This window comes from Pleurodeles waltl, chromosome 3_1 (assembly GCF_031143425.1).
Source record: "Pleurodeles waltl isolate 20211129_DDA chromosome 3_1, aPleWal1.hap1.20221129, whole genome shotgun sequence".
NCBI lineage: Eukaryota > Metazoa > Chordata > Amphibia > Caudata > Salamandridae > Pleurodeles > Pleurodeles waltl.
In genome coordinates, this window is record NC_090440.1 from 1,041,159,905 (window position 1) to 1,041,304,083 (window position 144,179).

General features: G+C 45.5%; 1 protein-coding gene across 1 annotated transcript; it reads left to right on the plus strand.

Annotated features, from left to right (window-relative positions):
- The first annotated feature begins 58,164 nt into the window (after positions 1 to 58,164).
- C1QL2 (complement C1q like 2) lies at positions 58,165 to 116,425 on the plus strand. The gene is made up of 2 exons (XM_069224336.1): positions 58,165 to 59,024; positions 115,824 to 116,425. The coding sequence occupies exons 1-2, from the start codon at positions 58,437 to 58,439 to the stop codon at positions 116,001 to 116,003; spliced, it is 768 nt and encodes a 255-aa protein (XP_069080437.1). The 5' UTR covers positions 58,165 to 58,436; the 3' UTR covers positions 116,004 to 116,425.
- Positions 116,426 to 144,179: the final 27,754 nt, after the last annotated feature.

Here is a 144,179-nt window from a genome sequence, read left to right on the forward strand (position 1 = left end):
TCCAAATCAATCCACATGTTAACCTATGGGAGAGATAGGCCTTACAATAGTGGAAAACGAATTTAGCAGTATTTCACTGCACCCTGCCCATGGAGCTCCTTGGGCCTACCTTAGGGGTGACTTGCATGCAGTAAAAGGGAAGGTTTGGGCCTGGCAAGTGGGCACACTTGCTAGTTCGAACTGGCAGTTTAAAACTGCACATACAGGCACTGCAGTGGCAGGTCTGAGACATGTTTGCAGGACTACTCATGTGGGTGGCAAAATCAGTGCTGCAGACCCACTAGCAGCATTTTAATTACAGGCCCTGGGCACACATAGTGCACTTTACTAGGGACTTGCTAGTAAATCAAATGTCAAGCTTTATGATTGATTCGAGCCCGGTGGGATTTTACGTATCTGTGGCTAATGTGCTGGGAGCTCCAGCTCCTTTTCAGAGGATTTCACCTTCTTCTTTCTGCTTCCAGGTTTCTTGTCCCCATCTTCCTTGGACACGGTGCTGTGCAGTCACAGCTATTCCTTTGCCAGTAGTCAGAAAGGTGCACTCCTTCCTTCAAGCACCTTCCTAGGCTTTTAAGTTGTGGCCACACCCTGTATTTGTAAACTTCCTGGTCCGACATCATCATTCTGCATCCAGAAAATGACTTTTCCTAACTTGCGATTTCCAAAAGTGTGATTTCCTATTTCGAATGCGAATCAGTAGGAGTCGCTATTAGTGCAATCAGCAGGAACTGCTATTAGTGGACTCGGCGGTTACATATAAAGTGTTTTGCAATTCCCTAATAGCGATTTCTACGGATTTGAAATTTTGTACATTTGGGCTGCAGTGTTTTTACTTTGTTGAGGCTAAAGGATTCTCATGAGAAATATTAGGTCTGTCTCTATAAAAAGTTAATGATAGAGATATATTTATTTTTGCAGGCATTTCTCTTCAAAAGGGGATTAGGGACACACAGTATGACAGAGATAATGGATTACTATCCCTTTTTAAAAAGACAAATATGACACATGAAGGTATTCCAAGGCAATCAGCCTTTAGAGTTTTTGATTTTGCATTATTATGACTGCATCAATATAAGTTTAATGATAGAGATATTCCTATTCTGCAGACTTGTATTTAATATTACTTTTTAATGCAGGACCATAAAAACACAGTATTAAGTGATGATGGATTTCTGTCCTTCTTCAAAATGGCACTAACCTCACATGATGCACCATGGATTATCAAGATATTTATCAGCTTTTATACAGTTGATTTGGCTGGTTGGAAATGGGCTAGGAAATATTTATTACTTTATACATTTTGAACTGTAAATATTGAGTGGGTATTTGATGAGGAATGATAAATGTACATAGTGTACATAGAACTAATCACTCAGCTTTAGGATTGTTCAAACACAGGTGAGGTAAGTTCACTTAATGGGCAGCCCAATATATAAGAAAGTGACAAATACCCACGTTTATTTTTCTTTACCTGCATTTCTGGGCCAATAAAAGACACTGTGGACTTCTAGCACAAAGCTGCTAGGTGAAAATGGAACAGTGTATTGCATGACACAGTGAAAGTACCTTGTTGAGCCTTGTCACTGTAGGGACATGGTAATATTAATTTTCTACATGTCACACTTCTAAATACCATACAGCCTGCTTCTTGGGCTACAAGGCCTACATAGGGGTGACATGAATATTTAAAAGGGAGGTCTGTCCCTACCAAGAAGGGTTACTTTGGCAGGTTGCACAGCAGGTTTTACACTTCTACAGTCCGACTACACTCAGTAGGCACATAGCTGTGTTTGCACTGCCATTGTAGTAATGGCACAATAGCTGCTGCAGTCCCCAAGTGACATTTAACTTCCAGGCCCTGGGTGCAATGAATACATCACTTACTATGGACTTGCAGGCAAGGTAAATGTGCCAATCAGAAATAAGCCAATTTTACTATGTTTTAAGGAATAGAACAGGCATTCTACTCCTGTTTACCTTCTGAAAAGCCTCCATTTAGTATGCAGTGCTGTACAGCATACATTCATGTGCTAGGCCTATGTGTGCCTGTGAATTGTGCAATACATGGAGGACTTGGATTCCTTTTTGGCAGACCCAGGGCTGACTGTAGGAACATGATAAGGCAGAGGAATCCCCCAGCCCATACAGATTTGTGGATTGCTGCATTCCTGTGAGCTAGGTGGGACCCACACACTGGAGGAAGAAGAGCCAGGCTCTTCAGTACACTTCAAATGATGTTCTTTGATTCAGGGCAAGGTACCGGAAAGGAACCTTGGCATATATCAGGAAAGAGCTGGGACTAATAAGAGAATCATATAGATTAGGTTTGGGCCTTGGGGTAACCTTTTGATGAAAACATAACTGTGAGATCCAGGTGTGACCCTCTAGTCACTCCCCGTGGGTCTACGTTGTGGGGCTAACAGATGTGGATTTGCTCCTGCTGTGACAGACTACTTTCTGGAGGATGGGTAGTAGGTTGGATGTGCATAGGTGCAGTCCAAATGCATCCTTCTGGTTTCCTTCCATACCTTTGAGAAAGCTTTGTCTTGTCTTGTTGGCATGGTGGACGGTCCATGTTTATTCTCATCTGTGGTTACAAAAGCACATGCCGTGTGAATTTGTGGGGCCATTGATAGATATAAGTAGACTGAGCGTGAGGCACAATTAGGGTTAATCCTTGTGCATGCATTGCAGTGTATGTTTACCATGAATGATCTGCCATATTGCTTGGGAACCTTGATCTTTGTTATGTGTGATTTGATTCACAATCCGATACTGAACTGTGTTTGGTGCAATTGGGTTGTTGTGTGTGAAGGGAAATTCAATGCAATCTGGTGAACGTGTGCCTGCAATGCATTAAGGTATATTACATGCTAGGTGTGATACTTGGCATCAAGTATGTCTGAGGGGTTCATGAAGGGTAACTCTGGGGCTGAACTCATGGTGGTTCGCTTCAGTATGACAGGGGATTATGGTGTACAGCAAAGAACCAGGAACATCCTCAACAAATGCAGTGAGTAGTGGTCATTGTGGAAGTAACATAGACTAAATAATGTCTGATGTCAATCAGGGTTTGTACCCACTCTCATTTTCTTCTTTGTACCTCTACTGGGCTGAAGACATAAACTTGGTCCTGGAACTATTCAGTTCCAGTCCCCTCTCCGATCAAACCCTATTAAAATATTTTAAGAGCTGTTGCAGGCCCTTAGGTTACTTGTAGAGCAACAAAGTGTCACTTGCAAAAAGGAGGGCGGGGACCCTCCTGCCATCCACCTGTGGGGAATCAGACCCCTTCTCATTCAGGAACTTCACCACTCCATTAATATACAGCAAATACCAGGTAGGAGCCAAGACGCATCCTTGTCAAACTCCACAATTTATACTAGAAGGCTCTGTCAGTTGGCCGTGTTCACCACACCTCACTTGCGCTTTGTTTTGTGCATGAAGCACAATCAGTATGCTCAAGAGATTGGCTGAGATACCAATTACCTCAAAGACTTTAAAATGCATGCCTCTAGGTACCATGTCGAAAGCAGCACGTAGGTGGACAAAGGCAACATACAGTTTGCCCCCGTTGATTTCCAGTAGATACTGGTAAAGTGAAAGATCTGCTTGACTGCACTAACTTTACTTCTAAAACCCGGCTGGGATTCTGATAGCACTTCATGATCCTGTATTCAATCTACAAGATGGGCAAGTATTTGTGTGCAAAACATTTTTGCACAGCATCTATTAGGCTGATGGGCCTGTAGTTGCCAGGATTACTATGGTGCCCTTTTTATGGGTGAGCGCAAAGCGCTCCATCCATAAAGTAATCTCTCTTTGGGCGTCAAACCACTCCCAGGTCACGTCAGTCTCTTTCATTGGTTCCTGGGCTTGCTCTTTAAAATCTGCTTGCTTTCATTTGTGAAAGGCATGCATACGTCATGCCTTTTCCGGTGTTTAGCCCGCCTACACAGCACCGGTAAACTACCAAAAACATACGAGACTCGATGTTTTGAGCCTGGGGTCCGGACTACTTTATCTGTAAATTTTCTCTGCAGCGCTGGGGTTTACATAGCGCGATCGCGCTAAGTTTTTCCGTTTTCATTTGCAGCACGATCGCGCTGCATGTTACATAGCGTGATCGCGCTATGTTTTTTTTCTTTTAATTTGTGTGGCAAGAAAAGTTAGGTTAGCAGTTTACAATGCAAATAGCTCTGACTCGAGCAAATGCGAGCTCCGTTGCATTGAAAATGCTTCTTTAAATATACGGATAATCTCTGCCAATTTCCAAGAATTGGGGATCTCCATACCTCCCAGGATTGCATTATACAGGTGACTAATGTAAGGTTCCCAGACTTCAGCATTAGCTAAGTGGATATCGTTGGGGATCATGAAGGGCCCTGGGGCACTTGCTACCAGACAGGAATTATTCACTACCTTAGTTTCATTTAGGCCCAGTTTCAAAATGTTAAATTCACTATTTGTAGTGTAAACCTGCTCAGGAGGCTGCTCTAAACCTACCTCAACCTGGTTACTACTATCCTTATGGAGTATACCAAAATGGCTAACTCACTGCCGGGGTTGAACACGGAATTCTACATTCCTATTTGTGCCTGTTGGAAAATGGGTTATTGGTAAGGGCAGTTAGGTACCTACACTTAACAATAGGCCACTAACCTCAACTTAGGTCCAGTTAGGTCTCAGTAAATTAAACCCAGCTCAACTCTTGGTAGCTTGGCAACGAGCAACAAAGCGTAACTTAGGAGACAGAGGGGGTCATTCCTACACTGGCGGTCCGAGACCGCCAGGGTAGGGGACCGCGGATGCACCGCCAACAGGCTGGCGGTGCATCCAGGCCCATTCTGACCGCGGCGGTAAAGCCGCAGTCAGAAAAGGGAAACCGGCGATTTCCCGCCGGTTTTCCCCTGGGCTGCAGAATCCTCCATGGCGGCACTGCAGGCAGCGCCGCCATGGGGATTCTGACCCCCTTCCCGCCAGCCTGGTTCTGGCGGTTTTGACCGCCAGAACCAGGCTGGCGGGAACGGGTGTCGTGGGGCCCCTGGGGGCCCCTGCAGTGCCCATGCCAATGGCATGGGCACTGCAGGGGCCCCCTAACAGGGCCCCACTTAGAATTTCAGTGTCTGCTTAGCAGACACTGAAATTCGCGACGGGTGCTACTGCACCCGTCGCACCCCTTCCACTCCGCCGGCTCCATTCGGAGCCGGCTTCCTCTCGGAAGGGTGTTTCCCGCTGGGCTGGCTGGCGGCCTTTTGGCGGTCACCCGCCAGCCCAGTGGGAAACCTAGAATGACCGCTGCGGTCTTTTGACCGCGGTATGGTCTTCTGGCTGTTCCCGCTTGGCGGGCGGCTCCCGCCGCCCGCCAAGCTTAGAATCACCCCCAGAGTGTAAAGCATTCAAATATCACAAAACAGTAATTAAATAAAACACAGGAAACAGTTTAAAAATCCGAAACAAATTTATAAAAATAGATTATATTTTTATCTTTAAAATGACACAACAACGAATACAATCGGATAAGGGGAACCGGAGATATGAATTTTTAAAGAATTATTGTTTTCTAGCACCTAGAAACAAAAAGCGCCAATCTTGTCATCTGGTCGCACCTCGACCGGGGCAAAGTCAAAGTTTAAGGCTGACCACGATGGAGCCCGGCTCCACTACAGCCCCCGGGAGACCTCGGTCAAAACTTTACCTTCTGACTTAGTTGTTTTTCTGAAGATTTTCTTCAGCTGGACGAACCTGCCAGCCCAATCCGACCTCCTGGAACTCTTCCTCGGATACACGTCGCGGGAACCCTCGTGGAGATTTTTACCTTCGGACGTAGTCGTTTTTTCGAGGTGAAAATTATTCGACCGGGGCAAACCTGGATCTTGATTCGACGTCCTTTGAGTCCTTCTCGGATACGCTGGCTGGGAGGTCCCAGTCAACTTCCTACGTTCTGACTTAGTCTCTTTTTTGGAGATTTTCTTCACCGGGACGAACCTGCAAATCAGGCCGGGTTGCGGTTGAGGCAAGCCAGCTAGAGTTGCTGTGGCGGGTTGGTCCCTCTAAGGAGCTTTTTTCCAAAAGTTCTCCAAACTTCTCCAAACTTCTGGATCTTCTCCCAGATGTTCTTGTAAGGTTCTTTTGGGGTCCACAGCTCACCCCAAGGCTCCAGAAGCTCTGAGATGATCCTTGGGGGTGTGGACTACAACTTCCAGAATGCACTTGGCGCAAACTCCTTTTTGGCCACTGGACAGTGGTCAGCTGGTTGATTTCTTCAGGAGTTGGTGCAGGGGACTCTGGTTAGCAATTTTTTGCCTGTAGCAAACCTGGAGTCCCTCCTTGAACCAGTTGAAGCCAGGGAAAGTCCTTCTTGTGGTGGAGCCCAAGTGTGCAGCTGGTGCAGTCCTTCAGAGTGCAGGGTCCAGGTGCAGGCCAGGGGTCCAGCAGGGCAGTCCTTCTTCTCCTTTGGTTCCTCCTTTTAGGAATCTGATGGGGATCTGAGGTGAGGGTGCAGGTCTGCCAGTTTTATCCCTGCTCCTGGGTGAAGAACAGGGGGGTCCTTGTTCTCCAGTCAGGGGCAGGGTCCTTCCCCCTGTGATGACCACTTCCTGGAAAGTGTGGCAAAAATCAATCCCAGGGAGCAACATTCCTCAAAAATCCATCATGGCTGAAAGTGATTTTTGGAGGTTACATCTGGCTGAGCCCACCCACTGGTGTGGCTATAAATCCTAAACACACCCCTCTCCCGATCTAATCAAGGGGGGACCTAATTGTCTGAGTTTGCAGGATGTGGGGGTGTTGCTGGGTTGCTCCAAATGTCCTTCTCTGCCTTTGAAGACCATTTTGGCAGCCCTCTCCCTTCCTGCCTCACCATCTGCTGAGGGGAGATCTCCTCCCACAGGCACATCTCCTTGTGTGAAGTTAGGCGACTTCACACCTCATCAAGGCAGCCTGGCCAGGCTGCCAGAGGCTGGCCAATCAAAGCACAGCAGCAAAAACACTGCAGGGCTGAAGTTGGCAACTTTTAAAACTCTTTACCTGAACAAGTTATATTAAATCCAACAACTGGAAGTTGTGGGATTTGTTAGAACAATTAATTTGATACCAAACTTCTGGTATCTGTTACTTAAAGGGACTTTTAAAATTAAAATAAAGTCTCCCCATTCTAGCCTATGGAGGCCATTCACTACAATGAGGGAAAAACGAATTTGGCTGTTTTTACCTCACCAAGGCTTATAAAACTATTTTTATAAGGTCCCTGCTTATTGTTACATGGCACCCATCCCTAGGGGTGCATAGGGCACACCTTAGGGGTGACCTATATGTAAAAATAAGGTAGTTTAAGACTTTGGAGCTACTTTTAATTCCAAAGTCGAATTTGCCTATAACTTTAATTTAAAAGCAGCCAGCAAGGCAGGCCTGCCTTTAAAATGACACTGGGCACCTCAGCAGTGCACCTATGGGTGCACTACCTATGCTGGGGTCCCTAAACCTACATGCCTTACCATATACTAGGGACTTATAGGTAGATTGAATTAGCCAATTATAATTAGCCTAATTTGCATACTGATTTTAGACAGAGCACAGGTCCTGGGACTGGTTAGCAGTACCCAGGGCACCATCAGAGCCAGGAAAACACCAGCAATAATTGGAAAATGGGGGCAAAAAGTTATGGGGCCTCTGCAATCAGCCCTGTTCTCTCACAGTGCCCCTCTCATAAACTGCAACAGTATTACAAAATGATTTGTTATTCTTAATTGACAAAGCTTCATGGAGAGAGACTCACAAAGAGCTCTCCCAACCTCTCTTTGCCTTGTCCAATTCCACCCTATTTAGTAGTCTACACTGCGCAAGACAGTCTCTACAACCTGCCTTAGCTGTGGTAAGAAGGTTAGTTTTGGCTTCCCTGCAGGATTTGGTATACCAAGCTGCCCCTTTAGAGTCTAGTTTCACGTCCCTCCTCTTTGTGGCTCAAGATCCTCTAATCTGATTCTGAAAATACCTTTATTCTGTTTTCTACAGCACTGTCAGTTAGATTTACTACCGCCTCCTTGACCCTTCCTATGACTCCCTCAAGAACATCAGCATTTCTGACTACCCAATCCCACCGATTCTTACCATTATTGGTATATGTGACCTCCCTCCAAATCTGGTTGGCCAGGACACATACAGGCTTACGTGCCACACTGCTTTCCAATGATAAGGAAAGTGCAATGTGGTTGATGTGGTGTTTCGCGAGTTAGTGTCGAATAAATAATAGAATAACCAGGTAAGATTTAGGTATATATGCTATTTAATCGCTAAGCTCCTCAGACATCGTTCCTCCAACTCCAGCTCTCCGACAGTCCTTCACCAACATTCTAAAGCAAGCTCCAGGGCATTCCAATGCCCAACATTCTTAGGAGCTGCTGGACTATACCACTAATGGAAATTAATACTATTAAGTGAGTTTTCAACTTATACACCGATATTGTCGTGTATCCATTTTGGCAATAACTAATAACTATAATACACATTAATATGAACCACAAGATATACATAGTTTGTATGGTTACAACATATCTCCCTTCCTTACTGATCAAAAACAAAGTCCTTGTGCCATATCGGGCGCTTAGTGGTCCTGGCATGTCTGTTCTGAGAATAACGCTCCTGCACGTCTTCCACTTCCTCGTCAGAATCCAGTATGGGCATACCCGTTGGTTCCTTGCAGCATGAAATTCTGTCCATACTCCACACTCTGCCATCTTCTAGCGTTACAACATTTTTTTCCACCTTAATGATTCTTTTTGGTTGAGAAAACCTGCTACCATTTTTTATTTTGTGTCCAGGAAGCTTAATTTTAACCCATTGTCCCACCCTCCATGGTCTGCTCTGTACACCATAACGATCATCGTACCACTTCCTGTATTTCTCCTCGTGTTGCCTGATTTTAGTTGCAGTTTCCTCTCGCTGTTCATGGAATGGTTCCCCTCCCTTCAGCCAATGAGGTTTAAGTTTGGTGCCTACCTTTGAGTGAAAGGAATGGTGAAATCCCCGTAACCAAATTTGGCGCGGTGTGATATGACCACAACATTTGCTTAATAGCTACTTCACCCGGTACCTGTCTTATTGACGCCAATTGCAAACACTCCTTTATCATCCTATTGGCTCTCTCAACTAGACCATTCGCACGGGGGTTGTATAACGCTGTTCTAAAATGGTGTACACCACATTTCACCAAAAACTCTCTCATTGCTTCTGAGGTGAACTGCACACCGTTGTCGGTCACTAGGGTGCTGGGTATCCCTTCCCTCAAGAAAGCCTCCGACAGGAAATCAATTGCCTCTTGGGTAGTCACCTGATTCACACTCTTGAACATCATCCAGTGCGAGTGGTAATCCACTAGCACAAAAATGAACTTGCCTTTGACACCCATTTGAGATATGGGTCCTAAGATGTCCAAACCCAACTTGTCCCATGGTTTAATTGGAACAGGAATAGGAGACAATGGGGCCTTCTTTGTGACATTAGTCCTGTCACAACTGATACAATCCCTTACCGCGTCTTCCACTAACCTATCCATGGTGGGGAACCAATAGGATGCTCGAAGTCTACTCTTGGTAAGATTCTTCCCTAGATGCCCTTCGTGAGCTAGACTCACCAATTTGTTCCACAACTCACAAGGAGGTATAACTCTCTCACCTCTCATTACCAGGTCCTCAAATATGTGGAGTTCCGCCCTCACTTCCCAATATCCTTTGAGCTCTTCTTCGCGATATCTAGCTCTCTCTGGCCAACCTTTGACAATTTTCTCCCGAAGCAATTTTAGTACAGAATCAGATGAGTTTTTTTCTATCCACTCATCCCTCGTAAGGCCAGCCAATTCTATGTGTAGGACAGGTTCAAGGGTGTTCCTTCCTTCCTCTATTCCAACCCCCCTCGGTGATCTGGATAGGAAATCAGCCACAACATTATTTTTGCCAGGAACATACTCTACCCCAAAATTATATCCTTCCAATCCTAAAATCCACTTTGCAATGCGTGGGGTGGCATGTTCTCTTCCCTTAACGGTGAATACACTGGTGAGGGGTTTGTGGTCGGTTCTAATAGTGAAGGGTAAACCCCATAAGAAGAAACTAAAATGATTGATAGCCCAATAACATGCAAGCGTTTCTCTCTCTATGGTGGAATAATTCATCTCTGCAGCTGACAGTGACCTGGACGCAAATGCTATAATTCTTTCCTGTCCCTCCACAACTTGAGAAAGGGTGGCTCCAAGACCCTTCCCACTGGCATCAGTAGTGACCCATGTTTTCCTTTTGAAATCGAATTTTCCTAGGTTTGGAGAATTCACAATGGCTTCCTTCACCTTGCTAAAAGCCTCCTGACATTCCGTATTCCATTCAAATGGAACATTTTTTTTCAACAAAGTTCTCACAGCAGCTGTGAGCTCGGCAAAGTTGTGCACAAACTTGGCCATGTACTCAGCTAAACCTAGGAATGATTTGAGTTCCTGCTTGTTGGAAGGTGCAGGTGCCTCTTTCACAGCTACCACTAAGTCGAGTTTAGGTTCCTCCCCATCTTTTGTGATTTTATGGCCTAAATAATCAACTGACTCCACTCCTATTTGGCATTTATCTCTACAAATAGTCATACCAGCACGTTCCAGCGACGTAAACACCTTCCGTAAGGTAGCATCATGCTCGCTCACCGTTACACCATAAATGAGAATATCATCCTGGAAGCACATTACCCGGTCTATGCCCTGCAATATGCTTTGCATGATGTGCTGGAAAACAGCTGCCGCTGAGGCTAAGCCGAAAGGCATTCTGCAAAATCTGAATGCTCCATATGGAGTGATAAAGGAAGTGAGGGAACGAGAGGAAGGATGAAGTTCTACCTGGTGGTATGCCGAGGACAGGTCTATCACGCTAAAGTATTTGGCTGGACCCATGGTGCTCAACATCTCACTGATTCTAGGTAGGGGAAACCTGTCCACCCATATGTTGGCGTTCAGGTCTCTAAGGTCAACACATAACCGGATACCTCTTCCTCTCGATTTACTAGTGACTACAATGGGGGCCAACCATATTGAATTTTCGATGGGTTCTATGACCCCTGACTCTACCAGCTTGTTCAATTCTTGTTTTAAAGACTCCTTCATTAGGTAGGGGATCGGTCTGGCCTTATGGACTTTAGGTATAGCATTCTCCTTTATCTGGTGTTGGTAGTCCCTCAGCAATCCCAGTCTATCCCCAAACAACTCTGGAAACTCCTCACAGATACTCATGCCACACTTAGACTCACACACTTGTAGAACCGGTTCATCTTCGTTAGGGTCAAGCTTGATTCCCAATTCCCTTTGGTGTCTCCACCCTAAAAGATTGGAGCCCCTGTTTGTGAAGTACACCTTCCCTTTAGTATGGCGATCTTTAAAGGTTATCCGGAGACATAACATACCCCTCAGGGGTATAGGGTCATTGTTGTAACCCCCAGGAGAAATGTCTACAGGTTGTAGTTTATACCCCTTATTCTTAAAATTCTTTTCATATATACTGTAATCCATAAACGTAAATGGGGAACACGAGTCTGCAAAAACCCTTACACTTATACCATCCACATCGACAACACAAGTAGGGTATAAAGTGCCACCTTTTTCACACACATTTAAATTTTTCAGTTGCAGCACAAACTTGTTCTTTAAATCTTGGGTCTCTTCAATAATATGTACATTCTTTTTCTCATTACGCTCACCTCTCTCATTCTTGCATACCCTTGCATAGTGTCCCCTCGCACCACACTTCCGACATGTGCAGTTGCGGGCCGGACACATAGGATTGTTGGCCAGATGTCTGCTGTTACCACACCTAAAGCACTTACTTTTACTCCCCTCTATGTTACTCGAAAAGATTTTCTTAAGGTAGATTTCATGAACTTTGCAATCTTCTCCTAGACTAAGTTCACTAATCTCTTGTTTAGGATGAGCTTTAACCTCTTTAACTTGTTTGACATCTTCTTCCCCCGGAGAATGTTTAATTAGTTTCATGCACTCCACCGTATGTTCTATCCCCTTGGCTATATCCACAGCCTCCTTCAAGGTTGGGTTGTGAACTAACAATTTTTCTTGAATTTTTAAATTATTGGTACACCTTACTAGCTGATCCCGTATTAAGGAATCCTCAAGGTTGCCAAACTCACAGGTGTTGGCCAGTCCCCTCAAACTCGCAATATAACTTGATATTTTCTCATCCTTAGCTTGTGTCCTGCTAAAGAATTTATGTCTCTCAAGTACAACATTGACTTTATGGCCAAAATGTCTCTCTAACTTCCTGACTGTTCTCTCATAATCATTCAAGCCATCCCCCTCACCATTCTCTCCATCATTAGGGTCCATTAAATTTTCATATACCTTCCGCCCATGTACTCCCAGGTTGTGTAACAAAATATGCTGTTTCCTCAATGCCGAGAATTTTTCCCCTCCAATTGCGATCAAGTAAGATTCAAATAATTTTTCCCACTCTTTCCAGGGTAAAACAGGTTCACCAATTTCGTTCAAAAATGGTGGTGGCTGTGACATGCCAGCCGCCGCCATTGTAAAAATTGTCACTGGTTCAAGTTTCACAAGTTCAAGTTTTCCTTAAGATTTTTTTTTTTTTTCTAGCTTTAACGCGCCGAAATCAAACTTAGCCTCACTACAGTCAAATTCTCAATAAAGAATACTGTCGAGCACAAAGAAGAGTTCTCCCTTCAGATGCAGATTCTAACTCGCTTGCAGAAACAGTAAATACCTGTGGTTTCTCAAAATCCTTTTTTTTTTTTTTTGTGCGGTTAACCCAAGCTCTGGTACTATTAAACGCCGACACTTCTACTTCCTACCTCGCCGAATCGTGTGGTGCCAGGAATGCAGGGCTCCACCTCTACTGATTTGATCACGGAGCGACGCCGGGCTCCGCTTCCACAACATCAGTGCTACTTCAATTGAGGAGCGACGCCCCTCTGCCGGGGTCGCACCTCCTCCTCACAACGCTGCGCCGATAGCGTGACGTTGTAATTGCGAGCCAGGTCCGCTTGTCTGGCAATAGTTCCTTCCCGACGGTGTCCCTGGGTAAAATTCGTCACCTTGCCACCGGCAATCAACACCGGCAGCCAAACGCTCAAATTCTGAAATTGATGAAACGACACAACCTCAGGAGAAGTGCTTCACTTCTGGGCGCTCCAACTTGTGGGATCGTGTTCCAGGGAAGAGTATTGCAACAACTACTTCAGGCAATCCTCATAGGCAATGAGGCCTCAGCATCATACCTGACAGACACGAAGCACCTCTACTTCACAATACTCAGAAAAAGAGCTTCACCTCTGGGCGCTCCAGCCTCGTTACAATGGTCCCTTCCTGTCAATACCACCGAGGGTTGAGCACTGCACAGGAACTGCACCACCAGTCTCCAAGGATCACCGTTAGGCTCGGAAGAACGAAGCGCCACACTGGAGTTCCTAGACATCCAACTGAACGATGAAGGTAATCAGGGGTGAGGAGCTTCACTGCCCCCTGCGCAGATATCCCATCCTCGTCGCCATCAAAGATGTTGTGTTCCGCGAGTTAGTGTTGAATAAATAATAGAATAACCAGGTAAGATTTAGGTGTATATGCTATTTAATCGCTAAGCTCCTCAGACATCGTTCCTCCAACTCCAGCTGTCCGACAGTCCTTCACCAACATTCTAAAGCAAGCTCCAGGGCATTCCAATGCCCAACATTCTTAGGAGCTGCTGGACTATACCACTAATCGAAATTAATACTATTAAGTGAGTTTTCAGCTTATACACCGATATTGTCGTGTATCCATTTTGGCAATAACTAATAACTATAATACACATTAATATGAACCACAAGATATACATAACTTGTATGGTTACAACAGGTTGCTCTCCCTTCTCTCCTGCACTTCCATATTCTTAACGAAGGGCCAAAGGCTGACCTTAATCAGGAAATATTCAATTTTGATGGAGTGGCCTACTTGATTGAAGGTAGGCCTAACCTTTTGATCCAATAGGGTCCTTCCATTCGGTGCTCTGAAATCATAGTTGAGGGTCAGTGCCATAGCTTGGGCTGCTCATGCTGTCCGCTTAGCATATAGGAGATATATTCCGGGGATCTGCCAATAGTGGCTCCATAGTGGTATTGAAATCCCCAGCTACAATTACATGAGACTCACTAGGGAGGTCAGCCAACAGACTCCAGCTCCATTAGTACACTAGTGTCACCCAAACGGCCTTCCATCTGGTTGTATACATTGAAGGTTGTAAGGACCATAGCTGACGGGAGTTTCAAGCTGACTCTCAGTAGCTCTAATGAATCTGTGTAGATACTAATTACACATTGGAGGGTGACTTTGATCCAGGTTGCTAGATCTCCAGTGGTCTCCCAATTCATGACTGAATTGCATTTGTGTAAAATTTCACATAACCATTCCTGTGTCAGTACTCCGATTCTCATGAAAGAGATAACTATCATGCACCTCAAAAAACTGGCCCCAGTCAGCCTCTTTCAGCTTGTTTCCGATCCCTGCCACATTCCTTGACAATATTTGGATCCTGCTCTGAGGTTCTTTGCTATCTCCCTCTAAATATTGCATGACAATGCTGCTAGTCTGGGGAGCTCCTCCACTAGGGCCTACTTCAATAGGGAAAATGCCCAGAACTTCCACCTCTTCCTTACCCCTGTGCATACCTTTTCTGGCTCTAGGGGAACTTAAGCCTCCAAGCCATTTGGGTCTAATAGATGCTGCTATATTAGGATTTGGAGTATTGCCTGAAATTGCATATTATCCTATAGCTAATTTAGATTTTGGTATTTGCATTATAGATTTAACACGCATCTATTACCATGTGGCCCTACTCCAAGGGCCACATGTACGAAGGTTTTTGCATGTCGCAAACAGCGAATCTGGCTGTTTACAACGTGCAAAAAGCACTTCCCCATGTACAACCCCAGTTTTGCGATTCAGTAAACTTTTTACAGAATCTCAAGACGGGATTGTGACTTGCTATTAGGAAGGGGTGTTCCCTTCCTAATTGCGACTCGCAGTCCCATGTATGATTGTTTTGTGACCGCGAATGCGGTCGCAAAACAATTGTAGTTAGCACCAGTGTCACACTGGTGCTAACCCATTTGCAAAGGGGAAGGGGTCCCATGGTCTCCCAATTCATGACTGAATTGCATTTGTCGCACTGAAAACATTTTTTCATAGCATTTTTTCCTATGGACCACTGCCTGCTCTAAAAAAATGAAACAAAAACGTTTTATTTTTTGTTTTTGTAATGCATCTCGTTTTCATTTAAGGAAAACGGGCTGCATTTAAAAAAAAAAAAACTGCTTTATTTAAAAGCAGTCACAGACATGGTGGTCTGCTGTCTCCAGCAGGCCACAAACCCTGTGAGGGCCGCCATTTCCAAGGGGGTCTCAAATTGCGACTTACATCATGAATAATCATGAGGTGGGCATTTGCGACCCCCTTGCAAGTCGCAAATAGTGTCACTGACACTTTACTACATAAGGTTTTGTGACTCATAAATTGGGAGTCGCAAAACATTACTTTGATACATGTAGCCCCAACTAGTTTGGAAAAACAAAGTACATTTTAATAAATTATTTGAAACCAAAATGACAAGGTATCCGAGAAGGTAAATTTGAGCAGAGTAAAGCTACAGGAGGTGTCCGAGAAGAAAGGATTGTCATTGGATGGCCTTGGGTCGAAGCTGCGGTGAAGATTTCTACATTCAGACTTAGTCGCCAAAATGGAAGTCAAAAATCTCCAGTGGCAGAGGACTATAGCTGAAGACAGTTCCAGAAGGTCGGATATCCCTCTGACGAAGGACAGCTGAAAAGCATTTTCTGCTTCAGCAATGAACGTCGCAGGAGATAACATGAAGTCAATCTGACTGGCGATGTACTTCAGACAGCTAGGCGAACAGGTTGGTCCTGGTCTCCTGGTTCTCAGAACAGTTTTTGGCCAAAATAGTTCTAAGCACTCAGTTTTGAGTTTTGGCCATCTGGGAACCTTTAACACCACAACTAAGGGTCAAGGACCAGTGGGACACCTCTTTGGGGTTTATGACTTACCCCCCAGGTGGCGGTTCAAGATAGTGGAAGCCTTTCTAAACAGGAGACTAGCAAACTAGCCCTTAAAGGGTAGTCCTGGGTTCAGGTGATGATACATACAGGGCTCAACAACAGGGCTGGCTTCTGATGGTTCAAAGAGGGTTCCAGACAGCAAAGCAGTCCTTCTAAGTACAGCAGCGGTCTTGCAGAATGCACAGTAGGTCACAGCAGTCAGTCCTCTGAGAGTCGTTCCGCAGGTCCTGTAGTGAACTGAAGAGTAGGTCTGAAGGTCCTATTTTTATACCCTAGTGCCCTTCTTCTGGAAGGTGGGAAAAGCTTCTGGAAAGGTTCTTTAAAGTGCATGGAATTTCCTTACTCCCGTGGCTTCAAGCTGGTGGAGGTGACAATGTGGAGTCGTTAGGCCCTTTGTGTGAGGACAGTTTGAATGTTATTCAGTTGCAAGTGGGGCTGTGCTCAGCTCCGCCATCCCATTCTGCCAGCAGATGGCCCATTGAGGCACACCTAATCTTTCTATTTTGTGGCTGTCTGGAAAGAATTCATGAAGTCTAAGTATCAGCTACACCCAGTAATGTGTTGAAAGACAGGATGTTTTTCTTTAAGAACTTTCTTTGCTTTCCCTGATGCTTTCTGTAATGGGGCAATGTTTTTTTTGTATGTGTGTTTGATATATATTTAAGACAATATATACATTGTGCTGCATTGATATAATCTGATCTACTTCTAGTCAAAGGGGGTGCGGCTACGATTGAATAGTAGAATAAGATGACTATTCCGGCTTTTAAAGTAGAGGTCCTTACAATTGAACCATTGTAGTTGTGTATAACTTCTAAAAGTGGTATTTTCAAATTGTAATGAGAAATCTGACTTTACCATTAAAATTATTAATCATTACAATTTCATGGATATCAGACATGATTTAGCTACCTGCTCCCAATTGGGAATTACAGCTTATTGAATGTAATGAGGTGTCACCAATGTTATTTTTATGAAGTGGGTAGGCCTCATAATAGTGAAAAACAAATTTAGGAGTTTTTCACTACCAGGACATGTAAAACTTAAATATACGTGCTCAACTTTTTAATTACACAGCACCCTGTCCTGTGGCCTACCTAGAACCTACTTTAGGGATGACTTATATATGGTAAAAGGGGAGAGTAAGGCTTGGCAAAGGCTTTAAATGCTAAGTCAACATGGCAGTTTAAGGCTGCAATCAGGTTACAGTGCCAGGCCGGGAGCATGTTTCAAGGGGCTACTCAAGTGGGTGGCAAAGTGCTGCAGGTCCACTTGTAGGATTTAATTTACAGGCACTGGGTATATGGTATACCACTCTACAAGGGAATTAGGAGTAAATTATCTAATGTGTAAGTTAATCAAACCATGTTTAGGGGAGTGAGCACAAGCACGTTAGCACTGGTTAGGAGTGGTAAAGTGCAAGGAGTCCTAAGGCAAACAAAAACAAATTTAAGCTTATAAAATGAAGGCAATTAGGCAACATGTTTGGGGGAAGACCACCCTAAGGCTGACAGCTCTAACACTCCCAAGTTTGTCACAAGATACAAGTTCTTTGTAAATGTTCCATATGCTCCCAAACCTTCATGGGCTCTTCTGGGGGTGGAGGGCAGCGCCGGCCAAGGCATGACAGACTTTCTTCCCCTGCCTCTTTAGGGCCACTGCTCCATGGTGGACACAAACGTGCCCTGCTTCTTTAGGGCCACTGCTAAACATTCAATCCCAAAGGACTTACTGATTCCTTCTCCAAAGCGACTCATCTTCTCCTGGCTTTCCCGATGAACTCAAAGAGACTTGTGAACCTCTTCTAGCGTTTGGGTACAAGAAACTGTAGGATCCAAAGTACCAGTCATCCCACAGGCAGACAGGAATAAGACTCTCTCATTTCCTTACTCCTTCAAGTTCTGTAGGGTTCCGAGTTTTCAGGTGGTAGAAGCCTGAAGATGTAGTACAAACATCGTTTTTGTCTTTCCACAAGCCCACATGGATGTTGTGGGCTGCATCCATTTTACTAGATACTTGACATTTTGAGTATGCCTCACAAGCACCTGCCATCTTTGGCCAACCATTCTTTTGCCTATTGGCAATATAACTGTTGTTATATCTTATTATGGCAGCTATCTGACTTACATATAAATGGAAACAAAATATGGTAGCATAGTGACGCACACCACTGGTGAGCCAAAGGCATGAATAAGGCAAGCCCATCTGTCTCCATCCACACCTGGATGCTGCAAGCTGCCAGTTATGCTCCTCAGAGTATGAGTGTGACGTTGCCCATCTGCATTTCATATACAAAAAAAGGGCTTGATGTACGAAATGTCCATTTGCAAAAAGTGGTTGCGGAATTATGCACTGCCTTTTGGCAAATAGAAAGGAATTTTGCATGCCAACCTAGCTATTAACAGATCAGATCACAACATTCTGAAATGTAGGGGATCACATGGAACCCTGCATTTAAAACTAAAAGGTGCTTTTTTGGTTAATTGAGGATTGGTAATGGCCCTATGGACCACTGGCTACTCCCCAACAAGCTTTTTTTTAGCATTCACAAATAGGAAAGGGTCACAAGAGAATCCATTTCCCATTTGTGAATGGGTGAATATGTTCTTTGAGGTGTGAGTAAAACTTCAATGATTTGTAACCGGATTTCGAATGCAATAAATTAATACATACCTTAATAAAGTGCTATTTGGAAAGCATGTAGTAAACATGCCTCTTCCAAATAGTGACTAATTGTGGGTTTCTTAACCCATTTTGTGATTCGGTAACGCTACTGTATTGCAAAATGGGTTTAGTACATAAAAAAGCCATTTTACCATTACAAAAACTGTGAATTTGCAAATCGCATGCTTTGTGACCCCAAAATGGCTTTGTACATCAGACTTCAAGAAATTTTTCTCTCTGGGGTTCCAGTTCTTTTCTTTTCCCTTGGCACCTGAATTATACAGAGATGTAGTTTATATGTTTGACTGTTAATCTATATCATTCAGTCTGTTTACAGAGAGTTTCCTGCTTCTCTTCAACAAAGCAAGTTAATAAAGATCAAGTTGAAGGCTCTCTAACAGCAGATCTGGCATAAACATAGCCTTCAGATAGCAGATTTACTTACAATTTATGCCCTTGATCTTTATATATAAATTAGACACGGTTTCCTTTTGTCTCAGTTTCTATATCAGATAGGACAGTGCCTTCAGTTTTAAGAACTGGGTTGGAGGAGTGGTGAAATAGCTGAGCAAGCACCTGAGGCCAATATAAACTGTGTCCAATTCCTCTGTGTATGTGAATTCCTAGTTTTGTATAACACAAGTGTGATGATACATTTTTTATTAATGTTGTTAGAAACCTCATTAAAATTAAAATTCATTAAATGAAAGACCCATATCAAAGAAATGTAGGCGTAACCATGTGTCTAAAGAATTCTTCCTGTAAGACCTGAACGCCTTAAGGTGGTCACCCCTAACTTTTTGCCTGCCTCCCTCCACTTTTTTTTACACTTATTTCACTGGCTTTAGGACTCTGCACACTTTACCACTGCTAATCAGTGCTAAAGTGCATATGCTCTCTCTCTTAAACCATGGTAACATTGGTTCATACCCAATTGGCATATCTGGCCTACTGGTAAATCCCTAGTAAAGTGCACTACATGTGCCCAGGGCCTATAGATTGGATGCTACCAGTGGGCCTGCAGCACTGGTTGTGCCACCCACATAAGTAGCTTAACCATGTCTCAGGCCTGCCATTGCAAGGCCTGTTTCTGCAGTTTCACTGTCACCTCGACTTGGCATTTAAAAGTACTTGCCAAGCCTGAAACTCCCCTTTTTCTACATATAAGTCACCCCTAAGGTAAACCCTAGGTAACCCTGAGGGCAGGGTGCTGTGTAGGTAAAAGGCAGGACATATATCTGTGTGTTTTATATGTCCTGGTAGTGGAAAACCCCTAAATTTGTTTTCCACTGCTGTGAGCTCCTTTCATTGGCTAACATTATGGCTACCCTCGTAAACTGATTGGTAGATTCTGATTAGAAAGGGGTAAACAGGTCATATTTAGTATGGCTAGAATGGTAATACAAAATCCTGTTGACTGGTGAAGTTGGATATTATATTACTATTTTAGAAATGCCATTTTTAGAAAGTGAGCATTTCTCTGCACTTAAATCCTTCTGTGCCTTAGAATCCACGTCTGGGCTGGTTGACATCTACCTTGTGCATTTCACCCAGACAACCACAAACACAGGATGCTCAGTCACACCTGCACACATGTGCATACTGGATGGGTTTTCTGGCTGGAAGGGTGGAATGCCTGACACTTACATTTGAAAGGACAGTGGCCTGCCCTCACACAATGGACTGCCATACCCCCTACTGGGACCCTTGCAGACAGGATTGTACTGAAAGCGAACCATGTGCACTTCTAAGCCACTCTTCGAAGTCTCCCCCGCTTCAAAGGCACATTTGGGTATATACACTGGGTCCACGACCCTACCAACATAGACACTTCTTGACCAAGACACCTCTTGGGACAGATACTCTGAAACAATTCCTGCAACTTGCCAAGACGAGCTGCCTGGCTGCCCAAAGGACTCACCTGGACTGCTTTGCTTTGAAGGACTGCTGCCTTGCTGTTGCCCTGCTGCTTTGCTCGCCTCTCGCTCTGCTGAGAAGTGCTCTCCAAAGGCTTGGATTGAGCTTGCCTCCTGTTTTCCTGAAGTTTTCTGCAGCATGCATAGAAAGAGCAAAATGCCACACATGATTGTTTATGTGTGGGAAGGTGTCCCTTCCTGCACATAAACAATCATTTCAAAATGACACTGTGGCACTTCTGTGTGTGCTGCATTCTGGTGCATTAGGTTTAGTGTAGTCCAAGAACTCAGGGTGGTGTGCGAGTGACAAATGGGTGTGTGACACGTTTGTATTTCTACAGGTTGTAGTTTATTAGGTGCTGCGTTGTGCCTCACACATAGGGCAACCTTTCAAGGTATTTGGTGCATTGATCCCACACCACCATTTTCCTTGCAGACCCCTTGCCCCAGCCACCAACACCATGGAAGCACATCATTTACATTACTGTTCATCATGCTGGATATTCCCACAGTAGTCTAATGGGTTGTGTCACTATTTTGGTGCTTTACTGCATTGGCACCAAGAATGATGGCACTAGTGCAGCAAAGCACAGGGAGGTCCATTGCTTACAATGCTTGTGACACTTTGTCATCTGCCTTTATTAGGCTTCACACATCAGATAATTAGATGGCACAGTGCAAACTTTATGGATTGTCAGCCCCATTAGTTCTACCCTCCCTGCGTAAGGGATGTTTCCTTGCATACAAGATATCTGCCACAGGCATATAATGGTGTATGGTATACAAAGTGGATCAATGCATGCTTTGGGTGACCTTGTTAATGTGGCACAAGGGGAATGGGCATCTTGGATCCACATTTGCAACAATGTGTATGATGCTAATGTTGCATTACAGGCTTGTAACATTGGGCCCATAGTGCGACACTGATGCCAGTTGTGGCTGTTCTTACAAATAAAGGTGTCCCTTTGTGCACAACACCAACCATTCCCACAACACAGGCAACCTTGATACATGGTGAAATTGGAGCTACTTGTACAGCAGCACAAATGATGTTCACAGACATGCCCTATATGTTGTATATGTTCACTTTTGTGTCCATTCCCAAAATGTGCATGGAGGTGTGTAACAGTTATTGTTAGGCCACCCTGTGCAACTAGCGTAGGACATGTTGCACACTGAGGCCGATATTTAAAGGAAAATGATGGAGCGCGACACTGCTTCAAAATTGGAAGCGCCGCGCTCCATCATATTCACAACGCAGGGGTGTGCCGTATTTAATTGAATATGGTGCACCCCTGTGTCATCCCCTGCGCTGGTGCTAAATTGAGCTGCCTAGCGCCAACGCAGACATCCTGCACCATCGTACAAGGATGTCTGCATTGAGGGGTTTGATTGTTTATGTATGAGAAGGGGTCCCTCCTGCACATAAACAATCAGTAATGGCACTTTGGCACTTCTGTGTGTGCTGCATTAACCATGAACAGTACATCATTTTCATCAATACGTTAACCACAATTGGCCCATAACCTGCGCCATGGTGAGCCCTATATTATAGACGGCACACAAATGGTGGCGGATGGGGGGAGCTAAGGACTGTAAGAAAAGTGGCGCAGCACTGTGTGCAGCACCTGTTTTCTTGTATCTGCCCCTATCTGTGCACAAACTTGATACATCTCCTAACTACCAGGAAAACACTCACCATGCACATTTCATACACATGTGATGTGATCATGCTTGCTCACAACTATAATGATGGCTAAAATCTGTTGTTTCATCTGCACACATCTTATTTGCTTCAATCAATGGACTTGTCACACATCCATACGGAGAACAGCGCAAGTCTCTATGTGTACTCCACTGACTGTTGTCCTTCTCATAAAGCTCTTTGCATGTCTGGTGCCTCAATTCATTATTGAAGAGCATTGAAGCACCAGTGGTGCAAGTGTCTCCTTGGGACAGGCCCTTGGAGAACTCTAGACAGGTACATATATTGTACCATGTCCTGTCTAAATTTGAGCAGTGTGCTGCACACAGTGCAGGGACAGGTGCTGTGACAAATATGTTGGAAACATCCATGCACTGCAGAAAGCCAGCACCTCTGACACATATCTTGACTGACTTCACTGTGTTTGTGGGCATACATAACATTTCCTGAGGCCCACTAATCCCTAGCAGCACATGTTGGCACCTGTGCATCATTCAAATTATTCTACATCCTCAGCATACCCTCAGACATGATGTCGAAACCCAATGATAGATGATGGTGTCTAAATTGACACACATGCCATTTGTACATGGCTTAATACACATCAAACCCTCTCAGACACAACAATGAGACTTACTGGTTGCATCGGGTCTTCAAAAGTGGAAACCTCGCTGATAGTGTAGCGTGGAGGTCCGCTTGCAAGACATGACAGGAAAACATAGCTTTGTGATTTGTGAACAAAGATTGGCACGGACAACTGTTACACAAAGCACTTGTTTAGCTGAGTGACCTAATCAACTTAGTTTTAGGAATGACCCACTGCCATCTACAACATGTCACTCAGGCAGACATAGGTAGCACCCGAAAACATATATAGCAATTTGACTCACCCATATATACATGACTCAAATTCATACATCACACTTACTGGGGGATAGGGCACAGCTAATTGTCAGAAGCTTAGCGGCAGATAACAGGGAAGTGGCGCTGCACCCAGTGCAGCAACACTTTCCTTGCACCCCTTAGCACCCCCCATACTGCCACCATGTGTGCGCCGTATCTAAGATATGGCGCACCATGGCGCAGTGTAGGGGGCAGTCGTGGCATAATTTTTTATGCTATTGATGTACTGTTCAGGATTAGTGCTAGGTTTTTGGCCCAACCCTGAACAGTACATAGAGGCCCATCATAAATAATGGTGTGCCCCCTCTGGTGCCTGGTCTGAGCAGGCATAGAAAATGCCAGAATGATTTACACACAGAAACCTCTTATTTTTCTTTGTGCCTTTTTTCTTGCCCCTCCACCCCAACGGGGGAATGGCTCCTTTACATACATCATGCATGGTGTAGGCATAATGTTGCCCATAGGCTCAAAAAGTGGTGCAATGCATGCATTGTGCAACTTTATCACCCTTTGTGCTACACTATGTCTGTGCCAGCCATAATGTATGCAAAGCGGGCGTTTGCTCGGAAAAGGCGTTAAAAGGGGGCACACCATTATATTTTGATGGCCTATTATGTACTGGTCAGGGTTAGTGCTAAATTTATGGCAATAACCCTGAACAGTACATCAATAGCGTCAAATATTATGATGCAATTGCCCCCTAACCTGCGCCAAGGTGTGCCGTATCTTTAATCCAGTGCACACATGGTGGCCAAAGGGGGGTGTTAAGGGGCACAAGGAAAATGGTGCTGCACTGGCCTAATCAGCACTTAGGGTCCCATTGGTACCAATGGTGTGCCCCCTTTAAACACCTGCTCTGAGCAGGTGTTAAATGTTGCAGCATTATATGGCACAGTTGTTTTTGTTAGACTCCACTACACCATTTTGGCTCCCCCAACCCCCACGGCTGTACACCCACCTTGCATACTTAATGGCTGTCGCAGGCACTTTGTGGCACTTTGTGTCACAAAGTGGTACAATTGCACCACTATGACTTTCTGCTGCTTAGATATTTGCATCGTTTGGCCACATTAGCGTAAGATGTTTGACGCTTATGTTGAACAAGGTTGCACTAGGCCCTCTTAAATCAGGGCCTACGTTCCAAAGTTGTTTATGACCTTTGTGGCGTAGTCATGCTCTCTGAGATATGGGCAAGTTACAATTGATACGTGATGGTGTAAAAGAGTACGCCATGTACATTCTGAGTTTACATGATTTATTTGAATTATTACATGGTGACTCCTGGAGGACAGTTCTATGTGAAAAGGTTTTTCACAATTAGTTCCCTTCTGTGTACTCCAGCAGCAGTGTTTTGTTGTTCACCCACCTCCAGTTGTACACCTTTGTTGTCATCCTCCTCATTGGGGACATCTACTTGTTCATCCCAGGGGACATGTGTGCGTAGATAAATGATATGCAAAATGGCACACACAATGATAATTTTGCAGACAAGTGGTGGTGCTTATCACTGTCCTCCTCCTGCAAGATGTAGGCACCTGAATCTTGATTTAAGGAAGCCAACTGTCCGCTCCACTACATTTCTGGTCCTTGTGTGGCCTTTATTGTAGGCCTGCTCTGCATCCGTTGTGGGATTTCCAAAAGGTGTCATGACCAATGGCTGGATGCCGTAACCTCGGTCAGCTGCAAAGAAGGGGAGCTCATGTATCAACCATGCATATTAGTTAATTGCTAGGTGCCATGGCCCGTATCAGACTTACATCTGGTATTGTGTGTGTTCCTGTTTCGATGGATGGTTGGTGGTGCAATTTCCGATCATGGGTTTTGCCATGGGTTTTTTACATGGTGATTGTAATTGAATTTTTTTTCTGACAGTTCACCCATGCCAAATATGTGCAGTGTTATCTATATTTGAGCCAGGGGCTCAAATTTACAAGGCCTTAGCACCTCCTTGCACCATATTAGCCTCATTTTTGTAGACACTATTGTGGGCCAAATAGGCAAAACATCACAGAGCCATATTTACAAAGTTCCACTACCCATGCAGTGCAACACTTACTGACCCTTTGCTACACGTTATGCTGATGCAAAGCATCCTGTATGCAAGGGGTGTGTTCCTCCATTGGGCAAAAATAAAAATGGTGCAGAGGAATATGAGAGGTTCCAATGCAAAATTTGTATCTGGTACTTTTGATGCCTGCACAGAGCAGGCGTAAGTACACCACTGCCTTATATGCTCCCCTATGTACTGTGCAGGATTTGCACCATACATATGGAAATAATCCTACACAGTCCATCTATGGCATCCATCATGACACTATTGCACCTACTCTGCACCATGGTGCACCATATATTGAATATTGCACAAAGATGTCGGGAATAGGAGGTGCTAAGGTGCACAAGTAAAGCAGCACTGCTTAAGATGCTGCCCAACTGTTCTGACATGTAGCCCTTCACTTTAGACCTGCAGACGAGTGATGTAGTGGACATGTGTACCTATTCTGTATGTTGTGTGCCATGTAAAAGGTTGGCAATTGCTTGCTAGCATATGTATGTGAACGAGGTTCATATGCCCACTGTGGGACAGTTATATGGGATGTATTGTAATCGGCACAAGATTTTTCAGACCGTTAAGAGACAGGACAGGGAGTCCCGCCATGCTAAATTCCATGTATCCTCATTCATATGCATTTCTGGCCTCTCCCTGTACATTGTCAGTCATACATCTGCCACAATCCATTGCTGGTACCCTTGTATCATGGTATGGAGACGTGCGATTTCCTTGGTGTGTTTGTTGGTGTGATGTTAGGTGTCCATTCCTACATATGATCTTTCATTGATGGTAATGTTGTATTTCAATGTGTGCTGCACTTTGCACCACACAAGGGAAAGTTGTACATAATGAGTATATCTATTATATTTTGCTGATATGTAGATGGTGATGGGACCATTCCGAGGAAATAGATATCAGTGCTGCCTGAGATTTCGACATCATAGTAAATGTGAGTTGTTTGAGGTTTGAATGGCTAATGCAATTCACATAGCAGAGCAATTCCTTGGTGTTATGTGTGAAGGATCTGTGTTTTGTTGCAAACCTGTGGACACATGTAGTTGTTTGAGGCCAGCTTTTGCATTCATAGGGGACATTGCTCCATCTGTCCGTCCAGTGAGGTGTCAGTGTGGTGGTGCCCGGGACTTGTAGATATGGGATTATGGGGGTGATTCTGACCGCGGCGAACGGCGGTCGCCGCCCGCCAAGCGGTTCCCGCCGAAAGACCGCGACGGTCATTCTGGCTTTCCCACTGGGCCGGCGGGCGACCGCCGAAAGTCCGCCCGCCAGCCCAGAGGGAAACACCCTTCCCACGAGGACGCCGGCTCAGAATGGAGCCGGCGGAGTGGGAAGGTGCGACGGGTGCAGTTGCACCCGTCGCGAATTTCAGTGTCTGCAAAGCAGACACTGAAATTCTTCGTGGGGACCTCTTACGGGGGCCCCTGCAGTGCCCATGCCATTGGCATGGGCACTGCAGGGGCCCCCAGGGGCCCGCGGCACCCCCTACCGCCATCCTGTTCCTGGCGGGAGAACCGCCAGGAACCGGATGGCGGTAGGGGGTGTCAGAATCCCCATGGCGGCGGAGCGCGCTCCGCCACCATGGAGGATTCTCAAGGGCAGCGGGAAGTCGGCGGTACACCGCCGACTTTCCGTTTCTGGCCGCGGCTGAATCGCCGCGGTCAGAATGCCCAGCGGTGCACCACCAGCCTGTTGGCGGTGCTACCGCCGACCTCCGCCATGGCGGTAATTACCGCCAGGGTCAGAATGACCCCCTATGTGAGGGTGCTTGCATTGTATCTGGTGTAGTGTGGCATGTGGCATATGTGTTGTCGTCTGTATTTCTGTACTTCCCTGTCCATGTATGTTTTGTGTTTTGTTTGTATTGTTTGTACAACAAGCTTGGTGTGTTGTGTGTCTTATGATTTGTACGGTATCTTACCTACAAGTAGACCATTGCCATATTGTCCATCCTAGAATTGTTGGTTTATAGCGGAGTGCCTGAAGATGTAAGCATCATGGACGCTTCCCAGATATTTCGCAAGGATGTTTGTGATAATTCCTCGGTGGTCCATGATGGCTTGCACATTGGAGTGGGTATGTTTGTCGGTGTAGCGGTGTTTGGTTGCTGCAGGAAGGACAAGTTGGACATGGGTGCATTCCATTGTACCCAGCACATGTGGGAAGACAGCAATTTAATATGAAACTTGCTTGGTCTCTTGCTGCAGTTCCTAGGTGTTGGGGAACCAGATGTGGTGGGGTGTGAGTCTGATGATGGCGTCCACAGCCTTCGTGAGGAAGGCAGAGAAGGATGGTTGGGAGATCCTACCCACTTGTGCCTTAGTTGTCTGGAATGGTGGACAGCCAAGTAGTGGACAGCCAGGAGTTTGGTCATGGGTGGAATTGATGTGTAACTTTGCTGTGATGTCTGGCACAATGTGGTGGAGCAGGCGTACATTGGACTCCCTCCTCAGATGGTAGAGTCTGAACACCTCTTTATCCCTGAGGTATAGGATGCTTGCATGGTGGCGAAAGGACCTCTCCTGCCTTCTATGCTGCGTTTGTGGCTGCTGTGGTGGTATTGGCGGTTGCTGCAGTGGTGCTGGTGTTTTCCACGAGTGCTGATCTGAGGAGTAACAGGTCCATATTGTCCAGTTGCTTTCTAATGCTCCTTCCGTGTGTTTCCCTTCTGTAGTAGTGTGTGGGCTTCATTTTCACATCTGGTTTGACCAAGCAGTCCGGTTCTAAATTTGACAATAGCGGTCTTGCATAATTTTTTAGGAGCGAACACCTGCCTTGCACATCATTGTTGTTAAGCAACGCAAAGTGAGGTGGTACCCCCAAAAAATGACACTACGTCAACAATTTTGACACTAGACTGCTCTAGCTTCAAAATATAAATATGCCATTGAGTTAGTGCTGATTCTCTTAAAGAAAATGGCACAAATGTGGTGTACACGTGTCTTACATCTGGGCCTGAGTTTATTAGATTTTTCAGGAGCGTTTGACCTCTCTGATCAGAACATAGTTACTAATGCATCGAAATATCTGGAGACCGTTTTCCTGGTGGGAAGAAAACAATCATTGGCAAGTCCATTTTTTCATCCATGTCTGGGGACTAGAACTATGGTGTACCACAAGATTCCATATTTTCCTTGATTTTGTATAATCTTTACATTTGCCCCTTGCCAAATTAATTTGTGAGTACAGGGTTTACTTTTACACCTATGTATATTACATTCATCTCATTTTCAGTATCTCCCATTCTTCAAGATCCTCACAGCTTTAAGAAAACAGCCGCATTGTCTCCCATTGGGAGGTGACTATTAGATTTCTTAAGTAAAATATAACAAAATGGAGGTTCTGCTTAAGGCCATATATCATTGCCCTGCACCAGCAACCACCGGCCCAAATTAAGCACTGCTACCCCTTTTATCAAAGTGACCAACAGTATCTTTGCAGAGGTACAAGGTCTGATAAGAATGCTCCCATATGTTGAATCCCACCTTCACATCCCACTGGTTGTTGGCTTAATACAGTCAAAATTAGAAAATGCTAATTCAGGCTATCCCACAAGCCTAGCCATATTGGTTCATCGTCTTCGGTTGGTGCAAAAAGACAGAGCACAACTGATGTCAGGCCTGTCCAGATGCCAATGAATATTAGCTATATTAAAATCACCTCATTGGCATCCGATTCAGAGTACAGTCATGTTCATAATAGTGACCTTAACATACAAAGCTTCCAATCAGATTATCCTGAAATTCTTAACTTCAATTTTCCTAGTACACTGCCTCTGGGGAGATCTTCCACCCTCTGACACCATGCTCGTGCCTGCCCACGTGCCATACGCTATGCCACAAGCAGGAAAGAGAACACTGAGAAAAGACTGCTGCTCAGCGCTGCTCAATTTGACTGATTTTTATAAATTTAATGGATTTGAGCCGACGGAGCAGCATAAAGACCCCAGGCCTCGGCCCGGTATATGTTTGGCACATGTCAATATTGGTTTCAGGAGCCATCCGATCCGATCTGATTTTTTATTGGATTTCTGATCTTGTGTAAGGTTGGCCCTTTGAGTCCTCTCTACTGTGGCAGCCTCCAGCATTGTTACTGTTAGTGCCCTCATCTGCCATCAATGTACCCGTCCCACTCGGGAGTTGGGCGGGTACATGTGTATGGCAGGCGGTCAGGACAGTGAGCAGTGACCACAGGTGCCATTGTGTGTTGTGTTGTGCTCTGCTGCAGAGTGGTATCTTTGTGCCTTCTGTGGTTCTTTTAGCTGCGCTGGGGCTCGCTGCTCTGCAGCCTTGCATTCATTATACGTTTCTATAAGGAAATTGGCTGCTAATTACTCAGCTCGCAGCCTCATGGCCTAATCTTATCAAGTCACCAAAAGATTGCAAAGTGTAAATTGCAAGTGGACTAATAGTGGACTGCCAGCTCTGAGGTCTCTGTATTACCTGACCTTTCCTGTCACTGCTATGGCCCTGGTTTGAGTGGGTGTAGGCGGTTGCTTCAGCAAGACTGGGGGGTGAGGTAAGTGGACAAGTGCGTTGCTGTGCTGCTGGTTTTGCTGTACTTGCTATCTTGCCACCTCTTGCCACCTGTTGAACCTCTTGTGGACTCCCATTGCTAATCTGTTAACCCATCATTTCAAAGACTCATCTAAGAGACTCACAGAGATATACAGCTTTATTCTACAATGGGGATCGTAGTTGTGGCTGCTGCACTAGCTGCTGCACCTGGAGGGTTGAGCTAAGAGGAAGTGAAGACATCCTGAGTAGGTCCAGGTACGTTTGCAAGCCCCTTACAAGCTCCCCTGCATTCATATATATACCCATTATGCAGTCTGGTCATTCTCATGGGACCCTGTAGCAGCAAAAGAAATGGAGAGGGACGAGGAAGGGACACAATGTCTTTCCTCCCGACACTAAGGAGAACACTCAACACCCATATGTTACACCTCTAACAATGTCCCTCTTGGAAAAAGACATTGGTGGTCATTACAACCCTGGCGGTCAGTGTTAAAGCGGCGGTAAGACCGCCAACAGGCCGGCGGAAAAAAAATGGAATCACGACCGTGGCGGAAACCGCCAACATAGACAGCCACTTTAACACTCCGACCTCCACGGCGGTACAAACAAACAGCATGACGGTCACCGGCAACAGGCAGGCGGAGGACAATGTACCGCCCACAGTATCAGAACCTACCAATCCGACACCTTTTCCGGGGCGGATTCACCGCAAACAAAAACACGGCGGAAACTGGACTTCTAAGGGAAAACGCTCACCTCTACACACCCCACGAGGAATCCGGACGCCATGAACCGGAGCTAAAGATCCTGCCAGCCCTTATCTTCTTGCTCCTCTACCAGGAGCACGAACGCCGGCGGCGAAGACCACGGTGAGTACTGCACCTACGACACAGGGGAGGGGGGAGGGAAAAAACAGGGACACACACACGCAACACCCCCACCCCCACCCTCACCCACTACAACACACACTAATATAGCATGATACATTACAGTTACACCCCCCAAACCCCCCGGAAGAATGCAAAGACAAAAGGAAATTAGTATAACCATTGTAATATATTAAAATCCAGTACGCAAAAATATATATACACTATTAACAAATATATACACCAAGAATAGTAGTCCAGGTAGTGCTCCATTGAAGTCCGTGGAACACTGGGCCCACACGGCATGGGCGAGGCCCACACTCAATCCCCGAACATGACGGAGAGAACACTGCAGGGGCATCAGATAACAATAAAACAGGCACCTCAGGGGGAAGGGAAAGGGGGGGCACCTCAACAGTGCACAACGCCAAACCCAAAAGGGGGCCACATGCCCACTGTTCAATCCTGGGGAATGCAAAGCCACAGTCTCTCAAGTCTCTACAGTGGGTGGTTTGCCCACTGTTCAATCCTGGGGAGTGCAAAGCCACAGTCTCTCAAGTCTCTACAGTGGGTGGGTTGCCCACTGTTCAATCCTGGGGAGTGCAAAGCCACAGTCTCTCAAGTCTCTACAGTGGGTTGTTTGCTCAATGTTCAATCCTGGGGAGTGCAAAGCCACAGTCTCTCAAGTGGATAACAGTCTCCACTGGTTCTGGAGGGGGCTTTGTGCCCAGAGTGCTTCATCCTGCCAAGGACTGAGGTAGTGGATGCCTTTCTCCACTGGTTCTGGAGGGGGCTTTGTGCCCAGAGTGCTTCATCCTGCCAAGGACTGAGGTAGTGGATACCTTCCTCCACTGGTTCTGGAGGGGCCGTTGTGCCTAGAGTGCTTCATTCTGCCAAGGACAGAGGTAGTGGATGTAAATCTCCACTGGTTCTGGAGGGGGCTTTGTGCCCAGAGTGCTTCATCCTGCCAAGGACTAAGGTAGTGGATGTAAATCTCCACTGGTTCTGGAGGGGGCTTTGTGCCCAGAGTGCTTCATCCTGCCAAGGACTGAGGTAGTGGATGCCTTTCTCCACTGGTTCTGGAGGGGGCTTTGTGCCCAGAGTGCTTCACCCTGCCAAGGACAAAGGTAGTGGATGTAAATCTCCACTGGTTCTGGAGGGGGCTTTGTGCCCAGAGTGCTTCATCCTGCCAAGGACTGAGGTAGTGGATGCCTTTCTCCACTGGTTCTGGAGGGGGCTTTGTGCCCAGAGTGCTTCATCCTGCCAAGGACAGAGGTAGTGGATGTAAATCTCCACTGGTTCTTGAGGGGGCTTTGTGACCAGAGTGTTACATCCTGCTTGTGGCGGACTCAGTAGCGTCAGTGCCCTTGGCGCTCATGGGCCAGCGGTGCTTGTGGCGGCGGTGTCCTGTTCAGCGGTGCTTGTGGCGGCGGTGTCCTGTTCAGCGGTGCTTGTGGCGGCAGTGTCCTGTTCAGCGGTGCTTGTGGCAGCAGGGTCCTTGGCAGTGACTCAGCTGCTGGCGGTCCTGTCTGGCCCAGCGGGGCTGGTGCTGGCGGTCCTTTATGGCCCAGCGGGGCTGGTGCTGGCAGTCCTTTATGGCCCAGCGGGGCTGGTGCTGGCAGTCCTGTCCTGGGCAGCTGGGCTGGTGCTGGCGGTCCTGTCCTGGGCAGCTGGGCTGGTGCTGGCGGTGGCCTCCTGGGCAGCTGGGCTGGTGCTGGCGGTGGCCTCCTGGGCAGCTGGGCTGGTGCTGGGGGTCGTGTCCTGGGCAGCTGGGCTGGTGCTAGTGGTGGCCTCCTGGGCAGCCGGGATGATGGCGGTGGCCTCCTGGGCAGCGGGGATGATGGCGGTGGCCTCCTGGGCAGCGGGGATGATGGCCGTCTTCTCCGCGGTGCTGCTCTTCCCAGACTTGCTGAGTTTCTTGTGCCCCTTCCCCACCTTGGAAGGTGTTGCAGCTGACTCCACACTCCCACCTGTACTCCTTGGAGCGGCTTTGGTGGCTGGAGTCTTCCCCCTCTCCCGCCGGGCACTGGCCAACTTTTGATGTTTGGCAGGTGGGGGACTGTCCGTGCTGTGGCTCAGTGACACACTGTCTGCCCTGCTGCCCGGTGCACTCCAGATTCCGGTGACTACAGGCACCACTGGTCCCGGAGATGTTGTGGCTGAGGTGCTAGATTGGGACCTGGAGAGTCGGGCCCTAGGAGACTGACGGGGTGAAGGGAGGTGAGGGAAAGAGGTCAAGGGTGGACGGGAAAAGTTTCTTGGGAACACTGGTAGCTGGAGGGGGTTTGGGAGTGGAGGAAGAGGTTGTGGTTGTAGGAGGTGTTTGTTTGGCGACTTTGGGTGAAGGTGCATGTGCTGGAGGCTGTCATGAGGTGGATGGCTGTTGGGTGGGTGAGTGGCTGCGTTTGTGTATGTTGGGAGGTGGCGTCACAGACACACTGGGAGAGGACACAGGGGACGTGTCAATGGTAGTGGGGGTGGTGAGTGCACTTGAGCGGGTGTGGTGGTGTGTGTGCTGGTGATGGAAGTAGTGGCTGTAGATGTAGTGCATGCAGGTGTGAGTGTAGACGAGACTGGGAGGGAGGAGGGAAACGAGGAGGAGGGGACACAGTGGAGGCAGTGGATGTTGGTGTGTCTGCATGTGTGTGATGCTTGCGTGAGTGCCTGTGGGATGTGTGGTACTTATGTTTGCCTGAGCTTCCCTTGTGTGTTGACGTGTGTGCATGCTGGTCTGAAGGTGTGCTTGGGATAGGCTGAGGTAGAGGGGATTGGGTATGGGTGGAGGAAGTTGGAGGGGGGAGGCTAGAGACAGGGACAATAGCTGCCATCAGTGCTGAGGCCAGAGTCTGAAAAGCTCGCAGAAGGGCCGCCTGACCAGAATGAATGCCCTCCAGGAATGCATTGGTTTGTTGCAATTGCCTTTCTACACCCTGGATGGCATTCAAAATGGTAGACTTCCCAACAGTGAGGGACCTGAGGAGGTCAATGGCCTCCTCACTGAGTGCAGCAGGGGTGACTGGGGCAGAGGTGCCTGGGGCGAAGGTGATGCCCACCCTCCTGGGTGAACGGGCACGGGGCAAAGGCTGAGGGGCTGCTGGGAGGGCGGTGCTGGTAGGGGGCGTGGCGGCTATACCTGTAGATGCGGGGGGCACAGATGTGGCCACCACCACAAGGGAGCTCCCATCAGAGGACGAGTCGGTATCACTGGTGTCAGTTCCTGTCCCTGCCATGGAGCTCCCCTTGCCCTCCGTCCCACTGGTGAATTCCGAGTCCGTAGTCTCGTCCTCCAAGGCCATGTGGGATGCAGCTCCCTCCTGCTCCGGTGCCACTGCTCCTCCGCCTGATGATGCTAATGCACACAAGAACAGGGAGACCACAAAAAGGGGGGGAGTGACAGAAGAAAGACATGTTGAGTGCATGCATTACCACTACCGATGGCGGACACGACAGACACAGAAGCCCCCTGCACTACGCCGCACACTTGGGCTCCACTGTTCAATCCCTGGGACATGGCCTACAAGGCTATGGCTGACATCTGCACACATGGATGTCATAGGAGCCTGACTAGGTGTACTTGGCACTGTACACAGGTGGGGTGGGGTGCCACAGGGTCTCCCAGAACAAGGGGACCTAACTGGCACACTCGCCCTGGCCTAGGTAAACCCACAGCCCACATCCCCCACCCAGACACCTCCACTGCACGCAAAATCAGCAGAATGAGAGTGTACTCACCCCCTTGTGGCTGCTGTGATGCCCTCAAGCGCCCATCCAACTTCGGGTATGCCACCACCAGGATCCTGAACATCAGGGGGGTCATGGTGCGACGGACACCCCTCCCACGTTGGGAGACCATCCCCAGCTGGGCCTCCGCTGTCTTCTTGCTCCAGCGGCGAATGTCCTCCCATCTTTTACGGCAGTGGGTGCTCCGTCTGTGATAGACCCTCAGGGTCCGGACGTCCTTTGTGATGGCACGCCAAATATCTTTCTTCTGGTGGGCGCTGACCTACATGAATTGTACAGGGGAAAAAGGAAAGTTATTACCAACTGCACCGTCACAGTCATTGGCCCCCATCCCTACCCTTGCCATGTGGCACATGCACTCACCGTCGTTTCATGCACCCCTCAATCTCCCTCCCCCCAATCTTTCATCTACCCCACTCCACACAGGCATAGCCCATACAGCATGCTCCCAGTGTACTTACCTGTTTGTCTGGAGGACCGTAGAGTAGCGTGTACTGGGGGAGGACCCCCATCCACGAGTTTCTCCAACTCCTCCGTTGTGAAGGCAGGGGCCCTTTCCCTAGACGCACGAGCCATTGTCTCTTCCAGACTGAGGTCACAGCAGCACTTGCAGTGTAGGTCCTCTCCTGTCGAAGATCGGGTATTGAGTGATTGAACAGATAGAAAATGGCGGTCACGTCCACAGCGGTGTGTACCGTCACTGCCGGCATACATCGTCATTGGCTCCTGGGACCCATAGGGTCCAATGTTAACCAATGCAGAATTGCGCCGCGGTCTTCGACCGCCTACCGCAACGGTGTACAACGCCAGCGCAGTTACCTCACATCCCATTGTCCCACTTTACAGGTCAGGCAGCCGCCATTTCAGGGGCCCACATGGCTTAATTTTTAACTTCGTCACACATAGCTAGGCCTTGCTTCAACACTCATACAGGCCAAATTTCGGAATATGATTCATGTTCTGTGTAAGCTGTGGGTACGTACCTCTGAGTTGGTTCACTCTGTGCTCGCTGTTGTCCTTCATAGGCACCGTCCGCTGGGACATGTGAGGAGATAGCAGCATCCTCCGGTGTACAGATCGCTGGTGGACCTGTCGACAATAGAGGAAAGACATGTGATCATCACCTACAGGCTTGATCGTGCCACAGTCCTGGAACTGTGTGCCCAGCTGGAGCTAGACCTGATGTCAGCTATCTGCCATCCCACAGGAATCACCTCTCTAGTGCAGGTGCTGTCAGTACTCCATTTCCTTGCAAGTGGGTCTTTTCAAACAATAGTGGCCATAGCATCAGGGATGTCCCAGCCTATGTTTTCCAACTTGTTGTCCAGAGTGTTGTCTGCCCTGCTGAAACACATCGTTTTCCCTCAGGTGGAGGATTTGCCTACAGTGAAAGGTGTCTTCTATGCCCTGGGACATATCCCCAACATCATAGGTGCCATTGATGGAACACATGTGGCTTTGGTACCCCCCGCAGGAGTGAACAGGTGTACAGAAACCGGAAGAGTTATCATTCCATGAATGTGCAGATGGTGTGTTTGGCAGACCAGTACATCTCCCATGTGAATGCCAAATTCCCTGGCTCAGTGCATGACGCTTACATCCTGCGGAATAGCAGCATCCCTTATGTGATGGGTCAACTCCAGAGGCACCGTGTGTGGCTATTAGGTGAGCACCTGGAAGAAAGTCAGTGGGAATGGTTGTCTGGGTCTGGGGATATCCCTACAGGTTAGTGTGTGTCTAACAGTTGCCCTCGCCATTTGCAGGTGACTCTGGTTACCCCAACCTGTCATGGCTACTGACCCCAGTGAGGAATCCCAGGACAAGGGCAGAGGAACGCTACAATGAGGCCCAGGGGCGGACTCGGAGGATTATAGAGCGGACCTTCGGCCTCCTGAAGGCCAGGTTCAGGTGCCTCCATATGATAGGTGGATCCCTATTCTACTCACCAAAGAAGGTGTGCCAGATCATCGTGGCCTGCTGTATGCTTCACAACTTAGCTGTGCATCGACAGGTGCCTTTTCTGCAGGAGGATGGTCCAGATGGTGGTGTTGTGGCAGCTGTGGAGCCTGTGAACAGTGAAGACGAGGAAGCAGAAGAAGAGGACATCAACAACAGGAACTCTGTGATCCTGCAATACTTCCAGTGAGACACAGGTAAGAATACAAACCTGCCTACTACATGTACTTTAACACTACTACCTCTCTACTGTCTGTCGTTTTCACCCAGTGTATGGTCACTGAGTTGTCACTTTCCCTTACGATTTCACAGATGTGGGTCCCACTGTGTGACATCTGCTTTGTTTCCTCATGGACTAGAGCTGTGTGACATAGGTATGATGACATTACAATTGAAAGAGCATTTTGTCACTGTAATTGTTAATACACTATTTCGAAATCACAGACAGACTCCAGATTGTTTTGTGCTTTAAGGGTGTTTATTTCAGTGCTCAATATTGGAGGGGGTTGTAAAATGGTGAGGGGTGATGGTGGAGGAATGTCCATGGCAGAGTCCAGTCTATTAGTCTCACAGGTGCATTGTCCAAAAGGGCATAGGAAGTGGAGCTGGGGCAATTTGAGGATGGACAGGGTGACAAGGTGGGACATGAGGATGACATTCAGGGTGGTCTCATTTCTTGGCGGGGGTCTTGGCATCATTCTCTGTCTTTGTCCTGGATCTCAGGGACCGTTTGCGGGGTGGTTCTCTCTCTGCAGGGGGTGGGGTGCTAGTGTGGTGGTCCTGTGGCAGTGCCTCCTGTCCACTAGCGCCGGCGGAGGTGGAGGCCAGTTCATCGTCCAGGCTAGTGTCAGGGGCCCCTTGTTGTGCCACAGTGTCCCTCCTGGAGTTGAGGACTTCCTTCAGCACCCCTACGATGGTGCCCAGGGTGGAATTGATGGATCTGAGTTCCTCCCTGAAGCCCAAATACTGTTCCTCCTGCAGGCGCTGGGTCTCCTGAAACTTGGCCAATACCGTTGCCATTGTCTCCTGGGAATGGTCGTAGGCTCCCATGATGTTGGAGAGGGCCTCATGGAGAGTGGGTTCCCTTGGCCTGTACTCCCCCTGTCGCACAGCAGCCCTCCCAGTTCCCCTGTGTTCCTGGGCCTCCGTCCACTGGACTGTGTGCCCACTGCCACTGCCCCCAGGTCCCTGTTGTTGTTGGGGTGGTGGGTTAGCCTGGGTTCCCTGTAGTGGTGGACACACTGCTGATTGACGTGTCTTGGGAACAGAGGTATGGGCCCGCTGGGTGGGTGCTGTGCTGGTGTTTCCAGAGGGGGGAAGCTCTGTGGTGGGCTGTGACTGTGTCAGGGGAACCGACTGTCCAGAGGTCTCAGATGGACCGGGCTGGTCATATAGATCCAGTTGGACAGAGCTGCTGTCATCACTGTGGGCCTCTTCTGTTGGTGGTGTGGACATGTGTGGACCCTCCTGTCCGGTGATGTTGTGTAGGGGTCCTGCAGGGGTCTAAAAGGATGTTGATTACATCTGTATGTGCCATGGTGTACAATGGGTGGGTGACCGTGTACCCCAGTGCTTGCATTCCTGTGTGGGTCCTTGTGTGATGGTGGTTTAGGGGGGTGTATGGGTATGTGCAGTGGCCATGCTTTGGTGATGGGTGTCCAGGCTTTGTTGTTGCATGTGGGGCTTGGTGTTAGGATGTGTGGTTTGTGATGTTGGGACATTTGTGAGGAGTTGGAGTGATGGGGGTGAGGGTGAGGGTGGGGTATGTGATAGCATGCAAGTAGGGTGGGGGATGTAATAGTTAAGATTTGACTTACCAGAGTCCATTCCTCCATCTACTCCTGCGAGGCCCTCAGGATGCAGAATCGCCAAGACTTGCTCCACCCATGTTGTTAGTTGTGGGGGAGGAGGTGGGGATCCACCACCAGTCCTCTGTACCGCAAGGTGGTGTCTGGAGACCACGGAACGCACCTTCCCCCATAGGTCGTTCCACCTCTTCCTGATGTCATCCCTATTTCTTGGGTGCTGTCCCACTGCGTTGACCATGTCCACTATTCTGCGCCATAGCTCAATCTTCCTAGCTATGGAGGTGTGCTGCACCTGTGATCCGAATAGCTGTGGCTCTACCCAGACGTTTTCCTCCACCATGACCCTGAGCTCCTCCTCAGAGAACCTGGGGTGTCTTTGCTGTGCCATGGGGTGGTGTGGGTGATGTGTGGAGTGGTGTGTGTAGTGATAAGTGGGGTGATATTTAGTGGTGTGTTGTGTGAGGCGCGTGGAAGTTATGTGGGTGATGGTATTGTGTGCCTGTGGATGCTTGGTAGTTGTTTGTAGTGTCTCTCTCTGGCCTTCTCTCTGTAATTTTGTCGTAGGGGTTTGTGGGTGATGTGGGTGTGTGTTTTATATTGTATTGGATGTGTGGGAGTGGTGTGTGTATGTGTATTAGGTGTGTGTATTTGGAATTGTCCAATGTGGTAGTGTTTTGTAAATGTGTGTGTATTTTGAGCGCAACAGTGTGTACTGCCAATGGAATATCGCGGTTGAAAGACCGCCGCGTGGATTCGTGTGTCGTGATAGTGTGGGCATATTTCTGTTGGCGTGACGGTGGAGGTTTTGTTTTTGCCAGTTTATCACTGACCTTTGGTGTGGCAGACTTGTGTGGGTGTCTGAATTTTGGCAGATTCCGAGCATTGGGTCATAATGACGTGGCGGAATTCCACTGCCGCGGCGGTGTGTTGGTGGTCTTCTGCACGGCGGTAAACAGCTTTTTGCCGCCAATGTTGCAATGAGGGCCATTGTGTCTCCCTATAAACATACCAGTGGTATTGCTAACCAGCACTCTATTCAGCCATTTATAGTGGATATTTCAAAATACCTGACAAGTCTTAATGTGAGGTTAAAACACTTTCAAACATCTCAGTCCCATCTGCGGTATACCCCTCGCCTACTATCAGTTGCTTTACTGTGTCTCAGAAAGCAGCCTCTGGTGTCAATTTAAAACATAAAACACTTCTTCTAATGTCTCAGAAAAGCAATTAACAGACACTACTCCAAATCCTAGCAGGGCCAAGGGCCCTCAAACGATGGCTTAAACAATTACAGTAAAAGCCAAGATACATGCAAACTCAGAGGTTGCTTATCTCCATCTCCTCAATCTAGTCCTGTCCATTTGTTGGAATTGGGGCAGTATAGTTCTTCAGAATTGATTGTTAATGATGTTAGTTTAGTTCAGGATTTACCAAACCCCAATTTAAGTGGTGACAGTTCTGTTATCTTCTTGGAAACAAATGTCCTATGCCCTAGAAGTCCGCCATTGCTTTCTTCAAAACCAAAAATAAATGTTAGGCATTCGTCTGTCTCCAAGTTAGGGCAGGAACTTTCAAACTCTGCCCAACCAGACATAAAATCTGAAACAGGTCCCTTTAGCCCAACTTCAGTAACAAACTTTACCCATTTGGATCCAAAGCCAACTTTATCTACGCTAAAGGTAATTTCTGACGATCCTGATTACCCTTTAAAGACAGAGCCAGGTCACATAGAAGATACCTAATTGGTCAACTCCTTAAAATCTGCTGATCTATCCTTTCTAGCACAATATGATGCAATTGAAATAAGGATAGGATCAACACCAAAAACAAACCCTCTATCAATAGATGCCGGCCTATGGGGGAATATGTGGAGTCGAATGGATGCAACTACAGCTGATCTCAAATTCCATTCCGATACAGTAAATATCCAGGTAGAGCTGCTTAACACCCTTGCTCTTTATGTAGCATGAATTGATTCAAATTACATAATCCTACTAACCTGGCTGTTAAAGCTCAATCTGATATAAACAATCAATTAATAACATGTATCTGCACCCATGTGATAGACAATGTTTCAGATATTCCAAAAATAGTTGGAGCACTTTTGGATGAAGTTATAAAATGGCATCAAATCCTAGTACTGAGCTAGCTGTACCATATTCGTTGATCTCGGGTTTAAGTCCAGAAGGGGCCCATAGGTATGACCGGGCAAGGTTCCGAAGTGCCCACGCAGTACTCCAATAAGTTGATTGCATTGATGCTCAATTCAGCAATCTAGTTGGGCACTCAGCTGTGTATAGTGAATTGGAGAAACTAGACAATTCAGTTAATTCAGAGTCAGCTGTAGTGGAGGAAAGTGTTGAAAAGGCTCCCTTTGTGGAGGGAGGGACTGATTGTGAAGCTCAGTTTGCCCTTGATGCCCTGACCTCTCCCAGTGATGAAATGTGCAAAATGGTCTCACAAAAAGGACCAGAAAGAACTTAAGAAAAGCAAGGAAAACAATTAAGAAAGCCTCAGTAGCCCCTGCTAGGTTAGAAGTGTCACATATAGACTGCTTCCCTATATTCAAATATAAGGGATATCTCAATCAACAGAAGCAGCCTGAAAAGTCAGAGATAGGGGAGATCCCCTTTAATTATAACCAGGGAAGTTTGTCCACTCATTCAGGGCTCCAATCAGCACAACGGCAGAATAGTGATAAGGGGGAGAAGATAGATATTCCGATACATAATAAAGCGGTCTGCCATCTAAAAACATATACTTTACTAATGAAGTCCTGTGTCAACAGGGAAAATGGGGACGCCAATACACCAACGAGAGATGGTAGCCTAATATATGGTATAAATGTATCAGAGGTAGACTCAGTGAAGGCTCCTAAAGCTAGCCCTACTGTTATCACTCTAAGCAATTCAAGTAACCCTGAGCAACAGAGTAGATGCAGGGTAGACAGGGGAAGAGCAACTGTGGAACCGTCAGCCACCCCTTCTGGAAAGAGAAATTGCTTTAGTTTAATGGCAGCTGAGCAGTATTCAAGCTCTAATCATAGTGCAGGGTCACTTGTAGGGTTAGGTCAGACTAATTGGTCAAACAATAATGTAAAAATATTTTTTTTATCTTTTATATGAATCCAGAGGCCACCATGACATTCTTAATTGTAGTTCTCTACTAAAATTGACAGCCTCAATTCAAGTTCTATCACATCTTTCCTTGGATGAACTTGTATCAGTTCAATTTAAACAGGATTTAAACCCTTTAGTGAATCCACTATTACTATTTGGTCTAATAGTGGCATTGCAAAGACCTGCCCTTCCAAAATATCCATCTCTATTGATCTCTGTGGACTCGCCAAAAATTGAAGATCTGCCCACTATCACAAATAATTGCTTAAGGCAGCCAAGTTTCTTGTTACAAGGAGCATTAGCTCCACTGAGTAAACCAGGTAAAATTTCAGATCTTACAATTAATTCACTCACTCAGGAGAATGCACTTGCAAACTAATTCAAAGAAATAAGGAGCTCCATGAGGACTGGCCACTGCTTCCAGCCACTTTATCCAAGGCAAAATCCGGCAGTAGGGATTGAAGTCTGAATGATCTAGATGATCTTGTAAAGTTCACAAAACTATGTTCCTGGAATGTACATGGGTTGGCAAATTTGATGGATGATATAGACAGTCTTTCCTTTCACCAATCTTTTGACACCTTGATGTTCCAGGAAACATGGGAAGAACAAAAGTTACCAAGTATTGGGCACCAAGAATTCATCATACCGGCCACCTGGTCATCCCAGCAAGGTTGTGTTAAAAGAGGTCTCTTGATATTACTGACAGTTTTACTGTCAGGACACAGGCAATTGATTTTCAGCTGTCTTGGCTGCAATGCATCAAATTGCATTAGCAGTTCCCTCTGATTCTGATCAATATCTACTTGAGTATGTTGTCAAATATTACAAAAATCTCAACTGTTCTTGTTGTAGGAAGTAATTAAAACTCTTGAGCATCAACATCCAAATACCAGCTTATTCATCTCTAGGGACTTTATTCTTCACTTATTTACCTCTAATTCTTCTGGCAAGCCAAGTAGAAGTATGGCCCAATCGTGTGGAGAAAATATGTGTCATTTGGCTCTGGTAATATTAAGTGAAACATCTGCAGAGAAGGCATTTACAGTTCCGATCTTTAAAAGCCCAAAAAATTGTTCTAAAATAGATTTTACTCTTTTTACGGCAAACTTGCTCCCCAATGTTGCTGGATATTCCATCATTCCAATGGTAGAAAGTGACCACAGCCCTCAGGAACTGATCTTAGAAATGTCCATCCAACATCTGCAAATATTCATGGTTTTACAACAAGTATCTTCTGTCTATAATCTGAAAAGACTGGTCTGGCACACAGACAATCAAGATGAAATAAGAAAATACGTAGAAACTTTAATTGGTTCTTGCAGCTGTGATCAGACAACTGGAGAGCTAATGGTGGATACATGGAAGGTCATCTATAGATCCCTAGTCCAGATATTTGTGCCCAAAAGATGATAAAAGTAAACCACTTAGATTTAAAAACAAACAAATTATTTGCACTTTTGCAACAGAAGAAGGCGCTCCATAGAGCAACCAGGGTAACTTTTAGCCAGAAAGATCTGTTATCACAATCCTTTCTCAAAATAAAACTGAGGAAGTTAAGGAGGGCTTATAGATAAGAATTATGAAAAGCTAAAATGGCTTACCAGGAGGACTTATGGAAAAGATTGCTAATTGCTAGTAAGACTAACAACTCCAAGGCTCTTTGGGGGGGATAATTGAAAATATTGAAAATGGAGAGAATAGGGCCTGCAGCCCAAATATTACAGAAAATGTCTGGGTAAATCACATTGCTACTCTGTAGGGTTGCTGATCAATGTTATTTTGGGGAAAACTGTAAGTCATTGCAGGGAAATTAAGTTGATGAAAGTGTGCAGTTTCAAAGGAATTTAAGTAGCCAAACTGACCCAGTAGCATTATTAAGTCCGTCTTCTTTAAAGAATGAAGAACAATTTACTCCAATACAACAGATTAGATCAAATTGGACCCCCGGGCCCAAATTGTCTCCTGAAAGTCATTTTTAGAGCTAATCCAAAAGTGAGGGCTGAGGTTTTGACTTCACTAAATAATGAGGTTCTATTAATGAATGCAGTTCTGGAGACGTAGCAAGGAAATATTCTACAACCCATTTACAAATTGGGCCCATCTGAAAGTTTGACCAACTATCGATTAATAGATTTAACAGATACTGAGGCAAAAAAATGTGCCTCATAGTTAGTGAATGATCTAGAAGAATGGTCAGCAGCCAAGCATTTAATCCAAATTACCCAATTGGGCTTTCACAAAGATCAATCTACTGTCACTAATGTGTTGACCCCAAACCTGCTGCGGAAAGTGCAATTCTGAAAAAAACTAAATCTTTATGTCTGCTTTATTGACTTAAAAGACACTTTTGATTCGGTTCCACAATCCACGCTATGGAAAAACATATTAGGATGGGGCATTCCTCGAAAACAAACTAGATGCAACCATTTTACTATAAATGTAAGCACATGGATCCAGGACAAGTTAGGTGATGGCCTTAGTTTGACTCCGCAAATTAAAACTTTAATGCGCTCAAACAAGGGTGTCTACTTGCTCCATGTATATTTAACCTTTTTTTATGGCATTTGTATCAGTGTTTGGATAAGATCAATGCCCATCCACCTAAATTTGCAAACTGTCATATCAAATATCTACAATATGTGGACAAACCTATCTTTGTTAGTCAGGCCCTCATAGGCCTACAGCATCTAATCAATTCTTTTGAAGACTATACAGTTATGAATGGTCTTGAGCTAATATTAGGAAAACTAAGATCATTTTGATAGGGTCGTCATTCGCTAAGTCTAATACATTGTATTCTAGAGGGAAGCCAGTGGATGTGGTGAGGAGCTACAAATACTTGAGAGTTTTAATTGATGATAAGGTTTCTTTTAAAAGTCATGTTAGTGTTTTAAGAGCCAAGACATCATCCTCTATCTACGTGTTTAATGACTACGAGACAAACTTAGGTGCCAATTGTATGATCATCTGGTAAAAATTCTGAAAGCTAAATTGACCCCAGCTCTAGCTTATGGTTCAGTTATATTTAAAAGGAAGGATGCCAAATTACTTGATTTAATTCAGATTAAAGCATGTAAATCAGTTTTTATGATCCCAAAATATTGGTGACGCTGGAGTTAGTCTGGAACAAGGCTTTCAAAGCCAAGGCCTAGCTAGGAAGGCGATGTTTCCTAAATGCATGTATTCTCTGTCTTTATCTCTGGCTCTTTGGCAATATGTGTTGGCAGGAAACCACACACTTGAATTATGCTGGTGCTCGGAGATTGGTTTTATACAACTGTCTCCAGAGTTTTGAGCTTCAGTCTGAGAGTCAGGAAATGACTAAAACATCTTTAAAAGTTTTTTTGAACCGGAGAACAAAAGTACTTTTGTTTATAGCTGACGAGGATTCTCTAGCAGCGAAGAAGCATACCTGGTCAGTTATACATTAATTTCATGAATTGGAAATTCAGCCTTATATGTCTATATATTTCCTTTCACACAAGAAGGATACCTCCTTGAAATTATGTCTTGGCAGATAGTCAACATAGGATGGCACATTGAATTGGATTCAACAAAAGCCATGTAATTGCTGCAGACTTTGTGGTTACGCTCAAGAAACTTAGTATTGAACATTTGCATTGGAGATAGGGAGTGCAATACACATAGCATTCTTGGCACGTGAGTGTCTGCATAAGAGAGAAGCAAAAACAGTGACTGCATGTGAGAAACAGTTGGTAAAAAAGAGAAGAGCGTGAAAGATAGAAGGCTGAATGTAAGTGAGGTTACAATGTATCAGAAGAACAAATTAAAAGGGTTATCCAGGGAAAGAGGTGATAGCAAGAGAACTGGTAGTGCAGTAGAAGAGCATCAGGACTGCTGGAAGCATGTTTGCCCTAGGCATGGTCACTCTGTGACTCCACCACTAAGGTTAGGGGTTCAGGGTATTCCTACCATGCCCCTTTGTGTCTTTGTTTGCATTTTTGGGGGACTGAGTCCCTAGTCCTAAAATGGCAGCCACCACTTCCTTGTTGAAGTGGCAGCAGCCAATCGGAACTCAGTTTGAGGTCTGTTGGGATATGCAGAGCCTCTGAGTCCCTATATATATATATATATACAAGGTTTTTTCTCACTATTTACTCAAAAACTACCTAACAGAATTACACCAAAACACAAAAAGCCCTCTTTCTGGACCTAGATCTAATTACTTTTTTTTTGGGGGGGGGGGCATAAGGCCCCCCTCTGCCCAAGGGACCCCATCCCAAAGGGTGTGGCCTGATTTTGTATATTTTTGGGGGGCACAGGGCCCCCCCCTCCTCAGCCCAGAGGCGCCCTCCCCCAGGGTGTGGCCTACCTAATTTTTTAATTTTGGGGGGGAATGGGGCCCATCCCCTGGGGTGCAGCCTAATTTTTTTGTGGGGGGCACATGACCCCTCTGGACCCAGGGACCCCATCCCCGGGGCACGGTCAATTATTTTGGGGTGGGGAGGCCACATCGTCCACTTCCACAGGGCAGATCTCTGCCACAGGAACCCCATCCCCTGGGGCCCAACCATGACAATGGGGACTGTGGGGGGATCCTGAAGGCCCCCACGGTCCCAGTTGGCTCCCGACCTCTTCTGGTAGCTCTGCTGTTTAACAGCTCTCCCTTCATCGGATCACAGTGTTTGCTGTGACTTGGCAGCAGCTTCAATGCTGTAGCCAGGCCACAGCAAACAACTATGTCTCTGGGTGAGCACCCCGGGACATAGCAGGAGCCGGCCCTGGGGGCTCCTTTAGGGGGGCCACGCATCCCCCCATCCACTATACATAACCCGGGGAAGTGGTGGTTCCCAGGACTGCAGGGGGTCTGAAATGGACCCCCTTCTCTATTTTTTTCAATCTGTCCCAGGAAGGTACTTGTCCTCGGCGCTGCGGAAGAGGGGGGGTCTTGCAGCCCCCCGCACATCTTTTCAGAAATGCCCTGGGGAGGTGGTTGTCTCCAGGGCTGTGGGGGGTGCAGCGCGGCCCCCCTACACATCTTTTCATAAATGCCCCAGGGAAGTGGTGGTCCCTAGGGCTGTGGGGAGAGGGGGGACACGCAGCCCCTGCACATCTATTCATAAATGCCCTGGGGTTGTGGGAGGTGCCATACGCCCCTGCATTATTTTACAAAGTGCCCTAGGAAGTGGCGGCCCCCCAAACATATTTAACTCATCGCCCTGGGAAGGTGGCAGCCCCTCGGGCTAAAGAAAGCCCTAGTAGAGAGGCCCCCTCCTCATTAAAGACCCCAATGCCCCAGGGACCTGGACCACCTGGAGGCTAATAAAACAAAAAGGGCGGTAGACCGCCCTTTTTATAAAAGAAATATCAGGAAAATCTGTAGATCCTGATCCATGGATTTTTCAGATATTTTTATTAAAAAATGCTTTTAAGCCCTGGTGGGGTCCCTCAGAGCTAAGGGGTCAGGGTTACTCTACTCAGGTCCCCCTTTTTTTTCCTGGGACTCCACTGAAGCCGAGACCCAAGATGGCTGACAACACTTCTTTTTAGAAGTGTTGCTTGCCAATCACATATCTGCAAGGGGACCGTTTGATCCGAGGAGGATCGATATCCTTATAGATCTATATATTTTGGCCTTAAATTTCTCTAATACTACTGAATGGATTTCTGCCAAAACACAAAAAGCGTGATCTGCACAACAAGATCTAGCTTCCTGCCATATTTGGTGTAATTCCGTTCAGTGGTATGTCTAAAGGTCATATGGAAAAATGAATGGGGAAAATGTGTTTAGGGACCCTACCCCTTTTTCTTGGCCCCTGCTTGACAGATCACCCTGAAACTTGCAATACAGCAGCTGCACTGACCAAAGTATAGGTTTTGAAAATTTCGTGAAAATTCATTAAGCGGCGCCACAGTTATAGGCAAAACAAAAATCTAATAAATAGATTTTTAAAAAGCATAGAAATTGACTGAAAAAAACAAAGATTATAGGGACTGTGACGGGCTGTCGCAAACAACAGACCTGCCTGTGGTTGCGGCACGGACTGACTCTGCTGCCTCTGACCCAGAGGGGAAGGTCCGTCGACCAACCCCCTTCGACTTCTGGGATCCGAAGGGCAGGGGCATCAACTTTGCGCCCTTTTGGGGATAAAAACACGAACTGCCACAGAGAAGAAGTCGAACGTCGGGGAGCCGGAGGAGCCTAGGACCGCCACGAGGACGACGACAGGGAAACCAATACGGAGCCAAGGAGCTGTCGATACGGAGAAGGACGCTGGATGCAGCACAGGAGAGCCCCAGAACAACGCCAGCGGCGTGGGAGGCGCCCAGCGCGTTTTCCAGCCATGCTTCAGGAGAAGCATGGCCTCTCCAGGTGCGTGTCACTCTTGGGAAGGGGAAAAGAAGGGGAGGTTGGAAGGAAATACCCAGCCTTCACAATAGAGGGAAGTGTATTTTTGCTTTGGGACTTTGTTTTTGCACACAAAGTAAGGGGTGTGGTGGAGGGGACAGCACAACAAGGGGAGGGGTGAAGAAAGAAGGACGATATTTACACAAGAAAGACAGCAAGGGAAAAGAGAGGTCGGAAAGGACACAGAAACGGAGACAGACAGAAAAAGGTCCAATAAAGAGAGCCAGAAATAGTAAGAAAAACGAGGGAAGGAATCCCTAACACCCACAGGAAAAACAGAAAGACCAAAAGAGAGAAAACTCAAAGAAGCAAACAGGATACAAGCGACAGGGAAAAGGGAACAAGAGAGAGAGAGGGGAAAACTCCCACCACGTCATAAAGACCAAAGGAAAAGAAGGACACAGAAAGGATAGACAGGAAAAAGGGAAAAGGAAAGACAGGAAAGACGGAAGGGAAAAGATAAAACCTGTATTTAGGATAACCTACTTACCAGTACTTTACCTTGTGTTTTCTCACATGTGCCTCCCGGGAGCCCTGTAAGAGGAGAAACAAGGAAAGGAGAACCTGAACCGCAGCTGTCACAAGAATAGGACACAGAACAGTACCAAATATTTTTTTTTTTTGCACAATAAAATAAACCTCACCTGAACTGTTAAACACTGACTTTGTGTCCTCCTTGCGTCACCCGGCCACAGGGACGTTATAGTTAGGCTCACATTTCAAGCATACAAAACCATAGAAATTCAGCAGTTATACTTAGAATTACCTTAAGTCCCTAACTCATGCCCTAAGGTAACTATAACTCGTGACCCCGCCATGCACAGTTTTCTCCTAAACAATTTTACTGCAAATATTGCATTGATATTATCAAGCATGTTATCAAAGATGTCATGGGTGCGGTAATTTGTCGGCTAATTAGCAGTGCATGATGAGGGCGCGAGTTATAGTTACCTTAGGGCACAAGTTATAGTGCAGCAGTGGCCAACCCCCTCTAAGCACCCAAACTTGCACTGTGCACAGCCTTCACCCATGTGCAAGGGAGATTGCCCGCAAGACCTGGCCTGCAGCCAGACCCTGCAGCCAACTCCCTCTGACCACTCAACCCTATGCTGTACACAGGCCTTTGGCCATGTGGGGTGCGAGTTGGCCGTGGCCTCTCTGGGTGTGAGAACAGATGTGAGACGGTGCATCTAGGGTGAGAGTGGCTGTCAGATTGTCTGTCTAGGTGTGAGAGGGCACAAATCAGTGTTTTAGTGGGTGTGTCAGTGGATGCACGGGTCTGTGAGTGGGTGCATGAGGGTGTGAGTGGGTGCGTAAGTGTCTGAGAGGGAGAAATTGATTGAAGGAGAGAAAGAAAGTGAGAGGGAAAGAGATAGAGTTTTTTAGGCTTTAATATCTAATAGTTAGAATGAGATATTTGTTCTCAATTTAAAATTAAAAAAAGGTATTTATTATTTTAAATAAAATAATTTTCTTATAAAAAAAAATTCGTCCAGCTGAACTCAAACCCCAAAACTCAGTGTGAAGGTCTGCGACCTTCAAACTGAGCTATGGGGATTTTTTTTTTAAATGCTAAGCCCTTTATGGGCTTTTCTTGGACTGCAGAGGGAGGAGCTCTCAAGGGCTCCCCCGCAGTCCATATTTATTTATTTAATAAATATTTTTTATTAATTGCACTTTCTGGGCTTCCTGACACTGCGGGGAAAGCCTTAAGGTTTCCCCTGCAGTGCCATTACTTCAACAAGCACAGAACTGCTTTGACTGCAGCTCCCTGCTTGCTGAAGCATTTCATCTCTGTCCCCAGCATGCCTGCAGGAGACAGAGATTAAAGCTCTGCTGTTTGACAGCGGGCCTGCTTTAAAGGTCCCACTGTCAAACAGCAGAGTGTTTACTGTGGCTTGGCAGCCCCGGGACATAGCAGGAGCTGGCTCTGGGCGATAGCATTCACCAGGGCCATCAGAGGCTACAAGAGGGGGGCCCTGTGAAGATAGCCCGAGGTGGTGGTGGTCAGCCGAGTCCCAAGATGGCTGACAACACTTCTGTTGTTGAAGTATTATCAGCCAATCAATCTCTGCACGAGATCGGGAAGGGTTGTGCATCCTTTGCGTCCCTTTATATACTAATTTGGATTTTATAAAAAGTTCTCAAAAACTACTGAACAGCTTTACACCAACTAACAAAAAGGGCTCTTTCTCGACCAAGAGCTCTTTCTGCCAAATTTAGTGTAATTCCCCAGTGGTTTTTGCGATATCGCTGTTCAATTTTTTCTATTGGAATTAACATTGGAAAAGCTCTAAATTTTACCCCTTCATCTCAGTCCCCGCTTGAGGGATCACCCTGAAATTTTCCAGACAGCAGTGCACGTGACTGTCTAACTTTTTGTGCAACTTTTGAAAAGATTCATCAAGCGACACCAAAGATGTAGGCAAGCAAAACAACTGTTTTTTCTTTAGGAACTAAGGGCCAGATGTAGCAATTTCAGATTTTGCGATTCGGAAATTGCGAGTCGGTGCGACTCGCAATTTCCAAATCGCAAATTCAGTTGCAGAACGGTGTCTCAGACACCGTCTGCGAATCGCAATGGAGTCGCAAAGACCCACCTCATTAACATTAATGAGGTGGGTTGCTTTTTGCGACTCCATTGCGATTCCCTGCACTCACAGGGATGGTGGCCTGCTAGAGACAGCAGACCTCCATGTCTGTGATAGCTTTTTAAATAAAGCAGTTTTTTTTTTTTAATTGCAGCCCGTTTTCCTTAAAGGAAAACGAGTTGCAATACAAAAAAATAACGAAACCATTTGGTTTCGTTTTTTCAGAGCAGGCAGTGGTCCATCGGACCACTGCCTGCTCTGAAAAAACATTTCTGGCAACATTCACAAAGGGGGAGGGGTCCCATGGGGACCCCTTCCCTTTTGCGAATGGGTTACCACCAGTGTGACACTGGTGGTAACTGCGAATTGGTTTGTGACCGCGTTCGCGGTCACAAAGCAATTTAGCATTACGGTACGAGTCGCAAATAGGAAGGGTACACCCCTTCCTATTTGCGAGTCGCATTCCCATTTTGCGAGTCGGTACCGACTCGCAAAATGGGAATGAGCATCGCGATGCGCATTTTGCATGGCACAAACTGCGAGTTTCGCAGTTTGGGCCATGCAAAATGCTACCTACATCTGGCCCTAAGTCCTATTTATAACTTAACTACCTTGTGGTGACCGCCACTAGGTAATATATATATATATATATATATATATATATATATATATATATATATATATTTTTTTTTGTGTATATATATATATATATATATATATATATATATATATATATATACTGAAAAAAACAAAGGTTACAGGGATGTTATAGTTAGGAAATAGACTTAAAAAATAGAAATTCACTTAAAAAACAAACATTATAGTTAGGATCACATTTTGAACATGCAAAACCATAGAAATTCAGCTGTTATAGTTAGAGTTATTTCAAGCAACCATAACTCATGGTCTCGTTAATGCCTGCTAATCACACTAGGTGTTACATCACTCACAAGATCTTCTTTGACATCACTGATAATATCACTGAAACATTTGCAGTAAAATTACTAATGAGAAAACTGTGCATGGTGAGGGCTCAAGTTAGAGATACCTTAGGGCATAACTTATAGTTACATGAAATACCTATATAAGTACCCATTGCAAGAGCTTCTTTGCTTTGTGGAGAGATCATGGAAACGAGTGTCTGAGTGGGTCTGTGAGTCGGGGCATGAGTCCCTGACTGGGCCTGTGAGTGGGTGAGTGAGTGTCTGAGTGGGTCTCTGAGTGGGTGCATGAGTGTCTGAGTAGGTCAGTGGGTGTGTGAGAGTGCCTGAGTGGGTCTATGAGTGGGTGCGTGAGTGTCTGAGTGGGTCTATGAGTTGGTGCATGAGTGTCTGAGTTAGTCTGTGAGTGGGTGTATGAGTGTCTGGGTGGGTCTGTGAGTGGGTGCATGAGTGGCTGAGAGGTTCTGTGAGTGGGTGCATGAGTGTCTCAATGGGTCTGTGAGTGATTGCATGAGTGTCTGAGTGAGCCTGTGAGTGGGTGCACAAGTGTCTGAGTGGGTCTGCAAGTGGGTTGCATGGGTGCCTGAGTGGGTCTGCGAGTGGATGAATGAGTGCGCGAGTGGCTATGTGAGTGAGTGTATGAGTGTCTGAGTGGGTCTGTGAGTGGGTGTAGGAGTGTCTGAGTGAGTGCATGAGCGGGCCTATGAGTGGGTGCACAAGTATCTGAATGAGTCTGTGAGTGGGAGCATGAGTGTCTAAGTGGGTCTGTGAGTGGGTGCATGAGTGTCTTAGTGAGTGCAGGAGTGTCTGACTGGGCCTGTGAGTGGGTGCACGAGTGTCTGAATGGGTCTGTGAGTGGGAGCAAGAGTGTCTGAGTGAGTCTGTGAGTGGGTCTGTCAGTAGGTCAATGAGTGTATGAGTGGGTACATAAGTGTCTGAGTGGCTCTGTAAGTGGCTGCATGAGTGTCTGAGTGGGCTTGTGAGTGGGTGCACAAGTGTCTGAGTGGATCCAAGAGTGTCTGAGTGGGCCTGTGAGTGGGTTCATGAGTGTCTGAATGGGTTTGTTAGTGGGTACATGAGTGTCTGAATGGCTTTGTGAGTGTGTGGACGAGTGTCTGAGTGGGTTTGTGAGCTGGTGCGTGAGTATCTGAGTGGGTCTGTGAGTGGGTGCATGAGTGTCTGAGTGGGTCTGTGAGTGGGTGCATGATTGTTTGTGGGTCTATGAGTGGGTGAATGGGTGTCTGAGTGGGTGCATGAGTGTCTGAATGGGTCTGTGAGTGGGTGCATAAGTATGTGAGTGGACCTGTGAGTGGGCGCACGAGTGTCTGAATGGGTCTGTGTGTGGGAGCATGAGTGTCTGAGGGTGTCTGTGAATGGGTGCATGAGTGTCTAAGAGGGTCTGTGAGTGGGTGTGTGAGTGTCTGAATGGGTCTGTGAGTGGGTGCATGAGTATCTGAGTGGGTCTGTGAGTGGGTGCATGAGTGTCTGAGTTGATCTGTGAGTGGATGCATGAGTGTTAGTGGGTCTATGAGTAGGTGAATGAGTGTATGAGCAGGTGAATGAGTGTGGGAGTGGGCCTGTGAGTGGGTGCATGAGTGTCTGAGTGAGTGAGTGGGTTAGTAAGTGTCTAAGTGGGTCTGTGAGTGGGTGTTTGAGTGCCTGAGTGGGTCTGCCAGTGAGTGCATGAGTGTATGAGTGGGTATGTGAGTGGGTGTATAAGTGTCTGAGTGGGTACATGAGTGTCTGAGTGGGTCCCGCCAAGTTCTCACCAAGCAAAAGCAAACAAAGTCTGCTTTCTGACAGTGAGAGCTGTCAAACAGTTTTTGCTGTCAGAAAGTGGAGTTTTCATCTGTTTCCCTGCACGCAAACATGCGTGCAGGGAAATTGATGAAAACATTGCTCCCACAAGCAGAGAGCTGCTATTTAAAGCAGCTCCCTGCCTGTGGGAGCAATGTTGGCGCCTGAAGGACGTGGGGAGCCAGGTAGGACCGCAGGGCCTTGAGGCTCCCCCGCGGTCTTTTCACTCTCTCTCTTCCATCCCAAGAGAGAGAGAGAGAGATTGTCATTGCAATGGCCTCTCCATGCAATGACTTCAAAGAGTAAGACTAGCAAGATGTTTACCATGAATATTACAGTTATGTTTGGATGGATAGCACAACATAGTCACTTCCAGCCTAATGGTCAAGGTCTTGTGCTGTCACTCAGTAGGGTGCACTGTCAAATCTTAGTATCACGTGGCAGTGTGTTTGTTTATTTACTAGCTTTTTGACTGCTAAACCTTCCTAGTGATGGAACAATCATATTTCTTTCCAATCACATGCTTCGGTTGACAGTCATAGGTATGTCTAGAAGAATCATAGTAAGGATTCACCTAGGTATTAAAGGTTAAGGTCACAGACCCACACTGAAACTTGAGGGTTCTACTCCAGATGTGCCTGTGGTCATTTACCTTCTTTCATTTTGTTAAACTTAAAAAGTTTAAGGTTAATACTGAAAGGTGATCTCACTCTTTTTAATTGACAAACACATTTTTCCTTTCAATTTGTCCAGAAATAGGTATATCATTCATCAAAGCCTAAAAAACTCTATAATAGTTTCACTCGCTTTCTCTCTCTCTCAATTTCTCTTTTCAAATCTCTTTCTCCCACTCACAGACCCACTCAGACCCTTACGCACCCACTCACAGACCCACTCTGACAATATTGCACCCACTCACATACCCACTCAGACCCTTGTGCACCCACTCACAGACCCACTCTGACAATATTGCACCCACTCACATACCCACTGAGACCCTTGTGCACTCACTCACAGCCCCACTCAGACCCTCACAGACCAACTCACAGACCCACTCACACTTACACACCCTCACAGACCTACTCAGACTCCCACTCTCACATTTATATATATTTATACTTATATATCAAAGGTTGCAGGGAAGGTATAGTTAGGAAATAGATTTTAAAAACACATGGAAATTCACTTAAAAGATCACAGGTTACAAGGATTTTATTGTTAGGCTCACATATATACATATATCCTCACTTGGGCCACAGGTGTCACGAAGTCCTGATGGTGGCAGTTTGTCTGCGGGTTGGGTACCCCATCAACTCCTACTTTAAATAATTCTGCTTCTCCCACAGAAAGAACATATGCACTCCTAAACGTGCAAACTAGCGTGCACTTTATTTCAGTTTCACTGAAACACTAGCCACATAATGGATGTCACACCCAACGAACTTTGGCGTACAACGCCTTGATAACGGGTGGGTTGCTTTACACGAAACCATTCTTTAACACCAATATTGTGAAAATTATATATATATACCTATAAATAACCTAGTGGCGGTCATCACTAGGTAATTATAGTTAGGACCTTGTTTCTGTAGAAAAAACATTTTTTATTTTGCTAATAACTATAGAGATATATAATATAAATATGTATATATGTGTATTTATATATATGACTAGAATAAGAAAAGTTCAAAATAATATAGCATACATTATGTGGTGTTACAGTCCACAACTACCGAAAAAGTAGATTTGTGGGTGCTATCAGTGCAATATTCAACAGTCAACCATGGCTCAGAGCATTTTCAGAACGGAAGTATTCTGAGTACACGTGAAAAACATGTCTGCGCTGTGAATGCGATGCTTTCTCTTCTTATGGTAATCTCCCTCTGTATAATCTGCCTGCCCTTTGTAGCTAGCTACTGGCAGTAGGAAAAGAAAACCTCGCTTTCTTCTTCGAGTAATCTCTGCAGCCTGAGGGGAGCACCCTGTTCATGTGGTTATCAATAGTACGATAGGCCTGTGTGGAAGGCGTGGCTCGCTGGGCATGGAAGGGGCAGGGTGGCGTGCGGAGGGGAAGAATAAACAATAAATGATCAAAAACAACTTACCTGAACGCCACCCAGCTGCTCCGCTCCTCTGTCTCCTCTGCTGCGTCGCTGCATGCACAGGCTCCCAGCCTGCCCTGCGGCCAATCCTGACGCTGCTCAGAGCAGCATCAGGATTGGCTAGGAGTACCCAGCCAGGGCGCTCCCAGGCAGACTTGGGGCCTGTGCATGCTCTCTCCAGCCCGGCAACTGTGTTGCTGGGCTGGAGACAGCCTACTGCGCAAGTGTGTTTGGCCGGCCTGAGACGGCCGGCCAAACACACATGCGCTCTGAGGGTGAGCTCGTCCCCCCTGTGGCCCCGCCACTTTACATGAAAATGATAATAAATGCAGTTTGTTATCATTTTCTTGTAAAGGTTTGCAGCTATCGCTGCTTGCGGGGGAGTGACGCTCCTCCACCCGAATGGAGGAGCTGCCACTGGCGTGTGGTGAAACAGTGGCGTAGCAAGGGGTGCCGTGGCCCCATCCATGCAAGAAAACAGCTGGCCCCTTGCCAGGCTGGGTAGTAACTGATTGCTTATATTAGGGGTTATACTTGCCTTTCACAAACCTTGAGTATTTGTGACACTGCACATGCAAAACCATTGATTTCTACGCCTCCTCACAGTGAGTCTCCACAGCGCTCGTTTCTTTCGTGTTAAAATCTCAGGAGAACGGACCGAGGTCTCAGGCTCACAGGACAGGAAAAAGGCTGACAAGTTAAACTCTGGGACACGAGCGCTTTCAAACAGGGGTGCAGTGCCCAAGCTAACCTGTAACAAGGACAGAGCTGGCCACTGAAACTGGAAGCTTAGAGGACCGACGCCTGCACCTGTCAGAGCTTTAACCTCCAGCGTACAACCTGAGAGAGACTCTTCACGAGGAAAACAAAAAAAGCTGAGCAATGTCATTTAACGAGCTGCCCGAGCTTTATATGTGGCGCGTCGTGCGGCAGGGTTGTCGCTTCTAAGCGCTGGAAGTAACGGTGTTACAATAGCCTAGTGCAGAGGTACTTCACTCATTAATGTGTGCCGGTTGCTGCTCTCATTTTGAGGAGGGGATCTTATTTTTAATCACCAGACTTGCAGAGAACCACACAGAAGACAGAAAGAAATAACAGAAAGATAGGAAATCATGAAAAAAGGGGAAAATGTGAAAAATAACATGCAAGTATAGGGTGGTGGAAGGAAGACGCATTCTGTGGAATTAAGATAAGGCACCCTTGGTATTCAAAAGATCCAGTATGGGCAGCGCTGGCAGCGGGCTTCCAGCAACAACGCTGAGTGATTATTTGTACGTACATTTAAAACGTTTTCTTTTGTTGTGCTTTCTTCATAACTTTGGTATTGTTTTACATTGTTCCTCTGCAGAATAAAACCACTAAATGAGGTTACATCAAAACTAGCAGGAAAGTATAACTTTACTCAAGCGGTTGTCTTTGCTTGTTTAGTGTAAATCCGTTTAATACTTTTTGAGACACTTCAGTTTGAAAAGTGCTTCAGCATGAGTATGAAAGGATTCAATCGGCATGAAATCGGGGCATTAAATCAGTATTGCGTTAGGTGTTTAGGTCGTGATTTGCATGGCAGTTATCAGAAATGGACAGTAATCCATACGCGTAAATGCACTTTGTGTGTTAAGTGAATACATAAATGTGCCCGTGATACAAATTAAACACGGTGTATACGGTATGGGGCTGGCATGGGTTCTACTATCATCTGGCCAATGTGCGTCAAATGTCTATGCCAGGTACTTCTTCGTTCCCTGATAACCTCCTGGCTCACAATCCCCACTCTCTACAGAGGTAGGTGTTTCCCTCCATTACTTGTTGAGCGGTTCTCCATCAAAGCTTCTATAAAGACACCTGTCTCCGTCCCTCGTCCCCTCGGTCGCCCCTTCCACATGGATCCCTCGCCTGTTTTTTTAAGTTTTTAAGTTAGCCTCAAGTCCCTCGCCCTGTTCTCTTTCCATCACGTGTCATTCCTAGCGCGCTTTTTATTGTCGTCTCTTTCCAGTGTCTATTACCTTTCGTTTCTTCTGTGAGTCTCATTCCTCTTTCACGCCATAGACTGTCTCCTGCCCTAGTGTCTCTAAATCCTCAGAGCCCAGCTCAAAGCACACATCTCTTGTAAGCCCCTCTTTCTCTAAACTCGTTTTCCAACCGCCCCTGTCTGCCGCCTCCTTTCTCTTAATCTTCGTGTCCCTGTCCTTTCTACATACATGTCTCTCTCTTCGAATCGTAACTGTTCCCAGTTTTTGTAATCCATAGCTCCCTTTCCTTAATTAAACGCTCTTCAAATTCTGACTCTCACCTTATTTCCTCTTTTTATGCCTGTTGGTTTAGTTTCTACATTTAATTCAAATCGTTTTCATTCACTAACCTCCTCTCTCTTTTTTTCTCTCGTGTTGACACTTTTTTCAATCATCTTTACACGAGCATAGTCTGTCTTTTTGTCTCTCTATTCGCCTGCAGGTCTGCCAGTCAGTTTGCTGTCTCCCTGCCAGTCAATCAATCTATCTATCTATCTATCTATCTATCTATCTATCTATCTATCTATCTATCTATCTATCTATCTATTTATCTATCTATCTATCTATCTATCTATCTATCTATCTATCTATCTATCTAATCTTCCGAATATACTAGGGTCATTCTTTCGCGTTGTATTTGTTCTCCTTCTGTCAAGCAGTTTCTCCATCCTCGAGTTACTTTTATCCCTCGCTCCAACACCACCCTTTTTCAGTATCTTCTCGCGTCCCTTGAGCTTTGCTGTTTGTAAATCCGTATTTTCTTACTTTCTTTATGCTTATCCGTTGTCGCTCATTCTATCCATCTTTCCACCCGCCGACTCCCCCCCCCCCCCCCCGCACCATCAGTTTGCTGTCAGCCTCACTCACTCTCGCTGCAGTCACTTTCTTTAGCCCCCTCCCCTCTTCCCTCCCGTGCGCTCTCGGCCCCCTACCCCTTCCCGCTGCTCGCAGGTGCGTCCCATTAGTGGGTGCACTAGTGGGCTCGGGCCAGTGCTGTCACCATGAGTCGCCGCCTACCCCTCTCTTTGAAGCAGAGCGGCAGTGGCAGGCAGAGGCTGCCTGCGGACACCGCGCTCTCAGCTTGAGGTCACTGCAAAGTTACTGGGCGTCAGCAGCACCGGGGGCTGCCAGGCATCCCGCTGCTCGGCGGGCACCACTCGCAGGCGGCCACCATTACTTCGCACAGCAAAGAGGACTTGGTGGCCCTCGCTTCCCGGATCTTCCAGAGGAAGCGCCTGGTCGTTGCTGTGCTCGGCATCATCATGGTGCTACTGCTGCTCGTCGCCATCCCGTTCCTCATCCAGCCCCCTAAGGCCTCGGCTCACTACGAGATGATGGGGACCTGCCGCATGATCTGCGATCCGTATAGCGCCAAGCAGCCCAGCAGCACGGCCGTTGAGGCGCTCCAGGACCTGAGCGCCGTGCCCCCTCCGCCTTTCATCCAGGGACCCAAGGGGGAGCAGGGCAGGACGGGGAAACCTGGGCCCAAGGGCCCCCCGGGGGAACCTGGGCCCCCAGGACCGAGGGGTCCCCCGGGAGAAAGGGGGGACCCGGGCAAACCGGGCTTCCCAGGACTGGCTGTGGCCGGGACAACGGACACCACTGGGGGGACTGTGACCACCGCCTTCAGCGGTCCCAAAATCGCATTCTACGTGGGGCTGAAGAGCCCTCATGAAGGCTACGAAGTGCTGAAGTTTGACGACGTGGTCACTAACCTGGGCAATCACTACGACCAGTCCACGGGCAAGTTCACCTGCCAGGTGCCCGGAATCTACTTTTTCACCTACCATATCCTGATGAGGGGCGGGGACGGCACCAGCATGTGGGCAGACCTCTGCAAGAACGGACAGGTGAGCGAGGGCCCCCGAGACGGAGCGGGAGCGCGCAACTGGGGAGGTCGGAGAGCAACGCCTTAAAATGCGGGCTGGGCGCTGGGAGGAAGGGCGCTAGGACAGAGTCTTGGCAGTAGGGCAAGACTGTGTAGTAGGAGTAAAGGGATACTGAGGGACTTGGGGGTTGGGGGGGGGCAGAATATAGACACAAGGGGAGCAGAGATTGGAGAGTAATAGGAGGGTCGCTGTGACAGTACACATCACGCGAACAGGGTGATCACCTTTAATCGTTGATATAGCGCCTAAGACTTAAAAAGTCATCAAAGAGTTTTGTGGATATGGGGACCAGAGACTTGGGGAATGATGGGGAAAACAGCGGAACGAGGGAAGAGGCAAGAGGAGTGTTGGGACAGAGTGTGCAGGAGTAAGGAGAACATAAGGTGGGGGAGTACAGGGAGATGGTACCCAGTGACAGGAAGCGCGAGTGGCGGCAATGGTGGAAGGATGGCGATCTAAGAGTGAAAGGATTGGACTCAGAGACTGGAAGCGCAGGGGTCCGTGGGACTTTAGGTGGCAGAATGGGAATTGTGAGGAGCCGAGTCTGAAGTGTGAGGAGACGCAGAGGGGGTATGGGGGGCAGTCAGTGAATGGGGACCGGAGAAAAAGGGAGTTTTGGGGCAAAAACTGGAGGGAATGATAAGCAGGTCATGCAAACAAGAACTAACAAGCCTTTTACCAAACGCGACATATCCGTGGAGGGTGTTTGTGTGTGTGTGTGTGGGATGGGGGGGGGCGCTTGTGGCGGGGTGTTAGAAGTGAGGGACTGGAGGTGGAAGTAAGGACAAGTAGTAACTACCTAAAACTGGAAGTTCTTCAAGAAGTAGTGATGGGTGTTTTTTCGTGGTTGATTTCTTCTTGCAATGATCAGTGATGTGTGTTGTAGCAGTAAAATCAATGGTTGTGCTTAGTCTGTAAGGGCCATATGTACGAACACTTTTTCCCATAGACCCATAATGGGTAAAAACCTTTGCTACATCTGGCCCTAAAATACATAACCTAAAATATTTTTACTGCTAGAAAACAGCATGGAGGACTTGAAAAGGAATGGGGCACAATAGCACACCACTTACAACTATGTGTTTTGGGGCTCAATGGAACCTTGGTGCAAATTACCTCCAAAAATACAGAAAACTAGCACCACCAGGCCACCAATGCGACTCCAATACCGTATTTAAATTCAATATGCATCAGGTCTCCCCCTTCATCTTTATACCGCCAGAGACAAAAATGAGTACATCTAGGAACTGTAGCCTCATTTGTGCGTAGACGTCCATACAAATCCCAAATACTATGCATGGAAATATGGGCAAGGCAACGATTTCTGCTGGCTGAATTTGATCTACACTTTTTTTTCGTGATTTTTTTCCCGTCCATATGCAAACCATTTTTTACGTGAATACATTTCCTCCCCACCATCCTCTGAAAGAACTGTGGATGTTTAAGGTACATTCAAATGTTTGTAGTTTTATTTTTGCACCGATCTGGGGTCGCAAATGTAACTGGGAATGAATGATAATGTGCGCCAGTGCCTTTCCCATTTATTTTACCCTTTTACTCTCTTACTATACTCAGGGTGCAGAAGCTGGTTTTTGTAGTAGTAGTGGGGGTGCCAGAGAGTTGTTTCCTGCAAAAAAACGTTGGATAAAAATGACGCTAAAGGTGCATTTTGCATCACATTTTTCAACATCGCTGGCTACGTGTTTTCATATTTGGTTCATGGGTCAGTACAGCCCTTAACGAAAACTCCCAGTTTGCAGCCCACTGATCAAAGTTGAGGATGTACAATGGCCAGTCCAGCCCTGCAGGGGATGCTTGTTGCGTACCTAAGTGACCGTTTGGTGTGCAAATGCTTTGGGAATCGAGCCGGTAATGAGGTAACAACGAAGCTCTCCCTTTGGTGTATTTGCTGCAAATTACGTTATCAAAACAGTTCTGATCTTTTACTAAGCATTACTGTTGGGGAGTTTGTGTATCTTTACGGACAACTAGACTCTATTAAATGTCTTGAGTAAAGAAACCATTGCACGTAGCAGTTGTATGTCTGGTGCACGTAAGAAGTACTAATACTGCCGCTGCTACTACTACGAATCATTTGTAAAGTCAATAGGTCTGGCGTTGTCTGGGGACCTTTTTGCTTTGTCAATGTTTATTTAGTTTTGTAAAACGTTATCGTTGAAGAAGCTGCCAGGCGTTGGCCAATATGAAAAAATGACTAAAAGGAAATTAAGCATTTGCAATGTAATGGGTTTCGCATTTGCTAAAGTTAGCACTATTAGCATTGCAAACTCATAACCGGACTTTCCTTGCCGCATAAAACGGTTTCACATAAGCGAGCTGACGTCCACCATGAGCGTGAAAGAGACACACAAAAGGAAAGTTCGCTCGCAGTGAAACTTATCAGCAAAAGTACAATTATCCATAGAACCGGAAAAAGTGCAATTATCCATGTAAAAGGGTTGATGTCATGCAAAGCGCTTGACTACTTCCCAGCGAGGTCACTCTGTGTAGGAAATAAAAATAAAAAGTAATCCAGAAGCCTTTGGAAAACACAGACCCTCATATGTTTTCAGTAGTTTACCGGTGCTAAAGAGGAGGGCTAAACACCAGAAAAGGCATGACGCATGCATGCCTTTCACTAACGAAATCAAGCAAATTTTAAAAGGCAAGCCCACAATCCAACCAAACTGATGGGCGTGGTTAAAATCCCACAGAGTGATTACAACAGGGGCCAGTGCGCTTGCGCGCTCGACCCTAAAACTGGTCTTCCAAAGAATACATTGTCATAGTAGTCCATGGTGCCTAAAGAAACATTTTTGTGTGCGGATGTGCTCCTTATGAAAGAACAGAATGTTTTCACTTAAAGTGAAGTTAGCCAGTGTCTTAAGGGGATTGACGCAATAGTAGTGGGTGGAAGAAAAATGTGATTGAGACAACAACAGACCAATGGATGATGAGACCTGGCTGAAAGCCCCTTTAAGGAAGTATATAAATAATTTTAGGAAAATCAAAAGTCTTGGCCATCGCCAGCCCTGATAATAATAACAATAAGAATAATAGGGGCCACTGACATAGCTGAATGTGATATTGCAGAATATCAGGCCGCCTACTCTTGGTCGCCCCTCCTGCCTCTTTCTGCCACCACCCTACACTTCCTGTCTCTTTATTTCACACTTGCTGGTTGTTATTCATCCCTTTGTCACTGGTTTCCTATCTTCCCCTTTTCTGCCTTTCCCTCTGTTGCTTTGCGTCAAAGTCTGAAGATAAAACATAGGTCCTAGTACTTAAATTATTGCCTGTACCCGCCACCACTAAACCACCTGTATAAATTAAGTGTTAATGACTGAACACTAAGGGCCTCATTACGACTTTGACAGTACTAAAAGTGGACCCCCAAAGCCGTGGGGAGGATGCCACCATCATGCTGGTGGTCCCCCTGAGCATATTACAATGTTCCCACTGGGCTGACTAGTGGGAACAGTGCTATGATATTGGCCTCGGCTCCTTTGAAGGAGCCGAGGCCAATACTGTAGCACTACAGCACCATCAAAATCTGCACTGTCTGCAAAGCAGACAGTGTGCATTCCGATGGTGCTGGGCCGGGGGGGCCCTGCCTGCCCATGGCATGTGCAGGGAGGTGGCCCCCTGTGGCCCCCAGCACTGGCTTTCCTCAGCCTTTCCATGGCAGGGACCCTGCCATGGAAAGGCTGGTGGAAAGCTGAGTTGTAATCCGCCAGGTGGCACTGAGATTAGCGCCACCCTGGCTGGTTACAACTCTGACTGCCATCACCCTGTTGGCGGTCCCCTGGTGGGTCTGTGGCCGTCCAACCATCACCGAGAGGCTGGCGGTCTTTAGACCACCCGCCTATGAATGAGGCCCTAAGCCCTATTAGGTGGCGTTGCCAGAAACAAGGCGAGTTCTATGAAAATACCATTGGTTTCCAAAACGCTCACAGTTCTGATAAAAAGAGACCCTCAACCAATATTTTTATTAAAAACCTGAAAGGAGTTGGCAATGAGTCTGAATGGTAATAACTCAGAGTCTTTTATCTGTCTGTTGAAGATGGGCGAGATGCATTGCTAAACTGCAACATTATAAATGGTCAGCCTCCCTATCATCCTTGAAAGCAGTAGTTTATAATAAATATAAGGATCGGGTGAAGGGAGAGAGAACCACAACTCTACCCTATATGTATACTGTAGCGACACTTTTGTACTTAGGCCCAGATTCCGTATATTAAGGTGCTGGAAGGAAGGAAAATTCACATGCAGATTTATTGTTACCACACAATATATCCACACCAGTACCTTGCAATTAAAAGTTAAGTCCATGGAAGGAAGAATTACCATGTGGGAATGGATTTACTGGCTGTAAAACCAAACAGAATTCCCAATTTTATGGTTTTTAATGCATACAGCTGTACTCTTCTGCCTCAAAGTGTGGAGTGGGCGCAGGGAAGAGAGTGAGGTGTGGAGGGAAGGAGCAGATAAATTCTATCAGGGGGAGCCTTGAACTATCTTTAGTGCCTGATAAAAAATCAGAAGACAAGGATTTTCTGCTGCTGTAGCTAAAGCCTCATGCAATTTTACTGTGTGAAATTACTGCCCAATAAACAGGGCCAGGATTTCAACATCTGAGAAAAACAGTTGCAGAAACACTGGCCTGCTCTGAACTAGGTGGAGTATAATTCCATATGGTAATCCGGCTCCATTATATAATTGGGCCTTAGAGTACCATGTCACAGACACACCAAACTGAAACTGGAACTACTGAGTTAAAAGTACTTCTTGAAAAAATTATTTGCATGAAACATAGTCCCTCTCTGCTGAATCTACTTTCCCTTATCAATGAGGAAGGTTAGCACAAGTACATTCTGGGACATTTTCAGAAGTCCCAAGGCAGGCAGGTGTAACTGGGTCAAATAGAGTCAATCACAGCCTTTTACCACCGTTGTCTATGAGCTTAACCTTACTGTTGAACCCAAATAGGATAGTTATCCTTTTAGTACGATATATTAGGACGTCAGGCAGTCCCAAGCTAGCCCAGAGAGGTGGAGAAGCGTTGCAGACACAGCGCTCAGTAAAGCAACTAACTCAAATAAAGTAGTCAATTTTGAAGTAGTGCTTAGTCTTTAGAAAGGGAAAAGGCCTTTATTTATTTTGCACATTTCATGATACAGTACATCATATTTCAGAAGCAGCAAATTAAGTTGGGCACTGCTAATACCATCAGTGATTTCCGGTTCAGACAGTTTAGGCAGCTCCCTGGAGGAAGACACATAAGCTACTCACTGTGTTGCAATGCCTAATAAGCTCTGGGGTTTACATCTGGTAAAAACCTGGGAATACCAACGTTTTTGGCGAGTGTCCAGCTCCAGTTGTGGACCACTTCTAACAATTCTCCCCACCTCTTTAGAGTGGACTTTGTCTCCCCTTTGGGTTCCCATGGGTTGCATTTGACCTTTTATTGTGATTCGATCTTTGAGTCGGGCAGGGAATGCCTACATCTTTCATGGACTTTGTCAGGGCCACCCTGCTCGACATGGCGTGCTCTGCACAGTCCACTGTCTACTCTTGTCAAGGACTTCACCACAGATCTGCCAACTGGTGCACAAGTGACTCTTCGGTGCTGGTGTGATGTTGAAGACGAACATAGGTAGCAACAGTCGACGAGGCTGCAGTGGAGTCAGTGTTTATGGCTCCACAGAGCAGCTTTGGCTCTTCCTAGCTTCCAATTATTAATGCACTTAATTCTGGTAATTCCATTTTAAACAATCGGTTGGTTCAGCTCGTGGCCCTAGCGGCGAAAATGTTAAGTCTGAAGGTGACAACATTTAGTGTGGCCCCAGGCCTAACTTTAAGGACTAAACTGTACTTCCCGCTGGCACTACAGCAAATCACGGCAACCTTTTCCAGTCAATTGTCTCAAGGTTAAGGACTTGGTTCTCTGTTTGCTCCCCGTTGCTCACAGTCGCGCTCGTCTGTGAAACATTTTTGTACGCTGGGGATAGCGCTGTGAAGGGAGACTGTGCTTTATGCAATTACTGAAGATGCGCTGAGTCAACGTATGTGTTATTCCTCAACGACAGCTGCACCCCTTTTTTCACGTGTTAGTAGCCTGACGTTCTTCTTTTGTACTGCACCCCGCACTTTGTGTTTGGCATTAGATGGCGTAGATTGTCTGTTCTCACCTAATTGAATTATGCTGCCTTAAATGTTGGTTTGATTTTCTTGGTTTTAAGTAGCTTGAGTAAGCAAGTTGTTAACCCCACTAGGGAATATCCTTCACCTTACTTTTGCTGATAAAATTCTGCTGCTTTTTTATACAGTGCACTCTGCACTTTGCTTTCACTAGTCTTTGGGGCAGTTGTCTGCACCAGCACTATCCACATTTGCAAAATGTAAAACAGGTGCTAGTACCTGGTGGGCATATTAGTCTCCTCTGCCTAACTCCTGTTGATGAAAGTCTGCTGTTATTTCACATACTGTACTTTGCACCTTGTATTTATTAGGCGTCGGGGATATTGTCGGCCCCAGTGGTTCTGACAAAACGTAAAACGTTTGTAAGTCATTTGATTTATACTTTACACCGTTCTTATGACTATTGATTGTATTGGTTTATCTTCCGATGTAAAAATGCTTTGAAAGTCATATGATTTGGGATTTTTTAACATTGCTCATGCTATTATAGATTGTAATGGTATTAAGTAACCTAACAATAAACGTATTATTATTATTATTATTATTATTATTATTAGGTTCCAAATACAAAGCCCACCACCCAAACAAGCTAAGTACTCAGTCCCGGGGAGTACATGGATCCAGTGGAGGGATCTCCATCAATGTCGTTCTCTTTCTGCACCCCAGGTTATCTTTTGTGGAGACAATGGAATGTGGTCAGGTTTTGTTTTAGCATCGCTTAGCTTTGTAACACAACAGAACATTTTTTCTGGCTTTAGGACTCTCAGCACTTTACCACTGCTAACCAGTGCTAAAGTGCATGTGCTGTCTCTTTAAAACATGGTACCTTTGGCTTATACCCAAGTGGCACATTTGATTTACTTATAAGTCCTTAGTAAAGTGCACTATTTGTGCCCAGGGCCTGTACATTAAATGCTACTAGTGGGTCTACAGCGCTAATTATGCCTCCCACTTATGTAGCCCGTTAACCATGTCTTAGGCCTGCCATTGCAGTGCCGGTGTCTACTTTTGACTGCCATTTCGACTTGGCAAAATAAGCCTTTCGCCAGACCCAGCCTTCCTTTTCAATACATATTTCACCGCTAAGGTAGGCTCTGGAAAGCCCATGGGCAGGGTGTAATGTCCTTAAAAATAAGACATATTGTTGGACATGGCCCTTTTTTACATGGTTATCCCCAAACTGTTTGCCTTCTTCCTCCTATTTTTGCTAGCTTTAGGACTCTGGACACTTACCATGCTGATCAGTGCTGAAATGCAAGTGCTCCTTGTGTAAATTGTATTGGTGATTGGATTATCCATTATTGGCATATTTGATTTACTAGTAAATCCCTAGTAAAGTGCACTATGTGTGCCCAGGACCTGTAAATCAAATGCTACTAGTGGGCCTGTAGCACTGATTGTGCCATCCATATGAGTAGCCCTGTAAACCTGTCTCAGACCTGCCACTGCAGTGCCCGTGTGGGCAGTTTTAAACTGCCATATTGACCTGGCAAGGCCCAAACCTCCACCTTTTGCTACATGTAAGTCACCACTAAAGTAGGTCCAAGGCAGCACCCATGAGCAGAGTGCAGTGTATTTAAAAGGTAGGGCATGCACTGGTGTGTTTTACATGCCCTGATAGTAAAATACTGCTACATTTGGTTTTCACTATTGCATAGACCATCTCTCCCATAGGGTAACACAGGGATCGCATTGACATATCTTTTAAGTGTCATTTCCCATTGGGAGCAGATTGAGGTGTGGAGTTTGGGGTCTCTGAGCTCACAATTTAAAAATACAACTTTTGGTGAAGGTAGTTTTTGAATTGTAAGTTTGAAAATGCCGCTTTAGAAAGAGGGCATTTTCTTGCTTAATCTTTCAGACCCTCTGCCTGTGGAATACATGTCTGGGGTCAAGCTACCTGTGCATTCACTCTAAACAGTCACACAAAGGGAGCTGATGTGTGCCCTGCATATCCGGATGGCGCATCACCAGGCTGATGGGTATTCCTGAGCTAGAGTGGTGGGAGGAGCTTACACTGGCACCTGAATTGGGCTATGCCTGGCCTCACACACAGCAGTCTCCACCCACTAGAGGGTGTCTGGGGCCATGGCAGGGAAAGGCAGTGTCTTGTGAACTATAAAGACTTCTCTTTGAAGTTTGTCTCCTTCAAAGACAGAAATGGGTATAAGTACTGGACGTCTGACACCTCATGGTTAGAACACATTTGTACTGAGGACATTCTGCCAGGAAGAAGATCTGGATGCTCTAGGAGGGACTGCCACGATGCTTGTCGCTGTGTTGTGCTGGCCTGCTGCTTCTGTCATGGGAGTGAAAGGACTAGACTTTGCTTTCTACATCCTGCTTTGCAAGATTCTTCAAAGGGCTTGAACTGAGCTTGCCTACTGTTAAGTCTCAGGACCATCAAAGACTTCACCAGCCAGCACCTGGGCTCTCTTGCTGATAGTCCTAACTTGCCAAGTGGTGCCAAATCCAGTTCTTGGGCCCTTGGAAGTGAGTTCTGGTGGAACCACGAAGAAGCTAAGCACATCTACTCCAGAGCGACTTCGGAACTGGTGCCGCTATGTGACTATGTGCCGCTGCCTGCACCGGAGCTGTGTTCCCCGCTGAATGCAACGACCATGACCTGCAACACAGGCTGACACCGCAGCAGTGCCTCCAAAGTCCTGCCACAGTGTGAGTCTCAAGTGCAGTGTCACCACTGATTCTGCCTCAGCACCTGTAACCCAGTGGTGTAATCACAACATCTGCTGAGTCGACGCTTCGCATCTTGACCTGCAGGATTCATCGACCCCGCTTTCTTGTAAGGAACCAAAGCCTCTCCATCGAAGCCACATCACCTCCCCTGCAACCGTAAGGAATTGATGCCTCACTTCCCTTGCCTATCAGTAAGGAACCAATGGCTCACTTCCCCGGTAGCAGCAAGGAACTGACTCCGCACCAACTCCAGCAATACCACACTTCGCCTGCTCCGTGAAACATCTTTGTTTCCTAATCACTTTCCAAGGTACTGGACCCGGGGTTCCATGCAACTCTGTGATCAGGCCGCACTCTCTCACGAGTGGCATCAGACTGCTGGAAGGGACTCTGTCAAGATGCCATGATGGTCCCAGTTGGAGCTATTGTGTTTCTAAGTGCTATACTAAGATTTAATCTTTAAAAATGTGTATCTTTACTTGTGTATTTTTTATTTTTGTCATTGTTGTCTTCTTTTACTCAGATAAATATTGACTATTTTTCTAAACTGGCGTGGAGTATTTTGGCGGTGTAGTCACTGTATTACTGTGGGTGTGTACAAATACTTTACACATTTGCTATGAGGTAAGCCAGACTGCTCTTGCAAAAGCCACCAAGACGGTGAGCAGGGGTAATCTTAACTGTGTGACTCCTTACAATGACTAGAATAGGGTTCCTACTTAGACAGGGTGCAAACCACTGCCAACTAGATACCCCATTTCTAACACGTGTTCTGTTAAGTTTTACATGTCCTATCAGTGAAAAACTCTTACATTTGTTTTTCACTACTGCAAGGCCTATCTCTCCCACAGGGTAACATTGGGATTACCTTATTTTAGGTTATAAGTGTAAATTCTACTTGGGAAGAGATTGGACCCACAGGTTTGGTGTCTCTTGAATCACAATTTAAAGTCACAACTTATGGTAAAGTCGAATTTAAATTGTAGTTTTGAAAATGCCACTTTTAAAAGTTGGCATTTCCTTACTCTAATCATGTGGTGCCTTCTGCCTGTCTATGAGTACACGTCTGGGATGGGTGACAGCTGGACTTTGTGCATTCCTCTAAACAGCCACACACAAATGGAGCTTAGGTGTGACTGATGGGCCATCCACAGCCTGATGGGCCATCCTGGGCAGGATAGGAGGGAGGGGCTGACACATCTGAATAGACGGTGCCCTGTCCCCACACAAAGGGCTGCATACCCCAGGAAGTGAGTCTGGAGCCAGAGCAAGAAGGGCAGGGACTCTGTGCACTTCAAAGGCTTCTCTTTTAAGTCTCCCCCACTTCAAAGGCACAACCGGATATAAGTACTGGATCTTAGATACCACTAACTCAGTACACTTCTGGACCTATGGATACTCTGTCAGGAAGCTGGACTGCTGTGCTGCTACAAGGACTGCCACTCTTCTGGACTGCTTCTTTGTTGGACGCCTCCCCTGCTGTGCTGATCTGCTGCCGGCTGCTCTCCTTGCCTATTAGTGAGAAAGCCTGGACCTGCATTTCTCCAACCCAGAACTACAGTGACTCCAATGGCTTGCTGGCTTGCTTTTTGTTTTCTGAAATCTCAGGGACACAAAAGACTTCCAACTCACCTACTACAGCACATGCACTCTGCCAAATGTGAGTCTTGCTCTGCCAAGTGGTGTCAATCCAGTCCTGGGCTCTTGGAAGTGAGTATAAAGTGCTGCTCCAGTCCAAACTAATGCATTGCAGCGGCTGCACAGATCTATTCCGGCATGTTGCCCCTCTTGCGTGGATCGGAATTAGCATATTGCCTCTCCAGCACGGATTGACCTCGGTACATCACCTTCAGAACCGCCACATCTCGGACCAGATACATTGCCGGCACTGTGTGGAGAAAATCGACACATCTTCACTACTGCATGGAAAGGACTGTCGCATTACCTCCACTGTGGGAATGCACACCAGCCCATCACTTCAGCCTGCTCACTGCACCCTTGGCATAGACGTAACCAGGATTAAGGTACGTTTGTTCAGAGGGCCTCACTGGATACCTGTAGCTGGCCCGCGCTCCATCGCAGTCAGGCACGACCAGATTTTCCCAATGAAGTGTCTTGTTTCAAAGCACTATTTCACAGTTTAGTCTTTAAAAATTCATAACTCAAGTTCTGCTTATTGGATTTCTGTTATTTGGGTCTTGTTTTATTTATTAACTTAAGCTATATCGGCCCGATTCACAAAGGTAAACTTAGACCAAAAGTCTAGGTTTAGGCCAGAAGTCTCAACTTAGACTAAAAGTCTAACTTTATTATGTGTAAAGTTAGACTTTTAGTCTAAGTTTAGACTCTTAGTCTAAGTTGAGACCAAACGTCTAAACTTAGACCAAAAGTCTAACTTAGCTACAACTAAAGTTAGACTCTTGGTCTAAGTTAAGACTTTTGATCTGAACTTAGACCAAAAATCTAATCTCAGAGCAAAAGTCTAACTTTACAACAAGTAAAGCTAGGCTTTAGGTCTAAACTTAGACTTTTGGTCCAAGTTTACCTTTGTGAATTAGGCCCTACGTTTCTAACCAGGTATGGTTTTTTTTTTTTGTGGTGTTTTTACAGTTTCACTGTTTGAAGTGTTGCACAAATACTTAAAACATTGCCTTTTAAATTAGGCCTGCCTGTTCTGTTCCAAGCTACCAGAGGATGTGCACAGTTTAACCTAGGGTATGTTTGTGACTCACCCTGACTAGGAGTTTGGTTCCTGCTTGGAGAAGGTGCATGCCTTTGTCATCCAGAGGCTCAATTTCTAACACGTCAATGAGTGGAGGACCTTGCAGGCCAATTAAGAAAGGTGGAAGAGGCCAGTAGGGGACCCTTACTCCATTGGCGGGTAAAAAGGCCTTCTATAATCAATACCCCTGCCAGCACAGTCAGTTTTCTAAAGCCTGGTGAGCTGAAAGTAGTCAGAGTTGGTAAGGAGAGTGCACATGGTGGGCTTTCCCGGACCACAAAGCCCTGCTGTGGGCCTCAATCATGTCACAAAACGTCTAGGACAGACATATAATTGTCATTTGCATGGAGGTGGGGGGCAAACATGTTCAGATTGCTATGATGAACTCAAGGCAGGGACTGCACAATCTCCTGAGCCATATAGGGGACCTTTCTTCTTTCATAATTTCATTGTCAGGGTATTTAGGCTATACTAGATAGAGTACCTTTGTCCCTTTGATAAGTTTGAGAATGTGGTAGGATAGGAGCAGAAGAACGTGCCTTTGATATGGCCGCAGTTGCGCACCTTCTTTCAATATGACACTACTTATTATGTTTGAGTTGGGACAGTGGTAGCTGAAAGGCTGGTTGGCGTTGGAAAGTTTTGTGCAGTCTCCTTTCCAGGCACTAGTGGAGATGCGTTGATTTTCTCCACGCAAAGCCAGCAATCCATCGGGTCCAAGATGTGGCGGTTTTGCGAAACATGTTCACCATAACCCTTATTCAACTGTTCTAGCCTGTTGTGGGTCATTTCATCAGTGGGCTCAACAATTTGTGCGGTACTCTCTGATTTTTGTTGATGTTCATTAGCAGAGAACATGGCTCTGTAGCCCACCCAAAATGAGACTGGTTACTGCTCCCTCGACTAGGAGGTGGATAGGCTGACAGCCATAGGTAATCGATTCTGGTACAGAGGCAGATGCCTTTTAATTTCTGTCACTTGTGAGTAAACCAACTTCCAGCAATCTAGTTTTAAATCTATGCAGCCCTCATATCTAAGTTCCACATATCCCCTTTGTAGGTATATTCAGTATTGAGAGCGTGATAATATTCCCATAAGTTATATGGCTGGGAGATTGGTGTTCTATTAATGACACTGGGAATGCACTTAAAAATTGTGACGCACCTTCAGGTTGGCTTCTCATTCCCATGTGTACATGACAACTTGAATGCTGCTGTCCCCGGGAATGAGCCAAAGAGACTGCATTGATATTTGGTAGAGCTGGAAGCATATTTATCTAGTTCCTGTTGGCCAGCATTTGCCTAATAACAATACCCATGTTTTAATCACCTCAGAGATCTTGGTGTAATGAATCTAACTTTAGTCAGACTGATGTTCATATCATTGATATAGGGTATATGCCTGGTATAGGCCATTCTAGGATGTGTAGGGTAGAATGGCCTGCACTCTCTACTGATTGGCTGAGAGTATATATTTTAGCAAAAGCATGGGCTGTGGTTGGTACTGGCTTACTGTCAATGTCCCCAGAGAAAGCTGAATACTAGCCTCTTAATGGAAATTGTTGTACTTCTTCTGGACTTTGAGATGGAGCTTTGTGCTTGATCCAAGACAGGTGTTTGCAAAGAATATGACTGTGCTTGTCATTGTTTCCAACTAGGACAGGACCAGATTGAAACCCTACTTCAATAAATGTGTCTGGAAGATGTGGAAATTCTATTGCCTGGTGTACAGAAAGGAACTGGCCCAGATGGGTAGAACTGTCTGAAAGACCTCTTGTATGACCAGTGGATTGGCATTTCAGCACTGCAACTGTGGTAAATCTGTTGCTCCCTGCCCCCCTTACTTTCCCTAACTCAATGGTAGCCAGTACTGGCCTGCTTCGAGCTGGGAGGAACCTATTAGTGTCCCTCTGACTGACTGGTTGTCATCTATTCAGAATAATTAAACAACTCTGTAGCACTTGAAGGTCTCGGAGTATTAAAATTAAATTTATGATTGGAGGGAGAGGGTTCCACATGGTGTCCAAGTCTCCATGGGAGCCCCTGCCAATCCAACATCGAAATCATTACTGGTCAGTGTCAAGATATGGGTCCTTGATATTATAGTACCTGTCCAGGATGGACCTTTGCTTAAGCAAGCAGGTTTCCAACCAGCTTTTCCATGTGGAAGAGGGTCTGTCTATTTCCCTGTAGAAATAATCATGATGTTGTAGGATATCTATGAGACCCTCAGATTCTCTTGGGGTGTGGGGGCTCCATACATCCACTTCTACTTCCACATGGTTATGCTGACAGCAAGAGAGCCATTGTCTTTCTGAATCCTAGAGGCAGAATGACCCTGGTTAACCACTGGTTTCTAGGCCACAATAAGTACATGAACGGACCCAAAGGATCAGCTAAACCAGGAGTGTAGTCGTGGTGAAACATACTTGTTGATTCAAAGATGGAGGATGCTGTGATGACTCCCAAAAAGATGGGGACCCCTTGGTTTAAACTTCTACAACGAGTAAAGATGAAAGCTCAGTCTAAAACTTAGGCCCATATTTATACTTTTTTTGTGCCGTATTTGCATAATTTGTTGACGCAAAAGCGGCGCAAACTTACAAAATACAATTATCTTTTGCAAGTTTGTGCTGCTTTTGCGTCACAAAATGACACAAATGCGGCAAAAAAGTATAAATATGGGCCTTACTGAGCATGTACACTGGCAGAGACACAGAGCTGACATTCCTGAGTACCCAACAGAAATCAGGTGATAACGTTAGAAAGCATCCCTGGACTGAAGGAGTTGAAAGGTACTTGAGGTCCCAGTCTGTGTCTGAAGAAACTTTCCAGAATAGCAGAGATGGAGTACAACTGTGAGGCTGCTAAGTGTTGCAAGGATGTATATAAAAAGCGGACCCTCTTTCCCAAACTCGCTGCAAAATCCTGGAATGACCTCCCTCTCCAGCTACGGATCTCCACCTCTGTACTGGAATTCTGGCATTCACTCAAGAACTGGCTGTTCGACAAAGTCACCTAAACCATTATGACCCTCAAGCATCTGGATACCCTCTCAGGTGGTTAGGTGTGCTAAATAAATCCACTTGATTGATTGATTGATTGAACAATGGTCTGCTTTAAAATGAAGCATTTGGTCCATAAGCTGCTGCTTGCCAGTGGCTGGTTGTCCACCAGGTTCACAGGAACTTCCTCTTGCAGTAAGCTCACAGGATAAGTTTGACAGGGCACCTGTGGTCAAGAGAATGGCTTTCTGACATGTGCTCCTGGCCTGGGTGTAGATACATGGAGGATTGTGCCAAATATCCCAAACAGCAAAGGCAGTTATCAGTGGCTGATTCCCTATTATCCAAAATAGAGGTGCTTTGACCTCGATGTCCCACCGCCCAACAAACCCCACAGAATCAATTAACTAATGCAGCGATAGGGGAGCACTCAAAAGGTAGTCAAAGACACTAAACAACTCACAGTGATGTCATAAATTATGCCACAGAACACCATGAGTGATGTAATATGTGTTACATAGGAAACAGATTTTTTGGTTTGCTAATATCTCTGGCCCCATTTGATGAATCTTCAATAAACTTTCTAAAAAAAAAAAGGTTCAGCTGTTTCACCTGCATCCTGGAAAGTTTTGAGGGGACCTATTATGCGGGGCTTAGAAAAAGGGGGGGGGGACCAAAACGCATTTTCCTCATTGAGTTTCCCAAAGGAACTTTAGACAATGCTACATGCAAGCAACTGAACATATTTACACCAATTTTAGCAAAAAGCTAGATCTCTACCCTAAAAGCGTGCTGTTTGTGAATTGATGTAAATCCATTGAATAGTTGTTGAAAAATTAAGGTTCAAAATGTAGAGATAGAAGATGCAGAAGTACCACAGGACCGGCATATCAAAAGATAAGATATGATTGGCTGCCACCATTATCAACAAAGATGTTGCCACAGCCATTTTAGGACTTGAGGACACAGTCCTCATGTCATGAAAAAAATGAAAATAACATTTCAGGGACCTTGGCTTAGTGGATGGGATCCCCGAGAGACACTCCTTGGCCCAACATTTTTTTTCTTGTGGTACTGTGGTATAAATAGGTTGGGGTGCGTATTAATGATGTATGATAAAAAAAGAGGTGGGGTGGGCGTGTACCTGTTCTCCGAGCCACAAAATGGCCATAGGCACTTCGTTCCCCGAGGCCTGCTGCACATTACAATTATTTGAGGAGTGGGGTGTGGGCCCCCCCGAGCCATGTGATGGCCCTAGGGACTCCATCCCCTGGGCCTGATGAGAAAGAAGTTTCCTGTGTTCTTGTGTGTAGTGCACCAAGGAGTGCTTGCACCTGACAGGAGTAGAATACAAAGCTCCCCCTGCCGGGAGAGAGCAAATATGTCAAACTGACTCCCACGGCACCCAGAATAGGTGCTAGCATGGGAGCTGGCAGGGCCACGGTGGCGATGGGCCTCCCCCTCGCGGCCCCCAACAGCTTCAGTGTTGTGGGTGTCCCAGATAAGGACGGGGGCACCCACCAAACAAAAGAGATAGATATTCTCTTACCAGACCCAGGATAGGAGCTGAGATGGGAACTAGTAGGGATGCAGCGGCAATGAGCCTTCTCCCACAGCCTCCTATATTTCTATTAGTTTTGAAGGCCCCAGTGGGACTGGGACACCTGAGTAATTTAGTAATACTAAAAAAAAGTAGAATAGCATGGCCAGCTATAATCTAGACCCATACCACAGGGGAGCTCTAGGGTCCTTGGGGTTCCCCCACAGCCACCAATAAAAAATGCAAGCCATTGGTGCCCCCCTCGGACCAGGATACTGACAAAAAAATAAACAAATAAAGAAAAAAAGCTTTGAAAGGATAATAAATAATTTTTAATGCTATGTAGTGCCGTAATCTGAGGTGGGTCACTACCAACATATAGTATGAGTATTGTGGGGGACTGCTGATAATACAGCAGCCCACCAAAAATATTTAATAAAAATTAAGCTGATGTTTCTTGAAATCTATAGAACCTGACCACAGGTAAGGTTTATGATGTTTTTAAGCATTCCCAGAGCTGGAGCTTTTTGCTTTTTAGCTTGGGAATGCATGGACCCCTCATGGTTGGTCTTATGGTTGCATTAGGTGGCCTGAGGAGGGTAAAAGAAAGATCTGACATGTTCACTGTTATTTTGACTACACTCATTTTATTTGTTTATTGACAGACATTGCAACACTTGTTATTAATGATGAATATCTTTGAATATGTTTTTCAGATCTCCTGGTTTTCTTGATGATTTCTAACATGTCATTTTGTTTCAATTAAGGTGGTGACCTTTTGATAAAGCCAATAGGCTTGCCTTTATATAATGATGTCTCGACTCCTTGACAAAGCCAGCTGGCTTGCTTTTATATATTCATGTCCTGACTCCTCTACTCCTTGACAAAGCCATTAAGCTTGCCTTTATATATTGATGTGGTGATCCCTTGACAATCGAACAGTCTTGTAGATTGATGTAGTAACTCCTTGAAAAAGTTAATAGGCTGCCTTTTATATGGTGACGTGACTTTAAGTTAAAGAGAACCCAGAAATGCAAATAAAAAAGCAAAGGTTAAAGTGATCTTATAGTTAGGTATGGTGAAAAAAAAACTTAGAAATCTACTGAAAAAACATAGGTTGAAGTCACGTTATAATTAGGTGACAATGTCAGTCAAAATATAGTATTTTAAACTCAAAAACATTAAATTCACCAAGTATAGCTAACTGAACGAACTATATTTTGCGCCATGCACTGCTCATGACCTTACACGTTATTTTACTCATGTCATGTTCAATGACATCATTGATGAAATCTCAAATGACATCTTTGATGATGTAACTGATGACATAATCTGGTGAAGGTGACAACTTGCTATAGGCTTCCAACAGTGAAAGGTATTTACTGAGGTACAGCTAAAGCAAATTATCAATAGCTTCACATCTGCTAATGAGGATTGATGGCAGCCAAGCAGATCGTTATGCTTTAACCCGCCAGTCCCACAGTACTCCCACGTCTCAATATATACATCCTTTTTAGCCTTAATTTCTCAAAACGTGCTAAATAGAGGTACACTAAATCCCAAAATGCACGCTTTCTGGGTAAAGATCTAATCTGCCAAATTTGGTGTAATTCGTTTCAGCTATTTTGGCTGTACCTCTGTTCAATATTCCTATGGGAAATTACAGAGGGAAAACATGTTTTGGAACTCCCCTTTTCAGCCTTCATTTGACTGATTCCTTCAAAAACGTTCCAAGAAGCTTAACCTTTTTTGTGGAACATTTTGTGAAAATGAATCAAATGTCAAAGTTTTTAGCGAATGAAAAAATATTTTACTATGAAAGCCCGATCCTAACTATAACTACATAATGGCGGCCGTCATGTCCCATGAGTGTCACCATCAACCAAAACCCTGAAGTGTAAACAAGTTTTTATATTATGAGTCCTTGTAGTTTTGGTGCCCCCGGGAGTCATACTACTAGTGCTAATAGACTAGCAACAGAAAACTACTCTGCATCATTTTTGAGTTTGCAACCAGCTTAATACCTGACTGATCTTGGTGCTTCAACACAGGCTGCTTGACCACCACAGCTCGATTAACTAGACACACAGACTGTGTGATTCTGGGATATAAATCCTGGAACGATGAAGATATCATGTTTAGCTTGGAAGGAGAACTGTTGTTGTTAGGAATGTTTGGGCTTCAGTTTATTTTAATTTGTATTGTTTCACATTTTTAAGCTATCTTGGCAGAAAGCCTTTAACTTGCCCCACTGTAAAATACTCAGTTCCTTCTCCAGAGTACTATTTAAAAGGTTTTATTGAGAACAGCACAGCACTTCTTCCTCCTTGCCTTCCTTTTCTCAGAATACCTCACATTCCTAATGACCTCATATCCCTCACCTTCCACATTCCCTCTGGAGGTTCCATAAATAGAATGTACACAAATATAATGACAAAATACAACACATTTTTCCCCTTAAACAAACAAACAAAAACAACAATAACTTAAATACAATTGAAACTCTAAATTACCATGGATAATACATTATGCAATATGAAAATAGACATCACAAGAATTATGCAAAATCCGCCAGTTTTGAAGAAACCTGTCTTGTACGCCCTTCAAATTTGACTCTGGGGGCTATAGAATCTTCTCGCAATCTTCCTTCATTTCTACCCTCGGAATCATCTCGGGCATCACTTGTACATGCAGCAGAATCCCCCTCTTCAACTCCACATCTCTCCCCTTCCACTTCTGTACCTAAATGCTCCTTCTCTCTTCCTCTACCCAAAAAACAATAATCAGCAGAGTCCACATCTTGTGCACCAGTCAATCCAATCTTACACTTTGCCAATCTCTTCACACTCCAAACTTTCCCATCCTGTGTAATCACGGTTTTATTAAACACTTTCACAATCTTCAAGGCTTTTCCAAACCTTGGCATATCTTTCCTGTTCAACCCTGGTTTTCTCAGTCTGACCCAATCTCCAACTACAAATGAGGGTTCCTTTACTTTCCTCTTTTTATCATATAGTTCTTTATACTTTTCTTGTTTCCTTCTCACCTTATCCTTGATCTCATCAATATTTATCTTTTCTATCCCATTCCCTTGTTTTTTTTAAAACCACCATGGACAAAGTTTAGAAATAGGATCTCTTCCTCTCAACAACTTGAAAGGACTCACTTCAGTGGTACTTTGGGGAATGATATGATAATACCAAAGTTTTTCCCTTATTTTTGCCTTCCAGTTTCCTCCAAAACTCCGTGCCCAACAAATACTTTCTTTCAAAAACCAGTTGAACCTATCAACTTGTCCATTCTACTGAGATTCATATAGAGAAGTTGTTACATGTTTTATGTTCCTATACCAAAAAAAATCCTGCATTTCATTGGAAACCAATTGAACACCATTGTCTGAAATTACAGTGTCCGGATATCCTTCCCTAGCAAATATTTCTTTGAATAACTCAATGATAGTACCAGACGTGACCTGAGACACTAATTTTACTTCAGGCCACTTTGAATGATAATCTTGTTTTTTCCAGGCCAGCCACACCTCACATATTCTCTCACTTCTTATAAAATTGAAACCTCCAGATCACATTCAATCCATTTCTTTTCATCTATTGCCCTGAACTCATCAGACATGTATACCAAGACAGTAGAAACAAAATCCATTTCTATAGTATCCCCTGTACTCGTACTGCTAGGATAATTCTGGAGCAAACTTGATAAACAATCAGCAAAAGAATTATTCCTCCCTGGCACATACTCCACCTGAAAGGAATACTCTTGTAAATTGGAAACCAACCTTGCAATACGAGCAGTGGCATTCCATCCACCACCAGCAGAAAGAATCCCAACCAAAGGCTTGTGATCAGTACGGAGAACAAAATGTGAGCCCAAAATATAGTTTCTGAAATGTTCAACTGCCCACACACAAGCTAATAGTTCTTTCTCAATGACAGCATACCTTCTTTCTGCATCAGATAAAGTGCGAGAAGCAAAAGTAACATTCCACACCTCCTTGCCACATCTTTGAGATATAACACCACCAATTCCGTATGTACTCGCGTCCACAGTCACAATACATTGCGCTTTCACACTGAAGGGTTTGAGCGTAGGTGCAGCAGCAATTTCTCACTTGATAGTTTCAAATGCATCTTTCTGCTTTCCTGCCCATACTTACTCCATACCTTTTCTTGTAAGTTCCCTCAATGGCTCCATTTTTGTAGCACAATTTTCTATAAATTTGCTATAATATTCACACAGTCCGGAAAAAGACAATAACTTCTCTAGATTATCTGGAGCTGGCGCATTAACAATGGTATCAACAAGCAATCGCTTAGGAATTACTACATTCCCTGATACAGTGTGTCCTAGGTAATCTACAGATTTAACAAAAAAATGACATATTTTCATTTTCAAAGTTAATCCATTATTACTTAGCATATCACAAACCTTCAACAAGAGATCTTTGTGCTCCCTCTCATTCTTTGAATAAACTAACACATCATCCTGGAAACATTTTACAAAATCTTCCATATCTCTAAACCGTTTAAATTTGGCCCTCTGAAAAACGGACGCCGCTAAATCCAAACCAAAAGGCATCCGTTTAAACTTGTACAATCCTTGCGTCATGATAAAAGCAGTGAGATGCCTGGAATCCTCAGTAAGCTCAATCTGATGATATGCAGATCTTAAGTCTCATGTGGAGAAAATCCTTGCACTATCTAACATACTTACTACCTCATTTATATGTGGTAAAGGATGACAATTAACAATGATGTTGGAATTTAAGGCTCTCAAATCCACACATAACCTCAAGGATTTATCTAGTTTCCAAGCTAATACTATGGAGATACCCATTCAGATGACTCTATCTCCTCTATTACACCCTCCTTAATCATCTCTACTAAAGTCTCCCTCAACTCCTCACGTACTCCAATCGGAACATTCCTCAACTTCTGGATCACAGGCTTTGTATTCTCTTTTAACTTAATCTTGTGACTGTAGTTTTGTAATTTACCTAACTTGTCAGTGAAGACTTGTGGAAATTTGGATACAAACCATTCTACCTCGTCTCCATTTCCAATTGTCAACACTGGTTCAGAAGACTTAGGATTTAAAATTATTCCTAACTTTGCCTGATCTCTCCAACCAAGTACATTTACTCACTTCTCCCCCACATATAACTTGATGTCAGCAGATCTGCCTTTAAAATGAATAACCGTCTCCATGTACCCTTTGATATTGATCACAAAACCATCAAAACTTTCTGCGAGAATATCAGGACTGTTCAAGTCAAACAAATTCATTATACCCTCAAATTTTTGCATGAAATAATCAGATGTGATGATAGTCCAAAACGACCCAGAGTCGGCCATAATTACAAGTTCCCAACCTTCAATACACACATTGCACTTGGGTTGTTTTACCATCCATCCGAAATTGTCACCCTCACAGTTTTTATCACCCTCATTACTTTTGATAGACAAAACAATTCCTGTTTCTCCCTCCTCACTCAGATATGCAACTTTACTTTTGTTATTACTATTCTTCTTCTTAATCTCCTTACAAACACTAGCAAAATGTCCCATTTTACCAAATTTTTTACATTCTTCACCCAACACTGGGCATTTTAGAGAATTTGTAAAATGGTTCCAACTTCCGCAACAATAACAAACCAAACGTTCATTCTTTCCATTTCTGTCCTCCCTCTTATTGAAGGTAGAATTCTTGGTGTTAGCCCCATTACCCCGGACACTTTGCCCCACCGCAACAACGTCAAAGTCTTATCCATCTTTCCGATTGCTTTAAGGTAGGGTTCTGCAAAGTCGGTCTTGGAGGGCCGGGTTCATGCCAGATTTTTAGTATATCCACATTTGGAAAAAAAGATCTTTCAGAAGTCTACAGTTTTGTAAATGTGGATTGGCTAAAATTCTGGCATGGGCCCAGCTCTCTAGGACCGACTTTGCAGAACCCTGCTCTAAGGCTTTACCCATGTTGATGACATCTTGTAACTTCCCATCACTTACAATTGTCCTTGAATCCTTTTACTTCTGACATGATCAATAATTTGATCACAGATCATTTAATCTGTAATAGATCCAAAATTGCAATGTATTGACAAACCGCTTAACGCCATGAGGAACTCATAAAAAGTTTCTTTAGATTTTTGTGTTCTCGTATAACATTTGAATCTATTTAAAGCAATACTTGCTGTGGGTCTGAATCTATTCTCCAATTTATTTAGTGCATCATTAAAAACATCAAATTCCTCATCCTGAACTGTCACCTGTGGTAAAGTTCTGAAAATCATTTGGACCTCAGAACAAAGACAATGTAACAAGAGATATTTTTTCTTTCCTGTGACATTCCATCTTCATCAATTGCATTCAAATATGTTAGAAATGCCTCCTTCCATCTAGCCCAAGGTAATGGTGGGTCACCTTTGTGCTGAAGAAATTTTGCCGGAGGTTCAAACTGCATTTTCCTCTTATATTTTAGAAAATTTGAAACCGCAACAAATAATGCTTTAGTTAAACAGAATTATATTTAGTAGTTCACATGTTAGTCTTTCTTCTCTATCGATCCAGGAAGTAAGATTTTACCATAATTCCTCTCACATCCAGCAAGACAAGAGCTCAGGAAGTCCTTGGTAAGTGGCAAAGTGTTTATCGTCGTACAAATGTAACACGCTATACGTGAAAGCATGATAAATTATTGAAACGCTCCTAGCTACATGCGCTGAATGGCACGTGTGTTAATCTTAGTTCATATTTGATTAAGCTACATGTGCTGAATGGTACGCAGGTTAATTTTGTTTGTATTTGATGGAGTTGCTTAATAACACTGCAACTCCAACACGCGCTAAGTGGCACGCGCATTCTGAAGTCGGACGTGATTAATGGAGCTGGTTAGTATCCTAGCAACTCCAGCATTCACGCTAATGAACGCGAGGAAACATTGTTCAAATAAGCAATACGTTTTAAACGGTAGTGTGGTAAGACCATGTATTTAACAATTAAAGTAAAGATTTCAATCAGCTTGCGAATAGAAGAAAATTGTAGAAATTACAGCTTAACTCCAACAGCTGTTTCCTTGACCGTTCTTTTTAAATCATGGGTTTCAAAGGAAGTAACACTACTCCTGTGCTGTAGATGCGACCCGTAGCTGATGTACTTCCTGAAAGCTCGTTGTCAAATTTGTAAAATACTCAGTTCCTTCTCCAGAGTGCTATTTATAAGGTTTTATTGAGAACAGCACAGCACTTCTTACTCCTTGCCTTCCACATTCCATCTGAAGATTCCATAAGGAGAACCTACACAAATATAATGATAAAATACAACACCCACCTAAACCTACTGTCTATAAGATACAAAAGCAACGCCTAGAAGTATCATAGGCCACTTGATACATTTGAGCATTCTCTCTTTCGTCACATTTACTGCATATAGATTCAACCAAAAAAGAACAGACTCGTAACCCAATATTTGAAAAAGACAGCTTTCCGTAGAAGGAATCATTGATGTGTTGTATGCCAGTAAAAGTATCAAATTTCAACCAAGTTTTGGGAGCAGTGACTTTAAGAAAGTTTTGAATTGCAGATTCACACTAATGTTGGTTAGTTCCTTCCCCACATGGCTCATTTGTGACTAGATTTGTATTAAAGCTGGAGGGTTAAATGCCACTTGGGAAGCATTCATAACTTCTGCCATATCCTCTTGATCTGCTCCTTCATCGGTTGTCTCACTTACAGTAGGAAATGTTTTTTCAGCTTCTCTGGGAATCTTGTCTCTCTTACTACCTTCCATATTGATTTGAGGGGTTTCATTGAGAAGCTGGTCATCCCCTGAGTTATTGTCTGCTCTGATACCATTGTATTCAAAATGTACTCTTATTAGGGCATGACACTGCAGGGTTCTTTGAAAGGAAAAGATTTTTATTTTTTTTATTTGAAGTGATACAGCCTATTAAAAATGGGACATTACACTGCTCTAAAAAAAAAAAAAAACTCTTTTGCGAGAAGAACTTGATGCAAATTGATAATTGGGGGATTTGGGAGGGAAACTTCCCATGAGTAAATCTAGATGTGTCTGTTTAGTCTTAGACTTTTGCGAAACAATACTACTTTTGGATCATCACCATTTACAAGTGTAAAATTACTTAAAAGTGTATACTTTTATGCCCGGGCAGAGTCAGTAAAACATCATATACCACAGTAAAGGTACTACTAGCAGTGACTTCACAATCGTATTTGATGTTCTGCACAATTGGCCCAGACCTTAGCATTCGGGTTGGAGAACTCCCTACAGTAAATGAAAGTAAAAATTTGAAAAGTTAAAAGATTAAAGAAAAATAACTGTAAGTTACATGTTAATACTTATTTTTGTGTTGTAAATGTAGAATATATATATTGTAATTGTAGAGTACTTTTTTTTGCATATCTTTATTGAGCTTATATTAAAAACAAGATCAAAACAGAAAAGGTATATCTGTAACACTGGAGTAGGAGGCACCCATCATGAGTGCACAGACATGTAAATACGTTTGTAATGAAGGCACAGAATCTGGCGGCACAATGATACATCATATATGGTGGGTATAGTTCACGTTCCGCCAATTCCTCAGAATCGAATTCTGTTTGAAGTTTTGTTTGCCAGGAGATGCGGAGCGTGTTTAAGAGGGGGAGCAAGAAGAGATGGCGTATCAAGAGCGTGTGTACTCCCGACATCGCCCCACGGCATTTGCCCATCAGTCGCAGGTTCAAGAGCACCGTAGAAGGCAGTAGGGACCATGGAGGGGGTCCCAGGCATTGATTAAGGCAGTGCTGTAACTGCGTATAATTCCATGCTTGATGGGAGGGGAGGCTATATTCTGCTTTCAGGACGGTGAAAGATTTGAGGGACCTAGCAGTAAGGATCTGCCCCAGGTGTATAATGCCTACGTCTTGCCATTCCCTCCAGTCTAGCATCTGACCTCCTATGCGAAGCCGGGTGTTGCCCCATAGTGGTGCACGTTTGTGAAGATGCTGTCCATGCTGAGAAGACGATGAGCGAATTGCCAGGATTTTATCATGGCTTTTATCACTGGATGAGTAGCCAGGGTTCTGGCCTTCCTGGCTCCATATATCAAGTCCATTCCATGCAAACTGCATAGAAGCTCACATTCTATTTTGAACCCATTGCAGTGCATCTACTGTGCCAAGGACAACACAGAGTGTTCCACAGAGGGGAGGCCAAGGCCTCCGCAGGAGCAATGGGCCAGCAGTTTAGCACTGGCTAGATGGGGTTTTTGCCACACCCCAGACAAATGAGTGTATGCTATGATCAATTGCGCATAGTTTGGGAAGTGGGGTAAGGAAGGGTAGCATGTTGAGGATATAAGTGAAACGGGGTACTGTCACCATCCGTACTGTCTGTACCCAGCCCCAAAGGGAGAGACCGCGGTGCAACCATTTTGCAAAACCAATCTGGGTGCTTTCAATCAGTGGGTCAGGTTGTCAGCAATAACGCGGTCTAGGTCCTGGTTTAGGTATATGCCAAAATATTTGAGTCGGGATGGTGTTGAGCAGACAAGGAAGCTCGTGACTGCCTCTTTTGTGGTGGGATGTGACAGTGGTAATGCCTCGCTTTTGTCGAAGTTTATGTTATATCCTGATAACGTTGCGAAGTCAGAGATAAGGCACCAGAGCTTTAGTAGAGAGTGTTGGGGGCCTGTTAAGGTAAGCAATATGTCGTCAGCGTATAAGTGTATAAGTATATCTCGGATGTGCCCCCTGACACAGGAACACCCAGGATGGCCGGTCCTGTTGGATGGCAGCTTACAGCTGTTTCATGGCAAGGAGGAACAGGAGCAGGGTGAGAGGGCATCCTCGAGAAAAGGTTCAGACACAAAACCCCAGCAATTCACTTGTGCTGTGGGGATTCATAGAGCCAGAGTACCTTTTCAAAGAAATCATTACCCATCCGAAAATGATGAAACACTTGGAATAGGTACCACCACTCTATTGCCATGATTCCAGTCAGGATTTTAATATCTCCATTCAAGAGGGAGATGGGCCTGTAACTGCCACATAGTAATGGGTTCCTACCCTGTTTGGGTAGGACCTCTATGGTAGCCCTGTTGGAGATAGGTCCAAGGCTGCCAGCCGAAGTTGCTTCCCTGAAGGCCTCGTACAGAGTATCCACCACATCTGCACCTGCCCATTTATAGAACTCTGCTGGGAATCCATCTTCACCTGGTGGTTTGTGGTATGAACGTTTGGTAATTGTCTGCAAGGTTTCCTCCTTGCTGGTCTCTGCCTTCCTCTGTAAGTGTGGACAGACAGAGGCCCGTTTAGAGTGTGGTAATAAGGCGTTCGGGATCCCGTTTTGGCAGTGTAAAGAGCCACAGTAGAAGTCAGCGAATTCGCAATGTCCTGGGGGGTGGGTGATGATATTGCCAGTGGAATTTTGTATTGCTGGGATGGCAAGTGCTGCTTCCTGTTGGCACAGCTGTGCTGCCAGGAGGCAGCCCACCTTTTCCCTGTGTTCATAATGACACCCTCTCAGCCTCTGAAGAGCATGTGTAGCCTTAAATGTGTAAAGAGTGCTAAGGTCCATCTTGGCCTGATCGAGTGTGGGGATGGGTCAGTGGTATACGTGCGCGTGTAGATTGCGATCTGCGCTTCCAGGTCATTTTGGTGGGAGCATTGTCTGTCATTAGCGAGGGCCACATCCCTCTTCAATTGGCCCAAGAGGGTCACTTTCGCTGGTGCCCACAACATTCTAGGAGAGGAAACAGAACCTTTATTGTTTGCAGGATGTGTGGAGACATGGGACAGTAATTGGGTTTTGCCTTGGGAAGTACGGTAGCTGGAAATATTAAGTTGCCACGGTTTCCGTCCTGGGAAGGTAAGACACAGGTTTAAAGCGAGGATGACTAAGGAGTGGTGAAAGAGTGCAGCAGGTAGAAGACAGGAGTCGCCAAGTAACGCCACTATCCCATGGGATATCAAGGAGTAATCAATCCTGGACTGGGAGCCATGGGCCATTGGGATGAAGAAGTAATCCCTGTCCCGTGGATGGGCTCGACACCATGGATCGGTTAGGCCATGATCGGCTAGTATGTCATATAAGAGGGCTCTGCCTACCTGCTCAGAATGATATAAGGGGCCTGTGCGATACAGGATTGGATTAATAGCAAGGTTCCAATCCCCTCCAAGGAGGTAATGCGAGGCATCGATTTCCGTGAGGAGGCGATTGAGGGAAAGAAAAAAGGAACGCTTGTTCTCAGTGGGAGCGTAGATCGAGCCTAAACACAGGACCCTGTCTGCTACCTTGACTTTGGCTAAGATGTAGCAGCCAGGGGTATCTGACAACGTTTTCAGGATAGTGAGGGGTAAGGTCTTTCTAATGAGAGTGGTGACACCACACTTCTAAATTGGGCGGGACGCGGAGGCTGACTGGCAGCTGCTATGGATTGATCTTCCCACCCAGTCATGGTGCAGCTTATCGGATTCAAGTTAGGATAGGTGTGTCTCCTGCAGTGGGGCAAAGTCCGCTCTCTGGGACTGCAGATATGCTAGTACTTTCTTCATCTTGATATAGTGAGTGAGTTGTCAAGTTGGAGGGGACACTGGTGGAGTTAGTCTGTGACATCCAATCAACGAGATGAGTAGCCAGTAGCGGAAGTGGAGGCCCCGGTGATAGCCTATGAAATGTGAGGGTTGGAAGAGTTACGTCATATAAGAACGAGCAAGTAGGATTCAGGATGGGAGCCCTAGATCCTTAAGGAGGAGGACTAATGCAGATGACAGCGAAGGGCAAGATGGACACTCCTTAATGTGGCAGCTGTATAGGACGTAGTGTGCCAGGGAAGGGGCAGGGTAAAATGAGCACTGGAGAAAGAGGGGGTAGGGAGTCAAGGGGGTACTAGTAGGGGGTGGGTGGGAGAGAACAAGGGGAGGGGGCGACACAGAGGTAGTTCCAGAGTAAAGGGGAAGACTCTGGTGCTATTCAGAAACTGTGAATGGCGGACCTAGACTCACATGGCCTGTGTACCGGAGACCCCCCACGTAGTGAAAAGGGAGGAGAGAGGTGGGGGAATGTTACAGTATAAACCATACCAGTATATTAGGGAAGCCGGAGGTGGCTGTTATGGTTGTGGATGAGCACAGAGGGAGTAACGTGTAGTAAGGGGGGAGTAGGAATAGGTTGGGGTCACGTATAGCAGCCCAGATGGGCACTCAGGGGGCCAGGGCTCCACCCACGGGTCAGGAGAGGGGACAGCAAGTGTGCCTTATCTCAGCTTAGATGAGATATGTGTTGGGGCGCAGGAGGTCATCGGACATCCAGGACTATTTGCCCCATGTGACATGAGCTAGGGTCAGCGGTAGGTAGGGGAGGCGGAGTGTGGGGCGAGCGGGCAGCAAGATCTTACCACAATAGCAGGATCTAAAGTATGCAGTGTGATGCGTCAAGCAGAGGGAGCTATGGTGGAGAAGATGGCAAAGGGTAGGGATCGGAGAATTCTAGGATGGAGGCAAAGCCTCCAGTCTCCGTCTATGGCTGGGTCCCAGGAAGTGGTCGATTAGTAATCCATCCCTCACCGACTGAACCCAGATGGAGGCGGGACCCACGATGGAGAAGGGGACGCAAGGTGCTAGAGTGTAGCTGTAGCAGCCATGGTGAGGGTGCAACAGTGGGTAACAAGTAACAAAAAGCACCCCAACGTGGGTGTAGGGGTAGGTATCAAATGTCTTACTTCATGAACGTGTCAGAACCAACACAAACAATAACAAGAATATTACACAGAAGACCAAGCTCTCTGAGGGCAAGGGAGAGCCACAATCTCAGGTACTCTGGGCCAATTGTTGGGTTACATGCTACTTATACGGTCCAGAGAGATGGTGAGCATGGAGACCCATCCTGGATGTCTCTGTGTTGTCATGTGGTCGAGGTCTTGGTGGGAAGGATACTTAGGGCATGATAAGAACTTTGGTGGAGGGGGTTAATCAATCCCAAATGTGACGGATATCCCGCCCACCGTATTACGAGTGCCATAGGATATAATGGACTCATAATATGGCGGGCGGGATATCCGTCAAATTTGGGATGGATTAAGCACCTCCGGCAAAGTTGTAATCAGGCCCTTAGTCCCCCTTTGATGTGGGCTTCAGTAGAGACCTAGATTTGTCTCTGCCATGGTAATGGGTAAGGTCTGTCACCGCCTGGAGAACTGTTTCCCTGTCCTCATGTGATCGGGGAGGTTGATCAGTGGGTCTGCTCTTAGGGAAGTGAAGCCCAGCAGGACCTCGCCCCACTGCATGGTGCCGAGGACGGAAGGATGCCTCCTGCAAACGGGACTGGTTGAGGCCGCATTTGATGAGGAATCCATGGGTCGTGACAAGCTAAATAGAAATTGGCGTGAGGCTTGAGGGTCAAAAAACTCTTTAGACTTGCCGTCCTTTGTTATTCACATGCGTGCAGGCTCAAATAGGCCAAACTGGATGTCCAATAGGCAAAGTTGAGGATGCAGTGCCAGGAACGCTCTCTGCTATTCGTTGGTGTCCTTGGAGAAATCGAGTGCCAGTCTCAACTCTCCACCCTCATACATATAGGTCCCATAAGCTCGGGCAGCAGACAGTATTTGTCGAACCTGGACATGGCGGAGGAGCAGGCGAAGATGGGGAGAAGTCTGGCTTCCTGGTCTCCTCGCATAGGGTCTAGTCGGTGTGCCCTTTGTAGCTCCAACAGCGGGGGGAAATGTCAGGCCTGTGATAGAGGGGATGTTGTTGATGAGGTAGGCTTTGACATCCAAGCCCTCTGACCATTTCGGAATCCTGAAGAAGCAGACATTGTCTCTGCAACCCCGGTCTTCAAGATCCATGAGTTTGTCCCTGAGATATTGTAGTTCTTGGTCTCTACTGGGTGAGGAATTAAGTTTGTCTTCCACAAGGGAGAGGTGGTGATCCATGCTCATCACCTTATCCTGGAAACTGGCGATGTCATTATGAATTACCTGGACTCCGCTGTGAAGTCTGTGATCTTGATGTCCATTTCCTCCAACCTCCTACCGACAGCGGTGATTTCCTGAAGAATGCGTTCCATGGAGATATCCATGTTGGGTCTCGGCGTGGATTCTGGCAGATCAGACAGTGGAGACGTGGGGGTCGCCGGTGTGGTCCAATGGTGTGTAAGGGCCTCTGAGAAGAGTGGCTGTCAGACTGGTTTGCCAGACGGCTTGTCGCCAGGCATGATCTTTGCACGGCAATGCTGCCGGGGGAAGGAGGACGTCCCCCCTTGTGTGAGAGTATGAGACTCTGGTAACAGCTGAGGCAGGGAGCAAAATGGCAGGGGCCCCCACTCCGATGACACAGGTCAAGGTGCATCCGCAGATGGTCTTGGGGTTGAGATAGGGCCCACAAGAGGTCACACCCACTGATTCACACTGCCGGTCCAGTCATAGCAACTAGAGCCAGGTCCTGTAGAGTCAGGTACACTAAGGCCTTTACATGTTGGGTTTGCAATCGTAAAGAGGAGAGCAGGGCCTTAGTGCGCCGGAGCGGGACCCCTCAGTTAGAGGGAGTCCTACCCAGTGAAGCAGGCAGTCCTCAAATAAAGCAGATCTGAGTCCGTTGTTGCGTCCCAGAGGCAAGGTTGTGGACGTCTCTCCCAGGGCCTTGTGGAGATGGTGGCAGGGAGGGGGAACCTTTACAGGTTCCTGTCTCAGAGTCTGTCGTCCCATACACCCCTCAGGTGTCATGAGGTGGTGCTCCCCATTGCAGGTGGTGCAGCCAGGTCAGTCCTAGGGCCCCTTCCCCACTCGGTGCCTGGGGCCCACAACTCACCCCTACTCAGGGCTTCGGGTGTACGTGCTCTCCTCGTCTCCTCGGGGGGCAGGTGTAGTTGAGGACAGGGTCCCAGCAGGCCCCCAGCCACCGGATGTAGGCCCTCAGTGCCATGCAGCTATCCCTCGGCAATGTGTGGATGAGGGGGGGAAGTGTGAGGGGAAGGAAGAGCCCACCACTGCTCCTCTCACCGATAGGTCGGTCCTCCCCCTCCTCGATGGATCGCCGGCTGTTTGGAGTGGTCGCCCAGACTTAGGCTTGGAATCGATCCTGTGACTTTGTTCAGGGCATTAGGCCCAGAGACCATCCGGTGGTCGTCCTGCCCTTTCTGGGCCGCAGGAGAGGCGTTGCTCACTGTGCAGGGTCCGTGGCATCTTTGGCCCTGCTCCGGAGAATAGGAGCGGTATGTGAGCTGCCCTCCTCCGACCCATGGGTCCCTCCGAATCCATCACAGGCCTCCGGTGCGCTGAACACCTTTAATAAGCAGCCGTCTTCGTCGTCGGCCAGGCCACGCCCCTAGAGTACTTTAAAAAAAAATGCTAAATATCTATTAACAGAATTTTAAAATAAAAATGTAATTAATTTAAATATATTAAATTAAATAAACATTATTTAAAACAATTATTTTAAAAAGAATACCCACCTAAAGTAAAAGGTTTATTTATTGTGTATTAAAATTTGCAAAAAATTATGTACAGAAATCTTTAAATCAATGTATCTTTTAAAGTCAAATTTATTTCTAAATTGCAAAAATATTATTACAATATTTTTAAATAAAATAAGTGTATAATGTAAATGTTATTTTAAATATATATATATATATATATATATATTTATATATATATATATATATATATATATATCAATCATGCTTTCCTTCAGCATTCACCAGTATCGTGAACTGTTTAAAATGAAGTGCTCTGAAATGCTGAATCGCGTTGTTGTGCCATTAAGAAAAAATAAATACGGGTTGCATCAGAGGAGAAGTGGTCATAACTGTTTTCCTTTGGGAACACTGCTATACTGGTGAACTCTGAAGGGGAAGCAAGATTGATGGATGTATTGGGATTCGATATGCTGTCATGACCTACTGCGTTGTTGGCTGAGGGCGTATAGAGGTATTTTATGTCTGGAATATATAAATACATTTAATTATATTAGCATTATTTCCTAAGGGTTTTATTTTAAGCACCTAGATCCATTATGTTTTATAGGAGGAAGTTGCAGTAGCTATGAGTGGTCATCGGGTGGTGCTGGACTTAGGCCAGCTCTAAGCTTACTTATTTGTGTTTTTGTCTTTCTTGCTCTAGTAACTTTACAAATGTGTTTTTTGAATAGACTCATTCAAGCTGTTATCCTCTTCACAACTATTTAAAGAGGTCACTGAGGACTTGAATCAGCCAAAAACACTTATCATGATGAACTAGAAATATTTTATTTAGGTTTCTCACTTTTAATAAAATTGAAAGGTTTTCCTTTTGTTTTAAGAGAATCTTTCTTTTGGAAAAATTGATTCTTTAATGCCCAGATATTTAGAACAGATTAGTGGAGATGGGAAAATAAGCAATTCATTGAGTAATTTAAGGTGACATGGGTTAAAGCTATTTTACAACACCATCTAAGGCTGAAAGTACTTGTGGGTAACTCATCAAAATTTGTCCTCTCAAAATGAGTAGCAGAGAATCTACTAAAACAGCTATAAATAAAATGAGAGTCTTTCCTTCTTTCTACATACCTAGGGGATGATTATCAATCAATAATTTATAAAGCGCGCTATGTACCCGTTAGGGTTTCGAGGTGCTAGGGGGGGGGGGTGGTGCTGCTATCGTTCGAAGAGCCATGTCTTGAGGAGTCTCCTGAAGGTGAGGAGGTCCTGGGTCTGGCGTAGTGAGGTCGGGAGTGCGTTCCAGGTCTTGGCGGCGAGGTAGGAGAAGGATCTGCCGCCAGAGGTCTTGCGCTGGATTCGGGGGACGATGGCGAGGGCAAGGTTGGCAGAGCGTAGTTGACGTGAGGGAACGTAGAAGTTGAGTCTGGTGTTCAGGTAGGTGGGTCCGGTGTCGTGTAGAGCCTTGTGTGCGTGGGTGAGGAGTTTAAAGGTGATCCTCTTGTCCACGGGGAGCCAGTGGAGGTCCCTCAGGCGAGGGGAGATGTGACATCGGCAGGGTATGTCGAGGATCAGGCGGGCGGATGCGTTCTGGATGCGTTGGAGTCGTTTGATGTCTTTTGTTGGGATGCCTGTGTAGAGTGCGTTGCCGTAGTCGAGTCTGCTACTGACGAGGGCTTGGGTTACCGTCTTTCTGGTTCCTGTTGGAATCCACTTGAAGATCCTGCGGAGCATACGGAGGGTGTTAAAACAGGAGGATGAGACTGCGTTGACCTGTTTGGACATGGTGAGGGCGGAGTCGAGGATAAAGCCGAGATTTCGTGCGTGGTTGGCTGGGGTGGGTGGAGGGCCTAGGGCGGTGGGCCACCACGAGTCGTTCCAGGCCGATGGGGTGCGGTGATTATAAACCGATTATGAGTTTGGCAGAAGGAAACATCTGTCCGGCAAACTCCTGAAGAGGAGGTTGATGCAGTGCTGGTAACCTCCTGCCGGCTCCATTACGACTTTCCCACTGGGCTAACCAGTCAGTCCAATGGGAAAGGTGCAGCAGCATTGTTCCCATCTCATAATAGAGCCGGCAGCAATGCTGCAGCGCGCCGGGGCACCAGCACCCTTGAAATGCAGGGTAGGTTATTAGGATAGGAAAGGGGTAGGATAAGGCATTTTTGGGGTGTGTCTGGTTCTGGTCAAGTTAGTGAGGATCACTCAAGTAGCATGGTGAAAATGAGAAAATAGAACTGAAGTCTGTTTATTCGACATTACATCAGTAGCTAGGTCCTTTAAATTGTAAACTCCAAGCACTTCTGAAAGCTCTTCTTAATGACAATACAAAAAATTGCAGTCAATACAGAATTTGATAATCTGCTTGTGAATGTCAATAGTCTAGTGAAGGGGAAAAGAGAGCAGAGGTGTTTTATTGTTTGGAGTGGTATTGAGTCAGATATGGTTCTCCTACAAGAGACTCATATCCCTAAAACACAAAGTATTTGATTTAAGGCCAGATGAACATCTTTGGTTATAATATCCGAACAGAAGGATTCTATGATAAATGTTGCAATCTTAGTTAGGAACTCTTGTCTGTTTCAGATTATACATGTCAGCACTGATGCCTCTGGTCACTGGGTTATAGCTACTGTAAAAAAGGTATAAAATAAAGTAAGTACATTATTATTATTATTGGAACATCACTCTTTTGGACCACAGCAGATTGACTAAAAAAGGAAGCATACAGAAATTCTAGTCTTTGAAATGCAACACTTAATTAAGAATTTAGGGGTAAGAGTTTCTTGAAAAAGAGTGTAATATCCTGGTTATCCTGTGTATGTTTGAACCTGTAATGCTAATGTAACCATAGCAGTGGAATGTAGTGAGGTCGGATGGACTGCATGAGGAGAAACAAGGACAGAATATGGGCAGTAGTTGTTGTGGCTGGGTGGGAACTTCTATGAAGAATAAATCTACTTTGTAATCCAACAATCTTCTTGCATGGGTTCATATTCTTGGCTACCTGTCACAAAGTGCAACTAGATGATGTTGGTGTCACCTTCTTTTCAATATGGTTACAGATTTTTTTTTTAAATTTTTAATTCCATTACTAATGAAGCCTTGGTTATCAGTAAAACACACCAGTACTTGTCTAGCCTATGTAAATTTTAAAGCTCCAGATTAAGGATTTATATGACGTAAGTCACCATCCTAGATGTTTGCTCTTAGATGAATTGTTATCAGATATATAGTGCATTCATTGAAAACAATTAAAAGGGGAGGAACATTTTCATTAAAATACTGACTTATTTCGTATCTTTTTTTTCTGGGATGCATTTAAACAGTCTTGATTATTATCTGAATACACAATAAGATGAGGATGAAATAGTGGCACTGAGAAAACAGAACTCCTTGGCATCCTGTAGCATCTAGAACAAGACCTGGAGTAGGGCAAGATCCAACCTTAGACAAGCCATCCTAAGAGGAATGAGCTTTTACAGAAACACATATGCATGATGGGTGAAAGGAACACCATTAGAAAAATAGTGACCTACGAGACAGAGTTAAATTGACTGCCAGAGAAGGGTGGAAAAGTACTAGTCTGGTAAAAAAAAGGTTTTAATAATAAGAACAGCAATTTGATATTGCTATTAAATAGACATGACAAAAAAATGAAATAAGGTTTCAAAAGGAAGTTGTTTCCTGTGTGACCCCGACATATGGCCATCATAGTGAATCTGAATTGATACTATGTAAAATGTTTCTGAAAGGAGTGAGTTTCCCATCATTTTTTCATGAAGAATGTGCTAATTTAATCCAACCAATTACATGTCAAAAGATTCTGAATAGCATCACACAAGCCAAATGATCTGATAATAAATAATTTAATCCCCTCATCCTGGCTAGGTATCTTGAATGTAAAAGTTTAATTATATGCTATTGATTTGCTGATTTTAACATATGACAAAATAGATCATTTTCATGTTATGGAAAACGTTCCTAGTTTTGGTAAATTCTGAGGGTACAAGATTAACAAAGTAAAAACAGAAAGCATTACTTCGATCATAAATTACCATGAACAAGAATGGAACACCTTTGTTAAGCCACATGTATGGTACACAGGTTAAGATTACTGATGAGTTGGAAGGTGTGCTAAAAACAAAACCTATACTCTAAGGGACTGAGGGCCAGATGTAGGAAGCCTTTTGCACGTCGCAAACTGCGAAAAACGCAGTTTGCGACGTGCAAAAGGCTTAACGTGATGCACAACCTCAAATTGCGAGTCGGTACCGACTTGCAATTTGAGGCTGCGACTCGCAAATAGGAAGGGGTATTCCCTTCCTATTTGTGACCGCATCGCAATGTTGAGTTGGTTTGTGACCGCGAATGCTGTCGCAAACCAACTCGCAGTTACCATCCACTTGAAGTGGATGGTAACACAGTCGCAAAAGGGAAGGGGTCCCATGTGAATGTCCCCAAAAATATTTTTTCAGAGCAGGCAGTGGTCCTATGGACCACTGCCTACTCTGAAAAAACCGAAACTAAATGGTTTCGGAAGTTTTTCGTTTTGCAGCTCGTTTTCCTTTAAGGAAAATGGGCTGCAAAAAGAAAAACAAAAACTGCTTTATTTAAAAGCCGTCACAGACATGGTGGTCTGCTGTCTCCAGCAGGCCACCATCCCTGTGAGTGCTTTGACTAGCTATGGGGTCGCAAACTGCGACCCACCTCATTAATATTCATGAGGTGGGTCTTTGTGACCCCATATCGAGTCGCAGAAGGTGTCTGAGACACCTTTCTGCATAATATTTTGCAAGTTGCAAATTGCGAGTCTCTGTGACTCGCAATTTGCAACTCGCAAAATATTTCTTTGCTACATCTGGCCCTGATTCACAAAGGTAAACTTATAATTTTGTGCAAGTCTACAATTTTTGGCAATTCATAAAAGAATAAAGAAAAAAGTGTAAGCTTACCTTGGTGAATAAAGCCCAAATGAGAAGACATTTGGCACATGGTGGATGAAAAGCAGAACATTTCCTTTACGATTATTGGGTAAGTTAAGTTTGCGAAAATGATGATTTTTCCAAATTATTGCTAGTATTCCAATATTTACCAAGTTATATCCCAAATTCCTTTTTTAAGACATTAGAACACAGAATAGATCATTTTATTTGGACAAGCAGTAACCCATGTATTTCAATCAAAAGCTCTGTAAAGGATTACACAGAACTGACCAGGTTTTCATGTGCATTTCATGTGCATTACTAGGTATCAAGTCACATCTGATTCTGCTACTTCTGAAAAGGAGGTCCCCAAGTTTTGTTAACTATGATAATTAGATTACAACATTATAATTATGCACAGGTGAGGTGTGGGCCAAAGGGTGAAATGACAGAATCAATCACAGTCAATAGGGGTGTTCCACAGCGGTGTGTCCTCATCCCTACCTTGTTCGGATATTTGGAAAAGTGTGAGAATGATGCCACAAGGCTATCAGATGTCAGAGTACCGGCCCTTCTAGTTGCATATGATGCACTCCTAATATCTATATTGCTCATGGGGCTTCAAAAATTAATTGATCATTTTGAGTGCTTCTGCAAAGAGGGGGGCCTGGAGATTAACAGCGGGAAAACAAAGTTTATGGTTTTCAAACCCTGCAAATCCACCAGTGCTAATCCATCGCTCAAAGGAGTACCTCTGGAGAAAGTCCACACCTTTGACTATTTGAAGATAACTCTATAAGAGCTCTTTGATTGGGAAGCCCATATTACACATCGAAGGCTTCAGCTGGAGCAGACTGGGACAGTAGCAAAACTGCAGTGAGGATCTCAGTTTCGACCAGTCTCTCCAGAACTACAAATCTACAATGTTGAAGCTCCTGGAAACCTTTATATAGTGCAAAACTTTGGGACATTAAGGATTTTCCCTCTCTGGTGGTGGCTGAAAACTGATTCATGTGCTATTTGACTAACCTCCCTGTAAGTGCTCCACTGATCACCCTTAGACTTGACTTAGGGTTAAAATCAATTTCTGATAAAATAGGGTTGAGACCACTTTTATATTAGAGAACAGTTTGGACAACTCGAGAATTGATTTCTTATTGACAGGGCCTTGTACAAATTCTAGGCATTTCCGGGTGAAGCAATTTACCCTGCATAAAATATCTAAAATTGTGCCTTACGCAGACATGGTGTGAGAAACTGTGGAGGCTTGTGTAATATCTAAAGTCTTTATTAAGAGTAGATATTGGCAATATAAATGGAATTTTGCTTGGGTAGCCAAGACTCTGTACACTTACTGTACCTTTTTTAGAACATAAAGATGAATATATATTGAAAGATTACCTGGATGAGATTGAATCTGTTGGGAGAAAGTCATTTTTCTTGAAATTTCAACTAGGGAAACTGCCACTTCACTTCTTTACGGGCAAATGGCTGCGAGATTCCAAGGAGGCTGATAGGCTCTGCCCCTTTTCTCTTGCAGCCAATGAAACAGTGGACCTTATACTCTTCCTTTGCCTAGTATATTTAGGAAGCAGAAGTAAATGGTTACTACTGTTGTGCTGCAGGACAGGCCTCAGGAATTATACAGTGGTGTCCAGAAATTCGAGAAGTGATATCAGGCATTCTGTAGTGTTTGCGATCGCTTGCTTTTTGTTGTCCGTGTGGAGAGAGACAAAAACAAGCACAGGTCTAGCTGTCCTTTTTCAGATGTCTGATAGATAAATACCCTATTGTTTTAGTGATGAGCGTAGTAAGTAGAGCATTTTTATTTCCACCAGTTGCTTGTCCCCTGGTTCTTGGTCCACTTCTGGGAGTAAGAGACCCAGGAGGTTCTTTGAGTACCTTTTTGTTTTTAGGTACTGTGGTAATCTAAATCCAGGAAAAGGCTAAATCCAGGAGAAGGCTGTCTGTTACAAGGGAGACTTTAATCTATCTGCTTAAGAAACTGTGTTCCCCAAACTGGGAGTGCTGTGTCATAATTTGTTTGGTGACTGGATTGTGTGAGTCAGTGAGACATTGTTCTAACATGTTTCTATTACAGCAACTGTGAGAAAGGGCCTCTTTTGACATGGTTAGCCCTCACCTTTTGCCTGGTATTTGATGTGGTTTTCAAGTTGTTACTGTCCAGGGTCCCCGCTAACCAGGTTCCCTGGGCCAGACCTCTTTCCCAAAACTGTTATGTTGAATTGACGCAATTGGAGACACCTTTAGGTGCCACTATAAGTCCCTAGTAAATGGATGTGTAGGAAGTTGGCTCTGTATGCACTATTTCAAAGTAAGGAATAGTATGCACAGAGTCCAAGGGTTCCCCTTAGAGGTAAGATAGTGGCAAAAAGAGATCATTCTAATGCTCTATTTTGTGGTAGTGTGGTCGAGCAGTAGGCTTATCAAAGGAGTAGTGTTAAGCATTTGTTGTACATACACAAGCAATAAATGAGGAACACACACTCAGAGACAATTCCAGGCCAATAGGTTTTTGTATAGAAAAATATATTTTCTTAGTTTATTTTAAGAACCACAGGTTGAAGATTTACATGTAATACTTCAAATGAAAGGTATTGCAGGTAGGTACTTTAGGAACTTTGAATTAGCAAAATAGCATATACAGTTTTCACATAAATCACATATAGCTATTTTAAAACTAAACACTCTCATTTTCAACAGTTCCTGGGGGGAGTAAGAGTTGATTAGTTTTTGCAGGTAAGTAAACCACCTACGGGGTTCAAGTTTGGGTCCAAGGTAGCCCACCGTTGGGGGTTCAGAGCAACCACAAAGTTACCACACCAGCAGCTCAGGGCCGGTCAGGTGCAGAGGTCAAAGTGGTGCCCAAAACGCATAGGCTTCAATGGAGAAGGGGGTGCCCCGGTTCCAGTCTGCCAGCAGGTGAGTACCCACGTCTTCGGAGGGCAGACCAGGGGGGTTTTGTACGGCACCGGGGGGGACACAAGTCCACACAGAAAGTACACCCTCAGCAGCACGGGGGCGGCCGGGTGCAGTGTGCAAACACGCGTCGGGTTTTCAATAGGTTTCAATGGGAGACCAAGGGGTCTCTTCAGCGATGCAGGCAGGTAAGGGGGGGGGGGGCTCCTCGGGGTAGCCACCACCTGGGCAAGGGAGTGGGCCTCCAGGGGGTCACTCCTGCACTGGAGTTCGGATCCTTCAGGTCCTGGGGGCTGCGGGTGCAGTGTCCCTACCAGGCGTCGGGTTCTTAGAAGCAGGCAGTCGCGGTCAGGGGGAGCCTCGGGATTCCCTCTGCAGGCGTCGCTGTGGGGGCCCGGGGGGGCAACTCTGGCTACTCACGATCTCGCAGTCGCCGGGGAGTCCTCCATGAAGTGATTGTTCTCCACAAGTCGAGCCGGGGGCGTCGGGTGCAGAGTGTCAAGTCACACGCTTCCGGCGGGAAACGCAAGTTGTTGCAAAGTTTCTTCTTTGTTTCAAAGTTGCAGTCTTTGGTGAACAGAGCCGCTGTCCTCGGGAGTTCGTGGTCCTTCTAGATGCAGGGCAGTCCTCTGAGGCTTCAGAGGTCGCTGGTCCCTGGGGAGAGCGTCGCTGGAGCAGTGTCTTTAGAAGTGGGGAGACAGGCCGGTAGAGCTGGGGCCAAAGCAGTTGGTGTCTCCGTCTTCTCTGCAGGGTTTTTCAGCTTAGCAGTCCTCTTCTTCTTAGGTTGCAGGAATCTGAGTTCCTAGGTTCTGGGGAGACCCTAAATACAGAATTTAGGGGTGTGTTTAGGTCTGGGGGGTTAGTAGCCAATGGCTACTAGCCCTGAGGGTGGCTACACCCTCTTTGTGCCTCCTCCCTGAGGGGAGGGGGGCACATTCCTATCCCTATTGGGGGAATCTTCCATCTGCAAGATGGAGGATTTCTAAAAGTCAGAGTCACCTCAGCTCAGGTTGCCTTAGGGGCTGTCCTGACTGGCCAGTGACTCCTCCTTGTTTTTCTCATTATCTCCTCCGGCCTTGCCGCCAAAAATAGGGCCGTGGCCGGAGGGGGAGGGCAACTCCACTAGCTGGAATGCCCTGGGGTGCTGTAACAAAGGGGATGAGCCTTTGAGGATCACCGCCAGGTGTTACAGTTCCTGCAGGGGGAGGTGTGAAGCACCTCCACCCAGTACAGGCTTTGTTACTAGCCACAGAGTGACAAAGGCACTCTCCCCATGTGGCCAGCAACATGTCTGGTGTGTGGCAGGCTGCTAAAACCAGACAGCTTACACGGGTAGTCGGTTAAGGTTTCAGGGGGCACCTCTAAGGTGCCCTCTGGGGTTGTATGTTACAATAAAATATACACTGGCATCAGTGTGCATTTATTGTGCTGAGATGTTTGATACCAAACTTCACAGTTTTCAGGGTAGCCATTATGGCGCTGTGGAGTTCGTGCATGACAGACTCCCAGACCATATACTCTTATGGCTACCCTGCACTTACAATGTCTAAGGCGTTGCTTAGACACTGTAGGGGCATAGTGCTCATGCACTTATGCCCTCACCTATGGTATAGTGCACCCTGCCTTAGGGCTGTAAGGCCTGCTAGAGGGGTGACTTATCTATACCTGTAGGCAGTGTGAGGTTGGCATGGCACCCTGAGGGGAGTGCCATGTCGACTTAATCGTTTTGTCCTCACTAGCACACACAAGCTGGCAAGCAGTGTGTCTGTGCTGAGTTAGGGGTCCCCAGGGTGGCATAAGACATGCTGCAGCCCTTAGGGACCTTCCCTGGCATCAGGGCCCTTGGTACCAGGGGTACCAGTTACAAGGGACTTACCTGGATGCCAGGGTGTGCCAATTGTGGAAACTAAAGTACAGGTTAGGGAAAGAACACTGGTGCTGGGGCCTGGTTAGCAGGCCTCAGCACACTTTCAAATCAAAACTTAGCATCAGCAAAGGCAAAAAGTCAGGGGGTAACCATGCCAAGGAGGCATTTCCTTACAGGATGGTACTGAGGTACCCAGGGCATGAAGTGCTAAGGGTAGGCCCCTGAGAACAGCTGCACAAATTGTGTCACCCACAGGGACCATGCATCCAAGTGCACCAAGCACTGCCATTGCAGGCTGTGAGTCCTGGTGGAATCCCAAAATGCTAAATGGACATGGCACACAGCCTGTGTGCCCTGTCCACTACACCCCTTATGGCATGCCTTCCAACTCTCAAGCAAGGTGCACTATACTGCATGTGTGAGCATAGATGCATGAGCAATATTTCCCTACTGTGTCCCAACCAACCTGGGCCATAGCAAGTGAACAGAGCAGCCATTTCACATGTATGTGCTGTACACTGGTAAGTACAAGTTTCACAGCTATATGATGGCCACTCTGCACCCTAGGTTGTTTGGTATCGAAAAACTCAGAATGATAAACCCAATCTGGTACCAGTATTGGATGTATTGCAAATGTACCCAGAGGCCACCTTAGAGGTGCCCCCTGTAAAAGCTATCTACAATCGCATGAGAACCCTGGGGTGAGAGCCTGTGCTCTCTGGGTCTAGAGAATAAAGCCCTTCCTGGGCACAGGTGATACACCTCCACCCCCAGGAATGTGCACAGCCCTGCCTATGAGCTTCAAATGGCTTACCGCCCTTGAAACTCGACCCCCAGCCCTTCTCCTAGCATCGATGGCCGTCTTGATTGCAAACCCTCACTTTTGGCAGGAGCAACGGGGGATAATGTACAAAAGACAGGAGGGGTGCACCACACCTAAGGTGTGGCATGCAAGGTGATCCTGCCTGTTCATTTTCCTCCATCTTACCTGGGCCTTTCAGGGATAAGGAAGTGACCTCTACCCACAGAAAGTGGTAACAAAGTGGGTATAGCCCCCCTAAGGTATATGACCCACTGGTCACTACTAGGTACTCCCCTAAACACCCACTAAATGCAGTATTTATTGGGCACCCCTAAACCTGCAGATCAGATTCCAAGGACACAAGAAGGCCTGCAACAAAGAAGACACAATCAAACCCTGCCTGCTGCACCCAAGACTCGACAATCACCACTGAGGGGGTTGCACGGTCATCAGACAGACTCTATAAAACCCCAGAGGATCTCCTTCTTTCTGAAAGTCACCAAAGACCTCCCTCCAGATTGAAGACGGCACTCCCTGCAACAAAGAAGCAAAGGACCTGTGAAGTCCAGCTCACTGACTGGCCACTGACCAAAGAACCAGATACAAGAGCTAGACCAAATTTCACCTAACAGGCCCAGAGGACAAAACCTGCAAGTGTGTCAAGTTTGATGGCACTGCAACCTCCAGTGGCTGATCTGTGCAATAGCCTGGGGTACCAGCCCCTAATGTGAGACACCCAGAATAAAATTCAACTCTGGACTCCAAAAGGACCAGGAGAAACCCCAGTGGAGGGACTTCAAGACATTTAAGAACCACCTCCAGAATGGCCCTGCTGGTCTGCAACCCACCCTCAAAGTGACGTGCCTCCTGCTTCAATGGCACCTTTGCGCACAGCTCTTGGCTCACCTATCTGCTCTGCACTCGGCCTCTCTGGGCCCTGCATTGGAGAACTAGCTGTGCTCTAAGGGTCCCACACCCCTTGCGACCTCTAAACTCCAATGGATCCCACCGGACTCACCTTGAAGTCCTCCTGTGCTTGCGTTTTCAAGTGGCCCCCTGCAGTGGTTCTGCCCAGCTCCAAGGACTTTTCAGCAGCTCTTCCTGCCAAAACCGGAAGCCATCCAAACTTCTCTGGCTGGTCCACAGGACAGCTCGACAACCTTGACCTATAAACGGTAGTTGGTAAATGTATTGCATGATTTTATATACATTTCTTTAAATTTCACCCATTGATTCTTATGTTGCATAATTACGCACAAAAATACAATTTTTGCCAAACTTTGAAAAATCATAACTTAAAAAGTACTTTCCTAATTTTGATGATCTTGGTCTTAAAACTTTTTATAAAAATCTGAAATATATTTGTAAATTATTCTCAAGTTATTCCTTTGAGTGTATGTCCATATTTATTGATACGGTGAGTACAAAAAATGATTTGCACTTCTCCAAGATTGGCCGAACTGCTCGACCAAGCTACCATAGAATTTAGAACATTAGATGGTCTAGTTTTTACCGCTGTAAACCAATGTGTGGTTGCCTGGAATCTCTGCACAGTGTGCCTTGTTTTGCACATTACATAGAAAGCCAGCCTCCTACATTTGGTATCTCAGCGGTGGGAAAAAAACTTTGCATTTGCTGATACCACCTTGTCAATTTGTGAGCACACAAATAAGTCTCCCAATTGCCTTTAACTTAATTGCATTTCTTTCAATTGGATAAAATGTTTGCAAATTTTTAAACTAACTGCTTAGGCTCTGGTTAGGTCCCTACAACAATAGTTAGAGTTTTGGAAGTCCTTACTTCAGTAGACCTTATCCAAAAGGGGTTTCAAATTTATAAAAATGGCCCAACTTTATTAGTATAACATGTCAGATTCAGAGACACAGAGCCAGGATCTTGACCTAGCCCCTTACATGGTGTATAACTATGCCCAGTTGAGAAAACTCCTCCTGGAAAACATGCTAAAGTTGACCAACTTAGATTCCAGGTAGGTCAGCATGATAAAGCCCATTCCACAGAGGAAGCAGACAGTGATACCTCTGATGGAGAGGAAGATGGTGTGGACAATGGGGATGAGGGTAGCTTCTCTTCCCTTAGCATTAGTGCATCTATAGAAGAGGACCTAGCTTTGGCAAGGTTGACCAAAAAGACTGAATATAGAGGGTCAGCTTTTGAAGATTGAAACAAAAAGAAAAGAGTTGGACCTAGGACTCATCTCTGATGGCAGCATACAAGTGTTGAGAGAAAAGGAAAGGAAAAGGAATTGTCTTTTCTCAGAAGATGATATAGTAAGCTGGTTTTCTGCTTTTGAAAGAGCCTGCATTGGGTGGAAAATTGAAAAGAATCATTGGGGCACACTGTTGTGGGAGTTATTATCAGAAAAGTGCAGGGATAGGCCCCTGACATTGAATGAAGCGGATTCTAAATCCCAGGACCTTATAAAGGGTACCCTGATTGAGGGATTTGGATTTACAACTGAAGAGTACCACATAAAGTTCAGGGAGGCTTGAAAAACCCAGGACCAAACTTGGGTAGAGTTTGTGGACTATTCAGTAAAAATGCTGGGTGGTTGGTTAGCTGGTAACAAGGTACACGATTATGATGGACTGTATAACCTATCCATGAAAGAGCATCTGCTAAGTAATTGTAATTGTTACAATGAGAAGCTACATGAATACCTGGTAGACTTGTTCACCTTCTCCTTTAGAGCTCGGAAAGAAGGCAGACCATTGGGTTAAGGCAAGGTGACCAAAACTACCACTGGTGGGGGAGACCAAAAGAAAGAGGCCAAGAAGGCCACCCAAGGGAAAGATGGGATCCAAAATAAAAATAAAGCGTCTTCTCAAGGCCCCCAAAAGCCTGCACAGGAGGGTGAGCTCAGAGACTCCTCACAGTCACGTCTAAGGGTGGCTACAATGGAAATAACCTTGATCCCAACAAGGCTTGGTGCTATGATTGCAAAAATAGAGGGCACCAAACTTGAGACACTAGCTGTAAAACAAGAAGCCAACCTGTAGTAAATGCTATTGCTAATCTCCAGATGGGATCCAGTTGTGGCCTGACCATGTCAGTGAACCCACAGAGGCAACACTAGTCACAGAGGGAGGGGTAGAATTATTCTCTGCTGCCCGGCCTATTCGTATGCAAAAAAAACAAGCAGCACCCTTTGATAAATGGGGGGAAAGTTGAAGTGCTGAAGGACACAGGAGCTAGTGTCACCATGGTGACCCAACACTTGGTCCACTCCAATCAGTTTTTGGAAGGGAAGCCTAACCTGTCACCAATGCTGAAAATGAGACAAATTTCCATTCCATGGCTATGGTAACATTTGATTGGGGTGTAGTAGTAGGTCAAAAAGAAGTGGTTGTGTCCTCATCCATCCCAGTAGATTGTCTGTTTGGAAATGAGCTGGAGCATTCCCCCTGGGCTGAAGTAGAACTGAAGATCCATGCAGCCATGCTTGGGTTCCCAGAATGGGCCTGTGTTAAGAGTAGGGCATAGTGCAAACTTCAGAGAGAAAAACGAGAATTGGATCCTGAAAACACGGACCAACCTCCCAAGAGAAAAGGCAGGAAGACTGGGGAGTCCGCTTCAAAACAGATCTCAAGTAAGAAACCCTCTTCTCAGGAAAATGACTTGTTATTCCCAGATGGAACTGAGTCTGCAGAGCTGGGGCATTACCACCATGAGCTCTTGAGCCCAGCGGGCACCCTCCAGGGAGGATCCGTTCAGGGACAATGAACCTCTCTCACTCTTGGAGGCTTGAGGCAGCAAGCTGCAAAGGAAATAAATGTTAGTGTCAATGGTACCCACAGGGTTTACTGGGAGGATGGACTCCTGTTTACTTAGGCCAGAGACCTCAAACCTGGTGCAACTAGGAGGGTGATAGTACCATGGCAGTACAGAGAGTTTCTTCTCACTGTAGCCCATGACATTCCCCTAGATGGGCATTTGGGTCAAAATAAAATTTGGAGGAGGCTAGTGAATCACTTTTAGTGGTCTGGAATGTCCCAGAAAGTGGTCTTTTGCCAGTCCTGTGTCACATGCCAAGCCAGTGGCAAAGCAGGTGGCCACCTAAAGGCCCCCTAAATTCCACTGCTTGTGGTTGAGGTTCCTTTTTAGAGAATAGGGGTTTATATTCTTGGCACCCTTGACCATCAGACAGCAACAGGAAATAGATATATCCTAGTGGTAGTGGATCATACCACTAGATATCCTGAGGCTATACCCCTTAGGACAATTGCTGCTCCTGTAGTAGCAAAAGCCCTCCTCGGCATTTTACCAGGGTTGGGTTCCCTAAGGATGAAGTATCAAACAGAGGTTCAAACGTCATGTCTGTATACTTAAAACACATGTGGCAGAAGTGTGGAGTGCCTCATAAGTTCACTACTCCATACCATCCACAAACAAATCGGTTGGTTGAAAATGGCATGATTGGAGGATGCCCTGAAAAACTCAGAAGGAGATAGGATGTCTTACTTCCATTCCTTCTTTTTGCCTAAAGGGAAGTGCCATTAAAGGAAGCAGGATGCTCTCTATTTAAACTTTTGTTTGGGCATCCTGTTAGGGACCACTGAGTCTTGTAAGTGAAGGATGGGAGAAACTTCTCAAAGAGCCCAAGCAGGACATAGTGGACTATGTACTTGGCCTAAGTTCAAAAAGGGCAGAGTACATGTAAAACGAAAGCCAAAACCTCCAGGCCAGCCGGGAGCTGAAAAAGTACTAGTGTGGCCAAAAAGGTGCTATGGTGGAATTCCAAACAGAGCTGAAAGTTTGGGTTTCGGAGCCTGTGGCTCCTAGGGCTCCCCAGGACAAGTAGTCTGGGCCTTATCCCCATTTTGGAAAAGAAAGGAGAGGTCACTTATCTAGTTGCCCTGGGCAGTTGCAAAAGTTCAGGTCAAGCGCCTGAAATCGTATTATGACAGAGCTGATGTGGCCATGGTCACTGTTACAGATGAGGGACAGGAAGAAGAGAGTGAACCTCTCCCTGATCTCCTCTCCAGCAACCCACAAGATGGTTCTGTGGATGGAGTGGTCTTGTAAAACACCCTCACAAAGCAACAGCAGGCTGACTGCAGGCAAGTCTTCGACCGCCATGTTGAATTATTCTCCCTGACCCCTGGGAAGGCTGAATGGTGTGCCAATGATGTGTACACTGGTGACAGCTTGCCTGTCAAAAACAAAATTTACAGTCAGACCATGTCAGGGAGAGCATCCAAACAGAAGTCAAGAAAATGTTGGATTTGTGTGTCATCGAACTCTCGGGGAGCCCCTGGGCTAGCCCAATAGTTTTAGTCCCCAAACATCACTCCAAAGGAGAGAAAAAGGAAATTAGGTTTGTGTGGATAACAGGGGCATGATCTCAATAACCAAAAAAGATGCATACCCAATTCCAAGAGCTGATGAGCTCCTAGATAGACAAAGGGCAGCCAAATATCTGAGTACTTCTAATTTGACATCTGGGTACTGACAGATTGGCCTGACTCCAGCAGTGAATAAGAGGTCTGCATTTTCCACTCCAAGTGGGCATTATCAGTTCACTGTTATTCCTTTTGGATTGAAGAATGCCCCTGCCACTTTCCGAAGGTTGGTGAACCAAGTCCTTGCTTGGCTGGAATCATCTAGTGCAGCTTATTTTGATGAAATAGCTGTCTACAGCTCCAGTTGGCAGGATCACCTGATCCACCTAGGGAAGGTCGTTGAGGCCCAGCAAAAGGCAGTCCTCACTATCAAGGAAAGTAAGTGCCAGATAGGGCAGAGTAAAGTTGTTTACTTGGGCCCCCTGGTAGGTGGAAATCAAACCCCTTCTACCGAAGATCCAGACCATTCTGGCTTGGGAAGGTCCCACAACCCAGGCACAGGTCAGGGCATTCCTTAGCTTGACTGGGTATTATAGGAGATTTGTGAAGGATTATGGCACCATAGTGGCCCTCCTTAATGAATTGACCTCCAAGAAATGCCCAAAAAGGTTAACTGGACAGTGAGTTGTCAAATTGCCTTTGACACTCTGAAGAATGCTATGTGCTCTGCTCTAGTCCTACAAACTCCAGACTACTCCAGGCAGTTTATTGTCCCAACAGATGCCTCAGAAGTGGGAGTAGGAATGGTTCTAGCCAAGACAAATTATGAGAGACATGACCAGCCTGTGGCTTTTATAAGCAGAAGACTACTCCCTAAGGAAAGTAAATGGAATACCATAGAGAGGGAAGCCTTTGCTGTGGTCTGAGCCTTGAAGAAGATGAGGCCATGCCTGTTTGGCTCTCACTTCATCGTTCAAACAGACCACAGGCCTCCCAGATGGTAAAAACCCCAAGCTGCTTAGGTGGTCTATTTCTCAACAGGGAGTGAGTGGGCTTTCAAATGGAACACAGACCTGGGACTGCCGATGGCAATGCAGATGGCCTTTACACGTTCTTCCACTTAGATGATTAAGAGTCAGTAGGGAAAGTGTAGTCTCATCCTCTTTTGTTTGGAGGGGGTAGTGTGAGAAAGAGCATCTTTTGAAATGGTAAGTCCCTACTTTTTGCCTAGTATTTGATGTGGTTTCAAAGTTGTTAGTGCCCAGGGCCACTGCTAACCAGGTTCCCTGGGCCAGATCTCGTTCCCAAAACTGTTATGATGCATTGACACAATTGGAAATACCTTTAAGTGCCCCTATAAGTTCCTAGTAAATTGTACTAAGGTACCCAGGGCATGAGGTACTAAGGGTAGGTCCCTGAGAGCAGCTGCACAGACTGTCCCACCCTCAAGGACCATGCATCCAAGTGTACCCAGCACTGCCATTGCCTGGTGCAATCCTAAAATGCAATACAGACATGGCACACAGCCTGTGTGCCCTGTCCACTACACACTGCATGCGATATAGGCAAGACACCGCTTTGGCAGGTTTTCCAACCCTAAGGCAGAATGCACTATACTGCAAGTGTGGACATAGATGCATGAACAATATGCCCCTAGCGTGTCCCTGCCAAACCTGGGACATAATAAGTGAACAGAGCAACCACTTTGCAAGAAATTGCTGGACACTAGTCAGTACCAGTTTCACAGCTACATGATGGCCTATCTGCACTCTGGGTTGTTTGATCTAATATAAAATGGTACCAGTATTGGATTTATTACAAAATGTACCCAGGGAGAGCCTTAGAGGTGCCCCCTCCAAAAGCTAATTACCCTGACATGATTGCTGGCCGATCACAAACAGCCTGCCACCATGTGACAAGATTCTGGAACACTGGGGAGAGAGCCTGTGCTCTCTGGGTCCAGCGAACAAAGCCTTTCTTGTGCAGATGTGTTACACTTCCTCCCAAAGGAATGTGCACAGTTTGCCTATGAGCTTCAAAGGGCTTACCATCCTTAAAACTGGATCCCCTGCCCTGCTACTAGCAGCTGATGGCCGCCTCATTGCAAAACTCCACTTCTGAGGGGAAGCAACAGCAGGAAAATTCACAAAGGACAGGAGTGGCCACCCCCAGCTTGCACCACCCCTAAGGTGTTGCATGCAAGGTGACCCCTCGATTTCATTTTCCTCCATCTTACATGGTAGGAAAATGGTCTATCAGAGATAGGGAAGTGATCCCTGCCCACAGGAAGTGGTCACAAAGTGGGTGTAGACACCCTAAGGTAGGTGACCCATTAGTACTCCACTAAACACCCACTAAATGCAGTATTTAAACACCCACTAAACACAGTATTTTGTGCTACCCCCAAAAAAGGCCCAGGGCTCGAGAACTGCAGTCCTGCTGATCAAAGAAAAAGGCACCAAAGTCTGCCTGCTGCATCTAGGACTCGACAGTCGCCCCTGAGGGGTTGTATGGATACCTGATGGACTGTACAGAACCCCAGAGGACCTCCCCCCATCTGAAAATTGCCAAAGATCTCCCTCCTGAGTGAAAGCATCACTCCCTGCAACAAAGAAGCAAAGGACCAGTGAAGTTCAGTTTACTGTCTGGCAGCTGATCAAGGAACCGGACACAGCAACCGGACCAAATTTAACCCGATGGGCCTGCAGGACAAATCCTGCAAGTGTACCAAGTTTGATAGCACTGCGACCTCCAGTGGCTGAACCATGCAATTGCCCAGGGGAATGGACCCATAACGCCGGACACCCAGAAAAAAGTCCACTCCGGACTCCAAAAGGACAAGGAGCAAGTTCCAGTCGAGGAACTTCACTTCAGGACGTGTAAGAACCACCCCCCAGAGTGGCGCTGCTGACCTGCAATCCACCCTCAAAGTGGCATGCCTCATGCTTCCAAGGGCACCTTGGCTCATATCTGCTCTGCACCCGGTCACCCTGGGTCATGTACTGGAGAACCAGCTGTGCCTGGAAGAGTCCCCCACCACTTGCAACCTGTACACTCCAAGGGGACCCACTGGACTTACCTTGAAGTCTGCCTGTGCATTGCTTTTCCAAGTGGTCCCCCACAGTGGTCCTGAACCAGCTCCAAGGACTTTTCAGCAGCTCTTCCTGCCAAAACTGGGAGCCGTCTGAACTTCTCCAGCTGGTCCTCAGGACATCTCAATGACCTCGACCTATAAATGAAAGGATACATTGGTAAACACATTGCCACATTTTTATAGCTTGCTCCTATTGATTCCTATGGTGCGTAATTACATACAAAAATACTATTTTTGCTAAACTTTGATAAATCATAACTTAAAAGTATTTATCCGATTTTGATGATCTTTCTTATTATATAAAAAGCTGAAGTATTTTTGTAAATTGGTCTTGAGTTATTTCTTTGAGTGTATGTCCATATTTATTGTTACTGTGAGTAGAACAAATGCTTTGCACTTCTCAAAGATTGGCCTAACTGCTCGACCAAGCTAAAATGAGAATTAGAGCATTAGGTGGTCTCGTTTTTACCTCTGTAAACCAATGTGTGGCTACCCGGACTATCTGCCCAATGTGCGTGGTTTTCCACACTACATAGAGAGCCAGCCTCCTACCGCAACTTGCGAGAAATAGGTTATAGAGTTATAATGCGGAAGAAGAAAATTCTATCTCACAGTCACAATTTCATGAACTACCACCTTTCGACATTTGTTTTGGTCAAAACTCATATCTTATCTTTTCCCACCCTCTCAGCATCCGATCTCAGGTATGTCACAGACATTTACTGCTATTGGTTATGCGAGAACCCTATGATGCGTAATGCTCCATCCATTCAAGAGGTAATCTTCTGTGTATCCTCCCATAGCATCTTAAGGAATTCCCCCACAACATCTCCTTCCTTTCTCTACAGCTCAAAATACGGGTGTTCTATTGATAGAGGGATGTAATAAACCTCTTTCACCACCTTGTCTGCAGACCAAATTTGCCAGATCAACATGCAAACTGCCCCATATTGTGTAGTGGGGATGCAGATCGGACCCATTGTTTCTTATGTAAAGCACACTGTCACCTATCTCGGTTAGAGATATGCTAAATAAAAATGTAAAATAACTAACTGAATAACTTGTTCTCACAACTCTAAAAATGATCCTAATCAGTAGCAAATGGACCTACTGCTGCTGTCTGCTGCTGCCTTTTCCTGTGAACGACAAAAAACTAATGAAGGGTTTATCTTAAATTAATTTTTGTTATAACTTTTAGATTAGTCATTCAAGATCCATTAAAGCCAACTCAATTGATGAATATCAATGATGTAGAATCTCTTGAGGGCATAGAATAAAGATAGGCCAGTGTTCTGCGCTAACATGTGAAAATTCAATAGTTGTAATAATACAGAACAATATTATGTACACATGCTATACAAGACAAGGAGGTACATACAAATGAATGAAAGCCTACATATGTACAAATAACCACCAGGTAAGACTTAGAAGTGACTGGTATATTTGAATTCACAAATGGTCTTATGTGGTGAACAATACAACTCGGCCTAACAACCAAAATCGTAAGAGTAAAAATACAATACAAATATCTCTACTTCATATCGGCCGATGTGAGTAAATTGTCGACACGTCGACATATCATATCTAAATGGTAACCATTGATGAGATCATCTTGAAGACAATATATGTTTAGAAGGATCCTTAAAAAGAAAAATTGAACAAATATTTTTTAAAGATTTGTCAAACATTAGTGCACAGAAAAACCATGCTCAAACAGTGTGTGTGTCACTGTAACCACACCATGCAGCCCACATGATAAACAATGAGTCAAGTGAAGTGTACAGTGCCTCATATGGTCATGCACCTCTGAATTATTTTCAAAGGAGAGTTGTTGCATTATGGATGGTAAGCAAGTGTCTGACTAAAAATAGAAGACCTACTTGTGTAACTCTACATACATCCATATTGTGCTTGAATCCCATACATCGCTAGAGTTTTATCTTGCATTATGGAATTCCTGAAAAATACTACAGTGGTAAATTGTATTTTATTTAATAAACCACTTACATCTAGATAATAGAGACTTATGTAGACAATACCTACAAGCCCACTGCAACATACTTTAAATCTGTGGCAGAACTGTGAAGTAGAAAAATACATGCAAACCAATACTTCAACTGGTACATGCTCCGGTGTAGGGGTTTACAATTAGTAAAGAAATACCTAAATTCATAGTATTGAATTTGCACAGAGATACTGCAGTTAATGTATGAATTAAATATGTGGGCAGTCCCCAGCTTCAGAAACGATTCATGGAAACAAATACACCTAGAAATAGGCATAGAAAAACAAACCAATACAGACTACAATGCCCAACAGCAGAAACATCAACGTCCACCATCTGCACTTGTGGTGGTTGAAAGGATTTGCAGACAAACATCAAGGCTATAACAGTGGGCACCCGGAAGTGAATCATGGAAAGGAGTAAGTGAATCTAACATAGAAAGTGCTGCAACCTTGCACCAGTGTTGACAGTGCATACACCTATAGTTAAAAGTGCTTTAAAATATAGCCAAAATAATATTGTAAAAATATGTAGGTAAACAGAATCTAGAATCCTAATCACAAACCAAAACACCTTTTCAAAGAGCAAAAATGTAATACATTCCTTGGAATATATCTTTGAGGAGTAGGAAAATGAAGGAAAGTGGAAAACTGGTGCTGCCATATTAGAGCAGTGTCATCTTTTCAAATTAAAAAAAATGTTTTGAAAGGACAAAAGGAAGAAAGTATTGAAGAGTAAATACCTACTATGGGAAACAACAAGGATTAAAATAAGAGGACTGTAGTCTAGTTAGGGCAGTCATATATAAACCACACGCATTATTGCAACACTTCTAAAGTGAATCAATAGATAATTACAGTACGGCAAGTGAACACCATTCTACTGAGGCATTAGGTGTTTTTCCTGCCAAATCCTGTTATTCACTCTAAGTGACAGAAGGCAACCCATGTCACGTCGCTGTGTGTAACATTTGAGGACTTCAAGTACTTACCACTTCATTTCATTACATTGATGATCTCATGCTTTGTAACATTCAACAAGAGGTCCTTTTTCCGTGTTCCATCTGATCCTTGATTGATATTGTAGTATTCTGCGTCAAACTTCCTGTGTTGTTTTTCCAAAGAACTGAGAAGCACGAAGGCATTCTATACATAACACTGCATTTTTCGTTTCACAATTAGACGAGTGTCCTAGTCTCCAAATTCTGCCATTATTAATACATGATTTAGTATTCCAAGTTGTGCTGCAAGCAGCACAAGTGCCACTTTTGTAGTGACCAATCAATTGTTGCAAACCCCAAATAGTGCTGATAATTGGTTTATAGATTTTTTGTAGGCTTTAACAAGACAGTCCCTCAGATTATGACCCCTTTTGAATGTGAAGAGAAGTTTGTTGATTTGGAATGTTTCATTTTATATTAAGCGCTAATTTTTCAGGATGATTCTTTTGATTTTTGGGGAAACAGTTCCAAACATAGTGACACATCTGAGACATGATTTTGGTGTTTTCTTTTCTTTTTAAATGTAAGGTTTTCTGAAAGAATCCTCCCTTTTACTGCAATTGTGACAGATTCCTATAAATTTGCCAAATGGCAAGTTGTTGCGTACGCTACATGATGGTGACTGTCATAGTTCAACATGGTATTGTGAGCCGTAGATACTGTATGCAGTCTTGTCTATAGACAGCTAAATTGCTCATAGATATTGTGGTCTAGAGAATTAATCTTGGAACTAGAAAAATCAAGGGTACATTCCAAATTAGGGTTTTTAGTGTTGAGACATGCATGGATATTCTAAAGGGCAGATGCAGGCCCTCGTCAAATTCATAGCACATTGTCAAAATAACGTAACCTTTTCAGTATTTTCATCACGTATGGATTTGTAGTGTTATAACTAAAACTGTCTTCAAAATTCACTATGTAGAGGTTGGCTATGTATGGAGAAAGTATTGCTCCCATAGCTACACTCTTCACTTGTTTAAAGAAGGTGTCTTTAATATGAAGTTCTTTCTAGCTCTGGTTGTCTTTTTTGGCCCAAAGTCCTAAACATTGCAATATGAGTGCTACAACATTCTGAGGTCTACTCCTATTTCAACATACTGACAGCACATGGATTAACTTAACATGTACCACCACACCTTATTTAAATTCCAGTCCCTGGAGTTCAGATCAGTCCATGGACTATTGCACCCCAATACACCGAGCTAATGCTGCAACACTACATTCTCACTGCCATCTTTGATCACTTATATACACAGCCCATCAGCTCCATGCCTCCCTTGCACAGTCTCATGACTGATAACTATCTGCACTTGCACCGTACGTTGGAAATCACCCCGATGAAATCAATTTGTTGGGTTCTCAATAGATTTTAGGCAGTGTTCAAGTCCCAACTCTTCCTCTGTGCACTGACCCAACCTACACCAATAGTGACAATGGTCTCAAATCGTTAATGTTACTGTCTAAGGGCCTCATTTAGAGTTCGTCCAACAGTCCATCAGACCTGCAAGTCAACAGAGGCTGTGGCTTCTGATCCCATGACAAACGTCCACATGGGTTATATAGAGATTCCTGGTAAGGACTACTGTGCCCTGAGTGGTGATGCCATTGTGGCAGCTTTGCTGAAAACACTGAAGCTTTGCCTAGAGGTAACTATGTTTGTTTCACCCACACTGCAAAGTTTTTTTTGTTTTTCAATCATAAGCTCCCTAAGCTTTTATTTAAAAAAAAACACTAAAAGGTTATTGGCCCAGATACAGTGGGTGTTTTCTCTCAGCAAGGGTGCAAGGATTCTGCTCTCTCTTTTTCATGTTTGGGACTGCCAGGCTTGAAAAGGAGAAATATACTTCAGAGTGAACATCCTAAATAGAGCACACATTCTAAAATATATATTGAAAGCAGACTTTTGATGGGAGGGCAGTTGATTCAAGATTCTCACCATCTGGACTAGTAAAAGCTACACCATCAGAATCCTGGGGCTTCCCCCTGATTCTAAATACAGCGGGGGAGTACACGTTTGGAGGAGCAATAGGACCCTTGATTGACAGTGGTGCACCTGCTTTATGAAATTCAAAAATTAGGTACTTCGACACTATCAAAGCTTTGTGCTAATAAATGTTGGCTGTCAAATATATTTCCTGCAATGACTAATGAAATGCCTAACCCACAAATGATTTGAATATTGTACACACTTACACTGTTTTATATACCACCAAACTGCTGTCCCTTTAAATTGTTTATCATCAACAGAGTATTCTGAAAAATACACATACAAATAGTTTAGGGATGTGCGGAGCTGTTTAGGCACATATCGTGGACATAAGTAGGGGATAGAGGTCTTGAACATGCCTCCTTTGGTAAGAAATCGTAGGTTGTGAGTCTGATTTCAGAAGGTGAAGGGTCATACTGAGATATTCTGAGGATGGAAAAAGTTTGCTTACCCCTTTTTAAAAGAGTAATTTGATACTACTGTATGTATTTGAATGCAATTGGGTATGCACAGAGGCAAGAGCGTGGACATTTGATTGTCGCAGTAACCCAGGAGTTCAGTACTTTTTTTATAGGTTATGTTTTCTGCACTTATATGGCAAGCATTCTACTGATACTATGCTTCATCATACTCACTGGTTCAGTATCTTTAGTGGTTATCTTAAGGGCACTTTGCCCCATAGGGTATGTTTGGATTTGGTGAGAAGGTTGGGTGGAAGTGGTGCCATGGTTTGAAAGAGGGTGGGACATTTAGAACACGCAGGGAGACCCATTATTCTTTCCTTTGACCTGTGAGTATTAGTTCCACAGAGGATGTGGCCAGGTAGAAGCTGGGTGGTGCAGGAAATGATTGAGTTCAGAAATGGGGACTCACAACCATAGAATAAATACATAGCATTATGAACACCTTATAAAAAAGAATAAAATATTGTAGGATCTTTGTGATGAAACAGGAGGATGAAGGAGGTAGCAGTTGGGCACAGAGCTAGAAAGAAAAATAAAATCAGCGCTGGCAAATATATTCAAACCTGCTCCACACCGCTGGAGACCTGTACTGGAATGGGGTCACGGGGAAAAGGATGGGCCATAGTAGTCAGTCCTGACCTGTAAACAGCTCTCTAGCACGCAGCCTACTGAGGAAATACTATAGTGGCACAATGGCCAGTTTCGCCTGGTTGGGTAGGAGTGAATTTAGATACTCTCCTTTACAGGAAATACATGTCCGCCTCCTCTTACTGCTATTTTTGTCCCGCAGGTCCGCGCCAGTGCCATCGCGCAAGACGCAGACCAGAACTATGACTACGCCAGTAACAGTGTGGTGCTGCACCTGGACTCTGGGGACGAGATCTACGTCAAGCTGGACGGAGGGAAGGCGCATGGAGGAAACAACAATAAATACAGCACATTCTCAGGCTTTATTCTATACCCAGACTGAGGCCAGGCCGCAAGGACGTCACTACGTTTTACTGACACTGCCTTGACGAGTCACGTGAGCTCGTTCTAATTATTTATCGGTTCATTTTAGGGTTCAAGTGGATGGAAACTACGTCACCCTTGTGTCTGTGAGCTTTGTCGTCAAACATCGGCTTCTGGGACGGGATCCGCTCATTAACGTGCGATGCAAATGTTTTCAAAAACAACTGTAAAATGTGGATTGTCAGATTGTCAGTTTTTTTTTCAATAAACATGTTTTTTTTAATTCATCCATAGGGAATCCCGATATTGAATTAGAAAACGGCGCATCGAAGCTTCCCGTGCTTGTTTGCTCAAATGTATTTATTTTTATGTGAACAAAAATCCCTGTGCGGGTGATATGATCTCATTGGTGTGTCGTTTGATGTCTGCAGACAACATTAAATTTACGTTTTTAGAAAATTTATTTTGTAATCGTGTCTCTGAATTCCACTAATCACCTGAAACACGAGCGAGCACGGTGTGGTGTTCTGAAATGTTATGGCAGTGAATTGGCACTGCAGAACCACTGCAGGGACATGAAGACATTTAAAAAATATTAGCTTTATTGTGCTAAAAAATAATAATACAGAAAATAGCAGTCTGTTTGAAAACAGGAACTGGGCTGTGTCGGATGTGAATATTCATTTACAATTATAAAACTTAAAGTAAAACAAAACAACCTTGAAAATTGTGTCTATGGTTTAAAAGCAAAATAACCCACGTTCACAGTTGGTAAAATAGATGAGAAGGTTGAGTGCCCGCTGCTGCGATTTGTGTGAATCTTGCTATTTGAATTCACGGATGCAGATAAGGCCTACTCGAGCCATCATTATTCAGTATTCTGTACTAATGATCCGTGTAATCTTTTTTAGTACAGTACAGTTCTTTGTGAAGACTCAGACTGTGATCCCCAGTAATCAACAGTATAACAGAACGACAGTGATATGTTATTAGACAGTGTTAAGCTCAGGCAATTGGTTTTCAAAAATGAGCTTTATTGAATACCACCAACCCACAGCAAATATAAACACGTCCACTCTCACCAACCGTCCAGGCTCTCTCCACAAAGATCCAATGACCTCATCTGGAACCTGGATGACACATGGATTCCAGACAGTGATCAACATTCCTAAACATCCAACATTCCTAGGCATCCACAACACATCCCCTTTACATACATCAAAATGTAATTAATAAAGAAAGATAAAAAAAATATAACACTTAACAAAACAGTGTGAAGAAACTCAGAAATATCTACAATACACAGAGGAGTATAATAAAAGATACAAATTAGCAGGTTACATAATCTTTCAACCACACTGGTTCAGAACGAATTCTGGAAGGAGCTTTGATGCATGGTGTTGCCTTAGACCTACTTAAGAGATGATCTTCCTCAGGGTCTGTGGAATCCGCCATCCGGTTATTCCATTTCACTAATCTAGACATGCTCCACACATCTCCATTACCAAGGACAACCACATTCTTCCTAACTTCCTTGATGCAGAAAGGGCCTTTGAAACTTGACTTGCCCTTGGTTCTGAACCCGGGATCTTTCAGCAACACCAAGTCACCAACCTTCCATTTAACATCAGAAACACCATATTTATGATCATATCGCAATTTGTACTTAGACTGGTAATTTTGCCTACGATCGGATGCCTTACTAAGTTTCTCTTGGTCAAAATCTCCTTGACTAAACCTATTTCTAAACCAAGCAGGGAACATTTTGGTACACCCAGACCTTCCCTTCATGTACTCAAAAGGGGCGATGCCAGAGATGCTATTAGGGGTATTACGATATGCCCACCACTGGTCCCTTAGAAGATCCGCCAGAGAAACTCTGGTTTCAATTGCTTCCTGGACACAGGATTTTACCAATCTGTTGATGCGCTCAGCAAGGCCATTTGCTTGAGGAGAATATAAGGCCGTTCTCAAATGCACAACGGCTAGGGAATCCAAAAAAACCTTCATTTCCTGAGAAGTTAACTGTACACCGTTATCTGTGATTAAGTGACTAGGTACACCTTCCCGGGAAAATTCTTCCCTTAAGAACTCAATCACAGTTCTGGTGTCTACAAAATTCACACACTTAGTCACCACCCACTTCGAGGTATAATCCACTAAGAGCATGACATAACGTTCATTAGCAGGTAGGAGATGGAATGGACCCATAAAGTCAAGTCCTAACTTCACCCATGGTTTCTCTGGAACTGCAACTGGGGAAAGTGGAGCTTTCACCACCACTTTGCTTTTGTCATTCCGTGCACAGGTCACACAATCTTTCACCACCGCTTCAACATCCCGGTCTAAACCTGGCCACCAATATACTGTTCTTAACCTTGATTTAGTCAAATTCCTGCCTAAATGGCCTTCATGAGCCAAATTGACAATCTTTCCCCTCAGACTAATAGGAGGTATGGACTTAGTACCACAGAATAATTCACCTCCACTCAAAGACAGTTCATCTCTCACATTCCAGTACCCCTTTAAAGAATCTGAAATGTTTTTGTACTCTGGCCAACCTCCCACAACGAACTCTATAAGGTCATGTCTGTCAAAATCCTGAGTGGTTGCAGCTTTCCATTCATCTTCACCAACAGCCATCTCCCTCACCCAGTTAACTTCTCCCTCCTCTTCAGACTCATCGTCACTATCAATCGATGTTCGAGACAAGAAATCTGCGACCAAATTCTTGGGCCCGGGCACATATTCAACAGCAAAATTATATTCCATTAATCCTTCAACCCATCTTTTTATCCTTGGTGTCAATTCTTCCCCTTTCTTGGAAGAAAATATTTGAACAAGGGGCCTGTGATCCGTTCTTACAATAAAAGGTAAGCCCCACAAGTAATATCTGAAATGCTTAACTGCCCACATGCAAGCGAGTGCCTCTCTTTCAATAACAGAATACTGTTGTTCAGCCCCTTTGAGAGATCGGGACGAAAAGGCAATCACCTTATCCTCTTGGTTAACTCTTTGGATCAAAACCGCTCCCAGCCCCCTGATACTGGCATCTGTGTACAAGAAGGTCTTGGCATGTGTATCAAAATGACCTAAAGTGGGCATCTTCCCAATACAATCCTTCACAAAAGTGAAAGCCGCTGCACACTCATCTGACCAAATAAATTCACACCCTTTCTTCAAGAGGGATCTCAGGGGTTGGGTCACACTCGAAAAGTTAGCAATAAATTTAGAGTAATACTCTGCTAGACCTAAAAAGGATCTTATCCCGTCTCTGTCTCTGGGTTGAGGTGCTCGTATAATGGAATCAACCAATTCCAACTTGGGTTTGATTCCTTCATTGGAAATAGTATGGCCCAGGTATGTTACCGAAGAAACCCTAAACTTGCATTTCTCCCTCTTTACAGTGAGACCTGAACAGGCTATCTTACTCAATACTTCTCTAAGAACCTTGTCATGTTCCTCTACAGTACTGCCATGGACTAAGATATCGTCTTGGAAAAATAATACTTTAGAGACTTCACCTAAGATCTTCTTCATGATCCGTTGGAAACAGGCAGCCGCGGAAGCCAACCCAAAGGCGCATTCTTAAAAATCGGTAGGCTCCCACAGGCGTCACAAATGACGTGAGGTGTCTGGAATCGGGATGTAAAACGATTTGGTGATAGGCTGAGGATAGATCCAATACACTAAACACCTTCGAACCACCCAAACCAGACAACTCTTCTGAAATGTTGGGTAAAGGTTGACGATCAACCCATATATGCCTGTTGAGATCTCTAAGATCCACACACATGCGAATCTGTCTCCCATTGTCTTTCGGTGCTAGGACAATGGGAGCCAACCACTCAGACGATTCTATCTCTTCAATTACACCAGCGCACAGAAGCTTATTCAACTCTGCTCTGAGTGGTTCTATCATCAACTTAGGAACTCTCCTCACTTTGTGCACAGAAGGAATAGCACCTTTCTTCAGAATAATTTTGTGTTCAAAATTAATTAAACATCCTAATTTGTCACTAAACACCTGGGGGAATTCCTTGGGAACCTCACAATCGTTATTCTCAACATTCACTACCATAACTTGGCACTCAGAGTTGGGGTCTAACTTAATCCCCATGTCACGCTGATGGCGCCACCCTAGCAGATTATTTCCACGCCTTGCTACGTAAACCTTCCCAACAGTGGTTTTGTCTTGAAATTGGATCTCCATAACTTTGTACCCAATTACTTCTATCTTAACACCACCATAACCGACCGGATTGATATCAGGTTTAATTAAAGAATGGAGGTCTTCCCCAAAAATTGCTCGCCAATTCTTGTCCCCCACCATGGTGTATGGAGATCCTGAGTCTGCTAAAACTGTAACTATTCTGCCGTCAAGTCTAATAGCACACTCAGGCATGACGACTGGCCCAACATCCACTACACCAACATCGTTCTCAACATGGTTAATCTCATGATCAATACACAAAATCATTTTGTTAGTGTTATCAGCAATGGAATCTACGTTACATTTGTCACTGTTGCAGACCCTAGCATAGTGGCCTTTTTTCCCGCATTTCCTACATAAAGAGTTCCTTGCAAAACAATTCGAACTGTTCGCCGTGTGTCCAGAGTTGCCACAGCGGTAACAACGCTGAAATTTGGTTTCTTTTCTTTTCTTCTGAGTCAGTACAGGTGCTTTGTTGTCGTTGCTGACCCTTAAAACTTCTTCTCGTGCTAAATGCGCTTGTACGTTGGACAAATTGTCCTCTTCATGGTTATTCATTTCCTTAATCCAATTGCTAGTACTTTCCATTCCTTCAACAATTGCAATGGCTTCTTTCAAATCATGGTTCCTCGTCAACAACTTCTCTTGAACCCTGTTATTGTTTGTACAGCGCACTAACTGGTCGCGAATGAGGGAATCTGTGATATCGCCAAAGTCACAAGTACGTGCTAACGTGCGTAATGCAGCAACAAAATTTCCCACACTCTCAGATTTTCCTTGGGATCTTGCAAAAAATTTGTGCCTTTCCAAAACAATATTGAGCTTGGATTCAAAATGTGAAGCCAACATCGCTACTGACATTTCATAAATATCTCTGGGTTCCCCCTCAGCTCCCCCTACAGGTAGGGTTTCAAGACTATCATAAATGTTTCTGCCTTCAATTCCCAAATTGTGCAATAAAATAGCCTGTTTTCTAGCTGGGGAGAATTTTTCCCCCCCAACAGCCAATAGGTAAGAGTCAAAAAGATTCTTCCAACGTTTCCAAGGAAGAATGGGGTCCCCCTTATCAGATAAAAAGGGGGGCGGTTGAGACAACATGGGAGTAGCCATTCTAAGCTCTCTATACAGCACAATTAACAATAAATACCTAAAACAAGGTGAATAAGTGTGAGTAACAGCAATATATGAACAAAATACTGGCAAAATATGAGTAAGTATACTAGTGTATCTGAACGTGTTTGGAAAAACAAAATTCAGTATTGCAATGTTCAAAACATCTTCGAATTTTAACTTCTCATGGAATCCAAATACAGTTAATGGTCTAATGTTCCAAAATGCACCTCGCGGAGCCTACGCGCCTCCCGTTTCCAGGGAGAAGAGACGCGTCGCGAAGGCTGCATGTGCCACTTTAGCACTCCTCGTGCTGAGAACGAAACTGGTTGCTTCTCGAGGCACGCGCCTTCCGTTGCCAGGGAGAGAAGATGCGTCACTACGGCCACGCGTACAGTTCCTCGCGCACCTCGCGCGCAGGAAACTGTCAGAGGAGCCTTTGAAAGGCTCGCGCACCAAAGAGGAGAAAAACGTAACCGGGACAAAAAAAAAAAAATAGCAACCCGATAAAACAAATCTCCACCAGCGCGGGATACAAAACGTGCGCTGCACTCCTCCACGCAAACCAGCAGAAGCCTCACTGCTCCGCAAAAACTCCACCACGGCAGGGTATTGTCAACATCCGCTGCGGCACCTCCAGAACTCCACCACTCCGGCTCCCAAATCCAACATCTCCAAGCCAGGAACCACAGGTGGGCCGATCCCGATGAGGAGCAAACAGAAGATCCCTCAGGTAGGAAATCCGTGGGTCCTGGGTTGGTGGTGACACCTCGTCGCCAGTGTTAAGCTCAGGCAATTGGTTTTCAAAAATGAGCTTTATTGAATACCACCAACCCACAGCAAATATAAACACGTCCACTCTCATCAACCGTCCAGGCTCTCTCCACAAAGATCCAATGACCTCATCTGGAACCTGGATGACACATGGATTCCAGACAGTGATCAACATTCCTAAACATCCAACATTCCTAGGCATCCACAACAGACAGACAGACAGATAGATAGTTAGATAGATAGATAGATAGATAGATAGATAGATAGATAGATAGATGTTCAACTACCATGTTTTTGCAGTTTGAAAGATCATGTTTAATTTGTCAACTTGTACAAATGATGGCGATGTAGGTTTATTCTCCTATGAAAGTTGAAGTGTAAAATAAGCGCAATATCTCATGAGTTCAATGTTGAAGCCCGAAAATAAAGTACTATATAGCTAAGAGTGACTTCAGTTAATTAATTGTGCAAGAAGGTATGGGCCTATACTACCAGATTCAAGGACTGCAGAGAAATTACATTAAATCACAATGTACATAGAAGCTGAATAAGAAGTGCATGTGGTGTGGGTCGGTCCTGCCAATATGTAAAAATGCCCTCGTCTGTATTAACTTAACCCTGACTCCTGGTAAATGTCCTTTGAATAAAAACACATTGCATACCATTACAGTGGCATAAAGCAAAGTGGTGTGGCCCACTGCAGAATGTGATGAAGGGCCCCTGATTACTCCATATTTCATAGATATTCATTGTCATGGGACTGAGTGGGGGCACCTTGAAGGGCTGGGGTGCCCCCTGAAGGGTTGAGGGCCTCCCTGCACCCCAAGGGCTGCAGGGACACGTGGTACGCCCCTGTACCATTCGCCTGAGGCCAAATTCTTTTGTCGCAAAGTCGTTAACACAGGAGGGCAGATCTCCACATCCCCTCCCTGGAGATAGGCAATCTTTGATAAAATGAGCACCAAACCTGTTCCATTTTATTCAGCAAGAAATGTGTATGCCTTTTAACATGGCGCCTGTCACTGTAGTTTTCTTTTCTAGCAGATAGTAGAGATATTCCAGCTTTGAGGCACATGAGGTAAGAATGTAAAATGGAGATACCACCTCATCTCTTTTCCTCGTCACAAACTTTAAAACATGAAGATATACATGGTAGTGCCTGACCTTTCACAAGATGCATACAAATCCAAAACTGCTGCCCACGTGAATTTTATGCATATCAAAACACAATTCTTTTCCGACAGATAATTTTCAATCACACAGAACCAGTTACACAAACTACTGCCCTAAAGCCAGCTGAAGAGGAAGACATGTCAAGTTTGAAGTGGTTAATGAATGTATTGGTGGTTGCCTGGGTAGCTTTATTAAAAATGTCAAGCATGGAACATGCTTAATACCCTCCCCAAGATTGCGTCATTAACCCAGGAGATGGATCTTTGACCCTTTTTGAGAGATTCTTTTTCAACCGACCATATGACAGGGTAAGGGCAAAACAGACCTAAAGGTTATCAGCAGGAGTAGAAGTCTCTCAGGTGATGTGGCCTGGACCAATAGCTCTCAGCTCGAAGAGATATCAGATATCAATATTTACTGCCCTCCCCACACAAAAATAGTGCGGTAGGAAAGGACAATGTTAAAAAAATCTAAGTATGGCTTATTCAAAGCAGGGTTTCCAACTAATGTAAATCCATGGTCGAGGTAATAGCTAAACTGAACACCATGATGGCTTAGAGGAGCTTTAGAGGAATCCCTTCTAGAAGTTCAAAGCACACCCCACTGAGGGCTGTCAAGACCAAGACTGGGACAAAGGAAAGTTTAGCAATCTAGCCGTTATTCTGGTGCTGTCCAATCTATGGAGAAGTCTAAAATATTCACTACGTCTATGGTTCCCTGAAAATCCTAATGCAAGTTTGCTCCAAGGGTGAAGATAGAAAATCCCTGAATAAATTAATTCCTCTGGCAGTTAAGGATCATGAAGGTGTCACAAGATAGAGTAATACACAATCTAGTCAAACATTATACTGAAGAATCCCCAACTAAAGGTGACTCATCATTGGAATGTTTCTAAGGCTAAGGTCATCTTTCTCAAAATGCCTGTTGCATTTGACTCAGCTGTTCAGATGTAAAAGAATTAGTTTTAGGCACTTTAGTTTGTGATGACACTGGATTGACCATTAAAGGGAAGATAATGAATGGGGAATAGATCATTCCTTCCTTGCTGAGATATGCCAAAGAAGCTGGAATCAAGATATACAAACCCATATACAAACCCAAACAGGAAACACAAGGATCATATTAGTTTCCTCCCTCCTGTTCTTGTGAAGAACCATGGTGTCAGACATTATGGAAGAAATGTGAAAGGATGGTCATACAGACCAGAATGTCACAGAACTCTTCACTCTAGGGCACCGACTTCTTTTCATTTGAACCAGTAAATTGTCAACAATGAGTTGAACGTGAATGTAAATACGTCCATCCACAGAGTTGTGAACCTCCTGAAGATCTACTGAAATGTTTTTTTTTTTGGTGAGGATTTTAGAGAGAAGGGAAAGATCCTAATCAGAGATTTGGCCTGCACATGCTCCACTCATGGAAAATACAAAGCCCTTCCCCTTTGGTACAATGTTTGTCTGTGTTCATCAATAACACTCTTCTAATTATAGAGGTTGCAAAGATCTGTATAGGATTGCAACCGTTTGTTCAAGAATGCCCACAGCATTTTAAAAATGTCTGCTGTTAAGTTAAGACCATTTGTATGCCAGTAGTTGACACTGTAGTACTAGGAATTATGCATCCTCAACCAGTGTACCAAGGCTGAACAACACATTGTTAGGGATGCCCCTACTAGGCCAAGGATGGTCATAATTTTGGTAGTGGTGGCTACTGTTAACCCAAGGGCACTTATAATATTTCGAAGTTGAGCGCCATTATGCTGTGGGTAGGCCTTGACCAAAATATATTTATAAGGTACATCAATATGCAATATGCAGGGGCCAACATTATGCTGAAATGATTCCCAATAGTTGGGGAGGTCACCAGATGTTTCGTATGATTTCAGGTGGCAAGCATTTCAACCAGAGAGTTGCATTCTCCACTGGGGTCAACATCTCACCAAGTACATCCACACTCTCATAAACACATACACACCATGCCTACACAGCGGCACATGTGTGCAAACTCCACACCCGTCCTTAACATAGAAAGCAAGTTAGTTACTGTACCTAGTTCAGCCCTGCTTCTCTCAGCTCCTAGGGAATCCCTTAGCTAGCAGATTACCACTCCTCCTCAACAATCCTGCAGACTCTTGCTACCTGACAGCATGTGTGTCCCTGCAAATGATTTGGTCATTTACTTCCTCTGCATTAGATCTTCAGTAGTTGCCCAACTTCTTTGTTTCTCATCCTAATGTCTTTCTTTCGTAATCCCTCTTCTCTTCACCCTCTCATGTCAAAATTTACCTTCTCCCCTGATCTCTATGATCTATTCCCATGGCATGGCTTATTTTAATTAGACTGATGGCTCACCAGTAATTTTAAATTTTAGCAGATAGACTCTTTCAAACCGGACTACCTGGGCAAATGCTTTGTTGAAGTGGATGCTTAAATGTCACTCAATGCTGACTTTCCAAATTGATGCATCAATAAAAAACAATCCTCTTTCACCTCATAAACAGAGGTGAATATTTCCTTAACCTTTTGTTCCACTAAGGAGTCCAAATGTCCAAGGCGTTATTATTAATCATCTTCAGTGGCGTGGATAGACGTCAAGTAGGAATACCTCCATCCCATCCCAAAGTTCTTTTTTTTAAAACTTGTTTTTATTGGCATTTTTTGTAAAGAGGTACACAATATACATCTCCATCGTACATTTCAAGTGATACTCAGCTCACCGCTTCCATAAATGCAGCCCCAACATGATCCCATTGAGTCCCAAACCCAGAGCCTGATATTGCCATGACATGCGAAGGCCCCAGTCTCCTTGCCTAGCCGCTGGTCCCTACCAACATACGAACTGTGTCCCCTGGACATCTGTCTGTCTATTTAGGGACATCTATGGCATGTGCTCTGTGCAGGTCAATAAATACAGAAAAGGGAGCGCTCTCACTGTGGCAATGGAATAGTATCCATACTAACGAGAGAAAGAGAATTTACTTATATTAAAGCCCACCCAGGATGGGCTGAATGTTCAATATGTGAAGAATAAAATGAAATTGTAATTGTAATAGTATTTATATAGCGCTTACTACCCCTGACGAACCGTTGAAGCGCATTTCTTGTGCATTAGTGTAGGGAAATATGATTACAGTATTAGTATTATTTTGAGTTCATTTGAACAGAGGATATGTGAGTTTGTTAGTTGGACTGACTAGAGTAATGGAGGGATAGAGGAAGGAAGAATCCAAAAGTGTTAATTGGGAGTTTATAATAATAGGATGAGGCTTGGGATGAGTAAAGGAGAGATGGAGGTGGGAAGAGGCTGTGGAAAGGGTTAGGGAGATCTTAGTAGCAGGAGGGGTTTTGGATAAGTCAAAGGTTAGATACATGAAGGATAATTTAGTAGGGCTGTTTGGGAGATCATGGTAGTAAACTGAGGTTTGGGGTGAGCTAGTTGTGGAAGAGGAGGGAAGAGCTTAGGCAGGGTTATTTTGGAGAGGAAAGTGGTAGAATGGGTTTGGGATGAGTCAAAGTGGGGATGGAGAATAGATTGATAGAATCATGACATAGGGTGATGGGTAGACAAAGTAAAGCTTATGAGAGAATACATTTATATTATTTTTATATATTATTTTGTTTATATATATAAATGTATATATATATATATATATGTACTATGTTTGTGAGCACCGAGCACTTTAGAATTTAATAAATGGAATAATAAGGATTTTGAATCTCATCCTGGTGTTGCCACCTTATTTCTCCGTCTTGGATTGGAATTTTCAACCAGCCTGGGGTAAGAGAGGCTCCTGGAGGGGAGAAACGAATGGTAATATATGTATATATATTTTTTATCATTATTTAATTTTCTTTTTCTTTTACTTATTTATTCATTTTTTAAACTTTAATTTAATTATTTATAATTTCAATTTTATTTATAGATTTTATTTTATTTTTATTTAAGTTTTCTCTAGTACAGTAGGACTACAGTAATAAATAGATATGTGAATACATAGTAAGGGAAATATATGTTCAAGGAATATAATAATTGGTATAATAATATGATAAGAGAAGTAGTGTTGTATAAACACAGACTTTCAAGATTTGTAATATTTGAAGTTAATTAATAAGTGTCCTTTTTAACATTTATTTATCTTTCCTCAATTCTCAATTTTTGAATAGCAAAATTCTTATGATAATAAAACTTTTGATCAGTGTGATTTATAAATGAGAGCAGGGATTCATAAGTATCTAATATAACAACTTATCTAGGAGCAATGCGATGACCCTTGAACATGTTAAGCATAGAATGACATACACATATATATGTATATACTCACACTTATATACATACCCACATGCAAACACACACACACACACAGATACACACACACACATATATATATATAATATTTAACCTTGAATATTCATTTGTTAAACAAGTTTAAAGAGTATGTGCATAATGTATTGTTGTGACATAGTAGTGATACATATTTCCTAAAGAACTATACATGTATAGAATATACACATATTCAGATTAAAAATATTTAGCAACACAGGCAGTCCATGGCTGTTTGAATATGGTGGCCATGAAGGAAAAAGCCAACTCCTGAGCAGTTCTCCGACGACAAAACAGCCATCCATGGATCCCATATTTGGGCGCAATAAACTCCATAGCCTGGCTGCTTGAACGGAGAAGGACGCACCACCCATTGTTTTCTTCTTTTATGGTGGTGTTCTAAGGCAGAGTGCCAATCTCGAGTGGAGGTTCCTCTGTTGATCACAGTTGGTTACCTCGTTTCTGACAAAAAGCAGTCCCGCTCCATATATAGCCCCGTGGGCGATACAAAGCAGCCCGAAGGTGGATCCTCTGGCAACGGGCAACCAGTGTAGTGCTCTCAAGGCAGGGGAGATGTGGGCTTGTGGCTTTACATGTCATAGTAGCCTGGCAGCGGAGTTCTGAATACGTTGTAGTTTAAAGAATAAAGGTGGTCATTACAACCCTGGCGGACGGTGTTAAAGTGGCGGTAAGACCACCAACAGGCCGGCGGTAAAAATTTTGCAATTACGACCGTGGCGGAAACCGCCAACAAAGACAGCCACTTTAACACTCCGACCGCCACGGCGGTACAGACCAACAGCTTGGCGGTCACCGCCAACAGACAGGCGGGAGACAATGTACCGCCCACACTATTATGACAGGCCAATCCACCACCTTTTCCGGGGCGGATTCAACGTGGATAAAAACACGGCGGAAACAGGCATTTCGAATGAAAAACGCTCACCTCTGCACACTCCACGAGGAAGGAGGACAGCATGGAGCCGGAACTTCAAATTCTTCCAGCGCTAGTCTTCCTGCTCTTCTACGAGGTTCACCAACACCGGCGGCGAAGAGCACGGTGAGTACTGCACCTACGACATAGGGGAGGGGGGAGGCAAAAAACAGGGATACGCCACACGCAACACCCCAAACCCCACCCCGACCCTCAACCACTACAACACACACACCAATGCTTATCTATACATTACAGTAACACCCCCCAACCCCCCTGGAAGAATGCAAAGACAAAAGGAAATTAGTGTAACTATTGTAATATATCAAAAATCAGTAAGCGAAAATATACATATATATATACACTATAAACAAAATAAACACCACGATTATTAGTGCAGGTTTTGCATCATTCATAGTCCATGGACCACTGGGCCCAAAATGCATGGGCGAGGCCCACACAAGATACCTAAACATGATGGAGAGAACACTGCTGGGGCATCAGATAGAAATAAAACAGGCACCTCAGGGGGAAGGGAAGGGGGGCACCTCAGCCAGATGAGTGCACAACGCCAGATCCACGAGGGGGCTCAATGCCCATTGATCAATCCTGGGGAGTGCAAAGCCACAGTCTCTCAAGTCTCTACAGTGGGTGGCTTGCCCACTGCCATATCCTGGGGAGTGCAAAGCCACAGTCTCACAAGTCTCTACAGTGGTTGGTTTGCCCACTGTTCCATCCTAGGGAGTGCAAAGCCACAGTCTCTCAAGTCTCTACAGTGGGTGGCTTGCCCACTGCCATATCCTGGGGAGTGCAAAGCCACAGTCTCACAAGTCTCTACAGTGGTTGGTTTGCCCACTGTTCCATCCTGGGGAGTGCAAAGCCACAGTCTCTCAAGTCTCTACAGTGGGTGGCTTGCCCACTGCCATATCCTGGGGAGTGCAAAGCCACAGTCTCACAAGTCTCTACAGTGGTTGGTTTGCCCACTGTTCCATCCTGGGGAGTGCAAAGCCACAGTCTCTCAAGTCTCTACAGTGGGTGGTTTGCCCACTGCCATATCTGGGGAGTGCAAAGCCACAATCTCACAAGTCTCTACAGTGGGTGGTTTGCCCACTGTTCAATCCTGGGGAGTACAAAGCCTCAGTCTCACAAGTGGATGACAGTCTCCACTGATTCTGGAGGGGGCATGGTGCCCAGAGTGCTTCATCCTGTTAAGGACAGAGGTAGTGGATGGATGTCTCCACTGGTTCTGGAGGGGGACTGGTGCCCAGAGTGCTTCATCCTGTTAAGGACAGAAGTAGTGGATGACAGTCTCCACTGGTTCTGGAGGGGGACTGATGCCCAGAGTGCAGCCCGTGACGGTCCCAGTTGCGTCACTGCCCCTGCCGCAAATGGGCTAGCGGTGTTTTCCATGGCGGTCTTTGCCCTGTTCAGCGGTGCTTGAGTTGGCAGTTTCTGACCTGTTCAGCGGTGCTTGCCCTGTTCAGCGGTCCTTGCCATGGCGGTCTTTGCCCTGTTCAGCGGTCTTTGCCCTGTTCAGCGGTGCTTGAGTTGGCAGTTTCTGACCTGTTCAGCGGTGCTTGCACTGTTCAGGGGTCCTTGCCATGGCGGTCTTTGCCCTGTTCAGCGGTGCTTGCCCTGTTCAGCGGTGCTTGCCATGGCGGTCCGTCATTGCCCAGCTGGCCTGTGGCTGGCGCTCCTACATGGGTCAGCTGGGCTGTGGCTTGCGGGGGCCTCCTGGGCAGTGACGATGGGGCTGGCGGTGGCCTCCTGGGCAGTGACGATGGGGCTGGCGGTGGCTTCCTGGCCGGCGGGGATGATGGCGGGCTTCTCCGCCGTGCTGCTCCTCCCAGATTTTGCAGGTTTCCTCTGCCCCTTCCCCACCTTGGGAGGAGTCACAGCTGAGTCCACACTCCCCCCGGGACCCCTGTGAGCGGCTTGGCTGGCTGGAGTCTTCCCCCTCTCCCGCCGGGCACTGTCCAACTTCTGGTGCTTCACGGGGGGGGACTGGCTGTGCTGTGGCTCCGTGCAACACTGGTTGCCCTGGTGGCCGGTGCACTCCACATACCTGTAACGACAGGCACCACTGGTCCCTGAGATTTTTTGGCTGAGGTGCTAGTACGGGACCTATGAGTTGGAGGGGGGGTGGTGGGAAATAGGTTAAGGGGGGACAGGAAAAGTTTTTTGGACACACTGGGACGGGTAGCTGGAGGGGGTTTTGGGAGTGGAGGAAGAGGTTGTGGTTGTAGGAGGTGTAAGTTTTGTGGATTTGGGTGCAGGTGCATGCGCTGGAGGCTGTCGTGAGGTGGATGGCTGTTGGGTGGATGTGTTCCTGCGTTTCTTTATCTTTGGAGGGGGCGTCACAGACACACTGGGAGAGGACACAGGGGACGTGTAAATGGTAGTGGGGGTGGTGAGTGCACGTGAGCGGGATGTGGTGGTGGGTGTGCTGGTGCGGGACGTAGTGGCTGTAGTGGTAGTGCATGCAGGTGTGTGTGTAGATGAGAATGGGAGGGAGGAGGGAGATGAGGAGGAGGGAGACACAGTGGAGGCAGTGGATGTTGATGTGTCTGTATGTGTGTGATGCTTGCGTGAGTGCCTGTGGGATGTGTGGTGCTTATGTTTGCCTGAGCTTCCCTTGTGTGGTGAGGTGAGGTGGTGCAGGCTGGTCTGATGGTGTGCTTGGGATAGGCAGAGGTACAGGGGATTGGGTCTCGGTGGAGGAAGTTGGAGGGGGAGGCTAGACACAGGGACAATGGCTGCCATCAGTGCTGAGGCCAGAGTTTGAAGGGTTCGATGAAGGGCAGCCTGACCAGAATGAATGCCCTCCAGGAATGCATTTGTGTGTTGCAACTCCCTTTCTACACCCTGGATGGCATTCAAAATGGTAGACTGCCCAACAGTGAGGGACCTGAGGAGGTCAATGGCCTCCTCACTGAGGGCAGCAGAGGTGACAGGGGCAGAAGCTGAGGTGCCTGGGGCGAAGGTGATGCCCACCCTCCTGGGTGAGCGGGCACAGGACGAAGGCTGAGGGGCTGCTGGGAGGGCGGTGGTGGTAGGGGGGGGTGGCGGCTGTACCTGCAGTAGTGGGGGGCACACATGTTGCCGCCACCACAAGGGAGCTGGTTGCAGATCCTGTGACCGCCGTGGTGCTCCCCTCGCCCTCTTTCCCACTGGTGTATTCTGAGTCTGTTGTGTGGGCCTCCGTGCCCATTTGGGATGCAGCTCCCTCGTGCTCCGGTGCCACAGTACCTCCGCCTGATGATGCTAATGCACACAAGAACAGGGAGACCGCAAAAAAGGGGGGTGAGGAACAGTAGAAAGACAGGTTGAGTGCATGGCTTATCGTTACCATTGGCGGACAATACAGAAACAGCATCCCCCTGCACTATGTCGCGCTGTTGGCCTCTACAGTGCAATTCCTGGGAAATACAAGGCTATGGTCGACATCTGCACACATAGATGACCCTGGGGCATGAATAGCAGTACTTGTCACTCTACAGGGGTGGGGGCCACAGGGCCATGCCTTATAAATGGGCCTAGGCTACGGAACTCGCCCTGGCCTAGGGGAACCCACAGCCCTCCTCCCCCACCCAGACACCTTCGCTGCGCGCAAAGTCAGCTGAATGAGAGTGTACTCACCCCCTTGTGTCTGCTGTGTTGCCCTCAAGCGCCCATCCAACTCAGGGTAGGCCACCGCCAGGATCCTGAACATCAGGGGGGTCATGGTTCGATGGGCACCCCTCCCACGTTGGGAGGCCATCCCCAGCTGAGCCTCCCCGTCTTCTTGCTCCAGCGGCGAATGTCCTCCCATCTCTTCCGGCAGTGGGTGCTCCATCTGTGGTGGACCCCCAGGGTCCGGACGTCCTTGGCGATGGCACGCCAAATATCCTTCTTCTGGTGGGCGCTGACCTACATGAAATGTACAGGGGAAGAAGAGAAGTCATTAACAACTGCACCGTCAATGTGAGTGGCCCCCATCCCTACCCTTGTCATGTGGCACATGCATTCACCGTCTTTCATGCACTCAGAACTCTGCCCCCTTCCTTCTTACAACCAGCCCTCTCCACACAGGCATAGCCCATACTACATGCTCCCTGTGTACTTACCTGTTGGTCTGGAGGACTGTAGAGTAGCGTGTACTGGGGGAGGACCCCCTCGACGAGCTTCTCCAACTCCTCTGCAGTGAAGGCAGGGGCCCTGTCCCCAGAAGCACGAGCCATTGTCTCTTCCAGACCGAGGTCACAGCAGCACTTGCAGTGTAGGTCCTCTCCTGTCGAAGATCAGGTATCGAGTGATTAAACAGTTAGAAAATGGCGGTCACGTCCACGGCGGTGCGTACCATCACCGCCGGCGTACATCGTCATTGGCTCCTGGGACCCATAGGGTCCAATTTTAACCAATGTAGCATTGCGCCGCGGTCTTCGCCCGCCTACGGCGACGGTGTACAACTCCAGCGATGTTACCTCACATCCCATTGTCCCGCTTTAGAGGTCAGGCAGCCTCCATTTCAGGGGCCCACATGGCCTAATTACCAACTGCGTCACACATACCTAGGCCTACTCTCAACACACATACAGGCCACATTTTGTGTATGATTGGTGTTCTGTGTAGACTGTGGGTACATACCTCTGAGTTGTTTGACTCTGTGATCCCTGTTGTCCTTCATAGGCACCGTCCGCTGGGACATGTGAGGAGATGGCGGAATCCTCCGGTGTACCGACCGCTGGTGGACCTGTCGACAATGGAGGAAAGACATTTGATCATCACCTACAGGTTTGACCGTGCCACAATCCAGGAACTGTGTAGCCAGTTGGAGCCAGACCTGATGTCAGCTATCCGCCATCCCACAGGGATCCCCCCTCAAGTGCAGGTGCTATCAGTGCTCCATTTCCTTGCAAGTGGGTCTTTTCAAACAACAGTGGCCATAGCATCAGGGATGTCCCAGCCTATGTTTTCCAACGTGTTGTCCAGAGTGTTTTCTGCCTTTCTGAAACACATGCGGAGCTACATCGTTTTCCCTCAGGTGGAGGATTTGCCTACAGTAAAAGGTGATTTCTATGCCCTTGGACATATCCCCAACATCATACGTGCCATTAATGGGACCCATGTGGCTTTGGCCCCCCCCACAGGAGTGAACAGGTGTACAGAAACCGGAAGAGTTATCATTCCATAAATGTACAGATGGTATGTTTGGCCGACCAGTACATCTCCCATGTGAATGCCATGTTCCCTGGCTCAGTGCATGACGCCTACATCCTGCGGAATAGCAGCATCCCTTATGTGATGGGTCAACTCCAGAGGCACCGGGTGTGGCTATTAGGGGACTCTGGTTAACCCAACCTGTCATGGCTACTGAACCCAGTGAGGAATCCCAGGACCAGGGCAGAGGAACGCTACAATGAGGCCCATGGGCGGACTAGGAGGGTGACCGAACGCACCTTCGGCCTCCTGAAGGCGAAGTTCAGGTGCCTCCATATGACAGGTGGATCCCTATTCTACTCACCAAAGAAGGTGTGTCAGATCATCGTGGCCTGCTGTATGCTTCATAATTTGGCTTTGCGACAACAGGTGCCTTTTCCTCAGGAGGATGGTCCAGATGGCGGTGTTGTGGCAGCTGTGGAGCCTGTGGACAGTGATGAGGAGGAAGCAGAGGAAGAAGAAATTGACAACAGGGACTCAGTCATCCAGCAATATTTCCAGTGAAACACAGGTGAGAATACATTCCTGCCTACTACATGTACTTTTACACTTCTACCTCTATCCTGTATGTCGTTTTCACCCAGTGTATGGTCACTGAGTTGTCACTTTCCCTTACGGTTTCACAGGTGTGGATCCCAACGTGTGTCATCTGCTTAGATTCCTCATGGACTAGAACCGTGTGACATAGGTATGTTGACATTACTAATTCCAGGAAAAATTGTCACTGTCATTGCAAATACACTATTTCAAAATCACAGACAGACTCCAGATCTTGGTGGTTTAGGTGTGTTTATTTAAAAGCAAAATATTGGAGGGGGAAGTTAAATGGTGAGGGGTGATGGCGGAGGAGTGTCCATGGCAGAGTCCAGTCTATTTGTCTCATAGGTGCATTGCCCATATGGGCATAGGAAGTGGAGCTGGGGCAGTTTAAGTATGGACAGGGTGACAGAGTGGGACAGTGGGTTGACAATCAGGGTGGTCTCATTTCTTGGCGGGGGTCTTGGCATCGTGCTCTGTCTTGTTCCTGGATCTCAGGGACCGCTTGCGGGGTGGTTCTCCATCTGCAGGGGGTGGGGTGCTGGTGTGGTGGTCCTGTGGCGGTGCCTCCTGTCCACTAGCACCGGCAGAGGTGGTGGGCAGTTCATCGTCCATACTAGTGTCAGGGGCCCCTTGGAGTGCCACAGTGTCCCTCCTGGTGTTTAGTATTTCCTTCAGCACCCCTACGATGGTGCCCAGGGCGGAGCTGATGGTTCTGAGTTCCTCCCTGAACCCCAGATACTGTTCCTCCTGCATGCGCTGGGTCTCCTGAAACTTGTCCAGGACCGTTGCCATTGTTTCCTGGGAGTGGTGGTATGCTCCCATGATGGAGGAGAGGGCCTCGTGGAGAGTGGGTTCCCTTGGCCTGTCTGCCCCCTGTCGCACAGCAGCCCTCCCAGTTCCCCTGTATTCCTGGGTCTCCGTCCCCTGGACCGTGTGCCCACTGCCACTGCCCCCAGGTCCCTGTTGTTCTTGGGGTGGTGGGTTATCCTGGGTTCCCTGTAGTGGTGGACACACAGCTGATTGACGTGTCCTGGGTACGGAGGTATGGGCCCGCTGGGTGGGTGCTGTGCTGGTGTTACCAGAGGGTGGAAGGTCTGTGGTGGCCTGTGCCTGTGCGAGGGGAACCGACTGTCCCGAGGCCCACGATGGTCTGGGCTGGTCATCTGGATCCAGTTGGACAGAGCTGCTGTCATCACTGTGGGCCTCTTCTGTGGGTGGGGTGGAGATGTCTGGACCCTCCTGTCTGGTGACGTTGGGTAGTGGTCCTGCAGGGGTATAAAAGCTTAATTATTGCATCTGTGTGTGTCATGGTGGGCAATGGGTGGGTGACCGCTGTCCCCCAGTGCTTGCATTCCTATGTGGGGGACTTGTGTGATGATGGTTTAAGGGGTGTTATGGGTATGTGCAGTGGGCATGCTTTAGTGATGGGTGTCCATGCTTTGGGGTTGCATATAGGGCTTGGTTTTGGGATGGGTGGTTTGTGATAGTGGGGTATATGTGAGTTGGTGGAGTGCTGAGGGTGAGGGTACGGGTAGGGGTGTGTGATGGCATGCAGGAAGGGTGGGGGATATATTAGTAAAGGTTTGACTTACCAGAGTCCATTCCTCCACCGACTCCTGCGAGGCCCTCAGGATGCAGAATCGCCAAGACCTGCTCCTCCCATGTTGTTAGTTGTGGGGGAGGAGGTGGGGGTACGCCGCCAGTCCGCTGAACCGCAATGTGGTGTCTTGAGACCACGGAACGCACCTTCCCGCATGGGTCGTTCCACTTCTTCCTGATGTCGTCCCGATTTCTTGGGTGTTGTCCCACTGCGTTGACCCTGTCGACTATTCTTCTCCATAGCTCCATCTTCTTTGCAATTGAGGTGTGCTGCACCTGTGCTCCAAATAGCTGTGGCTCTACCCCGACGATTTCCTCCACCATGACCCTGAGCTCCTCCTCCGAGAACCTGGGGTGTCTTTGCCCTGCCATGGGGTGGTGTAGGTGATGTGTGGGGTGGTGTGTGTGGTGATAAGTGTGGTGATATGTAGTGGTGTGTGGTGTTTTGTGCGTGGAAGTTGTGTGGGTGATGGTGTTGGATGCCTGTGGCTGCTAGTTTGTTAATGGTGGTGCTCTCTCTCTGGCCTTCTCTCTGTAATAATGGTCGTAGGGGTTTGTGGGTGATGTGGGTGTGTGTTTTATATAGTATTGGGTGTGTAGGAGTGGTGTGTGTATGTGTCTCAGGTGTGTGTATTTCGAATTGTCCAATGTGGCTATGTGTGTGTGTATTTTGAGCGTGGCGGTGTGTACCGCCAATGAAATACCGCGGTTGAAAGACCGCCGCGTGGATTCGTGTGTCGTGATAGTGTGGGCGTATTTCTGTTGGCGTGACGGTGGAGGTTTTGTTTTTGCCAGTTTACCACTGACCTTTAGTGTGGCGGACTTGTGTGGGTGTCTCAATTTTGTCGGATTTCGAGATGTGGGTCATAATAGCTGTGGCGGAATTCCGCAGCCGCAGCGGTACGTTGGCGGTCTTCTGCACGGCGGTAAGCGGGTTTTACCGCCAATGTTGTAATGACCCCCAAAGTATTTTGGAGACTCACCTCTACATCTAGGCATGTGTTTATGAACTATATGGAAAAATCTTTGTACTTATCGGGATGAGCTTTAATATAATTTAATTTTCTTTCTGTCCTTAATAAGGATACTATTCCAATGCCCCCTATTCTGTTTTTATTATATACTGCAAGGACTGTGAGTGGTGGGGCCTTTTTCTGAGGTGTAGCACTACATAGTGAAATCAGAACATTAGCACTTGTGCAATCACAAATGGCTGATTACTGCTGTGTTTGGCTTGTGTGCTTCTGTACAGGTCAGCTCTACCAGTGGAGCATTCTATCTCTCGCGTGTGTGTCCTATGCATAGCGTTCACTTGTCAGACCAGTCACCATGCCATTCTCTAACTTATAACCTACAAACGATGTCTCGGGGAGAGCAGTGTCATCATTTAAACTGAGGGTGGATTATGTGCTCATACCATCCCCTTGCTCACATGGAGGGGGGGTGAAAGGAAAGTTATAGGGCGGGACGGGAGAAAGGAGCGGGTGGCTACATGGACTGCCCACAGGACCACTTGCACACCCCTCAAGATCCAAGAGTAGTCACCCCATACCTACACCCTCCAATGGCTCCAGGTCCCTGCCATCTATCACAGACCGGTCCGTGAATCTATCTAATCCCTGTGTGCTTTCGGTCAGGTTCTCAGCATCAGACGGAGATTCTGACTCATTAACTTCTTCCTTCCACAAGGCTTCTCTCTCCAATGCCCGCTCCTCTGCCAGAGCCTACAGCATTACATCTCTTGTTCTTGTCTCGATACTGGCTGCCGACCATTTCCAGGCCATAGCTATTCTCTGTTTTGCAAGTATCAAGCACAAGTCTAGAAACCTATTTTACTCTTTTTTGGGCTTGGGTCTAGGAAATCCCCCCAAAAGGCATACTTCTATGATGTTCTCAAGTGTGCAGTTCAGGGTTTTGTTAAGGACAGACCCCTCCTGTATGCCTGTAACTGAGTGCATCCCCATGTCATTTGGTTGAAGTCTGCATCTCATGTTGCAAATCCGGAGCATGACCTGGGCTCGCATAAACTGCCCCTGTTCGTCATTGCCTCAATTATGTCCTATGTGTATCGTTATACTGGATGTATTTCAGACAAGTGTTATTGGACACCATCTGGGGGTACGCCAACCACCATCTCCATTCAGCGTCTGAGATGTCATTCCCCAGGTCTGTCGACCAATGCCACCATAAAGCCTCTAGTGGCTTCCAGGCCATGATGTTTATCTCCCTATAGAACCATGTGATTAAGTGCTGTGCTGTTTTCATTATCAGTTGGTGTTACAAGACCAAGTGGGTTCCATATCACCCTGACCCCCAAGGTCTCAGAATGCTCATGTGAGTGCCTCGTAGGAGAGGAATTGGCCCACTGGCAGCGTTTTCTGCTCCATAAGTTCTGGCAGTGGGATAAGCACAATCAGATGGTAGCAGCCATTCACTCTTATGTTCCCCACCTCAATCCAGGCGCTCAACTGTACTGGCCCTAAGTACGTTAGTGGGTCTCCATGAGTGAACCACACAAGTGAGAGCTTAGGGTGTAAAGTGACTTGTTCCCTGTTTCCTTTACATATTGATGTCTGCAGCTCACGGGCATGGCTAGGAGGAGCCCTGGTCATGGAATCGTCAGTGTGGGTCGGAGCAGTTTTGCAAGTAGAGTCCCCAAGTTGGGTTGCGTCTCCACCCTGCCTGTCTCTGAGAGTCCTGCACCATCAAGCCACTGTGTGGTCCCACTGGAGTTGTGCCGTCAAATGATAGAGCTCAAAGTCAGGGACCCTCAGCCCCTCTCTCCGGGGGCCGGCTGGGCAGAGTGGCCTGCGAGACCCACTACCTACCTCCGTTCCAAATAAGCTCCTGTAGAAGAGAGTCAAATTTCCAGAGCCACAATGACGGTACTCTCACAGGTAAATTTGCAAAACAGTAGAGTAGCCTTGGGATCATGAGCATTTTAGACAGCGCAATGCACAGTATTACAGGTGTTAGAAATGTGGTCTCTAGTTGGCAGAGGCATGAACCCTGTCCAAGTAGGGAATACAATCTTAGTCAGGGTAAGTCACACCACAACTTAAATTATCCTGTGCTCAACCTTCGGTAGCTAGGCACAGAGCAGGAAGGCTTACCTTAGAAGGCAATGTGTAAAGTATTTGTGTAATAACTCATACAGTAACACATTGAAAACACCACAAAATGTATGCCACACCAGTTAGTCCTTTAAGGCCTCAACTGTAGGTTGATAAGTACGGCAGATAGGTTCTGGTAGAGGGCCGACTATCTAGGGGCCATGAATGCACAGCTTGATACACCAAGACCAGAATGGGTTTATCCCTGCCCACAATACCTTCTATAACATCTGACAGCTGTATAAATTATTCATAACCGAACTTGGATGGACTTCCCCCAGGCCATGATCAAGTCAGTGGACCTGAAGAAGGCCTTTGACACCATGCAATTAGACACTTTGGAGGTGGTCATGAACCAGATTGGACTAGGCAAGGAATGATTTAAGTGGGTTGCCTGTTGTACTCTTAGCCCATGGCCAGGGTGAAAATGGGTTGCATCATTTTGGAATCCTATGACATCTTTTGGGGTAAAATGCCGGGCTGCCCATTGTACCCGCTGTTCTTCTCTCTGGCCATTGTGCTGCTGGTGGAATACTTTCGGACAGGGGAAGAGACTCATAGTAGAGGGTGAGGAGCATATTATCTCCCTTTATGCAGACAACTTGATGATATACCTGTGACTGCTCTAGGAGTACGGGGCAGTATCTGTGCTGCGGGGGAACAGGAATAAGATGTATTTTCCCTATGATGCACAAGGCCCTGCGACCCATAGGCTGCCAGTTGGACTTCCTTTGGGCTCCCTACACATTTAAATACCTGGGCATTCATTTCTGACATGACCCTGCCATCCTACTGGAGGGCAGCCTGGGCAAGGCAATGCAGTCACTTATATCTTGCATCCCCTTCTGGCACTCCCTGAAATTGTCTGTCAGATCTGATAGCCTTGGGGTGGTCTTCCCCCAACCTTTTGCCTGTCTCCCTTCATTCCTCTGATCTGTTTTTTTCTGGTTTTAGGACTCTGTGCACTTTACCATTGATATCTGGTGCTACAGTGCTTGCACTCTTTCCCCTCAACATGGTAACATTGGCTCCTGTCCAACTGACATATTTACGTTTGCCTATAAGTTCCAAGTAAAGTGTACTAGATGTGCTCCGGGCCTGTAAATTAAATGCTACTATTGCATCTGCAGCACTGATTGTGCCACCCACATGAGTAACCCCTTAGCCATGTCTCAGGCCTGCCGTTGCAAGGCCTGTGTGTGCAGTCTCAATGCCACTTCGATTTGGCATTTAAAACTAGTTGCCAAGCATTAAACTCCCCCTTTATTACATATAAGTCACGCCTAATGTAGGCCCTAGGTAGCCCATAGGGCAGAGTGCTATGAAAGTAAAAGACAGGACCTCTAGTTGTAAGATTTACATGTCCTGGTAGTGGAAAACGTCCCAAGGCATTTTTCACTACTGTGAAGCCTGTTTCTCTCATAGGTCACAATTGGAAATTCCCCTATATACTTTTAAGTGGTAATTTCTGATCTGAAAGGAGTGATATTGTCATATTTGGTGTGGTTGGAATGGTAGTGAGCAATCCTTCTTACTGGTGAAGTTTGATTAAAAAGTACTATTTTAGAAAATCCACTTTTAGAAAGTAGCTATTTCACTCCCCTTACTGCTCTCTGTTACTTACAGCCTGTCTCCAGTCCACGTCTGGTCTGTGCTGGTTGACAGCTCCCCTTGTGCATTCCACCCAGACAGCCATAAACACAGGACAGTCAGCTGCATTTATCTGCGTACTGATTTGTCTTCCCGGGCAGGAAGAGTGGAGGGGACCCTCATTTACACTTCAAATGCTACTAGCCTGACCCCACACAAAGGACTGATAACCCCCCACAGATCTTCTGGCAGGCAGGACTGGGTTGAAAGATCAACTGGTGCATTTCAAAGCTACTCTTTGAAGTTTTCCCCACTTCTAAAGCATATTTGGGTATATATACTGGGTCTGTGACCCCCCCTAAAATCAGACAATTCTGGACATCCAACGGGACAGAAGGACTTCAGCGCTGCCCAGATGACTCATCTGTGTTGCTTTTCTGGAAGGAATGCTCTCCTGCTTGTTACCCTGCTGCTTCCTGACTCTGGCGGAAAGACATTGGGCCTGATTACAACTTTGGAGAGGGTGTTAATCTGTCCCAAATGTGACGGCTATCCTGCCCACCGTATTATGACTTCCATAGGATATAATGGACTCGTAATACCGCAGGTGGTATGTCCGTCACTTTTGGGACGGATTAACACCCTCCTCCAAAGTTGTAATCAGGCCCATTGTCTTCCCACCACAAGTGATCTCCAAGGGCTTGTCACCTTGCCTCCGGTTAAGAAGTCTCAGGGCCATCAAACACTTTACGTCAGGGAGAAAATCCACTAGACTAAAAAAAATAAGTGAAATACCCGCAGAACCGACTTAGCGGACGTTTTGGGGCTACAAAACCAACAAAACGCCTACAGAAATGACACAGTGCTTGTACCCTCATCACAGCACATTTGGATTTTCTATGTATTGTCCCTGGGCGTCGGATTTTCACCAAACCCTGCACGGAAGTAAGGAGCAGAGGCTGCGTGACTGGAAATCAATGCATCGATGCATTGCCCTTTCCACGTGGAAAGAATCGACACATCACCTCTGCTGCACCGGAAAAATCAATGCATCACTTTATTTTCCAACTTCTCACCTCCTAAGTAGTCTGCAGCATTGTTATTTTAGACGCATCCCAGGTACTTTGTGCTAAAGAGAAACACCCATTAATTCCTGTGGATTAAGACTTACTTAAACCTTTAAAAATTGATATCTTGACTTGTGCATATTGAATTTTTGTGTTTTGCCAGACAGGGTCAGCCCTATTCCTCTTCTTGAAGATCGTGACAATGATTGATTGTTTCCAGCTAGGGGGGAGTGACCTACTAATGGCCGCATTAAAATGCTTAGTCACTATAGGGGCCCAGAGGTCAACCTCAGATTGAAACAGGTCTCCCAGAATACCATCAGGGCCCGGGGCTTTGCCATCTGGGAGGGACATGATAGCTTTCCTAAATTCTTCCCACAGCAAACAAAGACCAGTTGCCTTCCGAATTTAAGGCAACAGGACTTACCTGGACTCAAGGTCGTAAATGGCCCTGACATTATCTAGCCAAGTCTGTGGGATGATAATCAGGGCCTGCATGCTCCCTTGGTCTGGTAAGAAGAGGGGTTAGTTCACTACTCTCCAAAACTTTGCAGGGTTAATAGTGGTAATCATAAATTGATTTGTAGAAGTCGCCACCTATTTTTTTGTGGAGGTGGAGACTTGTAAGTCTGCATCTAGGTATAAATCTATACATCGAAATGGAGAATTTCATCCATGAGGAGATTTACACCCAGAGATAGGTGTAAATCCAAATAATACAAAATCTACATATACAAACTTAACTTTGTGAATAGAGCCATCTTCCTTCCTATAAAATTTCAATTATAAGCCAACTACCTGTGTGTCCAATTTGAAAATGCCAATATCTCACAAAAGAACAGAAGGAATTGCTCACCCTGCAGAAAAGACATTTTCTGAGATAGACACCCTTGCCATATAACATTCATCCATGCCAAGAAAGACTTAAATTTGCTTAATAATTTAGGTAATGGAAAAAAAGGATTATGATTTTTGCAACTGCCCAAACCTAATTAAGGACCTGATATGAGCTTCGCGGTCGGGTTTACAAGGTTGTAATCAGGGTGGTGCTGAGTTCCGCATCGCCCTGGCTGATTACTACCTGCACCGCCGTCACCCCGTTAGGATCGAAGATCCTGGTGGGGATTGTGGTAAGTTGGTGGGTCTGCCCACCAACCTGGTAATGTGGTGGTCGGACCTTCACCGCGAGTCTGACAGTCTGATGACTGCCAGGCTCGTAAAAAGGCCCTAAGTCATGCCCAATCATTCATCTTGCTTGTAGATATTAGTTTTAAAACCTGTCCTTCAACATTTGAACTACACAACATTCATGGACAGTACCAAAAGCAACACCATTGCACTCCTGTATGCCATATTGTCAAACAAGGAAACTAACACTGTTACCCACAGTTAAAGAAAAACAAACAAACAACTGTACCATCTGAAATAGATACATACAGAAAAAGTGGACTGGACGAAAATACAGAAAACCAAGGATGTTACTTTCACTGCAATTGTACTATCTGACACCATCTGAACAAATCAACACTTACAAGCTCAGTCAACAATGACCTGCAAGTTTAAATGTAAAAACTCTTTGCTCTAGCCTTTGCCCCACCACCTAATACAAGACACCATGATTTAATCATAGATTCTGCATTTCATAAAAATGATGAAGAGAAACTAACACCACTCCTCAACTGCCTTGAGGACATCTGAGTTTGTGATTTGCAAAACTTTAGACACAGACAGAAAGCCTGATGCCTTTTAGACTTGTAGAAAGTATGGGGCAGCAATCTAAACCAAGAGACAGACACAATAAAATCAGTGCAGAGTAGCAGATTTCCTTCCGGGGCACAATTGGAAGATGCCACTATACATTCTACCAATTTATTGAAATCCTTGAAAACGAGCACACATACAAAGATCACAGAATCTAATAAACCCTTGACAAGACCCTAAAAGCCAAACTTTCAAAGCAAATTCAGGATATGCATGATATGCAGACAGGGCGTAGCTTCAAGGGTGTGTGTGTGCGGTGGATTCCCCCCAGTATTTACTGTTAGTTGGGTAACATGCCCCAGATGGCTGACTGGTTGGGACTGGTATGTACAGGGTGATCGTTCAACTATTGCAGTGTACGGCACAGAGCTCAGGGCAGGGCACAGGCGTTGTCACATTGACCACAAATAATTAATCTTAGATTGTTGAATTTACAAACAAAACACTTGTGCCTAATGGGGTTTCCTCTATCTCTCATGGAAGTAGCCTTATTTGGGCAGACAGAAAAAATCAGAGATGCTTGTCTGAGCCACATCTAAGGAGTCACCCATTCTGCTCTGTTCTTCCTACACTCAGTTTGGTCTGTAGCATCCCTGAGTACCCTCCTTTTCTCAAGCAGTGAGGTGCTTGAATTCCCTGTTGGTGCTTGAGGATGTTGGTGTGGCTGCTGCTCTCTTCACACAGAAAATGCACATCTGCTACAGCAAATAAAACAATATTTAATGTTGTTTGTTTGTGTGTGAATGTGAGTTTGTATGAGTGTGTATGCATGTGAACATGCACAAGTGAATGTTTGCACAAG

Excerpts from the sequence above, each read along its gene's own strand:
- C1QL2 (XM_069224336.1), top strand. The coding sequence starts at position 58,437 with ATGGTGCTACTGCTGCTCGTCGCCATCCCGTTCCTCATCCAGCCCCCT. Across the intron at positions 59,025-115,823 it reads ACCTCTGCAAGAACGGACAG|GTCCGCGCCAGTGCCATCGC; the intron begins GTGAGCGAGGGC and ends TTTGTCCCGCAG.